Source organism: Rhinoderma darwinii (genome assembly GCF_050947455.1).
Source record: "Rhinoderma darwinii isolate aRhiDar2 chromosome 3 unlocalized genomic scaffold, aRhiDar2.hap1 SUPER_3_unloc_2, whole genome shotgun sequence".
Taxonomy (NCBI): domain Eukaryota; kingdom Metazoa; phylum Chordata; class Amphibia; order Anura; family Rhinodermatidae; genus Rhinoderma; species Rhinoderma darwinii.
In genome coordinates, this window is record NW_027461745.1 from 1,240,740 (window position 1) to 1,384,918 (window position 144,179).

Genomic DNA, 144,179 nt, shown 5'->3' on the forward strand with positions numbered 1-144,179 from the left:
ATGTGAGGAGTACATCAGGATATATGTAATATGTGAGGAGTACATCAGGATATATGTAATATGTGAGGAGTACATCAGGGTATATGTAATATGTGAGGAGTACATCAGGGTATATGTAATATGTGAGGAGTACATCAAGGTATATGTAATATGTGCGGAGTACATCAGGGTATATGTAATATGTGAGGAGTACATCAAGGTATATGTAATATGTGAGGAGTACATCAGGGTATATGTAATATGTGAGGAGTACATCAGGATATATGTAATATGTGAGGAGTACATCAGGATATATGTAATATGTGAGGAGTACATCAGGGTATATGTAATATGTGAGGAGTACATCAGGATATATGTAATATGTCAGGAGTACATCAGGATATATGTAATATGTGAGGAGTACATCAGGATATATGTAATATGTGAGGAGTACATCAGGATATATGTAATATGTGAGGAGTACATCAGGGTATATGTAATATGTGAGGAGTACATCAGGATATATGTAATATGTGAGGAGTACATCAGGATATATGTAATATGTGAGGAGTACATCAGGGTATATGTAATATGTGAGGAGTACATCAGGGTATATGTAATATGTGAGGAGTATATCAGGATATATGTAATATGTGAGGAGTACATCAGGATATATGTAAGCTGTGAGGAGTACATCAGGATACATGTAATATGTGAGGAGTACATCAGGGTATATGTAATCTGTGAGGAGTACATCAGGATAAATGTAATATGTGAGGAGTACATCAGGATATATGTAATATGTGAGGAGTACATCAGGGTATATGTAATATGTGCGGAGTACATCAGGGTATATGTAATATGTGAGGGGTACATCAGGATATATGTAATATGTGAGGGGTACATCAGGGTATATGTAATATGTGAGGAGTACATCAGGGTATATGTAATATGTGCGGAGTACATCAGGGTATATGTAATATGTGAGGAGTACATCAGGGTATATGTAATATGTGAGGAGTACATCAGGGTATATGTAATATGTGAGGAGTACATCAGGGTATATGTAATATGTTAGGAGTACATCAGGGTATATGTAATATGTGAGGAGTACATCAGGGTATATGTAATATGTGAGGAGTACATCAGGATATATGTAATATGTGAGGAGTACATCAGGATATATGTAATATGTGAGGAGTACATCAGGATATATGTAATATGTGAGGAGTACATCAGGGTATATGTAATATGTGAGGAGTACATCAGGGTATATGTAATATGTGAGGAGTACATCAATGTATATGTAATATGTGCGGAGTACATCAGGGTATATGTAATATGTGAGGAGTACATCAAGGTATATGTAATATGTGAGGAGTACATCAGGGTATATGTAATATGTGAGGAGTACATCAGGATATATGTAATATGTGAGGAGTACATCAGGATATATGTAATATGTGAGGAGTACATCAGGGTATATGTAATATGTGAGGAGTACATCAGGATATATGTAATATGTCAGGAGTACATCAGGATATATGTAATATGTGAGGAGTACATCAGGATATATGTAATATGTGAGGAGTACATCAGGATATATGTAATATGTGAGGAGTACATCAGGGTATATGTAATATGTGAGGAGTACATCAGGATATATGTAATATGTGAGGAGTACATCAGGATATATGTAATATGTGAGGAGTACATCAGGGTATATGTAATATGTGAGGAGTACATCAGGGTATATGTAATATGTGAGGAGTACATCAGGGTATATGTAATATGTGAGGAGTACATCAGGGTATATGTAATATGTGAGGAGTACATCAGGGTATATGTAATATGTGAGGAGTACATCAGGGTATATGTAATATGTGAGGAGTACATCAGGGTATATGTAATATGTGAGGAGTACATCAGGGTATATGTAATATGTGAGGAGTACATCAGGATATATGTAATATGTGAGGAGTACATCAGGATATATGTAATATGTGAGGAGTACATCAGGATATATGTAATATGTGAGGAGTACATCAGGGTATATGTAATATGTGAGGAGTACATCAGGGTATATGTAATATGTGAGGAGTACATCAGGGTATATGTAATATGTGAGGAGTACATCAGGGTATATGTAAGCTGTGAGGAGTACATCAGGGTATATGTAATATGTGAGGAGTACATCAGGGTATATGTAATCTGTGAGGAGTACATCAGGGTATATGTAATATGTGAGGAATACATCAGGGTATATGTAATATGTGAGGAGTACATCAGGGTATATGTAAGATGTGAGGAGTACATCAGGGTATGTGTAATCTGAGGAGTACATCAGGATATATGTAATATGTGAGCAGTACATCAGGGTATATGTAAGCTGTGAAGAGTACATCAGGGTATATGTAATACGTGAGGAGTACATCAGGGTATATGTAATATGTGAGGAGTACATCAGGATATATGTAATATGTGAGGAGTACATCAGGGTATATGTAATATGTGAGGAGTACATCAGGGTATATGTAATCTGTGAGGAGTACATCAGGATATATGTAATCTGTGAGGAGTACATCAGGGTATATGTAATATGTGAGGAGTACATCAGGGTATATGTAATATGTGCGGAGTACATCAGGGTATATGTAATATGTGAGGAGTACATCAGGGTATATGTAATATGTGAGGAGTACATCAGGGTATATGTAATCTGTGAGGAGTACATCAGGGTATATGTAATATGTGAGGAGTACATCAGGTTATATGTAATATGTGAGGAGTACATCAGGGTGTATGTAATATGTGAGGAGTACATCAGGGTATATGTAATATGTGAGGAGTACATCAGGATATATGTAATATGTGAGGAGTACATCAGGGTATATGTAATATGTGAGGAGTACATCAGGGTATATGTAATATGTGAGGAGTACATCAGGGTATATGTAATATGTGAGGAGTACATCAGGTTATATGTAATATGTGAGGAGTACATCAGGATATATGTAATATGTGAGGAGTACATCAGGGTATATGTAATATGTGAGGAGTACATCAGGATATATGTAATATGTCAGGAGTACATCAGGATATATGTAATATGTGAGGAGTACATCAGGATATATGTAATATGTGAGGAGTACATCAGGATATATGTAATATGTGAGGAGTACATCAGGGTATATGTAATATGTGAGGAGTACATCAGGATATATGTAATATGTGAGGAGTACATCAGGATATATGTAATATGTGAGGAGTACATCAGGGTATATGTAATATGTGAGGAGTACATCAGGGTATATGTAATATGTGAGGAGTACATCAGGGTATATGTAATATGTGAGGAGTACATCAGGGTATATGTAATATGTGAGGAGTACATCAGGATATATGTAATATGTGAGGAGTACATCAGGGTATATGTAATATGTGAGGAGTACATCAGGGTATATGTAATATGTGAGGAGTACATCAGGATATATGTAATATGTGAGGAGTACATCAGGGTATATGTAATATGTGAGGAGTACATTAGGGTATATGTAATATGTGAGGAGTACATCAGGGTATATGTAATATGTGAGGAGTACATCAGGGTATATGTAATATGTGAGGAGTACATCAGGGTATATGTAATATGTGAGGAGTACATCAAGGTATATGTAATATGTGCGGAGTACATCAGGGTATATGTAATATGTGAGGAGTACATCAAGGTATATATAATATGTGAGGAGTACATCAGGGTATATGTAATATGTGAGGAGTACATCAGGATATATGTAATATGTGAGGAGTACATCAGGATATATGTAATATGTGAGGAGTACATCAGGGTATATGTAATATGTGAGGAGTACATCAGGGTATATGTAATATGTGACGAGTACATCAGGATATATGTACTCTGTGCGGTGTACATCAGAGTATATGTAATATGTGAGGAGTACATCAGGGTATATGTAATATGTGAGGAGTACATCAGGATATATGTAATCTGTGAGGAGTACATCAGGGTATATGTAATGTGTGAGAAGTACATCAGGGTATATGTAATATGTGAGGAGTACATCAGGGTATATGTAATATGTGAGGAGTATATCAGGATATATGTAATATGTGAGGAGTACATCAGGATATATGTAAGCTGTGAGGAGTACATCAGGATACATGTAAAATGTGAGGAGTATATCAGGGTATATGTAATCTGTGAGGAGTACATCAGGATATATGTAATATGTGAGGAGTACATCAGGATATATGTAATATGTGAGGAGTACATCAGGGTATATGTAATATGTGCGGAGTACATCAGGGTATATGTAATATGTGAGGGGTACATCAGGATATATGTAATATGTGAGGGGTACATCAGGGTATATGTAATATGTGAGGAGTACATCAGGGTATATGTAATATGTGCGGAGTACATCAGGGTATATGTAATATGTGAGGAGTACATCAGGGTATATGTAATATGTGAGGAGTACATCAGGGTATATGTAATATGTGAGGGGTACATCAGGGTATATGTAATATGTGAGGGGTACATCAGGGTATATGTAATATGTGCGGAGTACATCAGGGTATATGTAATATGTGAGGAGTACATCAGGGTATATGTAATATGGGAGGAGTACATCAGGGTATATGTAATATGTGAGGAGTACATCAGGGTATATGTAATCTGTGAGGAGTACATCAGGGTATATGTAATATGTGAGGAGTACATCAGGATATATGTAATCTGTGCGGAGTACATCAGGGTATATGTAATCTGTGAGGAGTACATCAGGATATATGTAATCTGTGAGGAGTACATCAGGGTATATGTAATATGTGAGGAGTACATCAGGGTATATGTAATATGTGAGGAGTACATCAGGATATATGTAATATGTGCGGAGTACATCAGGGTATATGTAATATGTGAGGAGTACATCAGGATATATGTAATATGTGCGGAGTACATCAGGGTATATGTAATATGTGAGGAGTACATCAGGATATATGTAATATGTGCGGAGTATATCAGGGTATATGTAATATGTGAGGAGTACATCAGGGTATATGTAATATGTGAGGAGTACATCAGGGTATATGTAATATGTGAGGAGTACATCAGGATATATGTAATATGTGCGGAGTACATCAGGGTATATGTAATATGTGCGGAGTACATCAGGGTATATGTAATATGTGAGGAGTACATCAGGATATATGTAATATGTGAGGAGTACATCAGGGTATATGTAATATGTGAGGAGTACATCAGGATATATGTAATATGTGAGGAGTACATCAGGGTATATGTAATATGTGAGGAGTACATCAGGGTATATGTAATATGTGAGGAGTACATCAGGGTATATGTAATATGTGAGGAGTACATCAGGGTATATGTAATATGTGAGGAGTACATCAGGGTATATGTAATCTGTGAGGAGTACATCAGGATATATGTAATATGTGAGGAGTACATCAGGGTATATGTAATATGTGAGGAGTACATCAGGGTATATGTAATATGTGTGGAGTACATCAGGGTATATGTAATATGTGAGGAGTACATCAGGATATATGTAATATGTGAGGAGTACATCAGGGTATATGTAATATGTGAGGAGTACATCAGGGTATATGTAATATGTGAGGAGTACATCAGGGTATATGTAATATGTGAGGAGTACATCAGGATATATGTAATATGTGAGGAGTACATCAGGGTATATGTAATATGTGAGGAGTACATCAGGATACATGTAATATGTGAGGAGTACATCAGGATATATGTAATATGTGAGGAGTACATCAGGATATATGTAATATGTGTGGAGTACATCAGGATATATGTAATATGTGAGGAGTACATTAGGATATATGTAATATGTGAGGAGTACATCAGGGTATATGTAATATGTGAGGAGTACATCAGGGTATATGTAATATGTGAGGAGTACATCAGGGTATATGTAATATGTGAGGAGTACATCAGGATATATGTAATATGTGAGGAGTACATCAGGATATATGTAATATGTGAGGAGTACATCAGGGTATATGTAATATGTGAGGAGTACATCAGAATATATGTAATATGTGAGGAGTACATCAGGATATATGTAATATGTGAGGAGTACATCAGGGTATATGTAATATGTGAGGAGTACATCAGGGTATATGTAATATGTGAGGAGTACATCAGGATATATGTAATCTGTGAGGAGTACATCAGGGTATATGTAATATGTGAGGAGTACATCAGGATATATGTAATATGTGAGGAGTACATCAGGATATATGTAATATGTGAGGAGTACATCAGGGTATATGTAATATGTGTGGAGTACATCAGGTTATATGTAATATGTGAGGAGTACATCAGGGTATATGTAATATGTGAGGAGTACATCAGGGTATATGTAATATGTGAGGAGTACATCAGGATATATGTAATCTGTGCGGAGTACATCAGGGTATATGTAATATGTGTGGAGTACATCAGGGTATATGTAATATGTGAGGAGTACATCAGGATATATGTAATATGTGAGGAGTACATCAGGGTATATGTAATATGTGAGGAGTACATCAGGGTATATGTAATCTGTGAGGAGTACATCAGGGTATATGTAATATGTGAGGAGTACATCAGGATATATGTAATCTGTGCGGAGTACATCAGGGTATATGTAATCTGTGAGGAGTACATCAGGATATATGTAATCTGTGCGGAGTACATCAGGGTATATGTAATATGTGTGGAGTACATCAGGGTATATGTAATATGTGAGGAGTACATCAGGGTATATGTAATATGTGAGGAGTACATCAGGGTATATGTAATATGTGCGGAGTACATCAGGGTATATGTAATATGTGAGTAGTACATCAGGATATATGTAATATGTGAGGAGTGCATCAGGGTATATGTAATATGTGAGGAGTACATCAGGGTATATGTAATCTGTGAGGAGTACATCAGGATATATGTAATATGTGCGGAGTACATCAGGGTATATGTAATATGTGAGGAGTACATCAGGATATATGTAATATGTGAGGAGTACATCAGGGTATATGTAATATGTGAGGAGTACATCAGGGTATATGTAATATGTGAGGAGTGCATCAGGATATATGTAATATGTGCGGAGTACATCAGGGTATATGTAATATGTGAGGAGTACATCAGGATATATGTAATATGTGAGGAGTGCATCAGGGTATATGTAATATGTGAGGAGTACATCAGGATATATGTAATATGTGAGGAGTACATCAGGGTATATGTAATATGTGAGGAGTACATCAGGGTATATGTAATATGTGAGGAGTACATCAGGATATATGTAATATGTGCGGAGTACATCAGGGTATATGTAATATGTGCGGAGTACATCAGGGTATATGTAATATGTGAGGAGTACATCAGGATATATGTAATATGTGAGGAGTACATCAGGGTATATGTAATATGTGAGGAGTACATCAGGGTATATGTAATATGTGAGGAGTACATCAGGGTATATGTAATATGTGAGGAGTACATCAGGGTATATGTAATATGTGAGGAGTACATCAGGGTATATGTAATATGTGAGGAGTACATCAGGATATATGTAATATGTGAGGAGTACATCAGGATATATGTAATATGTGAGGAGTACATCAGGGTATATGTAATATGTGAGGAGTACATCAGGATATATGTAATATGTGCGGAGTACATCAGGGTATATGTAATATGTGAGGAGTACATCAGGATATATGTAATATGTGCGGAGTACATCAGGGTATATGTAATATGTGAGGAGTACATCAGGATATATGTAATATGTGCGGAGTATATCAGGGTATATGTAATATGTGAGGAGTACATCAGGATATATGTAATATGTGCGGAGTACATCAGGGTATATGTAATATGTGAGGAGTACATCAGGATATATGTAATATGTGAGGAGTGCATCAGGGTATATGTAATATGTGAGGAGTACATCAGGGTATATGTAATCTGTGAGGAGTACATCAGGATATATGTAATCTGTGAGGGGTACATCAGGATATATGTAATCTGTGAGGAGTACATCAGGGTATATGTAATATGTGAGGAGTACATCAGGGTATATGTAATATGTGAGGAGTACATCAGGATATATGTAATATGTGCGGAGTACATCAGGGTATATGTAATATGTGAGGAGTACATCAGGATATATGTCATATGTGAGGAGTACATCAGGATATATGTAATATGTGTGGAGTACATCAGGGTATATGTAATATGTGAGGAGTACATCAGGGTATATGTAATATGTGAGGAGTACATCAGGATATATGTAATATGTGTGGAGTACATCAGGGTATATGTAATATGTGAGGAGTACATCAGGATATATGTAATATGTGAGGAGTACATCAGGATATATGTAATATGTGTGGAGTACATCAGGATATATGTAATCTGTGAGGGGTACATCAGGATATATGTAATCTGTGAGGAGTACATCAGGGTATATGTAATATGTGAGGAGTACATCAGGGTATATGTAAGCTGTGAGGAGTACATCAGGGTATATGTAATACGTGAGGAGTACATCAGGGTATATGTGATACGTGAGGAGTACATCAGGGTATATGTAATATGTGAGGAGTACATCAGGGTATATGTAATACGTGAGGAGTACATCAGGATATATGTAATATGTGAGGAGTACATCAGGATATATGTAATATGTGAGGAGTACATCAGGATATATGTAATGTGTGAGGAGTACATCAGGGTATATGTAATATGTGAGGAGTACATCAGGGTATATGTAATATGTGAGGAGTACATCAGGGTATATGTAATATGTGAGGAGTACATCAGGGTATATGTAATATGTGAGGAGTACATCAGGTTATATGTAATATGTGAGGAGTACATCAGGGTATATGTGATACGTGAGGAGTACATCAGGGTATATGTAATATGTGAGGAGTACATCAGGATATATGTAATATGTGAGGAGTACATCAGGGTATATGTAATATGTGAGGAGTACATCAGGGTATATGTAATATGTGAGGAGTACATCAGGGTATATGTAATATGTGAGGAGTACATCAGGGTATATGTAATCTGTGAGGAGTACATCAGGATATATGTAATATGTGAGGAGTACATCAGGGTATATGTAATATGTGAGGAGTACATCAGGGTATATGTAATATGTGAGGAGTACATCAGGGTATATGTAATATGTGAGGAGTACATCAGGGTATATGTAATATGTGAGGAGTACATCAGGGTATATGTAATCTGTGAGGAGTACATCAGGGTATATGTAATATGTGAGGAGTACATCAGGATATATGTAATATGTGAGGAGTACATCAGGGTATATGTAATCTGTGAGGAGTACATCAGGGTATATGTAATATGTGAGGAGTACATCAGGGTATATGTAATATGTGAGGAGTACATCAGGGTATATGTAATATGTGAGGAGTACATCAGGATATATGTAATATGTGAGGAGTACATCAGGATATATGTAATATGTGAGGAGTACATCAGGGTATATGTAATATGTGAGGAGTATATCAGGATATATGTAATATGTGAGGAGTACATCAGGGTATATGTAATATGTGAGGAGTACATCAGGATATATGTAATATGTGAGGAGTACATCAGGATATATGTAATATGTGAGGAGTACATCAGGATATATGTAAGCTGTGCGGGTACATCAGGATTAGAGATGAGCGAACCGGGACAACCGAACCCGGTTTCGGTCCGAACATCGGGAAAAGTTCGGTTCGCAGCGAATCCGAACTTCACCGGGTTCGGCCGAACCCGTTTTGACCAAACCCGGCTGCATTTTGGCGCCTGCCACATGTTAGATGTAAAATGGAGGATTTCGCAAGATCACCTGACATCAGGCTATCCCATAATGCCTTGCAAACGGCTTTCCCAGCCAATCGGGAGGCAGCATAGGGGCGGGCTCAAGCCTGTAATAAAAGTCTATGCACGGAGCTCAGCGGCCATTTTACAGGCAGGAGCTGTAGGGATATCATCTCTGTGCAGTAAGGGAAAGCTTTAGGAATCTAAAAGGCAGGAATCCAGCAATCGAAGGGGCTCATCCACTACTCACTACTCAGCCAGTGTGTGAATACGCTTTTATAAGGGGCTCATTCCCGTTGCATCCAACTTGCAATACTGGCAGGCTTTGTAGTACTACAATGCCCAGCATTCCCTGAGTCAGTGCAGTGGCTGATAGAAATTCTCATTCATTGCCATTTGCCAAGCCAGTGTGTGAATACGCTTTTAGAAGGGGCTCATCCCCGTTATCGTTAACATAACAATCCATCTTGCAATACAGGCAGCCTTTGTAGTAGACGTAGTACTACAAGGCTCAGCATTCCCTGAGTGCACCGCGGCGTGGCTGATAGAAATTCTCATTCATTGCCATTTGCCAAGCAGTGTCAGTGTGAATACGCTTTTAGAAGGGGCTCATCCCCCAGGTTTTGATTCAACTTGCTGCACTCCAGCAGTGAAATGTCTGGTAAAAAAAAGGTTGTGAAAGGACGGGGTAGAGGAAAAAACACCCATGCCGTCTCCTCTTCCAGTCCAAATGTTGGATCTGTTGGTGCCAGACCCAGTACCAGCATTTGTGGCACAAGACGTGCCCAGTTCCACTAGTAGCAGCTGCCATGTGCCTGCTGATAGTAGTAGCAGTATCAGCAAGCCAGACTTGTCCATCTCCTCCGGTGGGCGGGTTACTTTAGACAATACGGCCATTGTGGACTGGTTGGCTGGCTCGCGGTCATCTCAGCAGGAAGACTCTGACGATCTGCCTTCAAGCCAGGTTTCGTTGGATTCCAGATCCTCTACAGTTCCTTGGCACAGTGACAGTAGTAATATGAGTATTTCTAGCGTTTCCATTCCATCATCTATGTCTTCGCTCCCCCTTCCTAGCGGGAAGCCATCTTTCCTGAGAGTCCTAAGAGACATCTCCTCGGGTGCGAAGGAAGATACTGAACAAAATAGTGATGATGATTTGTTTTCCGCGAGTCAGCCAACGGTGTGTGTTGCGGCGGTGGTGGAGGTGGAAGCGGTGTCCGAGACGCATAGCTGTGGTAGTGGGGGTGTTGGTGGTGGTAGCCGTGGTGGCAGACGCAGTAAGGAGGGGGGGCATGGAGCCCGCCATGATGTCACATCACATTCACAACTCAGTGACAGAAGTGGCGGGGATGATGAGGAAGGCTATGATGATGATGTTGTTTTAGACAGGACGTGGGAACCAGGTGACGAGGTGATGACGGCGTCAGAGGAGGAGGGTAGTAGTGGCGGCACTGGCCGTGATAAACAGCCAAGCCGAGGTAGGGGCAGAAGTCAATCTGCAAAACGTTGCAGCGGTAGGGTCAGCTCAGGAGCCGGTGACGGCGACACTGATGCTACTGGTGTAGGCTCCCGAAAAAAGCCTGGCAGACAAGGGGCAAGCTCGGGTGGTGGTGGTGGTGGTGGTGGTGGTGGACGTGGTACTACCTCTTTACGGTACTCTGCCGTGTGGCAATTTTTCTGTACCTTCCCGGAGGACGAATACATGGCACAGTGCCGTATCTGCAAGCAGAAAGTAAGGCGTTGGCAGGGCAGCAATGTAGGAACTACCACTCTACGTAAACACATGGAGCGGCATCACAAGGCCATGTGGGACAATCGACATGCCCCACCATCATCATGTACATCTGCCGCTGCTGCTGCTCCGAGTCCCTGTCATCTAAGTAGTAGCCAGGCCTTATCCACCATGTCGTTGTCATCATCATCATCACTGTCATCTAGTGCTCCTCCTACGTCCCGTCAGTTATCCATTACGGAATCGTTGTCCAATAAGCAACAATATATACCCAGTCATCCACTTGTCGTGCGGCTTAATTCACACCTGGCTAAGTTGTTGGTGGTGCAGTCGCTGCCGTACCACCTGGTCGACTCCGCCGGCTTCAAGCAATTGATGGCGTGCGCTCAGCCTAGGTGGCGAATACCTAGCCGACATTACTTCTCCAAAACAGCTGTCCCTGCCTTGCACAAGCACGTGGAGGAAAAGGTGTGCCAGTCCTTGCAATTATCCGTGTGCAGCAGGGTACATGCCACCGTCGACACGTGGAGCAGCAACTATGGGCAGGGACAGTACATGTCTTTCACGGCCCACTGGGTCAATATTTTGCAGTCCGATGCACCACCGCAGCAATGCCAGGCATTACCACCTCCACGCTTGTATCTTTCTGGTTCAACTCCGGACACCAGGCGCCTACCATCCTCCTCCTCCTACTCCTCCTCCTCCTTGCCTTCCTCCTTGGAGGTCTTCCCGTCCCCGACAGGACACAGCGTATCTTCCACTCCTCCTCCCTCCTCTTTTCATAGGTGCAAGGTGAAGCGCCACAACGCTGTCTTACACCTGCTGAGCCTGGGCGAGAAAAGCCACACAGGGCAGGAGCTGCTGCTGTGCATCAAGGAGGAAATCGCACGCTGGCTGTCTCCTCTGAAACTCACACTGGGCAATGTTGTCTCTGATAACGGGAAGAACGTTGTGGCTGCACTGCGTCTAGGTCACCTGACACACGCTCCTTGCATGGCACATGTGATCAATCTGGTCATAACACGCTTCTAGGGTTTGCGTTCGCTTTAGACGTTCGTATGCATTTAAGCACGCCCTCCTGGACTTGCAGCGTCAAAACAATCTCCCAGAACACAGCCTGATTTGCGACGTTCCAACACGCTGGAATTCCACCCTGCACATGTTGGACCGTCTGTACGAACAGCGGAAAGCCGTGAATGATTTCCTGATGCAGCAGACGGGCAGCGCTTGGAGCCAGTGTAATTTCGAGCTCAGGCACTGGCAGCTGGTTAGAGACACATGTCGCGTTTTGAGGCCCTTTGAAGAGGCCACACGATTTGTGAGCCGTGACGCTAGCGGAATGAACGATGTTATGCCGCTGATATTCATTATGGAGCAAACGCTCACAGCGATGATTCAGCAAAGGATGGAGGAAGGATCACATCTGGCTATGGATGTTGAGGAGGAGGAGGAGGATGAGGATGAGGAAACAGGACCTGAAGAGGAGCTGGATTTGGAGATGGAATCACAGGAAGGGATAGGGGACGAGGCAGCCGCACAACATGACAGTGATGGTGGTGATGACGAGTCTGACGACGACCTTGATGATGGACAACCATGGCAGTATGGGGCGGAGATGGAAACAACCGGGCCCTCTGAAACGCTGGCCAGGATGGCGAGCTGTATGCTTCGTTACTTGCGCGCTGACTGTCGTATTGTTAGCATGAAGCAAAGAGATGAGTACTGGATAGCCACACTTTTAGACCCTCGGTATAAAGCCAGAATGGGGGAGTTTTTTGCGCCTTCCGAGAGGGAGGCAAAATTGGCTTATTATCGAGAGAAGCTATGCAGCCAGCTTGTCACGGCTTTCAAACGGCAAACACCCGCTGCAAGCATGTCTGACCGGGGGGCCACTCTCCGCTCCCCACTGTCTCATCGTTCCACCGCCTCTGGCAGAGCTACCTCTGCAATAGGCGGCAGCAGAAGCAGCAGCGGCAGCAGCAGCAGCAGCCAATTCAGTTTGGAAAATATGATGACAACATTTTTACATCCAATACCCCGACCTGACACACATCGTAGTCACCAAAGGGATGTTCACCATCACCAGGTGCATCACCTAAACAGCCAGGTTCACTCGTACCTGGACTGTGCCCTTTCTCCGTCAGAAATGCTGATCCCAGACCCCATGGACTTCTGGGTCAGCAGATTGGATCATTGGCAAGAACTGGCCCAGTTTGCCATGGGTGTACTGTCTTGTCCACCCTCCAGTGTAGCGTCAGAGAGGGTATTCAGCGCGGCAGGGGGCTTCGTCACCCCTAAGCGAACAAGATTGTCCGCCAACAGCTTGGATAATCTCACGTTTCTGAAAATGAATCAAGCGTGGATCGGTGAGGATTTTAAAACCCCTGTGCCTGATGCCACTGATTAGATCTGACATTGCTGCTGCTGCTACTGCCGCCTGCTACTGCCGCCTGCTACTACGGGATTCTGTCCTGTCCACTCTTTTTTTAATGTGCCGCTGTTGGTGCTGCTACTACTTCTACCATCAATCCACCCCCAGTGCCGTCTGCTACAAGCAGGCCTGCCCCACCAGAGGGCTTTGTCCTGTGACTATCCAGTGTCTTTTAATGTGCTGCTACTACTACTACCACCACCACCACCCTTGCTGTCCGTTGGCTACCTCTACTACCACCAATACACCTCCACTGCCGTCTGCTACAAGCAGGCCTGGAGGGCTTGTGAAAAGCCATTGCTTGTTGCTTTTACATCCATGTATGGATGAACCCTGGCAGGCATCTGCCACCATAAAGGGTCAATTTTTTGAGGGCTTGTCAAAAGCCATTGCTTCTTCTTTTACCACCTTATATGTATGAACCCTGGCAGGCATCATTAATTTTTGTACCTTTTTCAACAATGCATTAAGCATACAACATGCACAAGTGCAGTGGTTTCTGTTAGTTATCTCCGTGTCCCATCCGTTTTCCTATAGCCATACATGTTGGCGTAACTTTGACACTAACTTTGCCTTAAAGACAGCTCAAAAGTACTTGGATATACTCATGGGTGACCTAAGAGTGTTATACACGATTTTTAGGGGCTTTCTTGAATTACAGGTTCGGTCAGAACTAGTTCGGTCCGAATCGAACTTTTCCGTGAAATTCGGCGAACCAGCCGAACCGAACTTTTCATAAGTTCGCTCATCTCTAATCCTCACCTTCAGCAACGCCTGTCTTCTCCCTCGCGCCGCAATGACAACTAGATGCCAATGAAAAATAACTCCCCTTCAGGTAACTCTGCTACCTGTCAACCGAAAAGTCATCCACCACAGGGTCTACCTCTTGACTTTTATCATTCTTAGCCTTTTGGCATGTACTGTAGCTGCCACCATGGTCAGCACGTCCTACCATTGTGCAATCACTCACAAAATGGCGCTATACAGTACTAGGCAATTTGAAGACAACCGCTCCTGGCTTGTAGCCAAAAATAGGGAGAGGTGTTGAGTGTGGTCACTAGTAGGGTGTGTCCTCCCACATTTACAGCAGCTGTAAGTCAGGTTGCTATGCCTGATTCATCTTGCTGTTTTTACGGAAAGTGCTCCCTCTGGTGGCCAACATAGGAAAACATGCCAATTTAATATTACATTTTTAATATTTCCCACCTTGTGGAAGAAAAAAAAAAAGACAAAAAAAACCAAAATATATAAAAATAATAAGTAACTTATTAAAAAACAATTGAATTTGCGACACATTCCCTTTATTTTTTCATGAGCCGGCATGAGGGGGAGGGGGAGCAGCAGGAGGAGACATCTGATTAGCTTGACCTGACGCAGGAAGGGGAGGGGGATTCTCTTTTTGGAACCATAAGTGCAATTTAAGACCAAAAGATTTGTTTTTCACTGTAAAGTCCAGTAAAATACTCACAATTTTATTGGTGTATAGAAAAATATATATATATATGAGTCAGTGCCCAAAAACATTGAGAATACAACATGATAACATCTGCCAGGGGAATCTCTACTACTATTTAATTATTACTAATAAAGTATGTGAGCTCTGGAAACAAAAGAAGATTGGTTGGCAACACTAGCACTCAGCGTCAGTCTGCTGCTACAAAAGCAAAAGTCTGTAACATTAAAATGTCACATTACCAACCTATAAATCCCAGATTCAAGAATACAATATAGCATTTATGCAGACAAACTCGTCACAGTGCACTATACTACATAGAACTAGAGGTGCTGAGGAATGTAATTTTACTTTGGACTGTATGTAGACTTCACTTGTAGAATAAAGCGGAGTAATAAAGCTGTAAAGAATAAAGATACAATCCTTAACACTTTACGATGTAGCAAAGGGAAATATTTCCAGGCTTCCAGTTGCTTAGTCGTAGAGCCCAAAAACACAGGTAGTCTGGTATATAGCAGATAGGAGCGTGGATGGAACTACGAGTGATGAAATTGTGGTCACCTAAATAAGGAGCAACCACAACTAACACAGTCTGCAAAATGCAAGGGAGCCCCAATAAATATGCCGATGAGTCCCACAGCCCTGCTACATCTGAGAAACACTCTAATACTTGGTGTAGGCAGTTAGAAGAGGAGTCACCAGACAATAAATACATTGATTATTAAATAAATTAGACAGTCGTGAGGTCCTCCTCCCCTAGTGTCTGGAGCAAACCTTCTTGAGATTTGACTTGTTGCGTTGTCGGCTTTCGATTGACCACCATTGAGTCACCTGAGGTTGGATGTTGTGCTATTACACTTGGCTTCTTGGACCTGATTCCATACATGGACCAGGACGTCGGGTCCTAAGCTGTGTACCACGAGAGCTCGCTGGTAGACGCATGGGTCAAATCTCAGCCCAAACACATGAAATTGACTGTCGTGTTGGAGAGTGAGATTGGCAGCCAAAGATAAGAACCCCAAATAGACATCATCCAGAGGAAAGACGGGCAGCTTTAGGGACACATCATAGAGGAGCTTGACTAAGGGTCCCGGGTAGAGGAAGCCTCCACCAGATAGGAAGTAGGGATATTTAGAATTTGGAAACAAGGTGTACGAGACTTTATACTTGGAATGGCGAAGGACGATGGAATGTCTCTGCAGTGCTCCGTGCAACGTGGATGGAGATGAAGAGTGCTCCTTAATGAACCGAACCAAAGATGTGGGATTGACAAACGTATCGTCGTCTCCTAGAAGACAAGACAAACACATAAGGACTACCTGCGACATAACATGAGGTCCATGACTACCCACGTGATACTATACCACTGACCTTTGAATATAAATGATGCCTGAGGTAGATTGTAGTGCAACCACTCCAGAAGACATCGTTCCTTCAGGGACAAGTTGTGATGTCCTTCAAGAAAATCCCACAGTAAGATGTCCCCGTATTCCTCTCTCTCCATCTTTACTAACTCCATGTGCTTATTGTCATGGCTTTGTCCCATCAAGAAGACATGCCTCACCCTGTAATCAAAAATGTCCACTTGTTTTGCCCATGTTCCTCTTAGCGCCCCCCGTCTGCTGAAAGATGCTGGGTGGGATTTGATGGCCAGTACCAATAGAGGTGAAGTGTCCCCAATCTCTAAAATGGGGTTGTGGAGGAGGGAGCAGCGGTAACTCTGAAGGTAAGGAAACTCTTCTTGGAACTGTGAGAGGTTTAGGTGGTACATGTAGACCCCATCATTGAGCGTCACTGACGTTCTTTTTGGCTCAGGCGGCTTTACATGGATCACATGGGTCTTGGCTATAAGATGTAGACTTATTATTGCAAGGAGCAATATAACGCCCATAAACAGAAGAATTTTGAACCAATCTACAATCCGGAGCCTCATGATATCTGCAAGAGAACACAAAGGAACGTGAGTGAGAATAAGATAGCAGTCCTACAACCTCCATAGTCCTACAACCACCATAGTCCTACAACTTCCATGGTCCTACAGCCACCATGTTCCAACAACCCCCGTAGTCCTACAACCACCATAGTCCTACAACCACCATAGTCCTACAACCTCCATGGTCCTACAACCAGCATGGTCCTACAATCTCCATAGTCCTACAACCACCATAGTCCTACAACCACCATGGTCCTACAACCTCCATGGTCCTACAACCTCCATGGTCCTACAACCACCATAGTCCTACAACCACCATAGTCCTACAACCACCATGATCCTACAACCACCATGATCCTACAACTACCATGATCCTACAACCTCCATGATCCTACAACCTCCATGGTCCTACAACCACCATGGTCTTACACCCACCATAGTCCTACAACCTCCATGGTCCTACAACCACCATAATCCTACAACCACCATGATCCTACAACCACCATGATCCTACAACCTCCATGATCCTACAACCTCCATGATCCTACAACCTCCATGGTCCTACAACCACCATGGTCCTACAACCACCATAGTCCTACAACCACCATAGTCCTACAACCACCATGATACTACAACCGGTTGTACTTATACCTGTGATTTGGTGTATCTACCTGTCCCTGCTTGTGTATTGACTTACTTTTCTTCTGCCACTTGGAGTAATTAATAGTCTAGTTCAAATGCACACTTGTTCATTGTGACATGCATTTATGTAATAACCCCACCCCTTTGCCCCCTTCCTTTTTGTCTTGTTATATGTAGTATACGTACTTACCTGGATTGTTGTTCTTTAAAAATTATTCTAGTACCTGAAGAAGGTGGTTAAGACTGAAACGTTGCACTCTGCCACTGGCATTTAAAATAAAATAAAAATGATCTTTATTTCAATTGGTGTGCCGGATACTCTTTTCTTACTCATTATCGGGTTGGGTCCCTATCCGTGCAAAACCCTTTCCCCTCCGTACCTGGTGCTATGTGAACCTTTACACAAATGATCCTACAAACAATATGATCCTACAACCACCACAGTCCTACAACCACCATGATCCTACAACCACCATAGTCCTACAACCACCATAGTCCTACAACCATCATGATCCTACAACCACTATAGTCCTACAACCACCATGATCCTACAACCACCCTAGTCCTACAACCACCATGATCCTACAACCACCATAGTCCTACAACCACCATAGTCCTACAACCACCATGATCCTACAACCACCATAGTCCTACAACCACAATAGTCCTACAACCACCATGATCCTAAAACCACCATAGTCCTGCAAACAGCATGATCCTACAACCACCCTAGTCCTACAACCACCATGACCCTACAACCACCATAGTCCTACAACCACCATGATCCTACAACCACCATAGTCCTACAACTACCATGATCCTACAACCTTCATAGTCCTACAACCACCATGATCCTACAACCACCATAGTCCTGCAATCACCATGATCCTACAACCACCATAGTCCTACAACCTCCATGGTCCTACAACCACCAGAGACTAACAACCATCATGATCCTACAACACCATACATACTACAAATCACACCTACCATACATACTACACATCATACCCAACATATACTACCATACATACTACACATCATACCCACTATACAATACCATACATACTATACATCATACCTACCATACAATACCATACACACTACACATCATACCCACCATACTATACCATACATACTATACATCATACCTACCATACTATACCATACATACTATACATCATACCCAGCATACATTACCATACATACTATACATCATACCTACCATACAATACCATACATACTATACATCATACCTACCATACAATACAATACATACTATACATCATACCCACCATACATACTATACATCATACCCACTATACCATACCATACATACTATACATCATACCTACCATACAATACCATACATACTATACATCATACCCACTATACCATACCATACATACTATACATCATACCCACCATACAATACCATACATACTATATATCATACCCACCATACAACACCATATATACTTCTACATCATACCCACTATACCATACCATACATACTATACATCTTACCCACCATACAATACCATACATACTATACATCATACCCACTATACCATACCATACATACTATACATCATACCTACCATACAATACCATACATACTATACATCATACCCACTATACCATACCATACATACTATACATCATACCTACCATACATACTATACATCATACCCACCATACAATACCAAACATACTATACATCACACCTACCATACAATACCATATATACTATACATCATACACACCATACAATACCATACATACTATACATCATACCAACATACAATACCATACATACTATACATCATACCAACCATACATTACCATACATACTATACATCATACCCACTATACCATACCATACATACTATACATCATACCTACCATACAATACCATACATACTATACATCATACCCACCATACAATACCATACATACTATACATCATACCCAACATATAATACCATACATACTATACATCATACCCACCATACAATACCATACATACTATACATCATACCTACCATACAATACCATACATACTATACATCATACCCACCATACAATACCATATATACTATACATCATACCCACCATACAATACCATATATACTATACATCATACCAACCATACAATACCATACATACTATACATCATACCCACCATACAATACCATATATACTATACATCATACCCACCATACAATACCATATATACTATACATCATACCAACCATACAATACCATACATACTATACATCATACCCACCATACAATACCATATATACTATACATCATACCCACCATACAATACCATATATACTATACATCATACCAACCATACAATACCATACATACTATACATCATACCCACTATACCATACATACTATACATCATACCTACCATACATACTATACATCATACCCACCATACAATACCAAACATACTATACATCACACCTACCATACAATACCATATATACTATACATCATACACACCATACAATACCATACATACTATACATCATACCAACATACAATACCATACATACTATATATCATACCAACCATATATTACCATACATACTATACATCATACCCACTATACCATACCATACATACTATACATCATACCTACCATACAATACCATACATACTATACATCATACCCACCATACAATACCAAACATACTATACATCACACCTACCATACAATACCATATATACTATACATCATACACACCATACAATACCATACATACTATACATCATACCAACATACCATACCATACATACTACACATCATACCCATCATACATACTATACATCATATCTACCATACAATACCATACATACTATACACCATACCTACCATACAATACCATACATACTATACATCATACCCACCATACATTACCATACATACTATACATCATACCCACCATACAATACCATACATACTATACATCATACCCACCATACATTACCATACATACTATACATCATACCCACCATACAATACCACACATACTATACATCATACCCACAATACAATACCACACATACTATACATCATACCCACCATACAATACCATACATACTATACATCATACCTACCATACAATACCATACATACTATACATCATACCTACCATACAATACCATACACACTATACATCATACCCACCATACAATACCATACATACTATACATCATACCCACCATACATTACCAAACATACTATACATCATACCTACCATACAATACCATACATACTATACATCATACCAACCATACATTACCAAACATACTCCACATCATACCTACCATACAATACCATACATACTATACATCATACCAACCATACATTACCAAACATACTATACATCATACCTACCATACAATACCATACATACTATACATCATACCCACCATACAATACCATATATACTATACATCATACCCACCATACAATACTATACATACTATACATCATACCTACCATACAATACCATACATACTATACATCATACCAACCATACAATACCATACATATTATACAGCATACCTATCATACAATAATATACATACTATACATCATACCCACCATGCAATACCACACATACTATACATCATACCCACCATACAATACCATACATACTATACATCATACCCACCATACAATACCATACATACTACACATCATACCCACCATACAATACCATACATACTATACATCATACCCACCATACAATACCATACATACTATACATCATACCCACCATACAATACCATACATACTATACATCATACCCACAATACAATACCACACATACTATACATCATACCCACCATACAATACCATACATACTATACATCATACCCACCATACAATACCATACATACTATACATCATACCTACCATACAATACCATATATACTATACATCATACCCACCATACAATACCATACATACTATACATCATACCTACCATATAATACCATACATACTATACATCATACCAACCATACAATACCATATATACTATACATCATACCTACCATACAATACCATATATACTATACATCATACCAACCATACAATACCATACATACTCCACATCATACCTACCATACAATACCATACATACTATACATCATACCAACCATACATTACCATATATACTATACATCATACCTACCATACAATACCATATATACTATACATCATACCTACCATACAATACCATATATACTATACATCATACCCACCATACAATACCATATATACTATACATCATACCAACCATACAATACCATATATACTATACATCATACCTACCATACAATACCATATATACTATACATCATACCCACCATACAATACCATATATACTATACATCATACCCACCATACAATACCATATATACTATACATCATACCCACCATACAATACCATACATACTATACATCATACCCACCATACAATACCATATATACTATACATCATACCCACCATACAATACCATACATACTATACATCATACCCACCATGCAATACCATATATACTATACATCATACCCACCATACAATACCATATATACTATACATCATACCCACCATACAATACCATACATACTACACATCATACCTACCATACAATACCATACATACTATACATCATACTCACCATACAATACCATACATACTATACATCATACCTACCATACAATACCATACATACTGTACATCATACCCACCATACAATACCATACATACTATACATCATACCCACCATACAATACCATATATACTATACATCATACCCACCATACATTACCATACATACTATACATCATACCCACCATACAATACCATACATACTATACATCATACCTACCATACAATACCATACATACTATACATCATACCCACCATACAATACCATACATACTATACATCATACCCACCATACAATACCATATATACTATACATCATACCCACCATACAATACCATGCATACTATACATCATACCCACCATACAATACCATACATACTATACATCATACCTACCATACAATACCATACATACTATACATCATACCCACCATACAATACCATACATACTATACATCATACCCACCATACAATACCATATATACTATACATCATACCCACCATACAATATCATACATACTATACATCATACCCACCATACAATACCATATATACTATACATCATACCCACCATACAATACCATATATACTATACATCATACCCACCATACATTACCATACATACTATACATCATACCTACCATACATTACCATACATACTATACATCATACCTACCATACAATACCATACATACTATACATCATACCCACCATACAATACCATACATACTATACAGCATACCTATCATACAATATTATACATACTATACGTCATGCCAACATTACAACAATAATTAACAGTCAGGCCCCAGGCATTGACCCACACTCACCCTCCCCATTTCGACTGTACAGCGTCAGTAAGTTGTATGTAAAGCAGCATACGTTTCGTTGTGTGTTGCGTAGCATACAAGTTCCTGATGCGTATCGGTGCACATCTTTGCTAGAGCCTGATGTGGAAACCTGAGAGGGCCTGGGAGCGCCCCCTTCGGTCCTACTTCACTTCTAATTCCGGTTGCGGTCTTAGCCCTGCGACCACAGTCTTTATTCCACTGTTTACACAGGGCAATTATCGGCAACGAGCGTTATATGAACCCTTGTCTGCCCGATAGTCTGCCATTGTAAAGCCCCTTTTACTTCTAGGGGCTGATGTAAAAGTATATTCCCAGCATCCAACTTGAGAAGTGAGTATTTCATTAAAAGTCGGAATTTAAAATGTTGAAACCACTCAAAAAGGATGTGATCATAGAAGAGGAAAATGAATAACTGGGATCTCTTACACCACAAAGGCGTCAGTGTTAAAACGAGGTCCCATCCAGAAACTAAACACCACCCTAAAAATAGTAGCATGGAAAAAAAGAAAAATATCAAATGGACTCCTCTGACTTTGATAAAAAATGAGAAGATTCGGTTTTGTTCAAAGAGGTGGACACCATAGACCAAAGCCCTTTGGGCTTAAGAGGGAATCTTCTTTTTCTACTGACGGGAATTCGACTATTGACTTAGCCAGTGATGACGAAAACAATTGTAGTCAAAATACCGAACCAGATAAGACACATGGAAAAAATGTATTTTTGTAGAAGAAAGGGAAAAAGGAAAATACGGAGAGGAGCAAAGGAGGTCCTAAAACAAGACGGAGAAGCGGCAGATACCCGATAGTAACAACATCATTATTCACACTGATCTTGAGCTCTCGACATGTTTCATTACTAAGTCGTGGTCTCGGGTTTTCATCAGTAACTTTGCCAAACATTTTTTATATACACACAAGGACTTTTAACTATTGTGCTGCCAAGTACCGTATTTTTTGGACTATAAGACGCACTTTTAGACAACAGAAAATAGGAAAAAATTTCATCTTTTACTTCTTTTACAAAGAAAAAACTATTGGTTACAAAAAATAATTTGTTCAGTTTCACCACATGTGAAGCACATCATTGGTCGGGAAGGGGTTAAGTAAGGAGCGGTCAGGGGGCCTGGCGCTCCTGGTTCCCTTGACTGCCGACTATAAGACGCAGGGACTTTTTAGTAGGATTTATTCTTGCTAAAAACTGTGTCTTATAGTCCGAAAAGTACAGTATATGGCATGGAGAAATGTCCAATACAGTGGAGGCAGCAGAGGAGAAACTTGGCGACATCGCTTTGGATAATATGGACCTATATGATTTGGATAAACTATGGAGAAAGGGGAAAACCAATACGGACAGTCCAACGGACCAAAATTCCCTTCCAAAACATCCCACCTGAATTCACGGATTTGCGTAAGAAATGTAATACAAAGTCCAGCATGTCCTCAACTCCATATGTACGGCATTTATGGAAGCAATTCAAAGGGAGCTCGATCTAGTTAAGTTCAGGGACAACTTCGCTAAGTGGATAAGAAAATCCCTCAATGAACTTTGGACAGATGATCGTTATCTTGACTCCCGTGAATTGTTGCTGCTTTATAACTCAACACCATTGAGAAAGTCAAGTGAAAGTTTATTGCCATTGTGTATCTAACTCTAAGAGACAGATTAAAAGATAGTGGGAAAAATCCAAGGAGGAAATGTTGTTCTTCTCATGGGGCAATGCTATGTCAACGAGTGCAAGAGACAACTAATTTACTCAATCGAAAACTCGCACTTGCTTTGGAGGAGTGCTTAGGGCCTGTTCACATCTGCGTTGGAGGCTCCGTCACAGATCCGTTCCAAAATGCCGAAAACAATAATGCAGTGCCATTACTTCCGGTAAAACAACGGACACCATGACGGAAACCTGACGTTACCCGTAAAAGTTAATGGATTCGGTCGGGTGCCGATGCTGTCCTTCATTCAACGGATCCGGTGCTTCTGGTAATTTTGTTGTTCTGCTCCTCTGATGGTGCAAAGTAACAGAAACACCAAACAGAGATGTGAACAGACCCTTAATTAGTTAACGTGAACTCAAATACTTGGGGATTAGGAAACTGCGTACCCCTACAATATACAGACCCACCAGGGTACATGAAAACAAGGAACAACCTCCAGGATGGTCAATTAGATCCGGCTGTAGAGGCCCTACCGATCACCACCGAAAGTACGTCAATGAGAAGATCAAGCCCTTTGTAAAACGACTTCCATCATTTGTCCTCGATACAGAAGACCTCCTGAGAAAAATGAATAATCTAAGGATAGATCCAGATTTTTTAGTAGTGGGATTGGATGTGGAATCTTTATACTGTACACGTCAATTCCCATTGGCAAAAAAATTAAGAGCGGCTGCATACTTCCTGGAAGAGGGGTGAATGGGTCCATCAGAATGAATTCATTATTGTAATGCTGGACTTTGACTTTTGAATTACAATTGCTTTACCTTTGATGATAGACACTACCGCCAGATACAGGGGACAGTGATGGGGTCATTTTGCACCCCTTTGTATGCCTGTCTACCCTTGCGGTGGTGGGAACAGTTTATGGTGTACTTGAATCCAATCTTTACGAAGAATGAGGCTGGCTGGAATAGGCACATGGATGATCTGCTTGTGTGCTGGACGGGATCGGTCCAGGACTGGGACTCCTTTTTTAAGGACCTGAATGAAAATACCTTGAATATTCCGTTGACATATACATATAGTCACTCAATAATTAGCTTTCTTTATTTAAATATTCAGAGAAAGGGGAATGAAATAACTAATTCTACATTTCGAAAACCCACTCCATTGCAAAGAAGGGGAAGTTTTGTTAGAAAGGTTTTGCGAATTTGCAGAAATTTTACCAAGTGTATCGGATTAAGAACAAAAGCAACTGATTTGTCTGAACGGTTTAGTCCTCGGGGCTAATCAAAAAGAGTTATAACACGTGGATACATAAGAGTCCTGAGATGTGACAGAAATGAGACACTAGTTGGGCAAAAAACAGGAATGTAGGACAATTTTTTTGCTTCATTTCTCGATATGGCTCCAATTGGGAACTCCTACATAATTTGATGGTTAAAAACTGGTCTCACTTGGTACTAAATGATCCAAACCAATGCTGTTTGGGTACAGTCCCTAGTATGGTCCCAAAATGGGCATCAACATTTGAAAGACTTTTTGGTCAAATTAGAATTATGGTTGAAAATTCGTCCAAATGTAATGTAGAAATGTGGATCCCGTACGTCCTGTAGATCGGTACTAAAATATGACAAATCTACAGAAACTAACAACCATTTACGATTTGCGAATGGAAGAGGATGAGGGAGAAACAAACCTTTCTTGAAAAAGAAAACTATGTGTTTCTACGCCCTGGATACACCATCCCCTAAGGGGTTAAAAAACGAGATTAGGTTTAACATGTTCCTCAAAAAATAACAGAATACTGAAGATTTGGTTTATCTGTATACCTTCCTTCATCCTGTGGTTGAGGGCGGTAAATGCCCTCATGACTGTCTCCGGACATGGCATCATACCCACCATGCAATACCATACATACTATACATCATACCCACCATACAATACCATACATACTATACATCATACCCACCATGCAATACCATACATACTACACATCATACCCACCATACAATACCATATATACTATACATCATACCCACCATACAATACCATACATACTACACATCATACCCACCATACATACTACACATCATACCCACCATACATACTATACATCATACCCACCATACAATACCATACATACTACACATCATACCCACCATGCAAAACCATACATGCTATACATCATACCCACCATGCAATACCATACATACTATACATCATACCCACCATACAATATCATACATACTATACATCATACCCACCATGCAATACCATACATACTATACATCATACCCACCATACATACTATACATCATACCCACCATACAATACCATACATAATACACATCATACCCACCATGCAATACCATACATGCTATACATCATACCCACCATGCAATACCATACATACTATACATCATACCTACCATACAATACCATACATACTATATATCATACCCACCATACAACACCATATATACTATACATCATACCCACCATGCAATACCATATATACTATACATCATACCCACCATACAATACCATACATACTATACATCATACCCACCATACAATACCATACATACTATACATCATACCAACCATACAATACCATACATACTATACATCATACCCACCATACATACTATACATCATACCTACCATACAATACCATACATACTATACATCATACCCACCATACATACTATACATACTATACATCATACCTACCATACAATACCATACATACTATATATCATACCCATCATACAATACCATACATACTATACATCATACCCACCATACAATACCATACATACTATACATCATACCCACCATACATACTATACATACTATACATCATACCTACCATACAATACCATACATACTATATATCATACCCATCATACAATACCATACATACTATACATCATACCCACCATACAATACCATACATACTATACATCATACCCACCATACAATACCATACATACTATACATCATACCAACCATACAATACCATACATACTATACATCATACCCACCATACATACTATACATCATACCTACCATACAATACCATACATACTATACATCATACCCACCATACATACTATACATACTATACATCATACCTACCATACAATACCATACATACTATATATCATACCCATCATACAATACCATACATACTATACATCATACCCACCATACAATACCATACATACTATACATCATACCCACCATACATACTATACATACTATACATCATACCTACCATACAATACCATACATACTATATATCATACCCATCATACAATACCATACATACTATACATCATACCCACCATACAATACCATACATACTATACATCATACCTATCATACAATACCATACATACTATACATCATACCCACCATACAATACCATATATACTATACATCATACCCACCATACAATACCATACAATACCATATATACTATACATCATACCAACCATACAATACCATACATACTATACATCATACCCACCATACAATACCATACATATTATACATCATACCCACCATACAATACCATACATACTATACATCATACCTACCATACAATATAATACCATACATACTATACATCATACCCACCATACAATACCATACATACTATACATCATACCCACCATACATTACCATACATACTATACATCATACCCACCATACAATACCATACATACTATACATCATACCAACATACAATACCATACATACTATACATCATACCTACCATACAATACCATACATACTATACATCATACCCACCATACAATACCATACATACTATACATCATACCAACATACAATACCATACATACTATACATCATACCTACCATACAATACCATACATATTATACATCATACCCACCATACAATACCATATATACTATACATCATACCCACCATACAATACCATATATACTATACATCATACCAACCATACATACTATACATACTATACATCATACCTACCATACATTACTATACATACTATACATCATACCCACCATACAATACCATATATACTATACATCATACCCACCATACAATACCATACATACTATACATCATACCCACCATACATACTATACATACTATACATCATACCAACCATACAATACCATACATACTATACATCATACCCACCATACATTACTATACATACTATACATCATACCCACCATACAAAACACCATACATACTATACATCATACCCACCATACAATACCATACATAATACACATCATACCCACCATGCAATACCATACATGCTATACATCATACCCACCATGCAATACCATACATACTATACATCATACCTACCATACAATACCATACATACTATATATCATACCCACCATACAATACCATACATACTATACATCATACCCACCATGCAATACCATATATACTATACATCATACCCACCATACAATACCATACATACTATACATCATACCCACCATACAATACCATACATACTATACATCATACCAACCATACAATACCATACATACTATACATCATACCCACCATACATACTATACATCATACCTACCATACAATACCATACATACTATACATCATACCCACCATACATACTATACATACTATACATCATACCTACCATACAATACCATACATACTATATATCATACCCATCATACAATACCATACATATTATACATCATACCCACCATACAATACCATACATACTATACATCATACCCACCATACAATACCATACATACTATACATCATACCTATCATACAATACCATACATACTATACATCATACCCACCATACAATACCATATATACTATACATCATACCCACCATACAATACCATACAATACCATATATACTATACATCATACCAACCATACAATACCATACATACTATACATCATACCCACCATACAATACCATACATATTATACATCATACCCACCATACAATACCATACATACTATACATCATACCTACCATACAATATAATACCATACATACTATACATCATACCCACCATACAATACCATACATACTATACATCATACCCACCATACATTACCATACATACTATACATCATACCCACCATACAATACCATACATACTATACATCATACCAACATACAATACCATACATACTATACATCATACCTACCATACAATACCATACATACTATACATCATACCCACCATACAATACCATACATACTATACATCATACCAACATACAATACCATACATACTATACATCATACCTACCATACATACTATACATACTATACATCATACCAACCATACAATACCATACATACTATACATCATACCCACCATACATTACTATACATACTATACATCATACCCACCATACAACACCATATATACTATACATCATACCCACCATACATTACCATACATACTATACATCATACCCACCATACAATACCATACATACTATACATCATACCCACCATACAATACCATACATACTATACATCATATCCACCATACAATACCATACATACTATACATCATACCTACCATACAATACCATACATACTATACATCATACCAACCATACAATACCATACATACTATACATCATACCCACCATACATTACTATACATACTATACATCATACCCACCATACAACACCATATATACTATACATCATACCCACCATACAATACCATATATACTATACATCATACCCACCATACATTACCATACATACTATACATCATACCCACCATACATTACCATACATACTATACATCATACCCACCATACAATACCATACATACTATACATCATACCCACCATACAATACCATACATACTATACATCATATCCACCATACAATACCATACATACTATACATCATACCTACCATACAATATCATACATACCATACATCATACCCACCATACAATACCATATATACTATACATCATACCCACCATACAATACCATATATACTATACATCATACCCACCATACAATGTCATACATACTATACATCATACCTACCATACAATACCATACATACTATACATCATATCTACCATACAATACCATACATACTATACACCATACCCACCATACAATATCATACATACCATACATCATACCCACCATACATTACTATACATACTATACATCAATACCTACCATACAATACCATACATACTATACATCATACCTACCATACATTACTATACATACTATACATCATACCCACCATACATTACTATACATACTATACATCATACCTACCATATAATACCATACATCATACCCACCATACAATACCATACATACTATACATCATACCCACCATGCAATACCATACATATTATACATCATACCCTCCATACAATACCATACATATTATACAGCATACCTATCATACAATACCATACATACTATACATCATACCTACCATACATTACTATACATACTATACATCATACCCACCATACATTACTATACATACTATACATCATACCTACCATACAATACCATACATACTATACATCATACCCACCATACAATACCATACATACTATACATCATACCAACATACAATACCATACATACTATACATCATACCAACATACAATACCATACATACTATACATCATACCCACCATACAATACCATACATACTATACATCATACCCACCATGCAATACCATACATATTATACATCATACCCTCCATACAATACCATACATATTATACAGCATACTTATCATACAATACCATACATACTATACATCATACCTACCATACATTACTATACATACTATACATCATACCCATCATACAATACCATACATACTATACATCATACCCACCATACAATACCATACATACTATACATCATACCTACCATACATTACTATACATACTATACATCATACCCACCATACATTACTATACATACTATACATCATACCTACCATACAATACCATACATACTATACATCATACCCACCATACAATACCATATATACTATACATCATACCCACCATACAATACCATACATACTATACATCATACCAACATACAATACCATACATACTATACATCATACCCACCATACAATACCATACATACTATACATCATACCTACCATACATTACCATACATACTATACATCATACCCACCATACAATACCATACATTACTATACATCATACCAACATACAATACCATACATACTATACATCATACCTACCATACAATACCATACATACTATACATCATACCTATCATACAATACCATACATACTATACATCATACCTACCATACATTACTATACATACTATACATCATACCCACCATACAATACCATACATACTATACATCATACCTACCATACAATACCATACATACTATACATCATATCCATCATACATTACTATACATACTACACATCACACCTTTCTTGAGTCGCTTGCCGCCTTAAAAACCCCATTGAAATCAATGGAAGAAGAAAAAAAAAACAACAAATGGCCGTTTTTTAAAGCGGTTTTTCAGAGGTTTTTTTCGCAAAAACGCTCACTGTTTTTTCCTCTTGCCTGTTAAAGAATGAGGTAAAAACCGCGTCAAAAACCGCGTGTGGTACAAAACCACTTAAAAAAAAACGGTGGTGATTTCTCCAGGCAGAATTTTCTGCCCGCAAAAAACTCTTCTGAAAATTGACGCAAAAAAAAAAAAAATAGCAATAGGTCGCAAATTATTGCGCAAATATGGCGCGAACGATAAATTATGACTTTTTGATGCCACAAAAGGTAAATCCGTTAATAAATCTCACGCCTGCGTGTTTTGGTAAGGGGGAGCGGTACAGAAAAATCAGAGTCACGTCAAAATGAGCGCTCCTACACACGGGCGTGGTATTTCCTAGAAAGCGAAGACAGCGGCCAAAGTTGAAAAAACTGAATTTTCCTCATCATTGGTTCCAGTAGAGACAAGTCTGGTGAAAAGGTCAATGTGTCTGTTTAGTGCGGAACAGTCGCCTCGCCTTTTTCGTAAATATTTGTAATTCGCATGGAATATTCAGTCATAAATTTCTCAGAGGATTAACAGAGGAACGGAACGACCTAAAGTTCTAAGAAAATATGTACGAAAAACAAACATGTCAGGAGAGGCGGCCGCTTCTCTATAATATATTGTCATTTATTTATTCTAATAATTGATGGAACAAGAGATTGTAGTCAATAGACATTCTGCTTACTCATTCCCTCGCCGTTTCTTTACAGCATGACGGTATACACTCACTATACAGCATGATATACATACACTCTCTATACAGCATGATATACATACACTCACTATACAGCATGATATACATACACTCACTATACAGCATCATACACATACACTCACTATACAGCATCATACACATACACTCACTATACAGCATGATATACATACACTCACTATACAGCATGATATACATACACTCACTATACAGCATGATACACATACACTCACTATACAGCATGATACACATACACTCACTATACAGCATGATATACATACACTCACTATACAGCATGATACACATACACTCACTATACAGCATGATACACATACACTCACTATACAGCATCATACACATACACTCACTATACAGCATCATACACATACACTCACTATACAGCATGATACACATACACTCACTATACAGCATGATATACATACACTCATTATACAGCATCATACACATACACTCACTATACAGCATGATATACATACACATACACTCACTATACAGCATGATACACATACACTCACTATACAGCATGATACACATACACTCACTATACAGCATGATATACATACACTCTCTATACAGCATGATATACATACACTCACTATACAGCATGATATACATACACTCACTATACAGCATCATACACATACACTCACTATACAGCATCATACACATACACTCACTATACAGCATGATATACATACACTCACTATACAGCATGATATACATACACTCACTATACAGCATGATACACATACACTCACTATACAGCATGATATACATACACTCACTATACAGCATGATATACATACACTCTCTATACAGCATGATATACATACACTCACTATACAGCATGATATACATACACTCACTATACAGCATCATACACATACACTCACTATACAGCATCATACACATACACTCACTATACAGCATGATACACATACACTCACTATACAGCATGATATACATACACTCACTATACAGCATCATACACATACACTCACTATACAGCATCATACACATACACTCACTATACAGCATGATACACATACACTCACTATACAGCATGATATACATACACTCACTATACAGCATGATACACATACACTCACTATACAGCATGATACACATACACTCACTATACAGCATCATACACATACACTCACTATACAGCATCATACACATACACTCACTATACAGCATCATACACATACACTCACTATACAGCATGATACACATACACTCACTATACAGCATGATATACATACACTCACTATACAGCATGATACACATACACTCACTATACAGCATGATATACATACACTCACTATACAGCATCATACACATACACTCACTATACAGCATGATACACATACACTCACTATACAGCATGATACACATACACTCACTATACAGCATCATACACATACACTCACTATACAGCATGATACACATACACTCACTATACAGCATGATACACATACACTCACTATACAGCATCATACACATACACTCACTATACAGCATTATACACATACACTCACTATACAGCATGATACACATACACTCACTATACAGCATGATATACATACACTCACTATACAGCATGATACACATACACTCACTATACAGCATGATATACATACACTCACTATACAGCATCATACACATACACTCACTATACAGCATGATACACATACACTCACTATACAGCATGATACACATACACTCACTATACAGCATCATACACATACACTCACTATACAGCATGATACACATACACTCACTATACAGCATGATACACATACACTCACTATACAGCATGATACACATACACTCACTATACAGCATCATACACATACACTCACTATACAGCATGATACACATACACTCACTATACAGCATCATACACATACACTCACTATACAGCATCATACACATACACTCACTATACAGCATCATACACATACACTCACTATACAGCATGATACACATACACTCACTATACAGCATCATACACATACACTCACTATACAGCATGATATACATACACTCACTATACAGCATGATACACATACACTCACTATACAGCATGATATACATACACTCACTATACAGCATGATATACATCACTCACTATACAGCATGATACACATACACTCACTATACAGCATGATATACATACACTCACTATACAGCATCATACACATACACTCACTATACAGCATGATATACATACACTCACTATACAGCATCATACACATACTCTCACTATACAACATGATATACATACACTCACTATACAGCATCATACACATACACTCATTATACAGCATGATACACATACACTCACTATACAGCATGATACACATACACTCACTATACAGCATGATACACATACACTCACTATACAGCATGATACACATACACTCACTATACAGCATGATACACATACACTCATTATACAGCATGATACACATACACTCACTATACAGCATGATACACATACACTCACTATACAGCATGATACACATACACTCACTATACAGCATGATACACATACACTCACTATACAGCATGATATACATACACTCACTATACAGCATGATACACATACACTCACTATACAGCATCATACACATACACTCACTATACAGCATGATACACATACACTCACTATACAGCATGATATACATACACTCACTATACAGCATGATATACATACACTCACTATACAGCATGATACACATACACTCACTATACAGCATGATACACATACACTCACTATACAGCATCATACACATACACTCACTATACAGCATCATACACATACACTCACTATACAGCATGATACACATACACTCACTATACAGCATGATATACATACACTCACTATACAGCATGATATACATACACTCACTATACAGCATGATATACATACACTCACTATACAGCATGATATACATACACTCACTATACAGCATCATACACATACTCTCACTATACAGCATGATACACATACACTCACTATACAGCATCATACACATACACTCACTATACAGCATGATACACATACACTCACTATACAGCATGATACACATACACTCACTATACAGCATGATATACATACACTCACTATACAGCATGATACACATACACTCACTATACAGCATCATACACATACACTCACTATACAGCATCATACACATACACTCACTATACAGCATGATACACATACACTCACTATACAGCATGATATACATACACTCATTATACAGCATGATACACATACACTCACTATACAGCATGATATACATACACATACACTCACTATACAGCATGATACACATACACTCACTATACAGCATGATACACATACACTCACTATACAGCATGATACACATACACTCACTATAGAGCATGATACACATACACTCACTATACAGCATGATATACATACACTCACTATGCAGCATGATATACATACACTCACTATACAGCATGATACACATACACTCACTATACAGCATGATATATATACACTCACTATACAGCATGATACACATACACTCACTATACAGCATGATACACATACACTCACTATAGAGCATGATACACATACACTCACTATACAGCATGATATACATACACTCACTATGCAGCATGATATACATACACTCACTATACAGCATGATACACATACACTCACTATACAGCATGATATACATACACTCACTATACAGCATGATATACATACACTCACTATACAGCATGATATACATACACTCACTATACAGCATGATATACATACACTCACTATACAGCATGATATACATACACTCACTATACAGCATGATACACAGACACTCACTATACAGCATGATATACAAACACTCACTATAGAGCATGATATACATACACTCACTATACAGCCTGATACACATACACTCACTATACAGCATGATACACAGACACTCACTATAGAGCATGATACACATACACTCACTATACAGCATGCTATACAAACACTCACTATACGCATACAGCCACCATACAATATGCATCAATACTAAGGAAATAATTACAGCCACGCCTGGTTAGGGGGATCTCGTTTGTACTAGTTTACCTTCAATTCTACATTATAGACAGACTTTACCAGATTTACATCCTTTCTTCTCTTTTTTGCTTATTATGCAAATGAATTTGTTTAGTAAACTCATCATTTCTAAGGACTGTACTATCATAACCGTATTCTCACAGCTTTGCATAGCTGCTTTTTTTGCTGCTTCATTATTCATCCCATTTCCTTCTGTTACATCTTTATGACTTTAGGTTGTGACACTATATAATGGCTGGAGAACATGATAACATCCCTGTACTTCCCTGAGTGTGATCTAGGACCAGCACACGATATGTTATGAAAAAATACAAAACTGTTTATTTAATTAAAAAATAAAACAATAAATTAAAACTCCTGGGGAGAGAACGCCTACACGTTTCAAACTTTTCAGTTACTATGATAAAGAACTGAAAAGTTTGAAACGCGTAGGCGTTCCCTTCCCGGGATTTTGAATTTATTGTTTTATTTTTGACTTAAATAAACTGTTTTGTATTTTTTCATATCATATCGTGTGCTGGACTTCTTTGTTCCCTGGATTCCTACCTACTCCCGATATAGCTCTCTTGCCCGTGCACCGATCAATCATGAAATGTGGCGTCCTTACTTCAAATGAGTGGTGTGCGGACCAACTTTTCTTGTATATTTTCTACTTGCTGTGATCTAGGACCCCCATACATTTCTGGCTCCATTGCCCCATAGCCCCTAAGGCCGGGTTCCCACGGGACGAATACGCTGCGTAAAAAGCACACAGCTGAACTGACCTGGAACCCGCAGTACATTGCTTCTGAAAAGCGCACCTCATTACGGTGCATTTTTTTTTTACAGAATTTACGCTGCGAGAAGCAGCGGTAAGAGGCGCTTATACTTACGAAGGCCGTTGTTGGCCCTCCATCGCAGTCCGGTCCAGCCTACCTGGATGACGCTGAAGCCCATGTGATCGGTACAATTACGCCGCAAAAGTCGCAACACTGGGCTTTCTGTTGCGGGTTTTGAATTCAATGGGGGAAAGCCGCAAAGGGAAATCAATAAAAATGCAGCAGAAATTGACGCAGAATTAAATTAAATTGAAAGAGTAGAGTGGAAATCAAGGAATCACTTGCCTTACGGTAATTCATATTTAACAGGCAGAACGTGGAACCTAGCTTAGGAAGCGGTGGAGAGGGGAGTTCAGGCGGGGGAAGGGTTCCGTGGTCCGCTGCCATATGAAACGGCTGAGAGACCGAAGAGAGCTCCCTATCTTACAAGGCCAGATCTACACGCAAACATTTTGTTGCACTACTTTTTGAGCGACATTAATTTTAACTATTGTGCTCCACCTGCAGTCCACATGAGTAGGGGCAAAAACATCTCCCTGCAGATTACGGCTGGGCTCACACGGTGCAGTAAAAATGCGTTTTCGCCCAAAAAATTATTTGACCATACCATGTGAACCCAGCCTTTAAGAGATTATTAACCCCTTCCCTACAACCACTGTGTATATATATGGCGGAGGCCAGGTGTAACGTCCGTGTTCGCTGACCACGAACTCCTTCCATCCAGTCGACGCCCTTCTCTCCAGAGATGTCTGCACATATGGCCATCCTGTTCCACAGTGACCACTCGCGGTGGGAGATTGAGCTGATTGCTCCCAGAGCACCCTGGGCTATAAGAAGGGCCCAGCCCCTTCCCCCCATGCCTGAGCGTCGTTGTCGTACCCAAATTTTGTCTATGCAAATGGTCTCTTAGTGTCTTCCAGTTCCCAGTGTTTCCCGTACCTGTATCCTGTATCCCGTGCTATCCTGGTCAAGTGCCGTGCTGAGCTGTAGTTGTGCTGTGCTGCATACAATGACTGTCCTGCTACACCACTCCTGATGTCTGCCTGCTGCCTAGTCCCAGATGAGCCTGTCATTGCTACTGTCCGAGCTGCCACAGGTACCCTTTACGAACTATAGACTGTTACCTGCTCTCTGTTGGCCAGCTGCCATACCGCCAAGGCGGTACTGCCCAGTGGGTCCACGTACCCATCGTGACACCAGAGAGGAAGTATGGAACAGGCTCTTGGTCGTTTAAAGTCTTTAGATGTTATTGTCAATAGCGACCGCGGCATCTAAACCGTCAGAAAGGGGAACGGTCTTCCCTGATGGCCCATTGGCCCCCCGCAACGTAAACCAGCCTCCACCAGGCTTGTATATGTTATTACACCTTATTCCTGAGGGATTCCGCAAAAATAACATACTGCGCGGTATATTTATTTTAACATTGGAGCTTAAATGTAATGGATCTGTCAGATGTATACGTTAAATGTGTACCTCAGGGAGCTTCCCCAGGGCCGAAGTCTCCGGGAAGAGCATCAGGTAGCGCTCGGCCCAGGGATTCTGGCCCTGGGGAAGCCCCTGACATCACTGTCCATATAAGGACAGTGATGTCTGGAACTCCCACCAGGAGCGGAATTGAAGCCCCCTGACATCACTGTTTATATATGGTCAGTGACGTCTAGGGCTTGCTCGGGTTTAGTGGTTCAGGTAGCTTACGAGGAGTAGCTGACGCGGCGGCTAATTACAGGCCGTTGAGTCATCAACAGTGACGGGGCCTTGTGTGCGTCCCGTTATCAGGGGAACACGTCTCCACACATCTCTTCCACATATGAGCACCGCTTTGTGTAGACTGGCTTTCTCTTGTTTCTCTACTTTTGAGATGAGGGACGTCTCAAATGAGGGTGGGTTTATGGTGGGTCGAAGAGACGGGACGCTAGATGGGTGGGCGCAGCGCTGACATACTAGGGCATGTGCCTTACCAGGAGGGAAGCGTAACAGATACATAATACTAATGTAATAGGAGCACAGAGCTGACAGACCTGGGGGTCTACATTAGTATCCCAGGCTTCCATGAAAACGATCGTTGTGTTGCGGGGGGGGGGGGGGGCATGGGCTGTTGAAAGAGGGGGATGGCCCTCTCCAACAGCTTAAATTTTGCGGTTGCTATTGACCACGGCATCTAAGGGATTAAATAGCTGGGATTAGAGTTATTTCCGAGTCTCTGACACCCACAGTGTATGGAGCGGGCTCAGTTCGTGAACCCATTCCATACAACCACCCTTCCCTATGACCAACAAACACTGTTTGTGGTCGTGAAAGGGGTTAAGAGAGTATTTTGAACTAAATAAAGAGGAAGATACGAATAGGGAAATGGTGTTGTTGGCAAATAAGGTCTATATCAAGGGAAGCTTTATAAAATTGCAGCTCATAAAAAAAAAAAAAGAGAAAGGTAAAAATAGTTGACTGGGAACAGAAGTAATATAAATTAGAGAATGCTAATTAAAAAAAAAGTCCCTCTTTTTATGTTATAAATCAAATTAGAGAAGTTAAAAGGCATTTAACTCTAATAACTATAAAAAAGACAAATATAAAATACGATTGAAAGAATAATAATAGTTTATAAAATAAGAACAGGCCCAGGGGTACAGACCCAGATCAGATTTATCAAAGTTTTAAAGATTTTTATTAAAAAATAAATTCAGTTTATGATAATGATAGAATATCCTAATTTTTTAGAGAGGCAAAACGACCAAAAGTTATTGAAGAGACAGTTAACATTTTCAATGGGGATATTAAAAATGTTAAAATACTACAAGTTATTAAAAATTTAGGCTACACAGAAGTTCTGTCTATCCTATGTGATGCAGTTTCAGCCTGTCTACTCTGCCTCCTGCTAGTAATGGATCAGTGATATAAAACTTCTGTCCTCACACTGCAGTGTCTGGGTGTATTTCTATGTGAAGCAGCTCAGTCTGTCTCTTCCGCCTCCTGCTAGTGATAGACCAGTGACATAGAACTTCATTGGGTATCCACTCAATCGCGTAGTCCTAAGGTCTGTGGGGAGGAAGAATCCCTGCTTGACATTTACATCCGAAAAACTGGTATAAGGTTTCGGTAAACCGTCCAAAACTTGTACCACTTGATGAGGCCGTGAAGGACGAATGGCAGACGGACACTGTTGGTGGCAAGTATCTCCTGGTGGGATTATCTAAGCAAAAGTTTCATCTATAACTGGAGAACACTTCTGTATCCAGGGAAGGCCGGGAGAAGAGGACTGAGGGGACTTCTCCAGACGTAGAAAGAGATTCGTTCACGATAGAGTGCTCGTACTTGCGTGGAGATAGGTTGCCTGAAAATTCAATGTGCGGCACATAATGGTGCTCAGCTGTCGAACAGGTTCCCACACAGACGATGTACACTATAGTGAATGGAAAGGCTCCCGTTCGCATTCTCTATGGGGATGTATGTGCTGTATTCCATCTCTGTATGTGTCGTTAATCGACACATACAGAGATTAAAAAAAAATGGCAGACCCCATTGAGAAGTAAAAGTAAGAAAAAAGTAAAAAGTAGAACATGAGAACACAAATAAATAAAATTAATTTTATTGTCATACTAAAAGCAATATGATAAAAAAAAAAATAATTCATGAAACCTTCCCTTTAAATCCTCAAAATTTCACTCATAACAGTAGCAAAGTCATCCAAATTATTTTTATTCGACATGAGGAGAGGTCCACGCTAGAGCTTCATCTGTCAGAAGGTTAACCCTTTAACGACCGCCAATATGCCTTTTCACGGTGGCTGTTAAGGGTACTTATGCCAGAGCGCCGCCTTTTCGCGGCGCTGAAATAAGCCCGGCACGGGTGTCCTGTGCCGGCTTAAGCGGGTGACGGGCAGTCTAAAGACAGCCGGACACCTGCACTAACAGGCGGGATCAATTTCAACATCGATCTCTCAGGTTCAACCCCTTAGATGCGGCGCTCAATTGCAAGCGCCGCATCCAAGTAGTTTTGGAGGGAGGGTACTCCCTCTCTCACCCCATCGGCACCCTGCAATTGCAATCGCAGTGTGCCAATGGCTTCTATTGCAGTCGGGGGCCTAACAAAGGCCCCCAGGTCTGCCTGTAGTGGATGCCGGAGGCCTGACCTAGCAGCTGCCTGTCAGTTTTACACTGACGGGCAATAATACGCTGCAATACAGAAGTATTGCAGTGTATTATAAGAGCGATCAGATGATTGCATAGTGAAGTCCCCCAGTGGAACTAAAAATAAAGTTATCAAAAAATTTCATAAAGTTAATAAATAAATATCCAAAATAAAAAAAAATGAAAAACCCAACTTTTTCCCTTATAAAACACTTTAATATGATTTTTTAAAATAATAAATAAAACATTACACATATTTGGTATTGCCGCGTCCGTAACGACCCCACCTATAAAGCGATTACATTATTTAACCCGTACGGTGAACGCCGTAAACAATAAAATAAAAAACAATGCCAGAATTGCTGTTTTCTTGTAATCCTGCCTTCAAAAAAATTTGAATGGTAACAACAAAAACTAGAAGTCGTCCCGCAAAAAACACATACAGCTGTATTGGCGTAAAAATAATACAATTGTGGCTCTTAAAAGATGGCGACACAAAAACAAATAATTTTGAAAAAAAGTGTTTTTACTGTGTAAAAGTAGTAAAACATAAAAAATCTATATCAATTTTGTATCGCCACAATCGGAATGACCAATTGAATAAAGTTATGTTATTTATACCACACGGTAAACGGCGTAAATCTAAGACGCAAGAAAGAGTGGCGAGATTTATGGGGTTTTTTCCATTACCCCCAAAAAAAGTTATTAGGGTCTAAAATAGGCCGGTCACTAAAGGGTTAAGGACCAAAATAGGCCTGGTCATTAAGGGGTTAATTAAAATCCATACCTTTTTTCTTTCACTGGTAACATCCTTAAAAAGTCTTTGCAATTAAAAAAAAACCCTCTTTGCTAATCTCTCACTGTAATCTGCAGCTGAGAAGATTTTTCTTGATAGGTGGCGCTAAATTCTAATAGTTCTGTAATTTGTTACCTCATAGTTGTCAAAGGTATTGTTCCAGTGGAGTTCATAGTAAGACTAGACTATTCTGTCAAAGTGTTGAAGTAAATTTCAAATCCAGTGACTGAAACTATTTTGAAGGTGGGTGATAATAGCAAGAGTAGTTAGGTACGGTACACAGATAAGAGACAAAAGTTTGAAGTGTAAGGCAGAGACGTGGTCAGGAAACAATCCAAGTGCGGTACACAAATAAGCATCAATGGTTTGTATCGTAAGGCAGAAACATGGTAAGGAAACAATCCAAGTTTGGCACAGAGATAAGCAACAATTGTTTGTATTGTAAGAAAGAGACGTGGTCACAACCTACTTCAAGTTGTGTAAACAGATAAGCGTAAGGCAAAGCTATGGTCAGGAAACAACCCAATGTTGATACACAAATCAGCGAAAACAGTTCGTAGAGTAAGACAGAGATGTGGTCAGGAAAAACAAAGTAACTTACAAAGATATGTGGCAACATATTGTAGAGTTAGGAAGGGACGTAGTCAGGAAATAATCCAAGTTCAGTACACAAATAAGAAGCAACAGCTTGTAGCGTAGGACAGCAATTAACTAGATTAGAGGCAGCAAGCTAAAAGGTCTGGCAAGGAGAAGTATGTATACTATATAACGTCCAGCACAACACTATGTATAATATATAATGTCCAGCACAGCACTATGTATACTATATAATGTCCAGCACAGCACTATGTATACTATATAATGTACAGCACAGCACTATGTATATTATATAGTGTACAGCACAGCGCTATGTATAATATATAATGTCCATCACAGCACTATGTATACTATATAATGTACAGCACATCACTATGTATACTATATAATGTCCGTCACAGCACTATGTATACTATATAATGTCCAGCACATCACTATGTATAATATATAATGTCCAGTACAGCACTATGTATACTATATAATGTAAAGCACAGCACTATGTATAATATATAATGTCCATCACAGCACTATGTATACTATATAATGTACAGCACAGCACTATGTATAATATATAATGTCCATCACAGCACTATGTATACTATATAATGTACAGCACATCACTATGTATACTATATAATGTCCATCACAGCACTATGTATACTATATAATGTCCAGCACATCACTATGTATAATATATAATGTCCAGTACAGCACTATGTATACTATATAATGTAAAGCACAGCACTATGTATAATATATAATGTCCATCACAGCACTATGTATACTATATAATGTACAGCACAGCACTATGTATAATATATAATGTCCATCACTGCACTATGTATACTATATAATGTCCAGTACAGCACTGTATATACTTTATAATGTTCAGCACATCACTATGTATACTATATAATGTCCAGTACAGCCCTATGTATACTATATAATGTCCAGCACAGCACTATGTTTACTATATAATGTCCAGTACAGCACTATGTATAATATATAATGTCCAGTACAGAACTATGTATACTATATAATGTTTAGCACAGCACTGTGCATACCATATAATGTCCAGCACAGCACAATGTATACTATATAATGTCCAGTACAGCACTATGTATACTATATAATGTCTAGCACACCACAATGTATATTATATAATGTCCATCATAGCACTATGTATACTATATAATGTCCAGTACAGCACTATGTATACTATATAATGTCCAGTACAGCACTATGTATAATATATAATGTCCAGTACAGCACTATGTATACTATATCATGTCCATCATAGCACTATGTATAATATATAATGACCAGTACAGCACTATGTATAATATATAATGTCCAGCACGGCACTATGTATACTATATAATGTCCAGCACATCACTATGTATAATATATAATGTCCAGTACAGCACTATGTATACTATATAATGTACAGCACAGCACTATGTATAATATATAATGTCCATCACAGCACTATGTATACTATATAATGTACAGCACAGCACTATGTATAATATATAATGTCCATCACAGCTCTATGTATACTATATAATGTCCAGTACAGCAATGTATATACTTTATAATGTTCAGCACATCACTATGTATACTATATAATGTCCAGCACAGCACAATGTATACTATATAATGTCCATCATAGCACTATGTATACTATATAATGTCCAGTACAGCACTATGTATAATATATAATGTCCAGCACAGAGCTATGTATAATATATAATGTCCAGTACAGCACTATGTATACTATATAATGTCCAGTACAGCACTATGTATAATATATAATGTCCAGTACAGCACTATGTATACTATATCATGTCCATCATAGCACTATGTATAATATATAATGTCCAGTACAGCACTATGTATACTATATAATGTCCAGCACAGAGCTATGTATAATATATAATGTCCAGCACAGCACTATGTATAATATATAATGTCCAGTACAGCACTATGTATAATATATAATGACCAGTACAGCACTATGTATAATATATAATGTCCAGTACAGCACTATGTATACTATATCATGTCCAGCATAGCACTATGTATAATATATAATGTCCAGTACAGCACTATGTATACTATATAATGTCCAGCACAGCACTATGTATACTATATAATGTCCAGTACAGCACTATGTATAATATATAATGTCCAGCACGGCACTATGTATACTATATAATGTCCAGTACAGAACTATGTATACTATATAATGTCCAGTACAGCACTATGTATACTATATAATGTCCAACACAGCACTATGTACACTATATAATGTCTAGTACAGCACTATGTATACTATATAATGTCCAGTACAGCACTATGTATAATATATAATGTCCAGTACAGCCCTATGTATACTATATAATGTCCAGTACAGCACTATGTATACTATATAATGTCCAGCACAGCACTATGTATAATATATAATGTCCAGCACAGCACTATGTATACTATATAATGTCCAGTACAGAGCTATGTATAGTCTATAATGTCCAGTACAGAGCTATGTATAATATATAATGTCCAGTACAGCCCTATGTATAATATATAATGTCCAGTACAGCACTATGTATAATATATAATGTCCAGCACAGCACTATGTATACTATATAATGTCCAGTACAGCACTATGTATAATATATAATGTCCAGCACGGCACTATGTATACTATATAATGTCCAGTACAGCACTATGTACACTATATAATGTCTAGTACAGCACTATGTATACTATATAATGTCCAGTACAGCACTATGTATAATATATCATGTCCAGCACTATGTATACTATATAATGTCCAGTACAGCACTATGTATAATATATGATGTCCAGTACAGAACTATGTATACTGTATAATGTCCAGTACAGCACTATGTATAATATATAATGTCCAGCACAGCACTATGTATACTATATAATGTCCAGTACAGCACTATGTACACTATATAATGTCCAACACAGCACTATGTACACTATATAATGTCTAGTACAGCACTATGTATACTATATAATGTCCAGTACATCACTATGTATAATATATAATGTCCAGCACTATGTATACTATATAATGTCCAGTACAGCACTATGTATAATATATGATGTCCAGTACAGAACTATGTATACTGTATAATGTCCAGTACAGCACTATGTATACTATATAATGTCTCGTACAGCACTATGTATAATATATAATGTCCAACACAGCACTATGTATAATATATAATGTCCAGCACAGAACTATGTATAATATATAATGTCCAGTACAGAGCTATGTATAATATATAATGTCCAGTACAGAGCTATGTATAATATATAATGTCCAGTACAGAGCTATGTATAATATATAATGTCCAGTACAGCACTATGTATAATATATGATGTCCAGTACAGAACTATGTATACTGTATAATGTCCAGTACAGCACTATGTATACTATATAATGTCCAACACAGCACTATGTATACTATATAATGTCCAGTACAGCACTATGTATAATATATAATGTCCAGCACAGCACTATGTATACTATATAATGTCCAGTACAGAACTATGTATACTATATAATGTCCAGCACAGCACTATGTATAATATATAATGTACAGCACAGCACTATGTATAATATATAATGTCCAGCACGGCACTATGTATACTATATAATGTCCAGTACAGAACTATGTATACTATATAATGTCCAGTACAGCACTATGTATACTATATAATGTCCAGCACAGCACTATGTATACCATATAATGTCCAGCACAGCACTATGTATACTATATAATGTCCAGTACAGAACTATGTATACTATATCATGTCCAGTACAGCACTATGTATACTATATAATGTCCAGCACAGCACTATGTATACCATATAATGTCCAGTACAGCACTATGTATAATATATAATGTCCAGTACAGAACTATGTATACTATATAATGTCCAGTACAGCACTATGTATAATGTATAATGTCCAGTACAGCACTATGTATAATGTATAATGTCCAGCACAGCACTATGTATAATATATAATGTCCAGTACAGAACTATGTATACTATATAATGTCCAGCACAGCACTATGTATAATATATAATGTACAGCACAGCACTATGTATAATATATAATGCCCAGCACAGCACTATGTATAATGTATAATGTCCAGTACAGCACTATGTATAATATATAATGTCCAGCACGGCACTATGTATAATGTATAATGTCCAGTACAGCACTATGTATAATATATAATGTCCAGCACGGCACTATGTATACTATATAATGTCCAGCACAGAACTATGTATACTATATAATGTCCAGTACAGCACTATGTATACTATATAATGTCCAGTACAGCACTATGTATAATATATAATGTCCAGTACAGCACTATGTATAATGTATAATGTCCAGTACAGCACTATGTATACTATATAATGTCCAGCACAGAACTATGTATAATGTATAATGTCCAGTACAGCCCTATGTATAATATATAATGTACAGCACAGCACTATGTATACTATATAATGTCCAGTACAGAACTATGTATAATATATAATGTCCAGTACAGCACTATGTATAATATATAATGTCCAGCACAGCACTATGTATACTATATAATGTCCAGTACAGCACTATGTATACTATATAATGTCCAGCACAGAACTATGTATAATGTATAATGTCCAGTACAGCCCTATGTATAATATATAATGTACAGCACAGCACTATGTATACTATATAATGTCCAGTACAGAACTATGTATACTATATAATGTCCAGTACAGCACTATGTCAAGATAAAGATGGCTACATCCGTACAATTGTCCAGAGTGTTTTGTGTGCTGAAGAATTAACCCTTCACTGGAACTAAGTGGCCGACCCCTGAAAATCACTCACTGTTGGCCGTGGAAAGACGTTTCGGTGGAGTTTCTTCTGCCCAGATCTTCAGGAGACACTCAGGCAGTGAATCCATCAAAGTGCCAGAGGCAAAACAAAGCATTGTGATAGTATTGACATTGATAACAGCACAACCGGTTGAGCCCTTATCAATGCCAACAATACTACAATGCTTTGTTTTGCCTCTGGCACTTTGATGGATTCACTGCCTGAGTCACTTCTGAAGATCTGGGCAGAAGAAATGACCTGGGTCAACATAGTAATCAGTAGAGAGGACACTATTCTGGAGTGACCAAACCACCACGGATTGTGCAGTCCCCAGGACCGGACGATTCCTCTCTATTATCCACTCTCCACTGACGCACCGAACTGACGCGCCGTCAGAATGAAACCAATGCCTCTTCTTTCTGAACGATCCACATTATTGTCGAAGGGAAAAATTTCTCGATATCTAAAACAGATCAATTAAAGTTTAAGATTTAATGTATTTTATTATTAAGAAAGTTCAGCAGATCATGAGTGATATAATATTACAGGCCGAGCAAAAATAACAATTTATATAATGTCCAGCACAGCACTATGTATACTATATAATGTCCAGCACAGTACTATGTATACTATATAATGTCCAGCACGGCACTATGTATACTATATAATGTCCAGCACAGCACTATGTATACTATATAATGTCCAGCACGGCACTATGTATACTATATAATGTCCAGCACGGCACTATGTATACTATATAATGTCCAGCACAGTACTATGTATACTATATAATGTCCAGCACAGTACTATGTATACTATATAATGTCCAGCACGGCACTATGTATACTATATAATGTCCAGTACAGCACTATGTATACTATATAATGTCCAGTACAGCACTATGTATAATATATAATGTCCAGTACAGCACTATGTATAATGTATAATGTCCAGTACAGCACTATGTATAATATATAATGTCCAGCACAGAACTATGTATAATATATAATTGTACAGCACAGCACTATGTATAATATATAATGTCCAGTACAGAACTATGTATACTATATAATGTCCAGTACAGAACTATGTATAATATATAATGTCCAGCACAGCACTATGTATACTATATAATGTCCAGCACGGCACTATGTATAATATATAATGTCCAGTACAGAACTATGTATAATATATAATGTCCAGCACAGCACTATGTATAATATATAATGTCCAGCACAGCACTATGTATACTATATAATGTCCAGTACAGCACTATGTATAATATATAATGTCCAGCACAGCACTATGTATAATATATAATGTCCAGTACAGAACTATGTATAATATATAATGTCCATCACTGAACTATGTATAATATATAATGTCCAGCACGGCACTATGTATACTATATAATGTCCAGTACAGAGCTATGTATAATATATAATGTTCAGCACAGTACTATGTATACTATATAATGTCCAGCACAGCACTATGTATAATATATAATGTCCAGTACAGCACTATGTATACTATATAATGTCCAGCACAGCACTATGTATACTATATAATGTCCAGCACGGCACTATGTATAATATATAATGTCCAGTACAGAACTATGTATAATATATAATGTCCAGTACAGAACTATGTATAATATATAATGTCCAGTACAGCACTATGTATAATATATAATGTCCAGCACAGCACTATGTATAATATATAATGTTCAGCACAGTACTATGTATACTATATAATGTCCAGCACAGCACTATGTATAATATATAATGTCCAGTACAGCACTATGTATACTATATAATGTCCAGCACGGCACTATGTATAATATATAATGTCCAGTACAGAACTATGTATAATATATAATGTCCAGTACAGCACTATGTATACTATATAATGTCCAGCACGGCACTATGTATAATATATAATGTCCAGCACAGCACTATGTATACTATATAATGTCCAGTACAGAACTATGTATACTATATAATGTCCAGTACAGCACTATGTATAATATATAATGTCCAGCACGGCACTATGTATAATATATAATGTCCAGCACAGCACTATGTATACTATATAATGTCCAGTACAGAACTATGTATACTATATAATGTACAGCACAGCACTATGTATAATATATAATGTTCAGCACAGCACTATGTATACTATATAATGTCCAGTACAGCACTATGTATACTATATAATGTCCAGTACAGCACTATGTATAATATATAATGTCCAGCACAGAGCTATGTATAATATATAATGTCCAGCACGGCACTATGTATAATATATAATGTCCAGCACGGCACTATGTATAATATATAATGTACAGCACAGCACTATGTATAATATATAATATCCAGCACGGCACTATGTATAATATATAATGTCCATCACTGCACTATGTATAATATATAATGTACAGCACAGCACTATGTATAATATATAATATCCAGCACGGCACTATGTATAATATATAATGTCCATCACTGCACTATGTATAATATATAATGTCCAGCACAGCACTATGTATACTATATAATGTCCAGTACAGCACTATGTATAATATATCATGTCCAGCACGGCACTATGTATACTATATAATGTACAGCACAGCACTATGTATACTATATAATGTACAACACAGCACTATGTATACTATATAATGTACAGCACAGCACTATGTATAATATATAATGTCCAGCACAGCACTATGTATAATATATAATGTTCAGCACGGCACTATGTATAATATATAATGTACAGCACGGCACTATGTATAATATATAATGTCCAGTACAGCACTATGTATAATATATAATGTCCAGCACAACACTATGTATACTATATAATGTCCAGCACGGCACTATGTATACTATATAATGTCCAGCACAGCACTATGTGTAATATATAATGTACAGCACAGCACTATGTATACTATATAATGTACAGCACAGCACTATGTATAATATATAATGTCCAGCACGGCACTATGTATAATATATAATGTCCAGTACAGCACTATGTATACTATATAATGTCCAGCACGGCACTATGTATAATATATAATGTCCAGCACGGCACTATGTATAATATATAATGTCCAGCACGGCACTATGTATACTATATAATGTACAGCACAGCACTATGTATAATATATAATATCCAGCACAGCACTATGTATACTATATAATGTCCAGCACAGCACTATGTATAATATATAATGTCCAGCACGGCACTATGTATACTATATAATGTACAGCACAGCACTATGTATACTATATAATGTCCAGCACAGCACTATGTATAATATATAATGTCTAGTACAGCACTATGTATACTATATAATGTCCAGCACAGCACTATGTATAATATATAATGTCTAGTACAGCACTATGTATAATATATAATGTCCAGCACTGCACTATGTATAATATATAATGTACAGCACAGCACTATGTATAATATATAATGTACAGCACAGCACTATGTATAATATATAATGTCTAGTACAGCACTATGTATAATATATAATGTCCAGCACAGCACTATGTATAATATATAATGTCCATCCCTGCACTATGTATAATATATATAATGTACAGCACAGCACTATGTATAATATATAATGTACAGCACAGCACTATGTATAATATATAATGTCCAGTACAGCACTATGTATAATATATAATGTCCAGCACGGCACTATGTATAATATATAATGTACAGCACGGCACTATGTATAATATATAATGTCCAGTACAGCACTATGTATAATATATAATGTCCAGCACAGCACTATGTATAATATATAATGTCCAGCACAGCACTACGTATAATATATAATATCCAGCACGGCACTATGTATAATATATAATGTCCATCACTGCACTATGTATAATATAAAATGTCCAGTACAGCACTATGTATAATATATAATGTCCAGCACAGCACTATGTATACTATATAATGTACAACACAGCACTATGTATAATATATAATGTCCAGCACAGCACTATGTATAATATATAATGTCCATCACTGCACTATGTATAATATAAAATGTCCAGTACAGCACTATGTATAATATATAATGTCCAGCACGGCACTATGTATAATACATAATGTCCAGCACAGCACTATGTATAATATATAATGTGCAACACAGTACTATGTATACTATATAATGTCCAGTACAGCACTATGTATAATATATAATGTCCAGCACAGCACTATGTATAATATATAATGTCCATCACTGCACTATGTATAATATAAAATGTCCAGTACAGCACTATGTATACTATATAATGTACAACACAGCACTATGTATAATATATAATGTCCAGCACGGCACTATGTATAATATATAATGTCCAGCACAGCACTATGTATACTATATAATGTCCAGCACAGCACTATGTATAATATATAATGTCCAGCACAGCACTATGTATAATATATAATGTCCATCACTGCACTATGTATAATATAAAATGTCCAGTACAGCACTATGTATACTATATAATGTACAACACAGCACTATGTATAATATATAATGTCCAGCACGGCACTATGTATAATATATAATGTCCAGCACAGCACTATGTATAATATATAATGTCCAGTACAGCACTATGTATACTATATAATGTCCAGCACAGCACTATGTATAATATATAATATCCAGCACGGCACTATGTATACTATATAATGTCCAGCACAGCACTATGTATAATATATAATATCCAGCACAGCACTATGTATACTATATAATGTCCAGCACAGCACTATGTATAATATATAATGTCCAGCACGGAACTATGTATAATATATAATGTCCAGCACGGCACTATGTATAATATATAATGTCCAGTACAGCACTATGTATACTATATAATGTCCAGCACAGCACTATGTATAATATATAATGTCCAGTACAGCACTATGTACACTATATAATGTCCAGTACAGCACTATGTATAATATATAATGTCCAGCACGGCACTATGTATAATATATAATGTTCAGCACAGCACTATGTATACTATATAATGTCCAGTATAGAGCTATGTATAATATATAATGTCCATCACGGCACTATGTATACTATATAATGTCCAGTACAGCACTATGTATACTATATAATGTACAGCACAGCACTATGTATACTATATAATGTACAGCACAGCACTATGTATAATATATAATGTCCAGCACAGCACTATGTATACTATATAATGTACAGCACGGCACTATGTATACTATATAATGTCTAGTACAGCACTATGTATAATATATAATGTCCAGCACGGCACTATGTATAATATATAATGTCCAGCACAGCACTATGTATACTATATAATGTCCAGCACAGCACTATGTATAATATATAATGTCCAGCACGGCACTATGTATACTATATAATGTCCAGTACGGCACTATGTATAATATATAATGTCCAGCACAGAGATATGTATACTATATAATGTCCAGTACGGCACTATGTATACTATATAATGTCCAGCACAGCACTATGTATACTATATAATGTCCAGCACGGCACTATGTATAATATATAATGTCCAGCACAGAGATATGTATACTATATAATGTCCAGTACGGCACTATGTATACTATATAATGTCCAGCACAGCACTATGTATACTATATAATGTCCAGCACGGCACTATGTATAATATATAATGTCCAGCACAGAGATATGTATACTATATGATGTACAGCACAGCACTATGTATAATATATAATGTCCAGTATAGAGCTATGTATAATATATAATGTCCAGCACGGCACTATGTATACTATATAATGTCCAGTACAGCACTATGTATACTATATAATGTACAGCACAGCACTATGTATACTATATAATGTACAGCACAGCACTATGTATAATATATAATGTCCAGCACAGCACTATGTATACTATATAATGTACAGCATGGCACTATGTATACTATATAATGTCCAGTACAGCACTATGTATAATATATAATGTCCAGCACTATGTATAATATATAATGTCCAGCACATCACTATGTATACTATATAATGTACAGCACAGCACTATGTATAATATATAATGTCCAGCACAGCACTATGTATACTATATAATGTCCAGCACAGCACTATGTATAATATATAATGTCCAGCACGGCACTATGTATAATATATCATGTCCAGCACGGCACTATGTATAATATATAATGTCCAGCACGGCACTATGTATACTATATAATGTCCAGTACGGCACTATGTATACTATATAATGTCCAGCACAGCACTATGTATACTATATAATGTACAGCACAGCACTATGTATAATATATAATGTCCAGCACAGCACTATGTATAATATATAATGTCCAGCACGGCACTATGTATACTATATAATGTCCAGTACAGAGCTATGTATAATATATAATGTCCAGTACAGAGCTATGTATAATATATAATGTCTATCACGGCACTATGTATACTATATAATGTCCAGCACAGCACTATGTATACTATATAATGTCCAGTACAGCACTATGTACACTATATAATGTCCAGTACAGCACTATGTATAATATATAATGTCCAGCACGGCACTATGTATAATATATAATGTCCAGTACAGCACTATGTATACTATATAATGTACAGCACAGCACTATGTATACTATATAATGTACAGCACAGCACTATGTATAATATATAATGTCCAGCACAGCACTATGTATACTATATAATGTACAGCACGGCACTATGTATAATATACAATGTCCAGCATGGCACTATGTATAATATATAATGTCCAGCACAGCACTATGTATAATATATAATGTCCAGCACTATGTATAATATATAATGTCCAGCACAGCACTATGTATACTATATAATGTACAGCACAGCACTATGTATAATATATAATGTCCAGCATGGCACTATGTATAATATATAATGTCCAGCACCGCACTATGTATAATATATAATGTCCAGCACAGCACTATGTATACTATATAATGTACAGCACAGCACTATGTATACTATATAATGTACAGCACAGCACTATTTATAATATATAATGTCCAGCATGGCACTATGTATAATATATAATGTCCAGCACAGCACTATGTATAATATATAATGTCCAGCACAGCACTATGTATACTATATAATGTCCAGCACAGCACTATGTATAATATATAATGTCCAGCACGGCACTATGTATAATATATTATGTCCAGTACAGCACTATGTATAATATATAATGTCCAGCACGGCACTATGTATAATATATAATGTCCAGCACGGCACTATGTATACTATATAATGTCCAGCACAGCACTATGTATACTATATAATGTACAGCACAGCACTATGTATAATATATAATGTCCAGTACAGCACTTTGTATACTATATAATGTGCAGCACAGCACTATGTATAATATATAATGTCCAGTACAGCACTATGTATACTATATAATGTCCAGCACGGCACTATGTATAATATATAATGTACAGCACAGCACTATGTATAATATATAATGTCCAGCACAGAGATATGTATACTATATAATGTCCAGCACAGCACTATGTATACTATATAATGTCCAGCACGGCACTATGTATAATATATAATGTCCAGCACGGCACTATGTATAATATATAATGTCCAGCACGGCACTATGTATAATATATAATGTCCAGCACGGCACTATGTATACTATATAATGTCCAGCACGGCACTATGTATAATATATAATGTCCAGCACAGCACTATGTATACTATATAATGTCCAGTACAGCACTATGTATACTATATAATGTCCAGTACAGCACTATGTATACTATATAATGTCCAGCACGGCACTATGTATAATATATAATGTCCAGCACAGAGATATGTATACTATATAATGTCCAGCACAGTACTATGTATAATATATAATGTCCAGCACGGCACTATGTATACTATATAATGTACAGCACAGCACTATGTATACTATATAATGTCCAGCACAGCACTATGTATAATATATAATGTCCAGCACAGCACTATGTATAATATATAATGTCCAGCACGGCACTATGTATAATATATAATGTCCAGCACGGCACTATGTATACTATATAATGTCCAGCACAGCACTAAATATACTATATAATGTCCAGTACAGCACTATGTATAATATATAATGTCCAGCACAGCACTATGTATAATATATAATGTCCAGCACAGAGCTATGTATAATATATAATGTCCAGCACGGCACTATGTATAATATATAATGTCCAGCACGGCACTATGTATAATATATAATGTCCAGCACGGCACTATATATAATATATAATGTCCAGCACGGCACTATGTATAATATATAATGTCCAGCACGGCACTATGTATACTATATAATGTACAGCACAGCACTATGTATAATATATAATGTCCATCACAGCACTATGTATACTATATAATGTACAGCACAGCACTATGTATACTATATAATGTACAGCACAGCACTATGTATAATATATAATGTCCAGCACAGCACTATGTATACTATATAATGTGCAGCACAGCACTATGTATACTATATAATGTCCAGTACAGCACTATGTATAATATATAATGTCCAGCACAGCACTATGTATACTATATAATGTGCAGCACAGCACTATGTATACTATATAATGTCTAGTACAGCACTATGTATACTATATAATGTCCAGCACAGCACTATGTATAATATATAATGTCCAGCACGGCACTATGTATAATATATAATGTCCAGCACGGCACTATGTATAATATATAATGTCCAGCACGGCACTATGTATAATATATAATGTCCAGCACGGCACTATGTATACTATATAATGTCCAGCACAGCACTATGTATAATATATAATGTCCAGCACAGCACTATGTATAATATATAATGTCCAGTACAGCACTATGTATACTATATAATGTACAGCACAGCACTATGTATACTATATAATGTACAGCACAGCACTATGTATAATATATAATGTCCAGTACAGAACTATGTATAATATATAATGACCAGCACTATGTATAATATGTAATGTCCAGCACGGCACTATGTATAATATATAATGTCCAGCACAGCACTATGTATAATATATAATGTCCAGCACGGCACTATGTATAATATATAATGTCCAGCACAGCACTATGTATAATATATAATGTGCAGCACAGCACTATGTATACTATATAATGTCCAGCACAGCACTATGTATACTATATAATGTCCAGCACAGAGATATGTATACTATATAATGTCCAGCACAGCACTATGTATAATATATAATGTCCAGTACAGCACTATGTATACTATATAATGTCCAGCACGGCACTATGTATAATATATAATGTCCAGTACAGCACTATGTATACTATATAATGTCCAGCACAGCACTATGTATAATATATAATGTCCAGTACAGCACTATGTATAATATATAATGTACAGCACAGCACTATGTATACTATATAATGTCCAGCACAGCACTATGTATACTATATAATGTCCAGCACAGCACTATGTATAATATATAATGTCCAGCACAGCACTATGTATAATATATAATGTACAGCACAGCACTATGTATAATATATAATGTCCAGCACGGCACTATTTATACTATATAATGTACAGTACAGCACTATGTATACTATATAATGTCCAGCACAGCACTATGTATACTATATAATGTCCAGCACAGCACTATGTATAATATATAATGTCCAGCACGGCACTATGTATAATATATAATGTCCAGTACAGCACTATGTATAATATATAATGTCCAGTACAGCACTATGTATAATATATAATGTCCAGCACAGTACTATGTATAATATATAATGTCCAGTACAGCACTATGTATAATATATAATGTTCAGCACGGCACTATGTATAATATATAATGTCCAGTACAGCACTATGTATAATATATAATGTCCAGCACAGCACTATGTATAATATATAATGTCCAGTACAGCACTATGTATACTATATAATGTCCAGCACGGCACTATGTATAATATATAATGTCCAGTACAGCACTATGTATAATATATAATGTCCAGTACAGCACTATGTATACTATATAATGTACAGCACGGCACTATGTATACTATATAATGTACAGTACAGCACTATGTATACTATATAATGTACAGCACAGCACTATGTATACTATATAATGTACAGCACGGCACTATGTATAATATATAATGTCCAGCACAGCACTATGTATACTATATAATGTACAGCACAGCACAATGTATAATATATAGATTCACCGCCTGAAAGAACGATTAAGATAATGTTTATTAATGATATTTGTTAAAAATATGGCTCAACCAGCCACTAACTCCAGAACCAGGCATAAGCATGTGATTGGCGAAAAGGAAAGTGTCCAGTGTGAATGGTGGGTCTATAGCACCCAGGAACCACCTCTCCCTGCTTAATTAAATTACAATATATCCAGATCCTACGCGTTTCAGTATCACAATCAAAGTGATACCTCATCAGGGATTCATAGACATTGATTCTTAAATTGTTAAAAGCAGAACACTGGATAGCACTGTTCATGTGCTGATTTTAGCCTCCAGACGCGTGTACGACTCTAATGTACTGGCCGCACACGCGCCGGAGAAGCTATGGGCTAATAAGGTTGAGAGCCTGCCCTAACTATGTATACTATATAATGTCCAGTGCTATGTATACTATATAATGACCAGCGCTATGTATACTATATAATGTCCAGCGCTATGTATACTATATAATGTCCAGTGCTATGTATACTATATAATGTCCAGCACTATGTATACTATATAATGTCCAGTGCTATGTATACTATATAATGTCCAGCGCTATGTATACTATATAATGTCCAGCACTATGTATACTATATAATGTCCAGCACCATATATACTTTATAATGTCCAGTGCTTTGTGTAATATATAATGTCCAGTGCTTTGTGTACTATATAATGTCTAGCACTATGTATACTATATAATGTCCAGCACTTTGTGTACTATATAATGTCCAGAGCTTTTTATAACATATAATGTCCAGCACTATGTATACTATATAATGTCCAGCGCTATGTATACTATATAATGCCCAGCTCTTTGTGTACTATATAATGTCCAGTGCTATATATACTATATAATGTCCAGTGCTTTGTGTACTATATATTGTCCAGTGCTATGTATACTATATAATGTCCAGCGCTATGTATACTATATAATGTCCAGTGCTATGTATACTATATAATGCCCAGCTCTTTGTGTACTATATAATGTCCAGTGCTATATATACTATATAATGTCCAGTGCTATGTATACTATATAATGTCCAGCACTATGTATACTATATAATGTCCAGCGCTATGTATACTATATAATGTCCAGCGCTCTGTGTACTATATAATGTCCAGTGCTATATATATATTATATAATGTCCAGCTCTATGTATACTATATAATGTCCAGCTCTATGTATACTATATAATGTCCAGCACTATGTATACTACATAATGTCCAGCGCTTTGTGTACTATATAATGTCCAGTGCTATGTATACTATATTATGCCCAGCTCTTTGTGTACTATATAATGTCCAGTGCTATATATACTATACAATGTCCAGTGCTTTGTGTACTATATATTGTCCAGTGCTATGTATACTATATAATGTCCAGCGCTATGTATACTATATAATGTCCAGCGCTATGTATACTATATAATGTCCAGCGCTCTGTGTACTATATAATGTCCAGTGCTATATATATTATATAATGTCCAGCTCTATGTATACTATATAATGTCCAGCTCTATGTATACTATATAATGTCCAGCACTATGTATACTACATAATGTCCGGCGCTTTGTGTACTATATAATGTCCAGCGCTATGTATACTATATAATGTCCAGCGATATGTATAACATATAATGTCCAGCACTATGTATACTATATAATGTCCAGTGCTTTGTATACTATACAATGTCCAGGGTTTTGTGTACTATATAATGTCCAGCTCTATGTATACTATATAATGTTCAGTGCTATATATACTATATAATGTCCAGCGCTATGTATACTATATAATTTCCAGTGCTATGTATACTATATAATGCCCAGTGCTTTGTGTACTATATAATGTCCAGCGCTATGTATAATATATAATGTCCAGCGCTATGTATACTATATAATGTTCAGAGCTATATATACTATATAATGTCCAGTGCTATGTATAATATATAATGTCCAGCGCTATGTATACTATATAATGTCCAGAGCTATATATACTATATAATGTCCAGTGCTATGTATACTATATAATGTCCAGTGCTTTGTGTACTATATAATGTCCAGCGCTATGTATAATATATAATGTCCAGCGCTATGTATACTATATAATGTCCAGAGCTATATATACTATATAATGTCCAGCGCTATGTATAATATATAATGTCCAGCGCTATGTATACTATATAATGTCCAGAGCTATATATACTATATAATGTCCAGTGCTATGTATACTATATAATGTCCAGCGCTATGTATACTATATAATGTCCATAGCTATATATACTATATAATGTCCAGCGCTATGTATACTATATTATGTCCAGCGCTATGTATACTATATAATGTCCAGCGCTATGTATAATATATAATGTCCAGCACTATGTATACTATATAATGTCCAGCGCTATGTATACTATATAATGTCCAGCGCTATGTATAATATATAATGTACAGCACTATGTATACTATATGATGCCCAGCGCTTTGTGTACTATATAATGTCCAGCTCTATGTATACTATATAATGTTCAGTGCTATGTATACTATATAATGTCCAGTGCTATGTATACTATATAATGTCCAGCGCTATGTATACTATATAATGTCCAGCGCTATGTATAATATATAATGTCCAGCACTATGTATACTATATAATGCCCAGCGCTTTGTGTACTATATAATGTCCAGCGCTATGTATACTATATAATGTCCAGAGCTATATATACTATATAATGTCCAGAGCTATATATACTATATAATGTCCAGTGCTATGTATACTATATAATGTCAAGCGCTATGTATACTATATAATGTCCAGCACTATGTATAATATATAATGTCCAGCACTATGTATAATATATAATGTCCAGCGCTATGTATAATATATAATGTCCAGCGCTATGTATACTATATAATGTCCAGCGCTTTGTGTACTATATAATGTCCAGCGCTTTGTGTACTATATAATGTCCAGCGCTATGTATACTATATAATGTCCAGAGCTATATATACTATATAATGTCCAGCGCTATGTATACTATATAATGTCCAGCGCTTTGTGTACTATATAATGTCCAGCGCTATGTATAATATATAATGTCCAGCGTTATGTATACTATATAATGTCCAGAGCTATATATACTATATAATGTCCAGCGCTATGTATACTATATAATGTCCAGCGCTATGTATACTATATAATGTCCAGCGCTTTGTGTACTATATAATGTCCAGCGCTATGTATACTATATAATGTCCAGAGCTATATATACTATATAATGTCCAGAGCTATATATACTATATAATGTCCAGTGCTATGTATACTATATAATGTCAAGCGCTATGTATACTATATAATGTCCAGCACTATGTATAATATATAATGTCCAGCACTATGTATAATATATAATGTCCAGCGCTATGTATAATATATAATGTCCAGCGCTATGTATACTATATAATGTCCAGAGCTATATATACTATATAATGTCCAGCGCTATGTATACTATATAATGTCCAGCGCTTTGTGTACTATATAATGTCCAGCGCTTTGTGTACTATATAATGTCCAGAGCTATATATACTATATAATGTCCAGAGCTATATATACTATATAATGTCCAGCGCTATGTATACTATATCATGTCCAGCGCTATGTATACTATATAATGTCCAGCGCTATGTATAATATATAATGTCCAGCACTATGTATACTATATAATGTCCAGCGCTATGTATACTATATAATGTCCAGCACTTTGTGTACTATATAATGTCCAGCGATTTGTGTACTATATAATGTCCAGCGCTATGTATACTATATAATGTCCAGCGCTATGTATACTATATAATGGCCAGAGCTATATATACTATATAATGTCCAGCGTTATGAGTACTATATAATGTCCAGCTCTATGTATACTATATAATGTTCAGAGCTATATATACTATATAATGTCCAGAGCTATATATACTATATAATGTCCAGCGCTATGTATACTATATAATGTCCAGCGCTATGTATACTATATAATGTCCAGCGCTATGTATACTATATAATGTCCAGTGCTATGTATAATATATAATGTCCAGCGCTATGTATACTATATAATGTCCAGCGCTATGTATGATATATAATGTCCAGTGCTATGTATACTATATAATGTCCAGCGCTATGTATACTATATAATGTCCAGCGCTATGTATGATATATAATGTCCAGCGCTATGTATACTATATAATGTCCAGTGCTATGTATACTATATAATGTCCAGCGCTATGTATACTATATAATGTCCTGCGCTATGTATGATATATAATGTCCAGCGCTATGTATACTATATAATGTCCAGCGCTATGAGTACTATATAATGTCTAGCGCTTTGTGTACTATATAATGTTCAGAGCTATATATACTATATAATGTCCAGAGCTATATATACTATATAATGTCCAGCGCTATGTATACTATATAATGTCCAGCGCTATGTATACTATATAATGTCCAGTGCTATGTATACTATATAATGCCCAGCGCTATGTATACTATATAATGTCCAGCGCTATGTATACTATATAATGTCCAGCGCTATGAGTACTATATAATGTCTAGCGCTTTGTGTACTATATAATGTCCAGCGCTTTGTGTACTATATAATGTTCAGAGCTATATATACTATATAATGTCCAGAGCTATATATACTATATAATGTCCAGCGCTATGTATACTATATAATGTCCAGCGCTATGTATACTATATAATGTCCAGCGCTATGTATACTATATAATGTCCAGCGCTATGTATGATATATAATGTCCAGCGCTATGTATGATATATAATGTCCAGCGCTATGTATGATATATAATGTCCAGCGCTATGTATACTATATAATGTCCAGCGCTATGTATACTATATAATGTCCAGCGCTATGTATACTATATAATGTCCAGCGCTATGTGTACTATATAATGTCCAGCACTATGTATACTATATAATGTCCAGCACTATGTATACTATATAATGTCCAGCACTATGTATACTATATAATGTCCAGCGCTATGTATACTATATAATGTCCAGCGCAATGTATACTATATAATGTCCAGCGCTATCTATACTATATAATGTCCAGCGCTTTGTGTACTATATAATGTCCAGAGCTTTTTATAACATATATTGTCCAGCACTATGTATACTATATAATGTCCAGCGCTATGTATACTATATAATGTCCAGCTCTATGTATACTATATAATGTCCAGCGCTATGTATACTATATAATGTCCAGCGCTATGTATACTATATAATGTCCAGCGCTATGTATACTATATAATGTCCAGCGCTTTGTGTACTATATAATGTCCAGCACTATGTATACTATATAATGTCCAGCACTATGTATACTATATAATGTCCAGCGCTATGTATACTATATAATGTCCAGCGCTTTGTGTACTATATAATGTCCAGCACTATATATACTATATAATGTCCAGCGCTATGTATACTATATAATGTCCAGCGCTTTGTGTACTATATAATGTCCATGAAGTCCTGCCTAAATAAACGTTTAAAATGTCTTTATTAAGTAGTATTTAAAATAGGGCATTCATGCCAGTTTTACTGTGAATAGGCGTTTGGCAAAACAGAGACACAGTTCCCTGATGAGGTGTAAACATGAGATAATGATTGGTACACCTATAGTGTTGATACAACACCCGACAGGAGTAGTGATACACACCACTCGTCCGTTTGCCGCAACGATACAAAGTAGCTCAGTCCAATATGAATGTTCCACAGGCACCGATGCCGGGTGCACCAATTACAACATAAACAGAGAACTTAGCAAATATAAATGTGGTCTGTTTGCCACAAGTGAGCAATTTTGAGCAATCTCCCAACGCGTTTCTGCAACCCTCTGAACCAGAGGGGAACGTCCTCAGGGGTATTTGTAAATTGCATATAATCATTTGAGCAGCTACCATACAGCACATATTAAGCTGCTTAATTAGTGTATTCTCAGGAGCGCAGTGAGACACTAATGCCTGGTCTGACTCGCGCCGGAGACTCTCACAAGCTTTATACAGCTAGCCCCACCTAGCAGATAGGCGGAATGGAACGGACATAGCCAATCGGTGTGTCACAGCGCATCAGTAACGCCAACCGATCGGGCCTGCCCATGGTAACATAGACGCCAATCAGGTAGATGCATAAAGCATCAGAAGTTACTAGGGGAATACAGGCGGTTTATACATACGTTTGATAAATAAACGGATAGGTGTGAATGTGTGCCAAGCATAGAACAGACTGACTATGTTAATATTGCGATAGTCACCTACAAATACTGCCGATGACAGTCTCTTATCTACACAGTAACTGAAGGGTGCGCGTACGATGGGTAGATGGAAAGAAATGAGCAGAATGCAAAACCAGCAAAGAGTCACAGACAACCTCATTGATGAGGAAGATCTTAAATTGAAAAACAGCGCAAAAGAATAAAAAAACAAAAAATAATAAAGAATCAATGGGCAAAGGAAACCAATAGGAGCTGTAAACGCTCGCTTAAGGACCGAGCTGTATTTAATACATTGTTGTAAATGAGCGAATAGAGATGTTATTATTGGCATAGACGAGCACAAGAGAACTAGAGGAAGGAAAGAAAGGACAGATATTCATTATGTCCAGACGGACTAACTGTTTTCATTCTGAATATCCATTGGGCTTCCTTCTGGAGCATTTTTTTATCCCAATCACCTCCTCTGCTTGGTGGCACAATGTGTTCCATCCCCTGGGATTTCAGGACAGTGGAATCACCAGAATGATGCTCCCATACATGTCTAGAGACAGAGGTATCTTCCTTCCTATTTATGTCACAGATGTGATCTCGGATCCTCTGTCTAAATTCGCGTCTAGTCTTTCCAACATCCTGGATACCACAGACACAGGTGATAAGATACACTACTCCCTTAGTCAGGCAGTTGATAAAGGATCTCGTGTAAAAATTCTCGCCTGTGGTTGTACTTGCAAATTTGCGGGTACTGAGAATAGAGCAGCAGGCTTTGCATCTGCCACATTTGTACGTCCCTTTCGTATTGGATGACAGCCAGGTAGTATTTTTACCTTCAGGATGGCTATGAACTAACATATCTTTAATATTTCGATCTCTTTTGAAGGTAATAATTGGTCTGTCACCTACCAGGTTGCCCACATCTGGGTCCGATTTGAGGATATCCCAGTAGAGGGTAAGTATTCTCCTAACCTCATGATGTGCAGCATCATAGGTACCTATCACTCTAATTGTCTCCTCCTGTATTGGACGTGTTTTGGGGTTTAGCAAGCTGTCTCTGTCCGGCGCCATTTTCCTGTGGACCAATATTACTACTTCCGGTCGCGGCTTCCGGATTTGTGCACTTGCACCAGCGGCAGCAAACGGAGCGGTCGGGCCGGAGGGAGCCGCGGCGGCAGGAGCAGGTAAGAGATTTCAATGTATGTTTGTGTTTCTGTGTGTTTACTACTGTATGTAAACCTACTACACTGTGGGTTAGCTCAAAAAATGGCGACACACAGTGTAGGAGGTTACACCGTTCAAACTCCTCGTTTATCCCGGCACTAGCCAGGATAAAGGAGGGGGGGATGCTGAGAGCTCACTAGAGCGAGGGCTTTTAACCCAATGTTGCAATGCTGCAATTTTGGGAACAGCTCCATCTAGTGACCAAAAATGGGTAGTATTATAAATTAGAAATAATTTATAATATTTCCTGACTCGTGCAAAAAAAATAAAATAAATTTGAACAATGTTTAATCACCCACACACTAAATGTTTAAATTTTAAAAAAAAAACATGTTTTTCTGGCAACACATTCCCTTTAAAGCCATCTACTGTCCCTGCTGTGACCAGCTCCTGCGGTGTCTACTGTCCCTGCTGTGACCAGCTCCTGCGGTGTCTACTGTCCCTGCTGTGACGGCTCCTGCGGTGTCTACTGTCCCTGCTGTGACGGCTCCTGCGGTGTCTACTGTCCCTGCTGTGACCAGCTCCTGCGGTAGGCTATTCCATAAATTCACCGTTCTTACTGTAAAGAAGCCTTGTCGCCTCTGCAGCTTGAACCTTTTTTTCTCCAGACGGAGGGAGCGCCCCCTTGTTTTTTGAGGGGGTTTTACAAGGAACAGGATATCACCATATTTTTTGTATGTGCCATTAATATATTTATATAAGTTAATCATGTCCCCCCTTAGTCGTCTTTTTTCAAGGCTAAATAGGTTTAATTCTTTCAATCTTTCCTCATAACTTAAATTCTCCATGCCCCTTATTAGCTTCGTTGCTCTTCTTTGTATTTTTTCCAACTCCAGGGCATCCTTTCTATGAACTGGAGCCCAGAACTGAACTGCATATTCTAGATGAGGCCTCACTAATGCTTTGTAAAGTGGCATTATTACATCCCTGTCCCGTGAGTCCATGCCTCTTTTAATACACGACAATATCCTGCTGGCCTTTGAAGCAGCTGATTGACACTGCATGCTGTTATTGAGTTTATGATTTACAAGTACACCCAGATCCTTCTCAACAAGTGAATCCGCCAGTGTAACGCCCCCTAGGACATATGATGCATGCAGGTTGTTGGTACCCAGATGCATAACTTTACATTTATCTACATTAAACTTCATTTGCCAAGTGGACGCCCAAACACTTAGTTTGTTTAAATCTGCCTGTAATTCATGAACATCTTCCATAGTCTGAACTATATTACATAGCTTGGTGTCATCTGCAAAAATAGAAATAGTGCTATTAATCCCTTCCTCTATATCATTAATAAATAAGTTGAATAATAGTGGTCCCAGCACTGAACCCTGGGGTACACCACTTATAACCGGGGACCATTCAGAGAAGGAATCATTGACCACAACTCTCTGGATACGGTCCTTGAGCCAATTCTCAATCCAATTACAAACTATATTTTCTAAACCTATAGTCCTTAATTTACCCATTAGGCGTCTATGGGGGACAGTGTCAAATGCCTTTGCAAAGTCCAAAAACACTAAATCCACAGCGGCCCCTCTGTCTAGACTTCTGCTCACCTCTTCATAAAAACAGATCAGGTTGGTTTGACAACTTCTGTCCTTAGTAAAACCGTGCTGGCTGTCACTTATAATGCTATTTATTGTCACATAATCCTGTATATAGTCCCTCAATAGCCCCTCAAACATTTTCCCCACGATGGATGTTAAGCTTACTGGTCTATAATTACCCGGGGAAGACCTAGAGCCCTTTTTGAAAATAGGCACCACATTTGCCCTGCGCCAGTCCCTTGGCACTATACCAGTCACTAGAGATTCTCTGAATATTATGAAAAGGGGGACAGAAATAACTGAACTAAGCTCTTTAAGAACTCTAGGGTGTAACCCATCTGGTCCCGGAGCCTTGTGCACATTTATTTTATTTAATTTAGCTTGGACCATCTCTACATTCATCCAATTCAGTATAGCAACTGATATATTAACAGCACTGGCACCGGCTACATCAGCTGCTCTTTCTTCTGTTGTATATACAGAGCTAAAGAACCCATTTAGTAACTCTGCTTTCTCTTGATCCCCTGTGATCAACTCCCCATTACCATTATCTAGGGGTCCTACATGTTCAGACCTTGGCTTTTTTGCATTTATATACTTGAAGAATTTTTAGGATTTGTTTTACTATCCTTGGCCACCTGCCTTTCATTTTGTATTTTTGCTAATTTTATTACATTTTTACAGATTTTATTAAGCTCTTTATATTTTACAAAGGCTGCAGATGTACCCTCAGATTTGTATTTTTTAAATGCCCTTTTTTTGTCATGTATTGCCCCTTTCACAGAAGGTGTAAGCCATGTGGGGTTTAATTTGAGTCGTTTATACTTGTTACCTGTAGGAATACATTTTGCACTATAATAACTCAAAGTAGATTTGAAAATCTCCCATTTATCATTTGTTCCATTATTTGACATTAGTTCTTCCCAGTCTATATCCTGAATTGCCGCCCTCATCCTGGGGAAATTGGCTTTCTTAAAATTAAATGTTTTTGCCCTCCCAGCCTGCGTTTGTTTTTTACAGTATAGGTAAAATGTAACTATATTGTGATCACTGTTACCGAGGTTTTCACGAACATTGACATTCCCAACAAGATCTGCATTATTAGAAATGACCAGATCCAACAGAGCTTCACCTCTAGTCGGGTCTTCCACAAACTGGCCCATAAAATGTTCCTGCAACAGGTTGAGGAAATGTCTCCCCTTTGCAGTTGAAGCCGAACCATGACACCAATTAATATCCCGGAAATTAAAATCTCCCATTATCACTACAGTACCCGCCTGTGCAGCCCGCTCCATCTGTTTATATAGCTGAACTTCCATCTCCTCAGTTATATTGGGGGGTCTATAGATTACACCAAAAGTAATTTTTTCAGTGTTTACCTCCCTTTCTAGTTCCACCCACAAGGTTTCAACCTCCTCACAGTCTTCACCCACTATTGTCTCTTTCACACTCGCCTTCATATCACTTCAGACATACAGACGTACACCACCGCCTTCATATCACTTCTCACATACAGACATACACCACCACCTTCATATCACTTCTCACATACAGACATACACCACCACCTTCATATCACTTCTCACATACAGACATACACCACAACCTTCATATCACTTCTCACATACAGACATACATCACCACCTTCATATCACTTCTCACATACAGACATACACCACCTTCATATCACTTCTCATATACAGACATACATCACCACCTTCATATCACTTCTCACATACAGACATACACCACCTTCATATCACTTCTCATATACAGACATACATCACCACCTTCATATCACTTCTCACATACAGACATACACCACCTTCATATCACTTCTCACATACAGACATACACCACCACCTTCATATCACTTCTCACATACAGACGTACACCACCACCTTCATATCACTTCTCACATACAGACATACACCACCACCTTTCCTATTTGTCCTGTCTTTACGAAAAAGTGTAAAACCCTGTAGATTTACAGCCCAGTCATGTGAAGAGTCCAGCCATGTTTCAGCAACACCAACTATATCTATATTTTCTTCCAGTATCAAGGCCTCCAGCTCCCCCATTTTGCTTGCTAGACTTCTGGCATTTGTGAACATACACTTTAACTTGCCTGTCAGTTTTTCACTTTTATTATCAGAAATGTGATTTGACATTAATCGGTCCTTTTTATTTACACTGCTGTTTTGTAACGAAAGGATCTCCTTATCTTGTTGCCTAGTCCTCTCCCCACATTCTGTTTCTCCCCCCACCAATATAGTCTGACCCCTCTCTAACCTGGCTACCCCTTTTTTTTCTACATTGACCTCCCTCCTCAGCCCTAGTTTAAATACTCCGCCACCCCAGCTAGAATTCTCTCCCCCAGCACAGCGGACCCCCTTCCATTTAGGTGCAAATCATCTGCAGAATACAGTTTGTACCCCAATGAAAAGTCAGCCCAGTGCTCTAGGAACCCAAATCTTAATTTATATTTTATTTTATCTTATTATATATTTTTTTTCATTAATTCATTTATTTATTATGATTTTTTATCTAATTATTACTTTATAATCACCATTTTTCTATTTTTATTATTCTGTATCTATTGATTTTTCACGTAACTGATTTATATTTTTAAACAAACCACTACATATATATATTTCTCGATATGTTTTCACTTTAATGTATTAATAACTACAATTTTTATTAAATTGTCATATTTATATCATTTGTTATATCTTGGCACTTACGTGGTTGCTTCACATTTTGCGATTCATTTCTTCTTATTATTTTCATTTCTGTTTTTTCTCTTTTCCTTTTTCTTTTCTTCTTTTTCTGTTTTTTAATCACTTCTTTGGGCATTCACTCCTCAGTAGACATTTCATACATCTCACTTGTTTATTATATCCACATTTCGCAACACCACACACATGTTCTCATACTTAATTCAATATCCTCCTATGTCCTGGGGTTGCGCTTGTTGCAGTTGAACCTGGGAGCCTCGCCCTGTTTCCCTGTCGTCTCTACGCTCGCACTGCGCTCTGCTTGGTTTCCATGGACACGCGTCCTTGGGGGCACGCAGGCGCGCTGAGAGCGTGACGACAGAGGACAGGGATCTCGCGGCTCAGGTAGGGTTCCCGCGCATGCGCCATAGACCAGAACGGCGAGGACGGACACCGGAATCCTATATTCTTCAATCAACTGAACTATATATATAAGCATGATACTGCAGTATCCCACACACTACCCCCTGAGGAAGCCACATTGGCGAAACGCGCGTCGGGGCGCTACGTTGTCAGGCTGCAGTGCGGGGCCTCTTATCACGTCCATCTCTATGGGTAAGCCCAGCTTCACACTCCTTATGCAAGATATTTGACTCTTTCCCTGGCGTACTCAGTCACAATACTATACTCTGATCCTGGTTTACTCTATTGCTGCATCCTACCCTTTGTAATGCTATAACTAAACTGTGGTTATAAGTTTCTAACACTCTGAATAACCTTTGGAGGAAATACATGTCTCTTTGAGCGAGTCTTTTTCGCTCCAAATTTGCGGATACTTAGCATTTATTATTTCCACTTTTATGCATGCATTAATTTATTTAGACTGGATCACCTACTATCCACTCTGGATTGTGACTTACTGCCAGGGATCTTGTGTTACGGTGAGCTGAATATCCCAAATCTATAAAACCCTTGAAGCCACCACACTGTGTTCCTATTTTTATTCGGATCTGTTTTTGAATTTTATGTAATACTTTTTATGTTGTATGTCCCAATAAAATGTGTTAATTTTTTACTACATCTATGGCGTAATGACTTCTCTTTCTCAAAGTTTTCTATGATATAATGAAGTTTGCTACATTATTTATATATAACGAGGCGTATTGGACACTTGTTAATTGACTCCTAACTCTCTACCTAACCCGGTAAGTCCTTATATTTCAATTGTACATTGTTGTAAATGAGCGAATAGAGATGTTATTATTGTCATAGACGAGCACAAAAGAACTAGAGGAAGGAAAGAAAGGACAGATATTCATTGAGTCCAGACGGACTAACTGTTTTCATTCTGAATATCCATTGGGCTTCCTTCTGGAGGATTTTTTTATCCCAATCACCTCCTCTGGTTGGAGGCACAATGTGTTCTATCCCCTGGGATTTCAGGACAGTGGAATCACCAGAATGATGCTCCCATACATGTCTAGAGACAGAGGTATCTTCCTTCCTATTTATGTCACAGATGTGATCTCTAATCCTCCGTCTAAATTCGCGTCTAGTCTTTCCAACATCCTGGATACCACAGACACAGGTGATAAGATACACTACTCCCTTAGTCAGGCAGTTGATCAAGGATCTCGTGTAAAAATTCTCGCCTGTGGTTGTACTTGCAAATTTGCGGGTACTGAGAATAGAGCAGCAGGCTTTGCATCTGCCACATTTGTACGTCCCTTTCGTATTCGATGACAGCCAGGTAGTATTTTTACCTTCAGGATGGCTATGAACTAACATATCTTTAATATTTCGACCTCTTTTGAAGGTAATAATTGGTCTGTCACCTACCAGGTTGCCCACATCTGGGTCCGATTTGAGGATATCCCAGTAGAGGGTAAGTGTTCTCCTGACCTCATGATGTGCAGCATCATAGGTACCGATCACTCTAATTGTCTCCTCCTGTATTGGACGTGTTTTGGGGTTTAACAAGCTGTCTCTGTTAGCGCCCATAGCGTGATGATATGCAGTTTTCAGCACATGATTCGGATACCCTCTCCTCACAAATTTGTCTCTCAGACCATTAGCTGAGGATTTAAAATCTGAAATTGTGGTACAGTTACGTCTTGCCCTAATGTATTGCCCCTTGGGTATGCCTTTCTTAAGTGGGGCAGGATGCCAGCTATCCCATCTAAGCAGATTATTAGTTGCGGTGTCTTTTCTGTACATATTCGTTCCCAGATAACCCATCTCTGTTTTTTCAATTTTAACATCCAGGAACGTAATGTGTTGCTCCTGTATTTCTGACGTGAAGAAGAGACCTATGTCATTGATGTTTAACACAGACACAAACTCCTTAAATTCAGCAGCAGTTCCTGACCAGAGAATCAACACATCATCAATGAATCGTAGCCATAATTCAATATGCGATGTGTATTTCTCCATCCCATCACTGAATACAAATTCCTTTTCCCACCAGCCCAGATATAGGTTAGCATAGGTAGGAGCACATGGGCTTCCCATTGCTACTCCTCTGAGCTGGTGGAAGATCTTATGCTCAAAAAGGAAAAAATTATGCTCCAGGACATACCACAGTAACTTTATCACAAATTGATTGTGGGCATGGAATTGGGTTCCTCTGTCCTGGAGGAAGTACTCCACTGCTCGACATCCCATATTATGAGGGATGGAGCTGTAAAGAGCCTCCACATCCAGACTTGCCAGGAGAACATTGGGTTCCACTTTAATGCCTTCAAGTTTTCTAAGCACCTCCATCGTATCACGTACATACGATGGAAGTGCCATAACAAAAGGTCTAAGTATTTTGTCAACGTAAACGCTGGCATTTTGTGAAATACTCCCGATGCCAGAAACGATAGGACGACCTTTAAGGGGAATGAAGTCCCTTATGTACCTTGGGAAGACTATAAAAAGTCGCCACTTGCGGGCAAGTCCCTAGTATAAAGGTAAATTCCGTATCATTAATGATCTTGGTCTGTTTAGCCTCAAGTAGAATACCTCTGAGCTCGACCAGAAATTGTTGTGTGGGGTTGTTAGTCAAAACCTGATAACAACATTTGTCTTTCAGAATGTTCATACACATGGTGACATAGTGGCTACGATCAAGAATCACCACATTGCCACCTTTGTCTGAAGACTTGATAATTATCTCAGAGTCATTAGAGTGATCGGTACCTATGATGCTGCACATCATGAGGTCAGGAGAACACTTACCCTCTACTGGGATATCCTCAAATCGGACCCAGATGTGGGCAACCTGGTAGGTGACAGACCAATTATTACCTTCAAAAGAGATCGAAATATTAAAGATATGTTAGTTCATAGCCATCTTGAAGGTAAAAATACTACCTGGCTGTCATCGAATACGAAAGGGACGTACAAATGTGGCAGATGCAAAGCCTGCTGCTCTATTCTCAGTACCCGCAAATTTGCAAGTACAACCACAGGCGAGAATTTTTACACGAGATCCTTTATCAACTGCCTGACTAAGGGAGTAGTGTATCTTATCACCTGTGTCTGTGGTATCCAGGATGTTGGAAAGTCTAGACGCGAATTTAGACGGAGGATCCGAGATCACATCTGTGACATAAATAGGAAGGAAGATACCTCTGTCTCTAGACATGTATGGGAGCATCATTCTGGTGATTCCACTGTCCTGAAATCCCAGCGGATGGAACACATTGTGCCTCCAACCAGAGGAGGGGATTGGGATAAAAAAATGCTCCAGAAGGAAGCCCAATGGATATTCAGAATGAAAACAGTTAGTCCGTCTGGACATAATGAATATCTGTCCTTTCTTTCCTTCCTCTAGTTCTCTTGTGCTCGTCTATGCCAATAATAACATCTCTATTCGCTCATTTACAACAATGTATTAAATACAATTGAAATATAAGGACTTACCGGGTTAGGTAGAGAGTTAGGCGTCAATTAACAAGTGTCCAATACGCCTCGTTATATATAAATAATGTAGCAAACTTCATTATATCATAGAAAACTTTGAGAAAGAGAAGTCATTACGCCATAGATGTAGTAAAAAATTAACACATTTTTAAACTTCATGCAAAAATTGAATATCAACACTTGGAACATCAAGTTGACATTTGTCCATGACAGACAAAGTGTGAACTTTTTGGATATATCTATTTCATCAGATCACGACGGGAGAGTACAGACCGACGTCTTTAGGAAAGAGACGTCGGTCAACTCCCTTCTACAAGCGACCTCGGCACACACCTATTCCACGGTCAAGGCTGTCCCGGTTGGTCAGTTCCTGAGGATGAGGCGGATCTGCTCTTCGGAAGCTAGCTTCGAGAATCAGGCTCAAGAATTAAGGAAACGTTTTAAAGAGAGGGGTTACAGCCATCGCTGTATTAAGCAGGGCTACAATCGGGCTAGGAGTGTGGCACGGAAACACCTACTTAATCCACCACCTCCAGAACAGAAGGAAAAGATGCCTGGCTTGATTAGATTTATTTCGACCCACAATAACCAGTGGCAAACAATGAGAGGAATCCTGGAAAAACATTGGTCCATCTTACAGTTGGAGGCAACACTTGCTCCAAGCCTATCTCCACACCCTCTAATGACCGCAAGAAGAAGCAGCAATTTGAAGGACATCCTTATACAGAGCCACTATGTTCCCAAACGAGAGAATCCTTTCTCGACTAGAGGTCCTGCTCAAGGCTGCTTCCCTTGCGGGGATTGTGTCGCTTGTGCTAACATTCTGCGGACCACAACTTTCGATTCCGTAAAGACGGATAGACGTTTTAAAATTTTGCAATACATTTCGTGTAGCACCACTCACGTGATTTACTACGCTACATGTGATTGCCCTATGGTTTACGTAGGCCTAACCTCCAGACAATTAAGATTACGGGTGAGGGAGCATGTACGGGATATATCCGCAGCAAAAGATGTAGTTGACTTGACGACCTTAAAAACCATCCCAAGACATTTTTAATTAAAACATGGATGTGACCCCAGAACTTTTCGCATATTGATCGAATCCATTGCGGCGTCAGAGGGGGGGATGCCAAAAAGTTACTTGCACAAAAAGAGTGCAGGTGGATTATCACATTGGGTACCATGACTCCACATGGGCTCAATGAAAACCTGAGTTTCTCGGCCTTTCTGTAATAGATCCGTTACCTCTTGGACTATAACATATTCTGCCCAGCAAATCTCCTTCTTATTAATTTTTTCCCTTTTAATAAATTTTTAAGTGTTTTTAACCATCAATAATGCCTGTTCTTTCTGCATTATCATGCCTAGATTGAGTGATTCCGAATTTGCCGTCCTTCCGATATACCACGCAACTACATCTCTGATGTATCAACCTACTACTATGGACAAGAAGAAGATGTTTATGTTTAATATTTTTATATTTTATAACCATAATTATATTTATGCTATTGATGTATGGTGTATTATATATCGTATTTATTATTCTTTATTTTGTTATTTTAGAATATTTTATATATTTTTGTCACTTGTTGTGATTTTTTGTCTCTGCATCGCTTGTTACCTAATTTATTTACACTTGTTCTATTTATATATTATTTTCAATTTCTTTATGTGCTTCTTTGTTTGGTTGTTTTTGCTGTTATTTTTGTGGTTCACTGATCGCAACATATGCGTTGTCTATTCATGGTTTTCATGATCTTCACACCATTTTCGATATTTATGTGTTTCATCGGTTTTTTATTTTATTTCTACTTATTATTACTTTTCATTTTTGATATATAATTTTTTTTTTTATTTTCTTTTATTATTTTCTATTTCTATTTTATTTTATTTTTATTATTTTTATTTTAGTTTAGTTTAGTTTAGTTTATTTTATTTTATTTTATTTTTATTTAATTTATCTTACATAGTTAGTACGGCTGAAAAAAGACACATGTCCATCAAGTTCAACCAAGGGAAGGGAAAAGGGAAGGAAAAATGTCTATACATAGGAGCTAATATTTTTTTGTTCTAGGAAATTATCTAACCCTTTTTTAAAGGAACAGTGTCACCACAAAAAAAAAATTCATGTCAGTTTAATGTTAGTGTTTTATTAAAAACGTTTTTATTTATTTGTGAGTTTGTGTGTTACTTTTTTCTATTTTTTCACTTTTTCTTCCCTATGGGGGCTGCCATTTTTTTTTCCATTTCTGTGTGTGTCGATTAACGACACATACAGACATGGAATACGGCAGCCACAGTCCCATAGGGACTGCGAACGGCTCCCGTCCCATTGACTGCAGTGTACGGCGTCTGTGTGGGAACTGCGCATGCGCCGTTCCCACACAGTCCTATTCGAAATTGGCGCCGTCCGGCGCCATTTTCCTGTGGACCGGAAGTCGCAGCCGGACAGTAATATTACTACTTCCGGTCGCGGCTTCCGGATTTGTGCACTTGCACCAGCGGCAGCAAACGGAGCGGTCGGGCCGGAGGGAGCCGCGGCGGCAGGAGCAGGTAAGAGATTTCAATGTATGTTTGTGTTTCTGTGTGTTTACTACTGTATGTAAACCTACTACACTGTGGGTTAGCTCAAAAAATGGCGACACACAGTGTAGGAGGTTACACCGTTCAAACTCCTCGTTTATCCCGGCACTAGCCAGGATAAAGGAGGGGGGGATGCTGAGAGCTCACTAGAGCGAGGGCTTTTAACCCAATGTTGCAATGCTGCAATTTTGGGAACAGCTCCATCTAGTGACCAAAAATGGGTAGTATTATAAATTAGAAATAATTTATAATATTTCCTGACTCGTGCAAAAAAAATAAAATAAATTTGAACAATGTTTAATCACCCACACACTAAATGTTTAAATTTTAAAAAAAAAACATGTTTTTCTGGCAACACATTCCCTTTAAAGCCATCTACTGTCCCTGCTGTGACCAGCTCCTGCGGTGTCTACTGTCCCTGCTGTGACCAGCTCCTGCGGTGTCTACTGTCCCTGCTGTGACGGCTCCTGCGGTGTCTACTGTCCCTGCTGTGACGGCTCCTGCGGTGTCTACTGTCCCTGCTGTGACCAGCTCCTGCGGTAGGCTATTCCATAAATTCACCGTTCTTACTGTAAAGAAGCCTTGTCGCCTCTGCAGCTTGAACCTTTTTTTCTCCAGACGGAGGGAGCGCCCCCTTGTTTTTTGAGGGGGTTTTACAAGGAACAGGATATCACCATATTTTTTGTATGTGCCATTAATATATTTATATAAGTTAATCATGTCCCCCCTTAGTCGTCTTTTTTCAAGGCTAAATAGGTTTAATTCTTTCAATCTTTCCTCATAACTTAAATTCTCCATGCCCCTTATTAGCTTCGTTGCTCTTCTTTGTATTTTTTCCAACTCCAGGGCATCCTTTCTATGAACTGGAGCCCAGAACTGAACTGCATATTCTAGATGAGGCCTCACTAATGCTTTGTAAAGTGGCATTATTACATCCCTGTCCCGTGAGTCCATGCCTCTTTTAATACACGACAATATCCTGCTGGCCTTTGAAGCAGCTGATTGACACTGCATGCTGTTATTGAGTTTATGATTTACAAGTACACCCAGATCCTTCTCAACAAGTGAATCCGCCAGTGTAGCGCCCCCTAGGACATATGATGCATGCAGGTTGTTGGTACCCAGATGCATAACTTTACATTTATTTACATTAAACTTCATTTGCCAAGTGGACGCCCAAACACTTAGTTTGTTTAAATCTGCCTGTAATTCACAAACATCTTCCATAGTCTGAACTATATTACATAGCTTGGTGTCATCTGCAAAAATAGAAATAGTGCTATTAATCCCTTCCTCTATATCATTAATAAATAAGTTGAATAATAGTGGTCCCAGCACTGAACCCTGGGGTACACCACTTATAACCGGGGACCATTCAGAGAAGGAATCATTGACCACAACTCTCTGGATACGGTCCTTGAGCCAATTCTCAATCCAATTACAAACTATATTTTCTAAACCTATAGTCCGTAATTTACCCATTAGGCGTCTATGGGGGACAGTGTCAAATGCCTTTGCAAAGTCCAAAAACACTAAATCCACAGCGGCCCCTCTGTCTAGGCTTCTGCTCACCTCTTCATAAAAACAGATCAGGTTGGTTTGACAACTTCTGTCCTTAGTAAAACCGTGCTGGCTGTCACTTATAATGCTATTTATTGTCACATAATCCTGTATATAGTCCCTCAATAGCCCCTCAAACATTTTCCCCACGATGGATGTTAAGCTTACTGGTCTATAATTACCCGGGGAAGACCTAGAGCCCTTTTTGAAAATAGGCACCACATTTGCCCTGCGCCAGTCCCTTGGCACTATACCAGTCACTAGAGATTCTCTGAATATTATGAAAAGGGGGACAGAAATAACTGAACTAAGCTCTTTAAGAATTCTAGGGTGTAACCCATCTGGTCCCGGAGCCTTGTGCACATTTATTTTATTTAATTTAGCTTGGACCATCTCTACATTCATCCAATTCAGTATAGCAACTGATATATTAACAGCACCGGCAGCGGCTACATCAGCTGCTCCTTCTTCAGTTGTATATACAGAGCTAAAGAACCCATTTAGTAACTCTGCCTTCTCTTGATCCCCTGTGATCAACTCCCCATTACCATTATCTAGGGGTCCTACATGTTCAGACCTTGGCTTTTTTGCATTTATATACTTGAAGAATTTTTAGGATTTGTTTTACTATCCTTGGCCACCTGCCTTTCATTTTGTATTTTTGCTAATTTTATTACATTTTTACAGATTTTATTAAGCTCTTTATATTTTACAAAGGCTGCAGATGTACCCTCAGATTTGTATTTTTTAAATGCCCTTTTTTTGTCATGTATTGCCCCTTTCACAGAAGGTGTAAGCCATGTGGGGTTTAATTTGAGTCGTTTATACTTGTTACCTGTAGGAATACATTTTGCACTATAATTACCCAAAGTAGATTTGAAAATCTCCCATTTATCATTTGTTCCATTATTTGACATTAGTTCTTCCCAGTCTATATCCTGAATTGCCGCCCTCATCCTGGGGAAATTGGCTTTCTTAAAATTAAATGTTTTTGCCCTCCCAGCCTGCGTTTGTTTTTTACAGTATAGGTAAAATGTAACTATATTGTGATCACTGTTACCGAGGTTTTCACGAACATTGACATTCCCAACAAGATCGGCATTATTAGAAATGACCAGATCCAACAGAGCTTCACCTCTAGTCGGGTCTTCCACAAACTGGCCCATAAAATGTGAAGCCGAACCATGACACCAATTAATATCCCGGAAATTAAAATCTCCCATTATCACTACAGTACCCGCCTGTGCAGCCCGCTCCATCTGTTTATATAGCTGAACTTCCATCTCCTCAGTTATATTGGGGGGTCTATAGATTACACCAAAAGTAATTTTTTCAGTGTTTACCTCCCTTTCTAGTTCCACCCACAAGGTTTCAACCTCCTCACAGTCTTCACCCACTATTGTCTCTTTCACACTCGCCTTCATATCATTTCTCACATACAGACATAAACCACCTTCATATCACTTCAGACATACAGACGTACACCACCACCTTCATATCACTTCTCACATACAGACATACACCACCACCTTTCCTATTTGTCCTGTCTTTACGAAAAAGTGTAAAACCCTGTAGATTTACAGCCCAGTCATGTGAAGAGTCCAGCCATGTTTCAGCAACACCAACTATATCTATATTTTCTTCCAGTATCAAGGCCTCCAGCTCCCCCATTTTGCTTGCTAGACTTCTGGCATTTGTGAACTTACACTTTAACTTGCCTGTCAGTTTTTCACTTTTATTATCAGAAATGTGATTTGACATTAATCGGTCCTTTTTATTTACACTGCTGTTTTGTAACGAAAGGATCTCCTTATCTTGTTGCCTAGTCCTCTCCCCACATTCTGTTTCTCCCCCCACCAATATAGTCTGACCCCTCTCTAACCTGGCTACCCCTTTTTTTTCTACATTGACCTCCCTCCTCAGCCCTAGTTTAAATACTCCGCCACCCCAGCTAGAATTCTCTCCCCCAGCACAGCGGACCCCCTTCCATTTAGGTGCAAATCATCTGCAGAATACAGTTTGTACCCCAATGAAAAGTCAGCCCAGTGCTCTAGGAACCCAAATCTTAATTTATATTATTTTATTTTATCTTATTATATATTTTTTTTCATTAATTCATTTATTTATTATGATTTTTTATCTAATTATTACTTTATAATCACCATTTTTCTATTTTTATTATTCTGTATCTATTGATTTTTCACGTAACTGATTTATATTTTTAAACAAACCACTACATATATATATATTTCTCGATATGTTTTCACTTTAATGTATTAATAACTACAATTTTTATTAAATTGTCATATTTATATCATTTGTTATATCTTGGCACTTACGTGGTTGCTTCACATTTTGCGATTCATTTCTTCTTATTATTTTCATTTCTGTTTTTTCTCTTTTCCTTTTTCTTTTCTTCTTTTTCTGTTTTTTAATCACTTCTTTGGGCATTCACTCCTCAGTAGACATTACATACATCTCACTTGTTTATTATATCCACATTTCGCAACACCACACACATGTTCTCATACTTAATTCAATATCCTCCTATGCCCTGGGGTTGCGCTTGTTGCAGTTGAACCTGGGAGCCTCGCCCTGTTTCCCTGTCGTCTCTATGCTCGCACTGCGCTCTGCTTGGTTTCCATGGACACGCGTCCTTGGGGGCACGCAGGCGCGCTGAGAGCGTGACGACAGAGGACAGGGATCTCGCGGCTCAGGTAGGGTTCCCGCGCATGCGCCATAGACCAGAACGGCGAGGACGGACACCGGAATCCTATATTCTTCAATCAACTGAACTATATATATAAGCATGATACTGCAGTATCCCACACACTACCCCCTGAGGAAGCCACATTGGCGAAACGCGCGTCGGGGCGCTACGTTGTCAGGCTGCAGTGCGGGGCCTCTTATCACGTCCATCTCTATGGGTAAGCCCAGCTTCACACTCCTTATGCAAGATATTTGACTCTTTCCCTGGCGTACTCAGTCACAATACTATACTCTGATCCTGGTTTACTCTATTGCTGCATCCTACCCTTTGTAATGCTATAACTAAACTGTGGTTATAAGTTTCTAACACTCTGAATAACCTTTGGAGGAAATACATGTCTCTTTGAGCGAGTCTTTTTCGCTCCAAATTTGCGGATACTTAGCATTTATTATTTCCACTAGCATCTATTATCTCCACTTTTATGCATGCATTAATTTATTTAGACTGGATCACCTACTATCCACTCTGGATTGTGACTTACTGCCAGGGATCTTGTGTTACGGTGAGCTGAATATCCCAAATCTATAAAACCCTTGAAGCCACCACACTGTGTTCCTATTTTTATTCGGATCTGTTTTTGAATTTTATGTAATACTTTTTATGTTGTATGTCCCAATAAAATGTGTTAATTTTTTACTACATCTATGGCGTAATGACTTCTCTTTCTCAAAGTTTTCTATGATATAATGAAGTTTGCTACATTATTTATATATAACGAGGCGTATTGGACACTTGTTAATTGACTCCTAACTCTCTACCTAACCCGGTAAGTCCTTATATTTCAATTGTACATTGTTGTAAATGAGCGAATAGAGATGTTATTATTGTCATAGACGAGCACAAAAGAACTAGAGGAAGGAAAGAAAGGACAGATATTCATTGAGTCCAGACGGACTAACTGTTTTCATTCTGAATATCCATTGGGCTTCCTTCTGGAGGATTTTTTTATCCCAATCACCTCCTCTGGTTGGAGGCACAATGTGTTCTATCCCCTGGGATTTCAGGACAGTGGAATCACCAGAATGATGCTCCCATACATGTCTAGAGACAGAGGTATCTTCCTTCCTATTTATGTCACAGATGTGATCTCTAATCCTCCGTCTAAATTCGCGTCTAGTCTTTCCAACATCCTGGATACCACAGACACAGGTGATAAGATACACTACTCCCTTAGTCAGGCAGTTGATCAAGGATCTCGTGTAAAAATTCTCGCCTGTGGTTGTACTTGCAAATTTGCGGGTACTGAGAATAGAGCAGCAGGCTTTGCATCTGCCACATTTGTACGTCCCTTTCGTATTCGATGACAGCCAGGTAGTATTTTTACCTTCAGGATGGCTATGAACTAACATATCTTTAATATTTCGACCTCTTTTGAAGGTAATAATTGGTCTGTCACCTACCAGGTTGCCCACATCTGGGTCCGATTTGAGGATATCCCAGTAGAGGGTAAGTGTTCTCCTGACCTCATGATGTGCAGCATCATAGGTACCGATCACTCTAATTGTCTCCTCCTGTATTGGACGTGTTTTGGGGTTTAACAAGCTGTCTCTGTTAGCGCCCATAGCGTGATGATATGCAGTTTTCAGCACATGATTCGGATACCCTCTCCTCACAAATTTGTCTCTCAGACCATTAGCTGAGGATTTAAAATCTGAAATTGTGGTACAGTTACGTCTTGCCCTAATGTATTGCCCCTTGGGTATGCCTTTCTTAAGTGGGGCAGGATGCCAGCTATCCCATCTAAGCAGATTATTAGTTGCGGTGTCTTTTCTGTACATATTCGTTCCCAGATAACCCATCTCTGTTTTTTCAATTTTAACATCCAGGAACGTAATGTGTTGCTCCTGTATTTCTGACGTGAAGAAGAGACCTATGTCATTGATGTTTAACACAGACACAAACTCCTTAAATTCAGCAGCAGTTCCTGACCAAAGAATCAACACATCATCAATGAATCGTAGCCATAATTCAATATGTGACGTGTATTTCTCCATCCCATCACTGAATACAAATTCCTTTTCCCACCAGCCCAGATATAGGTTAGCATAGGTAGGAGCACATGGGCTTCCCATTGCTACTCCTCTGAGCTGGTGGAAGATCTTATGCTCAAAAAGGAAAAAACTATGCTCCAGGACATACCACAGTAACTTTATCACAAATTGATTGTGGGCATGGAATTGGGTTCCTCTGTCCTGGAGGAAGTACTCCACTGCTCGACATCCCATATTATGAGGGATGGAGCTGTAAAGAGCCTCCACATCCAGACTTGCCAGGAGAACATTGGGTTCCACTTTAATGCCTTCAAGTTTTCTAAGCACCTCCATCGTATCACGTACATAAGATGGAAGTGCCATAACAAATGGTCTGAGTATTTTGTCAACGTAAACGCTGGCATTTTGTGAAATACTCCCGATGCCAGAAACGATAGGACGACCTTTAAGGGGAATGAAGTCCTTTATGTACCTTGGGAAGACTATAAAAAGTCGCCACTTGCGGGCAAGTCCCTAGTATAAAGGTAAATTCCGTATCATTAATGATCTTGGTCTGTTTAGCCTCAAGTAGAATACCTCTGAGCTCGACCAGAAATTGTTGTGTGGGGTTGTTAGTCAAAACCTGATAACAACATTTGTCTTTCAGAATGTTCATACACATGGTGACATAGTGGCTACGATCAAGAATCACCACATTGCCACCTTTGTCTGAAGACTTGATATCTCAGAGTCATTAGAGTGATAGGTACCTATGATGCTGCACATCATGAGGTCAGGAGAACACTTACCCTCTACTGGGATATCCTCAAATCGGACCCAGATGTGGGCAACCTGGTAGGTGACAGACCAATTATTACCTTCAAAAGAGATCGAAATATTAAAGATATGTTAGTTCATAGCCATCCTGAAGGTAAAAATACTACCTGGCTGTCATCGAATACGAAAGGGACGTACAAATGTGGCAGATGCAAAGCCTGCTGCTCTATTCTCAGTACCCGCAAATTTGCAAGTACAACCACAGGCGAGAATTTTTACACGAGATCCTTTATCAACTGCCTGACTAAGGGAGTAGTGTATCTTATCACCTGTGTCTGTGGTATCCAGGATGTTGGAAAGACTAGACGCGAATTTAGACGGAGGATCCGAGATCACATCTGTGACATAAATAGGAAGGAAGATACCTCTGTCTCTAGACATGTATGGGAGCATCATTCTGGTGATTCCACTGTCCTGAAATCCCAGGGGATGGAACACATTGTGCCACCAACCAGAGGAGGTGATTGGGATAAAAAAATCCTCCAGAAGGAAGCCCAATGGATATTCAGAATGAAAACAGTTAGTCCGTCTGGACATAATGAATACCTTTCCTTTCTTTCCTTCCTCTAGTTCTCTTGTGCTCGTCTATGCCAATAATAACATCTCTATTCGCTCATTTACAACAATGTATTAAATACAGCTCGGTCCTTAAGCGAGCGTTTACAGCTCCTATTGGTTTCCTTTGCCCATTGATTCTTTATTATTTTTTGTTTTTTTATTCTTTTGCGCTGTTTTTCAATTTAAGATCTTCCTCATCAATGAGGTTGTCTGTGACTCTTTGCTGGTTTTGCATTCTGCTCATTTCTTTCCATCTACTCATCGTACGCGCACCCTTCAGTTACTGTGTAGATAAGAGACTGTCATCGGCAGTATTTGTAGGTGACTATCGCAATATTAACATAGTCAGTCTGTTCTATGCTTGGCACACATTCACACCTATCCGTTTATTTATCAAACGTATGTATAAACCGCCTGTATTCCCCTAGTAACTTCTGATGCTTTATGCATCTACCTGATTGGCGTCTATGTTACCATGGGCAGGCCCGATCGGTGGGCGTTACTGATGCGCTGTGACACACCGATTGGCTATGTCCGTTCCATTCCGCCAATCTGCTAGGTGGGGCTAGCTGTATAAAGCTTGTGAGAGTCTCCGGCGCGAGTCAGACCAGGCATTAGTGTCTCACTGCGCTCCTGAGAATACACTAATTAAGCAGCTTAATATGTGCTGTATGGTAGCTGCTCAAATGATTATATGCAATTTACAAATACCCCTGAGGACGTTCCCCTCTGGTTCAGAGGGTTGCAGAAACGCGTTGGGAGATTGCTCAAAATTGCTAACTTGTGGCAAACAGACCACATTTATATTTGCTAAGTTCTCTGTTCATGTTGTAATTGGTGCACCCGGCATCAGTGCCTGTGGAACATTCATATTGGACTGAGCTACTTTGTATCGTTGCGGCAAACGGACGAGTGGTGTGTATCACTACTCCTGTCGGGTGTTGTATCAACACTATAGGTGTACCAATCATTATCTCATGTTTACACCTCATCAGGGAACTGTGTCTCTGTTTTGCCAAACGCCTATTCACAGTAAAACTGGCATGAATGCCCTATTTTAAATACTACTTAATAAAGACATTTTAAACGTTTATTTAGGCAGGACTTCATATATATCAATATTAAACGTATACTAATTATCTTGTTACCATTGGAATATATAATGTCCAGTGATATGTATACTATATAATGTCCAGCACTATGTGTACTGTATAATGTCCAGCGCTTTGTGTACTATATAATGTCCAGCACTATCTATACTATATAATGTCCAGTGCTATGTATAATATATCATGTCCAGCGCTTTGTGTACTATATAATGTCCAACACTTTGTGTACTATGTAATGTCCAGCACTATCTATACTATATAATGTCCAGCGCTTTGTGTACTATATAATGTCCAGCACTATCTATACTATATAATGTCCAGCGCTTTGTGTACTATATAATGTCCAGCACTATCTATACTATATAATGTCCAGCACTATGTATAATATATAATGTCCCGTGCTATGTATACTATATAATGTCCAGCACTATGTATAATATATAATGTCCAGTGCTATGTATACTATATAATGTCCAGCACTATGTATAATATATAATGTCCAGTGCTATGTATACTATATAATGTCCAGCACTATGTATAATATATAATGTCCAGTGCTATGTATACTATATAATGTCCAGCACTATCTATACTATATAATATCCAGTGCTATGTATACTATATAATGTCCAGCACTATCTATACTATATAATGTCCAGCGCTTTGTGTACTATATAATGTCCAGTGCTATGTATACTATATAATGTCCAGCACTATCTATACTATATAATGTCCAGCACTATCTATACTATATAATATCCAGTGCTATGTGTACTGTATAAAGTGCAGTGCTTTGTGTACTGTACTTTACCTGTTGTACAAGTTCTCCCCTTCTCCAGCAGCTTCTGCAGATATTCTGGATCTCTTGTATTTTTTATGTAGATTAACTCCTAATTTTATGGACTCCACACAAATTTCATCACCCGTTTCGATTTCTACAGTCCATAATGAGCTTTTATCTTAGTTCCTCTATAACTGGACACACCTTGTACAAATATTAATACTTCTACAACGCAGGATCATTATTAGATGAAGCAATAATTTATGGTGACCGACAATATTGTGTATATTCCACTTTCCAGTGTACATAGAGACCAGATGATATATTATTATACGAGAACGTACAGACGTAAACATAGCGTCAGGACAAAGGCATTTTATTTTCCCATTATCTAGATTCAGTTCTGGAAACTCCTGCAGGACTGTCTGTCTCAGCAGCTCTACCGGCTTCAAATTGGCACCCTCTACACCACCCAGCAATTGGGGCATGTGCCCAGCTCCCCCCCCCCCCCAGTTACAACTTTTCATCAGGTGACATGTCTAACAAAATGAACATCTTGCAGTTGCTCTTAAAATAACAAAGGTCAAGTCCCAAATATCCGAAATCTGGAAGTTAGGACCATATAGCATCACATCTAGTGACTGGTTACTCATCATCATCCCCTAGAAAGTGCTGAAACATCGTCAATGTACCAGCTCCCACAAAACGAGTCAGGCCCAAATTGAAAGTGTATGAGATTTTCTATACAGACTTAGGTTGTCCTTTATTTGTGTCCCTTGGTTGAAAAGAGATTATACCCCATCAATGTTTCCTACAAACGATCTCTACCTTGTATAATCCCTAATCACGGCGTGATCACCAGCGATCAGCTGTAATCAGTGGTGGAATCTTACAGCAAGTGATTATTTCCCTACATCGTCACCACAGGAGAAATTAAGCATTACACAAGTCTTATTGAAATCAGTAGGCTTTCTGTGTAATACAGGACGAGCCGGGTCCTCCAGAGAGAGAGAGAAAGAAAGAAAGAAAGAAAGAGAGGAGCGTAGCTCCTGCAGTAAATGAGGCTATAAGACTCACCTTAACTGCCTTTTACCCGTCTGGTTCACATATTTCCTTCTCGGCTGTCTTACTGGGTTGATAGTTGTGGATTAAATGGACCATAATCCCTCCAAGCAAGAGTTTAAACTACACCCATCATCTGTATCTTATAACTTTATAGGTAGCAGAGATTTTTCCAGATATTTACAAGACGTGGACTCCTCATGTCTGAATGAGGTTTGTTATATTGTGGTGTCACTGTGAAAGGAACCAAAAGAGGAAACACAACCATCCGGGGAGGAAAGGGAGGCACATGTAAATCCTATAGCTATAGTTAGCGAATACCCTCCCTCGTTACCAGGATACAGACCTAGAGACTAATATAAATATATATATATATATATATATATATATATATATATATATATATATATTAGTTATATTTTTGTATATATGGGGTAGTATTATAGTAGTTATATTCTTGTATATAGGAGCAGTATTATAGTAGTTAAATTCTTGTATATAGGGGCAGTATTATAGTAGTTATATTCTTGTATATAGGAGCAGTATTATAGTAGTTATATTCTTATATATAGAGGGCAGTATTCTAGTGGTTATATTCTTGTATATAGGGGGCAGCATTATAGTAGTTATATTCTTGTATATAAGAGCAGTATTATAGTAGTTATATTCTTGTATATAAGAGCAGTATTATAGTAGTTATATTCTTGTATATAGGGGCAGTATTATAGTAGTTATATTCTTGTATATAGGGGCAGTATTATAGTAGTTATATTCTTGTATATAGGGGCAGTATTATAGTAGTTATATTCTTGTATATAGGGGGCAGTATTATAGTAGTTATATTCTTGTATATAGGGGGCAGTATTATAGTAGTTATATTCTTGTATATAGGGGGCAGTATTATAGTAGTTATATTCTTGTATATAGGGGCAGTATTATAGTAGTTATATTCTTGTATATAGGGGGCAGTATTATAGTAGTTATATTCTTGTATATAGGGGGCAGTATTATAGTAGTTATATTCTTGTATATAGGGAGCAGTATTATAGTAGTTATATTCTTGTATATAGGGGGCAGTATTATAGTAGTTATATTCTTGTATATAGGGGCAGTATTATAGTAGTTATATTCTTGTATATAGGAGGCAGTATTATAGTAGTTATATTTTTGTATATATGGGGTAGTATTATAGTAGTTATATTCTTGTATATAGGAGCAGTATTATAGTAGTTATATTCTTGTATATAGGGGCAGTATTATAGTAGTTATAATCTTGTATATAAGAGCAGTATTATAGTAGTTATATACTTGTATATAAGAGCAGTATTATAGTAGTTATATTCTTGTATATAGGGGGCAGTATTATAGTAGTTATATTCTTGTATATAGGGAGCAATAATATAGTAGTTATATTCTTGTATATAGGGGGCAGTATTATAGTAGTTATATTCTTGTATATAGGGAGTAGTATTATAGTAGTTATATTCTTGTATATAGGAGCAGTATTATAGTAGTTATATTCTTGTATATAGGAGCAGTATTATAGTAGTTATATTCTTGTATATAGGGGGCAGTATTATAGTAGTTATATTCTTGTATATAGGAGCAGTATTATAGTAGTTGTATTCTTGTATATAGGAGCAGTATTATAGTAGTTATATTCTTTTATATAAGGAGCAGAATTATAGTAGTTCTATTCTTGTATATAAGAGCAGTGTTATAGTAGATATATTCTTGTATATAGGGGCAGTATTATAGTAGTTATATTCTTGTATATAGGGGCAGTATTAGAGTAGTTATATTCTTGTATATAGGGGCAGTATTATAGTAGTTATATTCTTGTATATAGGAGGCAGTATTATAGTAGTTATATTTTTGTATATATGGGGTAGTATTATAGTAGTTATATTCTTGTATATAGGAGCAGTATTATAGTAGTTATATTCTTGTATATAGGGGCAGTATTATAGTAGTTATAATCTTGTATATAAAAGCAGTATTATAGTAGTTATATTCTTGTATATAGGGGGCAGTATTATAGTAGTTATATTCTTGTATATAGGGGCTGTATTATAGTAGTTATATTCTTGTATATAGGGGCAGTATTATAGTAGTTATATTCCTGTATATAGGGGCAGTATTATAGTAGGTATTTTCTTGTATATAGGGGGCAGTAATATAGTAGTTATATTCTTGTATATAGGGAGCAGTATTATAGTAGTTATATTCTTGTATATAGGAGCAGTATTATAGTAGTTATATTCTTGTATATAGGGGCAGTATTATAGTAGATATATTCTTGTATATAGGGGCAGTATTATAGTAGTTATATTCTTGTATATAGGAGCAGTATTATAGTAGTTATATTCTTGTATATAGGAGCAGTATTATAGTAGTTATATTCTTGTATATAAGGAGCAGAATTATAGTAGTTATATTCCTGTATATAGGGGCAGTATTATAGTAGGTATTTTCTTGTATATAGGGGGCAGTAATATAGTAGTTATATTCTTGTATATAAGGGTAGTATTATAGTAGTTATATTCTTGTATATAGGGGCAGTATTATAGTAGTTATATTCTTGTATATAGGGGCAGTATTATAGTCGTTATATTCCTGTATATAGGGGCAGTATTATAGTACTTATATTCTTGTATATAGGGGCAGTATTATAGTAGTTATATTCTTGTATATAGGGGCAGTATTATAGTGTTATATTCTTGTATATAGGGGCAGTATTATAGTAGTTATATTCCTGTATATAGGGGCAGTATTATAGTAGGTATTTTCTTGTATATAGGGGGCAGTAATATAGTAGTTATATTCTTGTATATAAGGGTAGTATTATAGTAGTTATATTCTTGTATATAGGAGCAGTATTATAGTAGTTATATTCTTGTATATAGGGGCAGTATTATAGTAGTTATATTCTTGTATATAGGAGCAGTATTATAGTAGTTATATTCTTGTATATAGGGGCATTATTATAATAGTTATATACTTGTATATAGCGGCAGTATTATAGTAGTTATATTCTTGTATATAGGGGGTAGTATTATAGTAGTTATATTCTTGTATATAGGAGCAGTAATATAGTAGTTATATTCTTGTATATAGGGGCAGCATTATAGTAGTTATATTCTTGTATATAGGAGCAGTAATATAGTAGTTCTATTCTTGTATATAGGGGCAGTATTATAGTATAGTAGTTATATTGTTGTATATAGGGGCAGCATTATAGTAGTTATATTCTTCTATATAGGGGTGTTATTATATTAGTTATATTCTTGTATATAGGAGCAGTATTATAGTAGTTATTTTCTTGTATATAGGGGCAGTATTATAGTAGTTATAGTCTTGTATATAGGGGCATTATTATAGTAGATATATTCTTGTATATAGGGGCAGTATTATAGTAGTTATATTCTTGTAGATAGGAGCAGTATTATAGTACTTATATTCTTGTATATAGGAGCAGTATTATAGTAGTTATATTCTTGTATATAGGAGCAGTAGTATAGTAGTTATATTCCTGTATATAGGAGCAGTATTATAGTAGTTATATTCTTGTATATAGGGGGCAGTATTATAGTAGTTATATTCTTGTATATAGGAGCAGTGTTATAGTAGTTATATTCTTGTATATAGGGGGCAGTATTATAGTAGTTATATTCTTGTATATAGGATGCAGTATTAGGGCGGGTTCACACATGGCGGAATTGCACTTAAATTCCGCTGCGGACACTCCGCAGCGTTAATCCGCAGCGGAGCCGTTTCTACATTGACTTTCACTTTAATTTAGCAGTGTTCGTTTACACGATGCGTACAATTCCGCTGCGGAGCATAGGCTGCGGAGCGGAATTTGGTGTCCGCAGCATGCTCTGTCTGTTGCGGAGCAGTGGCGGACTCATGGCGGAATTTCTCCATTGACTTCAATGGAGATTCAAAGTTCCGCAATGAAGTCCGCAGCTGTCATGCACATGTCATGTGTGCTGCGGATGCGTCTTGCTTTTTTTACTTGACATTTCTTCATTCTGGCTGGACCTATGTATTTCTAGGTCTACAGCCAGACTGAGGAAGTCAATGGGGCTCCCGTAATGACGGGAGCGTTGCTAGGAGACGTCTGTAAATAGTCACTGTCCAGGGTGCTGAAAGAGTTAAGCGATCGGCAGTAACTGTTTCTGCACCCGGGACAGTGACTACCGATCCCAATATACATGTATCTGTAAAAAAAAATGAAGTTCGTACTTACCGAGAACTCCCTGTTTCTGTCTCCAGTCCGGCCTCCCAGGATGACGTTTCAGTGTAAGTGACGGCTGCAGCCAATCACAGGCCAAGCACAGGCTGCAGCGGTCACATGGACTGCCGCGTCATCCAGGGAGGTCGGGCTGGATGCCGAAGGAGGGACGCGTCATAAAGACAACGGGCGGTAAGTATGAATTTCTTTTACTTTCACTAGGGAAAGTGCTGTCCCTTCTCTCTATCCTGCACTGATAGGGAGAAGGGAAGCACTTTTCCCGCAGTCCGCAGCAGCTAGTCCGCATCAATTTTCTGCACATTTTGTGCAGATCCGCAGCCGTAATCCGCAACCCGGATTAGGTGCGGCATTGATGCGGACAGTTGCGGAGGAATTCCGCCATGTGTGGTCATGCCCTTATAGTAGTTATATTCTTGTATATAGGGGCAGTATTGTAGTAGTTATATTCTTGTACATAGGAGGCAGTATTATAGTAGTTATATTCTTGTATATAGGAGGCAGTATTATAGTAGTTATATTCTTGTATATAGGGAGCAGTATTATAGTAGTTATATTCTTGTATATAGGGGCAGTATTATAGTAGTTATATTCTTGTATATAGGGGGCAGTATTATAATAGTTATATTCTTGTATATAGGAGCAGTAATATAATAGTTCTATTCTTGTATATAGGGGGCAGTATTATAGTATTATAGTAGTTCTATTTTTGTATATAGGGGCAGTTTATATTCTTGTATATAGGGGGCAGTATTATAGTAGTTATATTCTTGTATATAGGGAGCAGTATTATAGTAGTTATATTCTTGTATATAGGAGCAGTAATATAGTAGTTCTATTCTTGTATATAGGGGGCAGTATTATAGTACTATAGTAGTTATATTGTTGTATATAGGGGCAGCATTATAGTAGTTATATTCTTGTATATAAGGGGCAGTATTATAGTAGTTATATTCTTGTATATAGGAGCAGTATTATAGTAGTTATTTTCTTGTATATAGGGGCAGTATTATAGTATTTATATTCTTGTATATAGGGGCAGTATTATAGTAGTTATATTCTTGTATATAGGGGTAGTATTATAGTAGTTATATTCTTGTATATAGGAGCAGTATTATAGTAGTTATTTTCTTGTATATAGGGGCAGTATTATAGTAGTTATATTCTTGTATATAGGAGCAGTATTATAGTAGTTATATTCTTGTATATAGGGGCAGTATTATAGTAGTTATATTCTTGTATATAGGGGGCAGTATTATAGTAGTTATATTCTTGAATATAGGAGCAGTATTATAGTAGTTATATTCTTGTATATAGGAGCAGTATTATAGTCGTTATATTCTTGTACATAGGGGGCAGTATTATAGAAGTTATATTCTTGTATATAGGAGCAGTATTATAGTAGTTATATTCTTGTATAAAGGGGCAGTATTAGGCTATGTTCACACGGAGTATTTTGCAGAAAGAATATCTGCCTCAAAATCCGTTTGGAAGTTTGAGGCAGATTTTCCTTTCCCTGCACGCCGATTTTCGCGGCAATTTTCGCGCCGTTTTCGCCCGCGGCCATTGAGCGCCGCGGGCATAAAACACCGCAAAATACGCTTTCTCTGCCTCCCATTAAAGTCAATGGGAGGTCAGAGGCGTAAACGCCCGAAGATAGGGCATGTCGCTTCTTTTTCCCGCGAGGCAGTTTTACTGCCCGCGGGAAAAAGACGCCGACGCCTCCCATTGAAATCAATGGGAGGTGTTTTCGGGCTGGTTTTGCAGAGCTTTGCGACGCGGTTTCCGCGTCAAAAAACTTGGCAAAATACTCAGTGTGAACATAGCCTTATAGTAGTTATATTCTTGTATATAGGAGCAGTATTATGGTAGTTATATTCTTGTATATAGGAGCAGTATTATAGTAGTTATATTCTTGTATATAGGAGCAGTATTATAGTAGTTATATTCTTGTATATAGGGGGCAGTATTATAGTAGTTATATTCTTGTATATAGGGGGCAGTATTATAGTAGTTATATTCTTGTATATAGGGGCAGTATTATAGTAGTTATATTCTTGTATATAGGAGCAGTATTATAATAGTTATATTCTTGTATATAGGAGCAGTATTATGGTAGTTATATTCTTGTATATAGGAGCAGTATTATAGTAGGTATATTCTTGTATATAGGAGCAGTATTATAGTAGTTATATTCTTATATATAGGAGCAGTATTATAGTAGTTATATTCTTGTATATAAGAGCAGTATTATAGTAGTTATATTCTTGTATATAGGGGGCAGTATTATAGTAGTTATATTCTTGTATATAGGGGGCAGTATTATAGTAGTTATATTCTTGTATATAGGGGGCAGTATTATGGTAGTTATATTCTTGTATATAGGAGCAGTATTATAGTAGTTATATTCTTGTATATAGGAGCAGTATTATAGTACTTATATTCTTGTATATAAGAGTGGTATTATAGTAGTTATATTCTTGTATATAGGAGCAGTATTATAGTAGTTATATTCTTGTATATAGGGGGCAGTATTATAGTAGTTATATTCTTGTATATAGGGGCAGTATTATAGTACTTATATTCTTGTATATAAGAGCAGTATTATAGTAGTTATATTCTTGTATATAGGAGCAGTATTATAGTAGTTATATTCTTGTATATAGGGGGCAGTATTATAGTACTTATATTCTTGTATATAAGAGCAGTATTATAGTAGTTATATTCTTGTATATAGGAGCAGTATTATAGTAGTTATAGTCTTGTATATAGGGGGCAGTATTATAGTACTTATATTCTTGTATATAAGAGCAGTATTATAGTAGTTATATTCCTGTATATAGGGAGCAGTATTATAGTACTTATATTCTTGTATATAAGAGCAGTATTATAGTAGTTATATTCTTGTATATAGGAGCAGTATTATAGTAGTTATATTCTTGTATATAGGAGCATTATTATAGTAGTTATATTCTTGTATATAGGGAGAAGTATTATTCTAGTTATATTCTTGTATATAGGAGCAGTATTATAGTAGTTATATTCTTGTATATAGGAGCAGTATTATAGTAGTTATATTCTTGTATATAGGAGCAGTATTATAGTACTTATATTCTTGTATATAAGAGCAGTATTATAGTAGTTATAGTCTTGTATATAGGAGCAGTATTATAGTAGTTATATTTTTGTATATAGGGGGCAGTATTATAGTACTTATATTCTTGTATATAGGGGCCAGTATATAAGTACTTATATTCTTGTATATAGGGGCAGTATTATAGTAGTTATATTCTTGTATATAGGAGCAGTATTATAGTGTTATATTCTTGTATATAGGGGCAGTATTATAGTAGTTATATTCTTGTATATAGAGGCAGTATTATAGTAGTTATATTCTTGTATATAGGGGCAGTATTATAGTAGTTATATTCTTGTATATAGGGGGTAGTATTATAGTAGTTATATTCTTGTATATAGGAGCAGTATTATAGTAGTTATATTCTTGTATATAGGAGCAGTATTATAGTAGTTATATTCTTGTATATAGGAGCAGTATTATAGTAGTTATATTCTTGTATATAGGGGCAGTATTATAGTACTTATATTCTTGTATATAAGAGCATTATTATAGTAGTTATATTCTTGTATATAGGGGGCAGTATTATAGTAGTTATATTCTTGTATATAGGATCAGTATTATAGTAGTTATATTATTGTATATAGGGGCAGTATTATAGTACTTATATTCTTGTATATAAGAGCAGTATTATAGTAGTTATATTCTTGTATATAGGAGCAGTATTATAGTAATTATATTCTTGTATATAGAGGCAGTATTATAGTACTTATATTCTTGTATATAAGAGCAGTATTATAGTAGTTATATTCTTGTATATAGGAGCAGTATTATAGTAGTTATAGTCTTGTATATAGGGGGCAGTATTATAGTACTTATATTCTTGTATATAAGAGCAGTATTATAGTTACATAGTTACATAGTTACATAGTTTGTACGGTTGAAAAAAGACACATGTCCATCAAGTTCAACCAAGGGATGGGAAAGGGGAAGTGGGATGGGAAAGGGGAAGTAAAAAATTTCTACACATAGCCGTTAATATTTTTTTGTTCTAGGAAATTATCTAAGCCTTTTTTAAAGCCATCTCCTGTCCCTGCTGTGACGGCTCCTGCGGTGTCTCCTGTCCCTGCTGTGACGGCTCCTGCGGTGTCTCCTGTCCCTGCTGTGACCAGCTCCTGCGGTAGGCTATTCTATAGATTCACAGTTCTCACAGTAAAGAAGGCTTGTCGCCTCTGCAGGTTGAACCTTTTTTTCTCCAGACGGAGGGAGTGCCCCCTTGTTTTTTGAGGGGGTTTTACATGGAACAGGATTTCACCATATTTTTTGTATGCGCCATTCATATATTTATATAAGTTAATCATGTCCCCCCTTAGTCGTCTTTTCTCAAGGCTAAATAGGTTTAGTTCTTTTAATCTTTCCTCATAACTTAGATTCTCCATGCCCCTTATTAGCTTCGTTGCTCTTCTTTGTATTTTTTCCAACTCCAGGGCATCCTTTCTATGAACTGGAGCCCAGAACTGAACTGCATATTCTAGATGAGGCCTCACTAATGCTTTGTAAAGTGGTAATATTACCTCCCTGTCCCGCGAGTCCATGCCTCTTTTGATACACGACAATATTTTGCTGGCCTTTGAAGCAGCTGATTGACACTGCATGCTGTTATTGAGTTTATGATTTACAAGTACACCCAGATCCTTCTCAACAATTGACTCCCCCAGTGTAGCTCCCCCTAGGACATATGATGCTTCCAGGTTTTTCGTACCCAGATGCATAACTTTACATTTATCTACATTAAACTTCATTTGCCAAGTGGACGCCCAAACACTTAGTTTGTTTAAATCTGCCTGCAATTCACACACATCTTCCATAGTCTGAACTATATTGCATAGCTTGGTGTCATCTGCAAAAATAGAAATAGTGCTATTAATCCCTTCCTCTATATCATTAATAAATAAGTTGAATAATAGTGGTCCCAGCACTGAACCCTGGGGTACACCACTTATAACCGGTGACCATTCAGAGAAGGAATCATTGACCACAACCCTCTGGATACGGTCCTTGAGCCAATTCTCTATCCAATTACAAACTATACTTTCTAAACCTATAGTCCTTAATTTACCCATTAGGCGTCTATGGGGGACAGTGTCAAATGCCTTTGCAAAGTCCAAAAACACTAAATCCACAGCGGCCCCTCTGTCTAGGCTTCTGCTTACCTCTTCATAAAAACAAAATCAGGTTGGTTTGACAGCTTCTGTCCTTTGTAAAACCGTGCTGGCTGTCACTTATAATACTATTTATTGTCACATAATCCTGTATATAGTCCCTCAATAGCCCCTCAAACATTTTCCCCACAATTGATGTTAAGCTTACTGGTCTATAATTACCCGGCGAAGACCTAGAGCCCTTTTTGAAAATAGGCACCACATTTGCCCTGCGCCAGTCACTTGGCACTATACCACTCATGAGAGACTCTCTAAATATTATGAAGAGGGGGACATAAATAACTGAACTAAGCTCTTTAAGAATTCTAGGGTGTAACCCATCTGGTCCCGGGGCCTTGTGCACATTTATTTTATTTCATTTAGCTTGGACCATCTCTACATTCATCCAATTCAGTATATCAACTGATATATTAACAGCACTGGCAACGGCTACATCAGCTGCTCCTTCTTCAGTTGTATATACAGAGCTAAAGAACCCATTTAGTAACTCTGCCTTCTCTTGATCCCCTTTTTTTTCCTAGTACTAATTTTCGGGCCATTGCTCATACCCCACCTGGGTGGCTTGGATCCCGTTTTATGAGGTACTCCGTGCACTCTTGCCCCGTATGAATTCAAGGATAACCGTGCTGGAGACCCTCTGACACTGGCAGCCTCTATTCTACATTCAACTACTACTCCGGTTTTGCCTTCAACCACTACTCCGATTAACAACGAATACCTTTTTTCTGTGATGGATTTCATCAGAGAAAGAGCTACCACTCGTGATTGTCTTTTCACACAATTGACATCCATGGACTCCCATGGGGATGGGACTGTGCCTGTAAATAACCCCACCAATATTGAGGAAATGAAGAAAATGACTAACTTGTTTCTACAATTGGAGGATCTATTGAAAGAGGAATCCTTCCTAAGCATTGACTGTCGTTTTTTGGACATGTATCTGTCAGAAAAAATAGCCCCTAGGGGTCTCAGGGTCTATTTCAATACCCCGTATCTAAATGATGAAGATTTCTTTATTGAATGGGTTAAAGCTCTGGAACTGAGCAATGCAGGGCTTATCAAATGTCTGCACAAAAAAAGATCTGACATTTGTGCTGGTCTGTCTAGAACTATAGAGGACCTGAGTGAGCAGTTATATTGTTTTTCTGATTTTCCAGATTACAAAAAACTGGAATTATCTACTATTGAACGTCTGCATATATTTGAAAAAGAAACCATTAGCAGAAAAATGAAAAAGCTCAAACGTGATAGAGATGATTATGTTGACAACAAGTTGGGGGACTGGACATCTAAACCCCCTCCCACCATACGTCCGCTCATGGACCGTTATAATAATAATTTTAGAAATAAACCTGATACTCCTCGTATTAATTTATCATATTCCCGCAAACGTTTTAAATCAAAACATGGCCTAATTAGAGATGAGACATCTACAACTAACCTTAGCATTAATTTGAATACACCCACCCCTGTAGTCAATCTGAATAAAAACAATGGCATATGTAATCACACCATTCCCATGGCCCTCATTCATAAGTCTGTACCAGCCCAGATTCCTACCGGCCATGCATTGTCCCAATATCCCAATCCCACTAATTGCATAGCTGCTATGAATCCTACTACCACAAATACCAAAAATATGTCCAAAAATAATAACCTATTGGGACAAATACCTCAACATGCATTCAAGTCCGCCAATTTGGATGCTCATCTTAAATTATTTAACCTCATCCCTGACACTCCGCCTAGTCTTACCTCTGATTTATTTTTTGAATCCCCTGTATTTAATGATTCTATTGATGTTGATGTAGCATCACCCCTCCCATCATGCTTGTTGAACATTTCTGTACACGACAATCCGGTCCCTTTGGACAATCGACATACGAGGACACACCCACTGAACATGACCACGGATGGTTTAGAACCTATTTTTGATAATACCCTGGGAACTGTGTCTTTTTTAGGACTCCCATCGCAGTTCACCCGACCCCCGATCACTCCGATATCCCGATCACAAGATATTCTTCTGCCTTTTTTAAAAAGTCCAAAATCCCAAACCATCACTGCCTTTTTTCCAAGGATACAAAAGATTACAATAAAAAGAAAACTGGAGGAAGAACCAGAGGATGTAGAGGGGGCAGACACAAGCCCCTCCCTGCTTCCAAAAAAGCACAGACAGAAACAATAAAATTGTTCAATCTATCCAAATATAATCTTAATACTGATGAAACAAGTTTACTGTCCAAGGGCCTTTCTTTTTGCCCTACTACCTCTGCCGATGGCTTCGAAATTTTTATGGACCTTAATAGGTTTATGCGTAAACTAACACTCCTACGACATTTTGCACTAATACCCAAAAATTCTCTACCTGAGCTCCCACACCAAATGGTCCTATCCCCCCATTGTCCTAAGCCCATCAGTGTAGACGTTCGGCCTAGATCTACGTTTTATCCCCTCCACCACCGTGGACCAGCTCTTGAAACTTTTTATAACCTGGTCAGTAATGATCTTAAAACAATAGAACAACCCATACATTCTCTGGATAACCTTACGCGATCTGAGCGTATTTCATTAAAGAATCTCCAAAAGAACCACCAAATTGTTATACGGTCCGCAGATAAAGGTGGTGGGATTATCATCCAGGATCGTTTGGATTATACCAATGAGGCCTATAGATTGCTGTCCGATACTAATTACTATGAGAAACTGCAATGTAATCCAATACCCTTGTTTCAAACTAAATATAAAAATCTTATTGAAACCGCTTTCAGGGATCAGATTTTAAATAAAAAAGAAAAATTATTTTTAACTGTTCCATTTCCTACCACACCGTTCCTCTACCACTTACCTAAGGTTCACAAATCCCTATCTAATCCCCCTGGTAGACCCATCATATCTGGAATAGGGTCCCTTACAAGTAATCTATCCCACTTTATAGATATTCATCTCCAGACACATGTGTCTAAATTACCATCTCATCTTATAGACTCAACTGATCTAATTAGAGAGCTGTACCACTTACAAACCATTCATGATTTTACGGATCTTTGGTTTTTAACAGCAGATGTTTCATCATTATACACGAACATCCCCCATGACCTTGGTATGCGGGCATCACAAACCTACCTAATGTCTGATCCACGATTACCAAACAACCAGATCAATTTTTTAATGGAGTGCATTGATTTTATACTTCAACACAATGTGTTCACATTTGAAGGGAGTTTTTATAGGCAGTTAAAGGGCTGTGCGATGGGGTCGAGATTTGCCCCATCGTACGCCAATCTGTACATGGGGGCCTTTGAAGATTTTTATATTTATGGTAATGATAAATTTAGGGACAATATTATATTTTATAAACGGTATATCGATGACCTCTTTTTTATTATCAAAGGTGAGGCGACAGTTATTTCAGATTTTATCGAGCATCTTAATGATAACAGTTATGGTATCTCCTTTACACACACATCTTCCCGTGAATACATTGATTTTTTAGATCTTACAATTATGAAAAATGCTCACCTCATTAGTACTAAAACACATTTTAAAGGAGTTGATGTGAATAGCTACTTGGATTTTAAAAGTGCACATTACCAACCTTGGCTAAAAAACGTACCCTTTGGCCAATTCAGGCGGATAAGAAAAAACTGCACTAATGACAAAGATTTCTCGACTGAATGTAATTTATTAAAAAGAAGGTTTAAACAAAAAAACTTCCCAGCAAGCCTGATTATGGGAGCAGAATCGAGAGCAAAGGCATTAACACAATTAGATTGCATTAATCCGAGTGCTTGTATAGAGAAATCCACAGATTTTAATTGCAATTTTATTACTACTTTTAACAAAGGAAGCAAATTAATTAGTTCAACAATTAATAAACATTGGCATATCCTTAAGAACGACCAATATATGAAAAGTATTATTCCCACTAGACCCAAGATCACTTATAGAAGGGCTAAAACATTGAGGAATTTAATTGCACCCAGTAGATTACGGAAAATTAATTGTGACCCTCATAAAACAATTCTAACATCTAATGGCTCATATCGTTGCGGCAAACCAAGATGCCTCTGTTGTTCCAATATTGCGAACAAAATAACTAATTTTATATCGGTAAATACCAAGGAAAGTTTCCCGATTAAAAACTTCCTCAACTGCGGGAGCGACTATGTTATATACCTATTACAATGCACATGTGACCGTCAATACGTGGGTCGTACCACCCAAACCCTTAGAAATAGGATCAATAAGCATAGATTTAATGTCAGGACTGGTTTCGTTAAACATAGTGTATCTCGCCATTGTGCCACTGTACATAACTGTAACTTTGGCGCTATTACTGTAACTCCTATAGAGAGAATACCTATCGATATACCCGATAGATTTACCAGATTAAAACAAAGGGAAAATTTCTGGATATATAAATTGGGAACGTTATACCCCAATGGTCTTAACGATATTACAGAGTCCACATTGGATTAATGATCTTATGTTTATATAACTGTTGACCTTGCTTTTTAACCATATTTCCGTATTGGATTAATGATATAGAAGTCTTGACGATTAATTTAACCTTGCTTTTAGATTTTGTTTTTCATAAGCGTTATGTTACTCTTTTACAATAACCCTTCTATCTTCATTTATGCAGTTTTGTTGTAAGTATTATTATCATTGTGCTATGTAATTTTACCCTAACATTTTATGTGAATTTTATTAGCTGAGGCTTGTTCATACTATATATTTTTTTATATATATATATATTTCTTTACGCTCTATAATAATATTATTAATTATTATTTATAGTTCGTGCATGTCTAAATCAATATTGAATTCCTTCGGCTATTGTATCTAGTATTGCCGTCCTAATTGTCTATATGTCCCCGGGTTAGGTCCTTTATTATGTCCTTCTAAATCTTCTATTGTAATTCATTACTGTATTAATCAGGTAAATCCTGTTTTTATAATCCCAGCATATCGCCCGTATCTGCGGTCCATTATGCGTATCACTGTGCTTCACTTCCGGGATTTTTGTTGTCAGTGGTTTCCCTGACAACGTTCCACCATGCGTTCCATTGAGACCGCTTTACCTCTTCCGGATTGTATTGTGTATGTGGTTCCTGGCAACATACAACGGCCGTTGCCCTTTTCTTAAACTACCATCACGTATGTACTTCAGCAATGTTTGTTATTATAATTATATATATTTTTTATTTCTATTATCGTAAACTAGCTGGTAGTTCACTCTGATTTGTGATCCATGTCTTTTATCTAATCATCCTAGTCATATATTGTTATTTCCTTGTTATATGTTTGCATATTGCATTTCCTTTTTTTTTTTTTTCCCTCTCTTTATTTGTATCAACTTCTGAACTTTGACCTGCTGTTTTTGGCGGTTTTTGGCCAGGAGGCTGGTCTGAACTGGTCCAATCATTTTGTAATTTACCCTATGGTATTTGGTATATATACATGTGGTTTTTAACCCTGCGACATGCCTGATGAAGACGCCGGTCCGGCGCCGAAACGCGTAGCATCCTTCTAATAAACCGTACCTTTATAAGCAGCGCCGTTTATCCCGTTTTTTCTCTTACTTCAATATTACTTTGGCATCTCCACGGGGATTGCGTCCGGGATTGGCAGCAGCTATTGATACAAATTACATGCCGGTAATTTGCCACTGAACAGGTGAGCATTTATGCACCGTTTTTTTGCTCCTTATACTATTGATCACGCTACTTGGCGCCGTGTCTCCCTTTTTGCTTTTTTTCCTAGTACTTGATCCCCTGTGACCAACTCCCCATTACCATTATCTAGGGGTCCTACATGTTCAGACCTTGGCTTTTTAGCATTTATATACTTGAAGAATTTTTGGGATTTGTTTTACTATCCTTGGCCACCTGCCTTTCATTTTGTATTTTTGCTAATTTTATTACATTTTTACAGATTTTATTAAGCTCTTTATATTTTACAAAGGCTACAGCTGTACCCTCAGATTTGTATTTTTTAAATGCCCTTTTTTTGTCATGTATTGCCCCTTTCACAGAAGGTGTAAGCCATGTGGGGTTTAATTTGAGTCGTTTATACTTGTTACCTGTAGGAATACATTTTGCACTATAATTACCCAAAGTAGATTTGAAAATCTCCCATTTATCATTTGTTCCATTATTTGACATTAGTTCTTCCCAGTCTATATCCTGAATTGCCGCCCTCATCCTGGGGAATTTGGCTTTCTTAAAATTAAATGTTTTTGCCCTCCCAGCCTGCGTTTGTTTTTTACAGTATAGGTAAAATGTAACTATATTGTGATCTCTGTTGCCGAGGTTTTCACGAACATTGACATTCCCAACAAGATCTGCATTATTAGAAATGACCAGATCCAACAGAGCTTCACCTCTAGTCGGGTCTTCCACAAACTGGCACATAAAATTTTCCTGCAACAGGTTGAGGAAATGTCTCCCCTTTGCAGTTGAAGCCGAACCATGACACCAATTAATATCCCGATAATTAAAATCTCCCATTATCACTACAGTACCCGCCTGTGCAGCCCGCTCCATTTGTTTATATATTTGACCTTCCATCTCCTCAGTTATATTGGTGGGTTCTATAGATTACACCAAAAGTAATTTTTTCAGTGTTTACTTCCCTTTGTAATTCCACCCACAAGGTTTCAACCTCCTCACAGTCTTCACCCTCTAATGTCTCATTTACACTCACCTTGATATCGCTTCTCACATACAGACATACACCACCACCTTCATATCACTTCTCACATACAGACATACACCACCACCTTCATATCACTTCTCACATACAGACATACACCACCACCTTCATATCACTTCTCACATACAGACATACACCACCACCTTTCCTATTTGCCCTGTCTTTCCGAAACAGTGTAAAACCCTGTAGATTTACAGCCCAGTCATGTGAAGAGTCCAGCCATGTTTCAGCAACACCAACTATATCTATATCTTCTTCCAGTATTAAGGCCTCCAGCTCCCCCATTTTGCTTGCTAGACTTCTGGCATTTGTGAACATACACTTTAACTTGCCTTTAAATGTTTCACTTTCACTATCAGAAATGTGATTATTTGACATTTGGGCCTTTTTATTTTCACTGCTGTTTTGTAACGAAAGGATCTCCTTATCTTGTTGCCTAGTCCTCTCCCCACCGTCTGTTTCTCCCCCCACCAATATAGTCTGACCCCTCTCTAACCTAACTACCCCTTTATTTCCTACATTGGCCTCCCTCCTCAGCCCTAGTTTAAATACTCCGCCACCCCAGCTAGAATTCTCTCCCCCAGCACAGCGGACCCCCTTCCATTTAGGTGCAAATCATCTGCAGAATACAGTTTGTACCCCAATGAAAAGTCAGCCCAGTGCTCTAGGAACCCAAATCCTTCTCCTCTACACCAAGACTTAAGCCATGCATTTAACTCCTTGAGCTCCCGCTGTCTTTCCTGTGATGCGCATGGCATAGGCAGTATTCCTGAGAATACTACTTTAGTAGTTATATTCTTGTATATAGGAGCAGTATTATAGTAGTTGTATTCTTGTATATAGGAGCATTATTATAGTAGTTATATTCTTGTATATAGGGAGAAGTATTATTGTAGTTATATTCTTGTATATAGGAGCAGTATTATAGTAGTTATATTCTTGTATATAGGAGCAGTATTATAGTAGTTATATTCTTGTATATAGGAGCAGTATTATAGTACTTATATTCTTGTATATAAGAGCAGTATTATTGTAGTTATATTCTTGTATATAAGAGCAGTATTATAGTAGTTATAGTCTTGTATATAGGAGCAGTATTATAGTAGTTATATTCTTGTATATAGGGGGCAGTATTATAGTACTTATATTCTTGTATATAAGAGCAGTATTATAGTAGTTATATTCTTGTATATAGGAGCAGTATTATAGTAGTTATAGTCTTGTATATAGGGGGCAGTATTATAGTACTTATATTCTTGTATATAGGGGCCAGTATAAAAGTACTTTTATTCTTGTATATAGGGGCAGTATTATAGTAGTTATATTCTTGTATATATGAGCAGTATTATAGTGTTATATTCTTGTATATAGGGGCAGTATTATAGTAGTTATATTCTTGTATATAGAGGCAGTATTATAGTAGTTATATTCTTGTATATAGGGGCAGTATTATAGTAGTTATATTCTTGTATATAGGGTGCAGTATTATAGTAGTTATATTCTTGTATATAGGGGGTAGTATTATATTAGTTATATTCTTGTATATAGGAGCAGTATTATAGTAGTTATATTCTTGTATATAGGAGCAGTATTATAGTAGTTATATTCTTGTATATAGGAGCAGTATTATAGTAGTTATATTCTTGTATATAGGGGCAGTATTATAGTAGTTATAGTCTTGTATGTAGGAGGCAGTATTAAAGTAGATATATTCTTGTATATAGGGCAGTATTATAGCAGTTATACTCTTGTATATAGGGGCAGTATTATAGTAGTTATATTCTTGTATATAGGGCAGTATTATAGCAGTTATACTCTTGTATATAGGGGCAGTATTATAGTAGTTATATTCTTGTATATAGGAGCCGTATTATAGTAGTTATATTCTTGTATATAGGGGCAGTATTATAGTAGTTATATTCTTGTATATAGGAGCATTATTATAGTAGTTATATTCTTGTATATAGAAGCAGTATTATAGTAGTTATATTCTTGTATATATATTCATGTCATTTCCTCTCACCTGTACCTTCCTACATGTCATTTCCACTTCCTTCTTGTCCCTCTTGCCTTTTTCTCACTAGTACCTTTCTTCCTGTCTTCTCCTCTTCCTCCTTGTGTCTCTTTCCTTCTTCTAAACCGTATATTTGTTCTCCTCTTCCTCCTTGACTCATTCCTTCCTCTCACCCGTACTTTTCTTCTGTCCTCTCCTCTTCCTCCTTGTCTCTCTTCCCTTCCTCTCACTAGTTCCTTACTTCTGTCCTCTCCTTTTGCTCCTCGTCTCTCTTTCCTTCCGCTCACCCATACCTTTCTTTTGATCTCTCCTCTTCCTCCTGGTCTCCCTTCCCTTCCTCTTAACGCTACATTTCTTCCTGTCTTCTCCTCTTCCTCCTCATCTCTCTTCCCTTCTTCTCACTCATACCTTTCTTCCTGTCCTCTTCCTCCTCATTTCTCTTTCCTTCCTCTCACCCATACCTTTCTCCCTGTCCTCTCCTATTCCACCTCATCTTGTCCTTCTTCTCACCCATGCCTTCTTCTATCCTCTTTTCTTCATCCTTGTTTCTCTTTCCTTCTTCTCACCCGTACCTTTCTTCTATCCTCTACTCTACCTCCTCATCTCTCTTTCCTTCCTCTCACACGTACCTTTCTACTCTCTTCTCCTCCTCATCTCTCTTTCCTTCTTGTCCCCCGTACCTTTCTTCCTATCCTCTCCTCATTCTCCACTAGATTGCATTTCTCGATACACACTTTATGATTTATTAGATCACCTCCTTTATAGGAGATTTTTACACATTTGTAATCAAAATGATTTTATTTTGCTATAATCAATGTTTATGATTGTTAATGACGGTTAATGACACTTTGCACTGCTGTTATCCTTGAGAAAGTCTCACTTCTGCTGAAAAATTGCTGAAAAAGTGCTATCCAGTACTGCCCCTATCGAGTGAAACTACACAGAAGGGCCCTTCTACCTCTGAAACTACAAAGGAGGGACCATGTCTTCCTACCAGTCCGCTCCTTCTCCTCCTTATCTCTATTTCCTTCATCTCACCGATACTTTCCTATTTGTCCTCTCCTCTTTCTCCTGGTCTCTTTTGACCCTTTCCCTCACTCGTAGCTTCCTATCTGTCCTCTCCTCTTCGTCTCTTCATTTCTTCTCACCTGTGCCTTACTACATGTAATTTCCTCTTCCTCCTTGTCCCTCTTGCCTTGTTCTCACTCGTACCTTTCTTCTATCCTCTCCTCTTCATCCTCGTCTCTATTTCCTTCCTCTCACCCGCACCTTTCTTCTATCCTCCCCTCTTCATCATCTCTCTTTCCTTCCTCACACCCGTACCTTTCTTCTATCCTCTCCTCTTCCTCCTTGTTTCTCTTTCCTTCTTCTAAACCATACCTTTCTTCTATCCTCTCCTCTTCCACCTTGACTCTCTTTCCTTCCTCACACCCATACCTTTCTTCTATCCGCTCCTCTTCCTCCTTGACTCTCTTTCCTTCCTCACACCCGTACCTTTCTTCTATCCTCTCCTCTTCCTCCTTGTGTCTCTTTCCTTCTTCTTCTAAACCGTACCTTTCTTCTATCCTCTACTCTTCCTCCTTGACTCTCTTTCCTTCCTCACACCCGTACCTTTCTTCTATCCTCTCCTCTTCCTCCTTGACTCTCTTTTCCTTCCTCTCACCCGTACCTTTCTTCTATCCTCTCCTTTTCCACCTTGACTTTCTTCCCTTCCTCTCATCCATACCTTTCTTCCTGTCCTCTTCCTCCTTATCGCTCTTCCCTTCTTTGTACCTTTCTTCTATCCCCTCCTCTTCCTCCTCATTTCTCTTTCCTACCTCTCACTCATACTTTTCTTCTGATCTCTCCTCTTCCTCCTTGTCGCTCTTCCCTTTCTCTTAACAATACCTTTCTCCTGTCTTCTCCTCTTCCTCCTCATCTCTCTTCCCTTCTCACCCATACCTTTCCTCTATCCTCTTACTCTTTTTCTCCTTGTCTCTTTCCTTCCTCTCATCTGTACCTTTCTTCCTTTCCTCTCCTCTTCTCTCTTCCCTTCCTCTCACCCATACTTTTCTCCGATCCATTCCTCTTCCTCCTTCTCGCTCTTCCCTTCCTCTTAACAATACCTTTCTTCCTGTCTTCTCCTCTTCCTCCTCATCTCTCTTCCCTTCCTCTCACCCATACTTTTCTTCGATACTCTCCTCTTCCTTCTTGTCTCTCTTCCCTTCCTCTCACCCGTACATTTCTTCTGTCCTCTTCTTCCTTATCTTTCTTCCCTTCTTCTCACCTGTACTTTTCTTCTATCCTCTCCTCCTACTCATCTCTCTTTCTTTCCTTCTTTTCACCCGTACCTTTCTACTATCCTCTCCTCTTCCTCCTCATCTCTCTTCCCCTCCTCTCACCCTTACCTTTCTTCCATCCTCTCCTCCTACTCATCTCTCTCTCTTTCCTTCTTCTCCCCCATACCTTTCTACTATCCTCTCCTCTTCCACCTTATCTCTCTTCCCTTCCTCTCACCTGTACCTTTCTTCTATCCTCTACTCTTCCTCCTCATCTCTCTTCCCTTCCTCTCGCCCGTACCTTTCTTCCTGCCCTCTCCTCCTCCTCCACTAGATTGCATTTCTCGATACACGCTTTATGATGTACTAGATCAGCTCTTTTATATGAGAGCTATAAAATTTGACTTTTATATGAGTCACATTTATTACTAAAACATTTTTATTTTGCTATAATCACAGTTTATGACAGTTAATGACACTTTGCACTGCTGTTATCCTTAAGAAAGGATCATTTGAGATGATAGATTGCACGGGTAAATAAAGGCCATATTCTTTGGAAGTGCCATCTTGGGAAACTACACAGGAGGGCCCTTTTCTGAGAGAAACTACAAAGGAGGGCCCCTCCCCAAAAGAGCTATCCAGTATGGCCCCTCCAGTGAAACTACCCATTAGGGCCCTTCCACCTGAGAAACTACACAAAAGCCCCCCCCCCTCGAGAAACTACACAGGAGGGTTCCTTCCCCTGAAAAACTACAAAGTTATTCCTACCTGTCTGCTCGTTCTCTTCCTTGTCTCTCTTCCCTTCCTCTCGCCCGTACCTTTCTTCTATCCTCTACACCTCCTCATCTCTTTCTTTCCTCTCACCCGTACCTTTGTTCTGTCCTCTCCTCTTCCTCCTTGTCTTTCTTCCCATCCTCTCACCCGTACCTTTCTTCCTGTCCTCTCCTCTTCCTCCTTGTCTCTTTCCTTCCTTTCATCTGTACCTTTCTTCTGTCCTCTCCTCTTGCTCCTCATCTCTCTTTCCTTCCTCTCACCTGTACCTTTCTCCTGTCCTCTCCTCTTGCTCCTCGTCTCCCTTCCCTTCCTCTCACCCGTACCTTTCTTCTGTTCTCTCCTCATCCTCCTTGTCTCTTCCCTTCCTCTCACTTGTACCTTCTTCTGTCCTCTCCTCTTCCTCCTTGTCTCTCTTCCCTTCCTCTCACCCATACCTTTCTTCTGTCCTCTCCTCTTCCTCCTCATCTCTCTTCCCTTCCTCTCACCCGTACCTTTCTACTATCGTCTCCTCTTGCTCCTCATCTCTCTTTCCTTCCTCTCACCCGTACCTTTCTTCTATCCTCTCCTCCTCATCTCTTTCCTTCCTCTCACCCGTACCTTTCTTCTATCCTCTCCTCTTCCTCCTTGTCTCTCTTCCCTTCCTCTCACCCATACCTTTCTTCTGTCCTCTCCTCTTCCTCCTTGTCTTTCTTTCCTTCCTCTCACCCGTACCTTTCTTCTGTCCTCTCCTCTTCCTCCTCATCTCTCTTTCCTTCCTCTCACTCGTACCTTTCTTCTGTCCTCTCCTCTTCCTCGTTGTCTCTCTTCCCTTCCTCTCACACATACCTTTCATATATCCTCTCCTCTTCCTCCTTGTCTCTCTTTCCTTCCTCACACCCATACCTTTCTTCTGTCCTCTCCTCTTGCTCCTTGTCTCTCTTCCCTTCCTCTCATGCCGCTATACCATGTCCATGTCCATCCATGCGATAAAACGGATTGCGTGACTAGACCTAACCTTAACTAGGCCTAACATCGTGAACAAACCACTTTCCCCGCCAACCTCGAAAGTGGAGAAACAGACGGATCTTCTCTACTCACAACTACTAAAGCTCAAAAGTAAATTTCCTGCTAGAGATGAGTGAATTGATTCTAAACAAATCAAATTTTTTGGGAATTTCCCAAAAGTCTCTGTTTCGGAGGTGCATGATTCGGCAAAATGGCAGCCGCCATTCTACAGATTAGAAAAAGGAAGAGGGGAGAAGAGGAGATAAGAAAAAAATACCATACTCACCTGGTCTCCAATAGTGACCCTTCCTTGCCGACCTCCTTAAATGATGTTGTTTTGTCACATGTGACCGCTGCAGCCAATCACAGGCTTCAGTGGTCACGTGGGACAAAACAATGTCATCTCAGGAGGGCGGCAGGGACACGTCGCTACGGAAGATCAGGGGAGAGGAGTATGGTATTGTCCCGATTGCCCTATTCAGACCAAATCTAATTTGACAGCCAATTCAACAGAATCAGCACCGGAAAAAAAAACGGGAAATTCGCTCATCTTTATTTCTTACCAAACCTAATAATTGTGAGCCTTCCAAGACACTACTTACACACTAGGACCCTAAACTACCCGTGACACCGATGCCAGAATATTCCACTTCCCGATCTCTTAATCCTAATGCTTGAAGGCATCGTGTCTGCTGAAGAACTTTACCTAGGACTTATAGTTTTATTCTGCTCCGCACATCTTATAAAACCTTACTGTGGCTACTGCTAAAGTTTGTCACTCCTGACTACAACCAGATGGAGACCACAATCTCCTTAAGATGTCAAAGAGATGATTCAGATCTTTTTAGAGAACCCTCCAGTGAGATGTACCTCAGACATGACCCTAGGACCACAACGTATTACCTAACAATGTGGCTTCTGTTTCTTGTTCTTCAGTATCCTACCAGAGTTAGACCACCACAACCACCACCACCAAACAGTTTTCATACATTTTGTTCTTGAAACAAGTTTCAGTGCATTTCAAAAAGTTGAGGATGACATTACCTATGAGATGACACTGCATGTGTCCTGTGATCCCATCCTAGTCTAAGTTTCCAGTCTGAAATCATCCCATCTGATAATCCTCAGTCACGTGTCCACCTTGTCCTATCAATAATCCCACCCACCACATAAAGATCTGATTCCAGCCCTCCAACCTTTCTACCCTAGTTGTGAGTAATTCAATTATTAAAGCTTTAGTATTAGGGCTTTATGGTCCACTAACCCCCAACCTGTGTCCTCTCCCACTAATCACAAGAGGAATTAACCCTTTTGCCAAAAAAACCTAACACCACAGACAAGTTTATCGATGAGCAGTTCAGCCCTCCACCATTATCACCATTTCTATGCATAGGGACTTAAAGAACTTCAGGAGAACATCATGAGAACTTTATCTTTATCTGCCGTGATGGAGTCTCTCACCTTAATTTTACTCTCCTCCGTTCCTTCCTGGAAAACAGTAACAGAAGGGATGAGATTTCAGGTTCCAGCTCCTCAGTTGTTCCCCCATCCACTTCTTCTGGAGTTTCTGATCATCTCCGGGAGGGGCTGAACAGGTAAAGATGTAAATATACAGGTTTACAATGGTGTTATGTGCGCTCCTTGGGGCTCGGCCAGTGATATGTGACTGTACTCTGTGAGTCTATTTTGAAGTCTCAGGGATTTCTACTGTTGACTAGACGTGCAAGTTTTTATTGTCAAGTTGAGTCATATTTAGGGTTCGGCCAAGTAAAAGTCATTGCGAGCGTGACGAGGGACTATCTTGCAGAAACCTGGTTTGTAGTCATCACCGCTTTGACCCATGAAATCTCAGCCCTATTCCTTCTTATCGCAGCTCATACCCGTCATGGCTCAGTGGTGGCAGAATAAGGCGTCTTGGGCTCATCAGGAGAAATGTTTATCTCTAGGCTCCTCTCTTCTTCTCGTCCTACTACCTGCTCTAGTGACCCTGTCCCCTCAGACCTTCTCCAGTCCCTCTCCCCGTCTGTCACTAGTCACCTGACTACAATACTTAACCTCTCTCTGTCTTCTGGGATCTTTCTCTCCTCTTTTAAACATGCCATTATAAACCCATTACTGAAAAAACCAACTCTTGACCCATCCAGTGATGCTAACTACCGACCAGTCTCCCATATCCCGTTCATCTCTAAACTCTTTAACTCTACCTCGTGCCAGTCACTACACTGGACTGCTATACCAATGCCTCTACCCTATGCCAGTCACTACACTGGACCGCTATACCAATGCCCCTACCCTGTGCCAGTCAGTACAGTGGACCACTATACCAATGCCTCTACCCTGTGCCAGTCACTACACTGGACTGCTATATCAATGCCTCTACCCTGTGCCAGTTAGTACAGTGGATCACTATACCAATGCCTCTACCCTGTGCCAGTCACTACACTGGACTGCTATACCAATGCCTCTACTCTGTGCCAGTCACTATACTGGACCGCTATGCCAATGCCTCTACCCCGTGCCTGTCACTTCACTGGACCACTATGCCAATGCCTCTAACCTATGCCAGTCACTACACTGGTCCTCTATACCAATGCCTCTACCCTGTGCCAGTCACTACACTGAACCGCTATACCAATGCCTCTACCCTGTGCCAGTCACTATACTGGACCACTATACCAATGCCTCTACCCCGTGCCAGTCACTACACTGGACTACTACACCAATGCCTCTACACTGTTCCAGTCACTGCACTGGACCACTACACCAATGCCTCTACACTGTGTAATTCACAACACTGGACCGCTATACCAAAGCCACTACCCTGTGCCTGTCACTACACTGGTCTTCTATACCAATGCCTCTACCCTGTGCCAGTTACTACACTGGACAGCTATACCAATGCCTCTACCCTGTGCCAGTCACTACACTGGACCACTACACCAATGCCTCTACACTGTGCCAGTCAGTGCACTGGACTGCTATACCAATGCCTCTACGCCATGCCAGTCACTACACTGGACCACTACACCAATGCCTCTACACTGTGCCAGTCACTGCACTGGACCGCTATACCAATGCCTCTACCCTGTGCCAGTCACTACACTAGACCACTACACCAATGCCTCTACACTGTGCCAGTCAGTGCACTGGACTGCTATACCAATGCCTCTACGCCATGCCAGTCACTACACTGGACCACTACACCAATGCCTCTACACTGTGCCAGTCACTGCACTGGACCGCTATACCAATGCCTCTACCCTGTGCCAGTCACTACACTAGACCACTACACCAATGCCTCTACACTGTGCCAGTTACTACACTGGACCGTTATACCAATGCCTCTAACCTGTGCCAATTACTACACTGGACCGCTATACCAATGCCTCTACCCTGTGCCAGTTACTACACTGGACCGCTATACCAATGCCTCTACCATGTGCCAGTCACTACACTGGACCACTATACCAATGCCTCTACCCTGTGCCAGTCACTACACTGAACCGCTATACCAATGCCTCTACCCTGTGCCAGTCACTGCACTGGACTGCTGTACCAATGCCTCTACCCTGTGCCAGTCACTGCACTGGACCGCTATACCAATGCCTCTACCCCATGCCAGTCACTACTCTGGACCACTACACCAATGCCTCTACACTGTTCCAGTCACTGCACTGGACCGCTATACCAATGCCTCTATGCTGTGCCAGTCACTACACTAGACCACTACACCAATGCCTCTACACTGTGTAAGTCACTACACTGGACTGCTATACCAATGCCTCTACCCTGTGCCTGTCACTACACTAGTCTTCTATACCAATGCCTCAACCCTTTGCCAGTTACTACACTGGACCTCTATACCAATGCCTCTACCCCGTGCCAGTCACTACACTGGACCACTACACCAACGCCTCTACACTGTGCCAGTCACTGCACTGGACTGCTATACCAATACCTCTACCCCGTGCCAGTCACTACACTGGACCACTATGCCAATGCCTCTACCCTGTGCCAGTCACTACACTGGTCTTCTATACCAATGCCTCTACCCTCTGCCAGTCACTGCACTGAACTGCTATACCAATGCCTCTACCCCATGCCAGTCACTACACTGGACCACTACACTAATGCCTCTACACTGTGCCAGTCACTGCACTGCACCGCTATATCAATGCCTCTACCCTGTGCCAGTCACTACACTAGACCACTACACCAATGCCTCTACACTGTGTAAGTCACTACACTGGACCGCTATACCAATGCCTCTACCCTGTGCCAGTTACTACACTGGACCATTATACCAATGCCTCTAACCTGTGACAATTACTACACTGGACCGCTATACGAATGCCTCTACCCTGTGCCAGTTACTACACTGGACCACTATACCAATGCCTCTACCCTGTGCCAGTTACTACACTGGACCGCTATACCAATGCCTATACCCTGTGCCAGTCACTACACTGGACCACCATACCAATGCCTCTACCCCGTGCCAGTCACTGCACAGGACCACTACACCAATGCCTCTAGACTGTGCCAGTCACTACACTGGGCCGCTATACCAATGCCTCTCTGCTGTCCCAGTCACTGCACTGCCATACCAATGCCTCTACCTTGTGCCAGTCACTACACCAATGCCAATACAGTGTGCCTGTCACTGCTCTACTACACCAACGCCTCTACCCAGTTCTAATCACTACTCGGCACAGATACAAAAATGCCTCTACCCTATGCCAGTCTCTGCAGTGGATGCTATTCACTTAAAAATACAATTTACACTTAGTACTCTCACCCACAAAGCTCTCCCCTGTGCTGCACCTCCTTACATCTCCTCCCTCATCTCTACCTACCACCTGTGCCCTACATTCTGCCAGTGATCTAAGACTAACATCCACCATAATCCGAACCTCACACTTCCGTCTCCAGGACTTCTCCCATGCTGCACCAGTCCTCTGGACTGCACTGCCCCAGACAAACATATTGATTCCCAACACACACAGTTTTAAGTGTGCCCTAACAGCACATCTTATTACACAGGTCTATAACATTCCCACAGCGGACTCCTTTCTCTGCCCCCCTTTTACATTAGTCATGAGAACCCGACCCCCTTATTCAGCAGTTCCTCCACAATCCCCGCACCCTAATACACTTCATGTCCATCATACACAGATACCGGCTGGTGACCGGCTCCTGCAGCTGTATGTTACTACCCCATATGTATAAAAGATGGAGGAGCGATGTACTGAACAAGACCTTATTACTTTTATGTCTCTCTTATTTCCTAATAAATTGTAAGCTCTTGTGATCAGGATCCTCACTTCTCATGTTTGTTTATTAATTTTGTCACTATGTAATGTCTGATATTGTGTGTACATGTTCCCTCTGAATTGTAAAGTGCTGCGTAATATGTTGGTGCTATATAAAGATTATTATTATTATTATAAATATAAAGTTATTATTATTATTATTAGTATTATTATCTAAAGTAACTTTATCAGATCTCAGACCCAGATCGGCCCACACAAGTAACCATTGTCAGAAGATCAAACAAATACATGGAGACGTCTATACATAAAAAATACAAACGTAATCAAATTATTAGATAGAACCAGTCAGCGATATGGAATAAAGAACCGGATCAAAAATAAACAATGCAGTAAAGGAAAATCAGTGTCTGAATGTAGACACCATGTAGGTCACCACCAATAACCAACATCTGCTCCATCTGCTTGTATATAGGGGGCAGTATTATAGCAGTTATATTCTTGTATATAGGAGGCAGTATTATAGTAGTTATATTCTTGTATATAGGAGGCAGTATTATAGTAGTTATATTCTTGTATATAGGAGGCAGTATTATAGTAGATATATTCTTGTATATAGGGGCAGTATTATAGTAGTTATATTATTGTATATAGGAGCAGTATTATAGTAGTTATATTCTTGTATATAGGAGGCAGTATTATAGTAGTTATATTCTTGTATATAGGAGTAGTATTATAGTAGTTATATTCTTGTATATAGGGGCAATATTATAGTAGTTATATTCTTGTATATAGGAGCAGTATTATAGTAGTTATATTCTTGTATATAGGAGGCAGTATTATAGTAGTTATATTCTTGTATATAGGAGTAGTATTATAGTAGTTATATTCTTGTATATAGGGGCAGTATTATAGTAGTTATATTCTTGTATATAGGAGCAGTATTATAGTAGTTATATTCTTGTATATAGGGGCAGTATTATAATAGTTATATTCTTGTATATAGGGGCAGTATTATAATAGTTATATTCTTGTATATAGGAGGCAGTATTATAGTAGTTATATTCTTGTATATAGGAGGCAGTATTATAGTAGTTATATTCTTGTATATAGAGTAGTATTATAGTAGTTATATTCTTGTATATAGGGGCAGTATTATAGTAGTTATATTCTTGTATATAGGAGCAGTATTATAGTAGTTATATTCTTGTATATAGGGGCAGTATTATAATAGTTATATTCTTGTATATAGGGGCAGTATTATAATAGTTATATTCTTGTATATAGGGGCAGTATTATAGTAGTTATATTCTTGTATATAGGGAGCAGTATTATAGTAGTTATATTCTTATATATAGGGGGCAGTATTATAGTAGTTATATTCTTGTATATAGGAGCAGTATTATAGTAGTTATATTCTTGTATATAGGAGCAGTATTATAGTAGTTATATTCTTGTATATAGGAGCAGTATTATAGTAGTTATATTCTTGTATATAGGAGCAATATTATAGTAGTTATATTCTTGTATATAGGAGCAGTATTATAGTAGTTATATTCTTGTATATAGGAGGCAGTATTATAGTAGTTATATTCTTGTATATAGGAGCAGTATTATAGTAGTTATATTCTTGTATATAGGAGCAGTATTATAGTAGTTATATTCTTGTATATCAGGGCAGTATTATAGTAGTTATATTCTTGCATATAGGAGCAGTATTATAGTAGACATATTCTTGTATATAGGGGCAGTATTATAGTAGTATATTATTGTATATAGGAGCAGTATTATAGTAGTTATATTCTTGTATATAGGGCAGTATTATAGTAGTTATATTCTTGTATATAGGGGCAGTACTATAGTAGTTATATTCTTGTATATAGGGGTAGTATTATAGTAGTTATATTCTTGTACAAAGGAGCAGTATTATAGTAGTTATATTCTTGTATATAGGAGCAGTATTATAGTAGTTATATTCTTGTATATAGGGGGCAGTATTATAGTAGTTATATTCTTGTATATAGGAGCAGTATTATAGTAGGTATATTCTTGTATATAGGAGGCAGTATTATAGTAGGTATATTCTTGTATATAGGAGGCAGTATTATAGTAGTTATATTCTTGTATATAGGAGCAGTATTAGGGCAAAGCCACACGTGGCGGAATTGCTCTTGAATTCCGCTGCGGACACGCCACAGCGTTAATCCGCAGCGGAGCCGTTTCTCCATTGCCTTCCACTTCTTTTTATAGGCTTCGTTTAGACGAGGCTGAAAATTCCGCTGCGGAGCATAGGCTGCGGTGCAGAATTTGGTGTCCGCAGCATACAATGGATGTTGCGGACCAGTGGCGGACTGGTTGCGGACTCATGGCGGAATTTCTCCATTGACTTCAATGGAGATTCTAATTTCCGCAATGAAGTCCGCAGCTGTCATGCACATGTTATGTGTGCTGCGGATGCGTCTTGCTTTTTGGACATGACATTTCTTCATTCTGGCTGGACCTATGTATTTCTAGGTCTACAGCCAGACTGAGGAAGTCAATGGGGCTCCCGTAATTACGGGAGCGTTGCTAGGAGACGTCAGTAAATAGTCACTGTCGAGGGTGCTGAAAGAGTTAAGCGATCGGCAGTAACTGTTTCTGCACCTGGACAGTGACTACCGATCCCAATATACAGCAACCTGTCAAAAAAATAGAAGTTCATACTTACCGAGAACTCCCTGCTTCTGTCTCCAGTCCGGCTTCCCAGGATGACGTTTCAGTCTAAGTGACGGCTGCAGCCAATCACAGGCTGCAGCGGTCACATGGACTGCCGCGTCATCCAGGGAGGTCGGGCTGGATGCCGAAAGAGGGACGCGTCACCAAGACAACGGCCGGTAAGTATGAAATTCGTTTACTTTCACTAGGGGAAAGTGCTGTCCTTCTCTCTATCCTGCACTGATAGAGAGAAGGGAAGCACTTTTACCGCAGTCCGCAGCAGCTAGTCCGCATCAATTTACTGCACATTTTGGGCAGATCCGGCGCAGAATCTGCAACGCAGATTCTGTGCGGCATTGATGCGGACAGTTGCGGAGGAAAACCGCCACGTGTGGGCATGCCCTTATAGTAGTTATATTCTTGTATATAGGGGCAGTATTATAGTAGTTATATTCTTGTATATAGGGGGCAGTATTATAGTAGTTATATTCTTGTATATAGAGGCAGTATTATAGTAGTTATATTCTTGTATATAGAGGCAGTATTATAGTAGTTATATTCTTGTATATAGGAGGCAGTATTATAGTAGTTATATTCTTGTATATAGGAGCAGTGTTATAGTAGTTATATTCTTGTATATAGGGGGCAGTATTATAGTAGTTATATTCTTGTATATAGGGGCAGTATTATAGTAGTTATATTCTTGTATATAGGGGCAGTATTATAGTAGTTATAATCTTATATAAAGGGGCAGTATTATAGTAGTTATATTCTTGTATATAGGGGCAGTATTATAGTAGTTATATTCTTGTATATAGGGGGTAGTATTATAGTAGTTATATTCTTGTCCATAGGAGAGGATAGACGTGTGCTTGTGAGCTCCCTGTTAGGACTATGCATGGCTTCTGTCCCAGGTGGAGGGGAGGGGTCCTGGGCTGATGATCCTGGGAAAGCTCAGAGTCTGGAGTTTGGCCTGCAGCATGGAGATGGTGGAGGTGATGATCTGGAAATGGTGGCTGGTGAGTCAACTGAATCTCATGATGTTGGTGAATTGTGCACAAAAATGACAAAGAAAAATATCTTTAAAATGGAAATGCAAGTTCGCAAATTGAGAACTGAAATTAACCAAGAGACTGATCCAAATGCAAAGCTGATGAAATGTGAGTGTCTGGATGTTTGCACACGTGAGCTGGTTATATTGAAGGAGAGATTGCAGAAAGAATCATGCACAGTACCCAAAATAAAGAACTGGGCAATTGAGAACAAAAGGGAGACCAGAGCCCAAACTGTGAAGAGAAAAAATATAATTGCAAAAAAAGACACTGACTATAAGGGCAGATTCACACGAGCGTTGCGTTTTTGCGCGCGCAAACAACGCGGCGTTTTGCAAGCGCAAAAAACATTTGACAGCTGCGTGTGTCATGCGTGTCTGATGCGCGGCTGCGTGATTTTCGCGCAGCCGGCATCATAGAGATGAGGCTTGTCGACGCCCGTCACTGTCCAAGGTGCTGAAAGAGCTAAATCTTTCAGCACCCTCGACAGTGAATGCCGAACACAACAGCGAAAAACCTGTAAAAAAAAAAGATAAAGTTCCTACTTACCGAGAACTTCCCGGCCGTTGCCTTGGTGACGCGTCCTTGGTGACGCGTCCTTGGTGACGCGCCTCTCTTGACATCGGGCCCCACCTCCCTGGATGACGCGTCAGTCCAAGTGACCGCTGCAGCCTGTGATTGGCTGCAGCCTGTGCTTGGCCTGTGATTGGCTGGAGCTGTCACTTGAACTGAAGTGTCATCCCGGGAGGTCGGACTGCAGGAAGGAGACAGGAGTAATCGGTAAGTTAGAACTTCGGTTTTTTTTTACAGGTTCATGTATTTTGGGATCGCAAGTCACTGTCCATGGTTCTGAAACAGTTTAACTCTTTCAGCACCATGCACAGTGAATGTCTTCCGACGTTGCGGACCGGAAATTTTTTTGCCGGGTTCGGCCAAAAAGAGTTTGGCCGAACCCGGTGAAGTTAGCTTCGGTTGTCGGGGTTCGCTCCTCGCAAAGACACTCCGTTTGGATGCTTGGAAACAGAAAAGGACGTGGTGCTTTTCTGTTTCCATTCATCCTTTTGACAGCTGTTGCGCAAACACGCAGTTCGCACGGAAGAGCTTCCGTGCGACCTGCCTGGTTTTCACGCACCCATTGACTTCAATGGGTGCGTGATGCGTGAAATACGCAAAGTTATTGAACCTGTCGCGTATTTTGCGCAGCGAACAAACGCTGCGCAAAATACACGGACTGTGTGTACTGCCCCATAGACTTCTATAGACTGCCCTATAGAAGTCTATGGGGCAGTACACACAGTCCGTGTATTTTGCGCAGCGTTTGTTCGCTGCGCAAAATACGCGACAGGTTCAATAACTTTGCGTATTTCACGCATCACGCACCCATTGAAGTCAATGGGTGCGTGAAAACCACGCATGTCGCACGGAAGCACTTCCGTGCGAACAGCGTGTTTGCGCAACAGCTGTCAAAAGGATGAATGGAAACAGAAAAGCACCACGTGCTTTTCTGTTTCCAAGCATCCAAACGGAGTGTCTTTGCGAGGAGCGAACCCCGACAACCGAGGCAAACTTCACCGGGTTCGGCCAAACTCGTTTTGGCCGAACCCGGCAAAAAAATTTCCGGTCCGCGACGTCGGGAGAGATTCACTGTGCACGGTGCTGAAAGAGTTAAACTGTTTCAGCACCATGGACAGTGACTTGCGATCCCAAAATACATGAACCTGTAAAAAAAAACGAAGTTCTAACTTACCGATTACTCCTGTCTCCTTCCTGCAGTCCGACCTCCCGGGATGACACTTCAGTTCAAGTGACAGCTCCAGCCAATCACAGGCCAAGCACAGGCTGCAGCCAATCACAGGCTGCAGCGGCCACTTGGACTGCCGCGTCATCCAGGGAGGTGGGGCCCGATGTCAAGAGAGGCGCGTCACCAAGGACGCGTCACCAAGGACGCGTCACCAAGGCAACGGCCGGGAAGTTCTCGGTAAGTAGGAACTTTATCTTTTTTTTTTACAGGTTTTTCGCTGTTGTGTTCGGCATTCACTGTCGAGGGTGCTGAAAGAGTTAGCTCTTTCAGCACCTTGGACAGTGACGGGCGTCGACAAGCCTCATCTCTATGATGCCGGCTGCGCGAAAATCACGCAGCCGCGCATCAGACACGCATGACACACGCAGCTGTCAAATGGTTTTTGCGCTCGCAAAACGCCGCGTTGTTTGCGCGCGCAAAAACGCAACGCTCGTGTGAATCTGCCCTAAGACTGTGTATATTATTGTGGAGCAGGGAAATCCTGGAAGATATGAGTGTGCAGTGGCTGGAGGATCACATCTCTCATCATGTGTGGGGTCTGTGCAATCAGCCAACACAAATGCTGCTAAAGCTACAGAGAAATGTGTGCCAGCTGACGAGGGGTTAACTGCAGTAGACTCTATATGCAGTACTGATGAAGTGAATGCGAGTGGCACTCCTGGGAGTGAGCAAGAAAGTGCCGCATATACTGACATTGTAAGTGAGACCTCGCTCAGCGCGGTGATTGACAGTCTGATATCTGATGAACCAGCGGCACAGGTTGAGGCGGACATTGCAGACCCTGTTCTGGAGGTTCAGCCGCCCGCAGTGTCAGTGAATGGAGTGCAGGTTACACAGCGATCAGGAGCAGACACAGGAGGATCTGCAGTACAATCAGCTGAGAAGAGGTCCAGTCCTGACCCACCTGCTGACAGACCTCAGTACAGGAGACTGTTCTCCAGCGTCACAAGACTGACTAACCCCACACCTCAGAGGAGGAACGCGGTCAGAATGAGGTACTCAGGACCAGAGGAAAACCTCCCCTCCAGACTCCACATTGGGAAAGTTTTGTTGAAGGAGTTTATGAAGTTTAAAGCTTCTGAGGTGTTCGCTCTGATCCATGTTCCCTCCAGCAGGAATTATGACATCAGTTTCATGCTGCAATATAGTCTAGACTTGTTCTGGAGTATTTATAATGATACAAAGGAGCATGCGATGTGGGAGCATCTACATGTCATCCAGCTGACTAAACCCCAGGTAGTCACTGCCACCGTCCTGTTCCAGTCTGAGGTGGTGGCTCTGGCAGATTTGCAGCACTGGTTGAGCAGATATTGTGATGTGAAGAGACTGCCAACAAAGATCTATGATGAGGAGGAGATCTGGAATGGAGGATATTCTGTCAAGATCCAGCTGGTTCAGGAGAATGGAGTGACCAGACATCTGCCGCACTCCTTCTACCTGGGCTTGGAGAGAGGCGTATGTTACTGCCCTGGTCAACCGCGACTGTGCCATAGATGTGGGGGCAGACACCTGGCATTCAACTGTTCCCGTATTAAGTGCTCACTATGTGGTCAGTTTGGGCATGTGAAGGACGATTCTACAGGACCTGTCATCTGTAACCTGTGCTTAGGACCAGGACACACATTCCGGGAGTGTCCGCATGCAGAACATAATAAAGAGGAGACCTTTAAAGAAGCCATGGAGGAAGAGCAGGAGGATGTCTCCATATGTGTAGATACAACCCCAGAACCTGGAAACCCCAACGATGATGAGAGCCAAAGTACCAGAGATCGTGCTCCAGAGACTAATGTCCCATCTGTGGATGCTGCACAAGTGTCACCAGCCACTGAAAATAGAGGTCATGCTAAAAGTAAAATATCCAGTCACTCTGTCACCAAAACATCTAAACATCTGCGCAACACCAGTAAGGAACCAGCTGATCCAGCCGCAACGACCAGTAAAAAACCAGCTGGGCCAGCCGCAGGGAACAGTAAGGAACCAGCTGATCCAGCCGCAGCGACCAGTAAAAAACCAGCTGGGCCAGCCGCAGCGACCAGTAAAAAACCAGCTGATCCAGCCGCAGCGACCAGTATCGATGAGGAGGGATTTCAGACGGTTAAAAGGAGAAGTAAAACAGATGATTCTTCTAGGAAAAAAATCACTGCTGCAAAGAAATCACCGGAGTCTCCAGTGCTGGCGATAACTGGGGGACGTTACTGTGCGCTGGGGGAAGATGACCAGGAAGAAGAAGCAGAGATGGAGCAAGTCTCCTCACACAACCCAGATGACGAACCTCAGGATGAAGACGCTGACCCCCCAATGTCCACCAAAAGATGGGGTGTAACGGGACATAGCAGTGAAAGAAGGAAAAAAAGTAGGAAAGACATGTAACCAGGATGAGGCTGAAAATCACCTCCATCAATGTGAACAGTGTGAAGAATAGGAGCAGGCGGCAGGCGATATTCCAGCGTCTGTCTGACAACAAAACCAATGTCCTCTTTATACAAGAGACTTATCTACAGAGTAATGTCCCTGCTGTGTCCCTGCAGTCACCACATCTAGTGGGACAGTGAAACTCTTTGCTCCTGTATGGAGACTTCTACCCCGAACTCCGTTTATATCATAGAGGTTCACTATATGTCATAAATGTGGTGACCGTGTACCCTCTGTGGTGTGCGCGATGCTGCCCGGTCACCAATAAAGAAGAACTCTCCTGTAATACTGTCTAGAATAATATCATGGAAAATAGTTGAAACAATCTATACTGGAGCAATATTCATATATTATGGTTTGTTTAATGATTGTGATGTTATTAAGAGACATACGTTTATTTTCTTTATCTGTTATGAGTGTATTGCAAAGGTATTGTAATATTTTGTTGCAAGTTTTCAAATAAAAAAAGATAATTATAGTAGTTATATTCTTGTATATAGGAGCAGTATTATAGTAGTTATATTCTTGTATATAGGAGCAGTATTATAGTAGTTATATTCTTGTATATAGGAGCAGTATTATAGTAGTTATATTCTTGTATATAGGAGCAGTATTATAGTAGTTATATTCTTGTATATAGGGGTAGTATTATAGTAGTTATATTCTTGTATATAGGGGCTGTATTATAGTAGTTATATTCTTGTATATAGGAGCAGTATTATAGTAGTTATATTCTTGTATATAGGAGCAGTATTATAGTGGTTATATTCTTGTATATAGGGGGCAGTATTATAGTAGTTATATTCTTGTATATAGAGGCAGTATTATAGTAGTTATATTCTTGTATATAGGAGGCAGTATTATAGTAGTTATATTCTTGTATATAGGAGCAGTATTATAGTAGTTATATTCTTCTATATAGGGGCAGTATTATAGTAGTTATATTCTTGTATATAGGAGCAGTATTATAGTAGGTATATTCTTGTATATAGGAGCAGTATTATAGTAGTTATATGCTTGTATATAGGGGGCAGTATTATAGTAGTTATATTCTTGTATATAGGGGCATTATTATAGTAGTTATATTCTTGTATATAGGGGGCAGTATTATAGTAGTTATATTCTTGTATATAGAGCCAGTATTATAGTAGTTATATTCTTGTATATAGAGGCAGTATTATAGTAGTTATATTCTTGTATATAGGAGGCAGTATTATAGTAGTTATATTCTTGTATATAGGAGCAGTGTTATAGTAGTTATATTCTTGTATATAGGGGGCAGTATTATAGTAGTTATATTCTTGTATATAGGGGGTAGTATTATAGTAGTTATATTCTTGTCCATAGGAGAGGATAGACGTGTGCTTGTGAGCTCCCTGTTAGGACTATGCATGGCTTCTGACCCAGGTGGAGGGGAGGGGTCCTGGGCTGATGATCCTGGGAAAGCCCAGAGTCTGGAGTTTGGCCTGCAGCATGGAGATGGTGGAGGTGATGATCTGGAAATGGTGGCTGGTGAGTCAACTGAATCTCATGATGTTCGTGAATTGTGCACAAAAATGACAAAGAAAAATATCTTTAAAATGGAAATGCAAGTTCGCAAATTGAGAACTGAAATTAACCAAGAGACTGATCCAAATGCAAAGCTGATGAAATGTGAGTGTCTGGATGTTTGCACACGTGAGCTGGTTATATTGAAGGAGAGATTGCAGAAAGAATCATGCACAGTACCCAAAATAAAGAACTGGGCAATTGAGAACAAAAGGGAGACCAGAGCCCAAACTGTGAAGAGAAAAAATATAATTGCAAAAAAAGACACTGACTATAAGACTGTGTATAATATTGTGGAGCAGGGAAATCCTGGAAGATATGAGTGTGCAGTGGCTGGAGGATCACATCTCTCATCATGTGTGGGGTCTGTGCAATCAGCCAACACAAATGCTGCTAAAGCTACAGAGAAATGTGTGCCAGCTGACGAGGGGTTAACTGCAGTAGACTCTATATGCAGTACTGATGAAGTGAATGCGAGTGGCACTCCTGGGAGTGAGCAAGAAAGTGCCGCATATACTGACATTGTAAGTGAGACCTCGCTCAGCGCGGTGATTGACAGTCTGATATCTGATGAACCAGCGGCACAGGTTGAGGCGGACATTGCAGACCCTGTTCTGGAGGTTCAGCCGCCCGCAGTGTCAGTGAATGGAGTGCAGGTTACACAGCGATCAGGAGCAGACACAGGAGGATCTGCAGTACAATCAGCTGAGAAGAGGTCCAGTCCTGACCCACCTGCTGACAGACCTCAGTACAGGAGACTGTTCTCCAGCGTCACAAGACTGACTAACCCCACACCTCAGAGGAGGAACGCGGTCAGAATGAGGTACTCAGGACCAGAGGAAAACCTCCCCTCCAGACTCCACATTGGGAAAGTTTTGTTGAAGGAGTTTATGAAGTTTAAAGCTTCTGAGGTGTTCGCTCTGATCCATGTTCCCTCCAGCAGGAATTATAACATCAGTTTCAAGCTGCAATATAGTCTAGACTTGTTCTGGAGTATTTATAATGATACAAAGGAGCATGCGATGTGGGAGCATCTACATGTCATCCAGCTGACTAAACCCCAGGTAGTCACCGCCACCGTCCTGTTCCAGTCTGAGGTGGTGGCTCTGGCAGATTTGCAGCACTGGTTGAGCAGATATTGTGATGTGAAGAGACTGCCAACAAAGATCTATGATGAGGAGGAGATCTGGAATGGAGGATATTCTGTCAAGATCCAGCTGGTTCAGGAGAATGGAGTGACCAGACATCTGCCGCACTCCTTCTACCTGGGCTTGGAGAGAGGCGTATGTTACTGCCCTGGTCAACCGCGACTGTGCCATAGATGTGGGGGCAGACACCTGGCATTCAACTGTTCCCGTATTAAGTGCTCACTATGTGGTCAGTTTGGGCATGTGAAGGACGATTCTACAGGACCTGTCATCTGTAACCTGTGCTTAGGACCTGGACATACATTCCGGGAGTGTCCGCATGCAGAACATAATAAAGAGGAGACCTTTAAAGAAGCCATGGAGGAAGAGCAGGAGGATGTCTCCATATGTGTAGATACAACCCCAGAACCTGGAAACCCCAACGATGATGAGAGCCAAAGTACCAGAGATCGTGCTCCAGAGACTAATGTCCCATCTGTGGATGCTGCACAAGTGTCACCAGCCACTGAAAATAGAGGTCATGCTAAAAGTAAAATATCCAGTCACTCTGTCACCAAAACATCTAAACATCTGCCCAACACCAGTAAGGAACCAGCTGATCCAGCCGCAACGACCAGTAAAAAACCAGCTGGGCCAGCCGCAGCGAACAGTAAGGAACCAGCTGATCCAGCCGCAGCGACCAGTAAAAAACCAGCTGGGCCAGCCGCAGCGACCAGTAAAAAACCAGCTGATCCAGCCGCAGCGACCAGTATCGATGAGGAGGGATTTCAGACGGTTAAAAGGAGAAGTAAAACAGATGATTCTTCTAGGAAAAAAATCACTGCTGCAAAGAAATCACCGGAGTCTCCAGTGCTGGCGATAACTGGGGGACGTTACTGTGCGCTGGGGGAAGATGACCAGGAAGAAGAAGCAGAGATGGAGCAAGTCTCCTCACACAACCCAGATGACGAACCTCAGGATGAAGACGCTGACCCCCCAATGTCCACCAAAAGATGGGGTGTAACGGGACATAGCAGTGAAAGAAGGAAAAAAAGTAGGAGAGACATGTAACCAGGATGAGGCTGAAAATCACCTCCATCAATGTGAACAGTGTGAAGAATAGGAGCAGGTGGCAGGCGATATTCCAGCGTCTGTCTGACAACAAAACCAATGTCCTCTTTATACAAGAGACTTATCTACAGAGTAATGTCCCTGCTGTGTCCCTGCAGTCACCACATCTAGTGGGACAGTGAAACTCTTTGCTCCTGTATGGAGACTTCTACCCCGAACTCCGTTTATATCATAGAGGTTCACTATATGTCATAAATGTGGTGACCGTGTACCCTCTGTGGTGTGCGCGATGCTGCCCGGTCACCAATAAAGAAGAACTCTCCTGTAATACTGTCTAGAATAATATCATGGAAAATAGTTGAAACAATCTATACTGGAGCAATATTCATATATTATGGTTTGTTTAATGATTGTGATGTTATTAAGAGACATACGTTTATTTTCTTTATCTGTTATGAGTGTATTGCAAAGGTATTGTAATATTTTATTGCAAGTTTTCAAATAAAAACAGATAATTATAGTAGTTATATTCTTGTATATAGGAGCAGTATTATAGTAGTTATATTCTTGTATATAGGAGCAGTATTATAGTAGTTATATTCTTGTATATAGGGGGCAGTATTATAGTAGTTATATTCTTGTATATAGGGGGCAGTATTATAGTAGTTATATTCTTGTATATAGGGGGCAGTATTATAGTAGTTATATTCTTGTATATAGGGGGCGGTATTATAGTAGTTATATTCTTGTATATAGGTGCAGTATTATAGTAGTTATATTCTTGTATATAGGAGCAATATTATAGTAGGTATATTCTTGTATATAGGAGCAGTATTATAGTAGTTATATTCTTGTATATAGGAGCAGTATTATAGTACTTATATTCTTGTATATAGGGAGCAGTGTTATAGTAGTTATATTCTTGTATATAGGAGCAGTGTTATAGTAGTTATATTCTTGTATATAGGGGCAGTATTATAGTAGTTATATTCTTGTATATAGGGGCAGTATTATAGTAGTTATATTCTTGTATATAGGGGCAGTATTATAGTAGTTATATTCTTGTATATAGCGGCAGTATTATAGTAGTTATATTCTTGTATATAGGGGGCAGTATTATAGTAGTTATATTCTTGTATATAGGAGGCAGTATTATAGTAGTTATATTCTTGTATATAGGAGCAGTATTATAGTAGTTATATTCTTCTATATAGGGGCAGTATTATAGTAGTTATATTCTTGTATATAGGAGCAGTATTATAGTAGGTATATTCTTGTATATAGGAGCAGTATTATAGTAGTTATATTCTTGTATATAGGGGGCAGTATTATAGTAGTTATATTCTTGTATATAGGGGCATTATTATATTAGTTATATTCTTGTATATAGGGGGCAGTATTATAGTAGTTATATTCTTGTATATAGAGCCAGTATTATAGTAGTTATATTCTTGTATATAGAGGCAGTATTATAGTAGTTATATTCTTGTATATAGGGGGCAGTATTATAGTAGTTATATTCTTGTATATAGGGGGCAGTATTATAGTAGTTATATTCTTGTATATAGGGGGCAGTATTATAGTAGTTATATTCTTGTATATAGAGCCAGTATTATAGTAGTTATATTCTTGTATATAGGAGCAGTATTATAGTAGTTATATTCTTGTATATAGAGCCAGTATTATAGTAGTTATATTCTTGTATATAGGAGCAGTATTATAGTAGTTATATTCTTGTATATAGGGGCAGTATTATAGTAGTTATATTCTTGTATATAGGAGGCAGTATTATAGTAGTTATATTCTTGTATATAGGAGCAGTGTTATAGTAGTTATATTCTTGTATATAGGGGGCAGTATTATAGTAGTTATATTCTTGTATATAGGGGGTAGTATTATAGTAGTTATATTCTTGTCCATAGGAGAGGATAGACGTGTGCTTGTGAGCTCCCTGTTAGGACTATGCATGGCTTCTGACCCAGGTGGAGGGGAGGGGTCCTGGGCTGATGATCCTGGGAAAGCCCAGAGTCTGGAGTTTGGCCTGCAGCATGGAGATGGTGGAGGTGATGATCTGGAAATGGTGGCTGGTGAGTCAACTGAATCTCATGATGTTGGTGAATTGTGCACAAAAATGACAAAGAAAAATATCTTTAAAATGGAAATGCAAGTTCGCAAATTGAGAACTGAAATTAACCAAGAGACTGATCCAAATGCAAAGCTGATGAAATGTGAGTGTCTGGATGTTTGCACACGTGAGCTGGTTATATTGAAGGATAGATTGCAGAAAGAATCATGCACAGTACCCAAAACAAAGAACTGGGCAATTGAGAACAAAAGGGAGACCAGAGCCCAAACTGTGAAGAGAAAAAATATAATTGCAAAAAAAGACACTGACTATAAGACTGTGTATAATATTGTGGAGCAGGGAAATCCTGGAAGATATGAGTGTGCAGTGGCTGGAGGATCACATCTCTCATCATGTGTGGGGTCTGTGCAATCAGCCAACACAAATGCTGCTAAAGCTACAGAGAAATGTGTGCCAGCTGACGAGGGGTTAACTGCAGTAGACTCTATATGCAGTACTGATGAAGTGAATGCGAGTGGCACTCCTGGGAGTGAGCAAGAAAGTGCCGCATATACTGACATTGTAAGTGAGACCTCGCTCAGCGCGGTGATTGACAGTCTGATATCTGATGAACCAGCGGCACAGGTTGAGGCGGACATTGCAGACCCTGTTCTGGAGGTTCAGCCGCCCGCAGTGTCAGTGAATGGAGTGCAGGTTACACAGCGATCAGGAGCAGACACAGGAGGATCTGCAGTACAATCAGCTGAGAAGAGGTCCAGTCCTGACCCACCTGCTGACAGACCTCAGTACAGGAGACTGTTCTCCAGCGTCACAAGACTGACTAACCCCACACCTCAGAGGAGGAACGCGGTCAGAATGAGGTACTCAGGACCAGAGGAAAACCTCCCCTCCAGACTCCACATTGGGAAAGTTTTGTTGAAGGAGTTTATGAAGTTTAAAGCTTCTGAGGTGTTCGCTCTGATCCATGTTCCCTCCAGCAGGAATTATAACATCAGTTTCAAGCTGCAATATAGTCTAGACTTGTTCTGGAGTATTTATAATGATACAAAGGAGCATGCGATGTGGGAGCATCTACATGTCATCCAGCTGACTAAACCCCAGGTAGTCACCGCCACCGTCCTGTTCCAGTCTGAGGTGGTGGCTCTGGCAGATTTGCAGCACTGGTTGAGCAGATATTGTGATGTGAAGAGACTGCCAACAAAGATCTATGATGAGGAGGAGATCTGGAATGGAGGATATTCTGTCAAGATCCAGCTGGTTCAGGAGAATGGAGTGACCAGACATCTGCCGCACTCCTTCTACCTGGGCTTGGAGAGAGGCGTATGTTACTGCCCTGGTCAACCGCGACTGTGCCATAGATGTGGGGGCAGACACCTGGCATTCAACTGTTCCCGTATTAAGTGCTCACTATGTGGTCAGTTTGGGCATGTGAAGGACGATTCTACAGGACCTGTCATCTGTAACCTGTGCTTAGGACCTGGACATACATTCCGGGAGTGTCCGCATGCAGAACATAATAAAGAGGAGACCTTTAAAGAAGCCATGGAGGAAGAGCAGGAGGATGTCTCCATATGTGTAGATACAACCCCAGAACCTGGAAACCCCAACGATGATGAGAGCCAAAGTACCAGAGATCGTGCTCCAGAGACTAATGTCCCATCTGTGGATGCTGCACAAGTGTCACCAGCCACTGAAAATAGAGGTCATGCTAAAAGTAAAATATCCAGTCACTCTGTCACCAAAACATCTAAACATCTGCCCAACACCAGTAAGGAACCAGCTGATCCAGCCGCAACGACCAGTAAAAAACCAGCTGGGCCAGCCGCAGCGAACAGTAAGGAACCAGCTGATCCAGCCGCAGCGACCAGTAAAAAACCAGCTGGGCCAGCCGCAGCGACCAGTAAAAAAACAGCTGATCCAGCCGCAGCGACCAGTATCGATGAGGAGGGATTTCAGACGGTTAAAAGGAGAAGTAAAACAGATGATTCTTCTAGGAAAAAAATCACTGCTGCAAAGAAATCACCGGAGTCTCCAGTGCTGGCGATAACTGGGGGACGTTACTGTGCGCTGGGGGAAGATGACCAGGAAGAAGAAGCAGAGATGGAGCAAGTCTCCTCACACAACCCAGATGACGAACCTCAGGATGAAGACGCTGACCCCCCAATGTCCACCAAAAGATGGGGTGTAACGGGACATAGCAGTGAAAGAAGGAAAAAAAGTAGGAGAGACATGTAACCAGGATGAGGCTGAAAATCACCTCCATCAATGTGAACAGTGTGAAGAATAGGAGCAGGTGGCAGGCGATATTCCAGCGTCTGTCTGACAACAAAACCAATGTCCTCTTTATACAAGAGACTTATCTACAGAGTAATGTCCCTGCTGTGTCCCTGCAGTCACCACATCTAGTGGGACAGTGAAACTCTTTGCTCCTGTATGGAGACTTCTACCCCGAACTCCGTTTATATCATAGAGGTTCACTATATGTCATAAATGTGGTGACCGTGTACCCTCTGTGGTGTGCGCGATGCTGCCCGGTCACCAATAAAGAAGAACTCTCCTGTAATACTGTCTAGAATAATATCATGGAAAATAGTTGAAACAATCTATACTGGAGCAATATTCATATATTATGGTTTGTTTAATGATTGTGATGTTATTAAGAGACATACGTTTATTTTCTTTATCTGTTATGAGTGTATTGCAAAGGTATTGTAATATTTTATTGCAAGTTTTCAAATAAAAACAGATAATTATAGTAGTTATATTCTTGTATATAGGAGCAGTATTATAGTAGTTATATTCTTGTATATAGGAGCAGTATTATAGTAGTTATATTCTTGTATATAGGGGGCAGTATTATAGTAGTTATATTCTTGTATATAGGGGGCAGTATTATAGTAGTTATATTCTTGTATATAGGGGGCAGTATTATAGTAGTTATATTCTTGTATATAGGGGGCGGTATTATAGTAGTTATATTCTTGTATATAGGTGCAGTATTATAGTAGTTATATTCTTGTATATAGGAGCAATATTATAGTAGGTATATTCTTGTATATAGGAGCAGTATTATAGTAGTTATATTCTTGTATATAGGAGCAGTATTATAGTACTTATATTCTTGTATATAGGGAGCAGTGTTATAGTAGTTATATTCTTGTATATAGGAGCAGTATTATAGTAGTTATATTCTTGTATATAGGAGCAGTGTTATAGTAGTTATATTCTTGTATATAGGGGCAGTATTATAGTAGTTATATTCTTGTATATAGGGGCAGTATTATAGTAGTTATATTCTTGTATATAGGGGCAGTATTATAGTAGTTATATTCTTGTATATAGCGGCAGTATTATAGTAGTTATATTCTTGTATATAGGGGGCAGTATTATAGTAGTTATATTCTTGTATATAGGAGGCAGTATTATAGTAGTTATATTCTTGTATATAGGAGCAGTATTATAGTAGTTATATTCTTCTATATAGGGGCAGTATTATAGTAGTTATATTCTTGTATATAGGAGCAGTATTATAGTAGGTATATTCTTGTATATAGGAGCAGTATTATAGTAGTTATATTCTTGTATATAGGGGGCAGTATTATAGTAGTTATATTCTTGTATATAGGGGCATTATTATATTAGTTATATTCTTGTATATAGGGGGCAGTATTATAGTAGTTATATTCTTGTATATAGAGCCAGTATTATAGTAGTTATATTCTTGTATATAGAGGCAGTATTATAGTAGTTATATTCTTGTATATAGGGGGCAGTATTATAGTAGTTATATTCTTGTATATAGGGGGCAGTATTATAGTAGTTATATTCTTGTATATAGGGGGCAGTATTATAGTAGTTATATTCTTGTATATAGAGCCAGTATTATAGTAGTTATATTCTTGTATATAGGAGCAGTATTATAGTAGTTATATTCTTGTATATAGAGCCAGTATTATAGTAGTTATATTCTTGTATATAGGAGCAGTATTATAGTAGTTATATTCTTGTATATAGGGGCAGTATTATAGTAGTTATATTCTTGTATATAGGAGGCAGTATTATAGTAGTTATATTCTTGTATATAGGAGCAGTGTTATAGTAGTTATATTCTTGTATATAGGGGGCAGTATTATAGTAGTTATATTCTTGTATATAGGGGGTAGTATTATAGTAGTTATATTCTTGTCCATAGGAGAGGATAGACGTGTGCTTGTGAGCTCCCTGTTAGGACTATGCATGGCTTCTGACCCAGGTGGAGGGGAGGGGTCCTGGGCTGATGATCCTGGGAAAGCCCAGAGTCTGGAGTTTGGCCTGCAGCATGGAGATGGTGGAGGTGATGATCTGGAAATGGTGGCTGGTGAGTCAACTGAATCTCATGATGTTGGTGAATTGTGCACAAAAATGACAAAGAAAAATATCTTTAAAATGGAAATGCAAGTTCGCAAATTGAGAACTGAAATTAACCAAGAGACTGATCCAAATGCAAAGCTGATGAAATGTGAGTGTCTGGATGTTTGCACACGTGAGCTGGTTATATTGAAGGATAGATTGCAGAAAGAATCATGCACAGTACCCAAAACAAAGAACTGGGCAATTGAGAACAAAAGGGAGACCAGAGCCCAAACTGTGAAGAGAAAAAATATAATTGCAAAAAAAGACACTGACTATAAGGCCTCATTTACACGAGCGTGTGCGTTTTGCGCACGCAAAAAACGCTGCGTTTTGCGTGCGCAAAAGGCAATTGACAGCTCCGTGTGTCATCCGTGTATGATGCGTGGCTGCGTGATTTTCGCGCAGCCGCCATCATAGAGATGAGGTAGTCGACGGCCGTCACTGTCCAAGGTGCTGAAAGAGCTAACTGATCGGCAGTAACTCTTTCAGCACCCTCGACAGTGAATGCCGATCACAATCTACACCAACCTGTGAATAAAAAAAGACGTTCACACTTACCATGAACTGCCTGCTTCCTCCAGTCCGGTCTCCCGGCCGTTGCCTTGGTGACGCGTCCCTCTCTTGTCATCCGGCCCCACCTCCCAGGATGACGCGGCAGGCCATGAGACCGCTGCAGCCTGTGATTGGCTGCAGCCTGTGCTTGGCCTGTGATTGGCTGCAGCTGTCACTTGGCCTGAATTGTCATCCCGGGAGGTCGGACTGGAGGAAGAAGCCGGGAGTTATCGGTAAGTCAGAACTTCTTTTTTTTTTTACACGTATATGTATATTGTGATCGAAAGTCACTGTCCATGGTGCTGAAACAGTTTAAGTCTTTCAGCACCGTGGGCAGTGACTGTCTCCTGACGTCGCGTACCCGAACATTTTTTGCCGGGTTCGGTTAAAACGAGTTCGGCCGAACCCGGTGAAGTTCGGTGCGCTCATCTCTAATTTGACACTCCGTTTGGATGTTTGTAACCAGAAAAGCACGTGGTGCTTTTCTGTTTACATTCATCCTTTTGACAGCTCTTGCGTGATTTTCGCGCATGCAACGCAGGACCGTCAGTGTGGCATGCGTTGTTTTCACGCACCCATTGAAGTCAATGGGTGCGTGTTGCGTGAAAAACGCAAGAATATAGAACATGTCGTGAGTTTTACGCAACGCACTCACGCTGCGCAAAATTCACGCATCGTCTAAACAGCCCCATAGACTATTATAGGTGCGTACGACACGCGTGAAAAGCACGCGCGTCGCACGCGCGTATAATACGCTCGTGTAAATGAGGCCTAAGACTGTGTATAATATTGTGGAGCAGGGAAATCCTGGAAGATATGAGTGTGCAGTGGCTGGAGGATCACATCTCTCATCATGTGTGGGGTCTGTGCAATCAGCCAACACAAATGCTGCTAAAGCTACAGAGAAATGTGTGCCAGCTGACGAGGGGTTAACTGCAGTAGACTCTATATGCAGTACTGATGAAGTGAATGCGAATGGCACTCCTGGGAGTGAGCAAGAAAGTGCCGCATATACTGACATTGTAAGTGAGACCTCGCTCAGCGCGGTGATTGACAGTCTGATATCTGATGAACCAGCGGCACAGGTTGAGGCGGACATTGCAGACCCTGTTCTGGAGGTTCAGCCGCCCGCAGTGTCAGTGAATGGAGTGCAGGTTACACAGCGATCAGGAGCAGACACAGGAGGATCTGCAGTACAATCAGCTGAGAAGAGGTCCAGTCCTGACCCACCTGCTGACAGACCTCAGTACAGGAGACTGTTCTCCAGCGTCACAAGACTGACTAACCCCACACCTCAGAGGAGGAACGCGGTCAGAATGAGGTACTCAGGACCAGAGGAAAACCTCCCCTCCAGACTCCACATTGGGAAAGTTTTGTTGAAGGAGTTTATGAAGTTTAAAGCTTCTGAGGTGTTCGCTCTGATCCATGTTCCCTCCAGCAGGAATTATGACATCAGTTTCAAGCTGCAATATAGTCTAGACTTGTTCTGGAGTATTTATAATGATACAAAGGAGCATGCGATGTGGGAGCATCTACATGTCATCCAGCTGACTAAACCCCAGGTAGTCACTGCCACCGTCCTGTTCCAGTCTGAGGTGGTGGCTCTGGCAGATTTGCAGCACTGGTTGAGCAGATATTGTGATGTGAAGAGACTGCCAACAAAGATCTATAATGAGGAGGAGATCTGGAATGGAGGATATTCTGTCAAGATCCAGCTGGTTCAGGAGAATGGAGTGACCAGACATCTGCCGCACTCCTTCTACCTGGGCTTGGAGAGAGGCGTATGTTACTGCCCTGGTCAACCGCGACTGTGCCATAGATGTGGGGGCAGACACCTGGCATTCAACTGTTCCCGTATTAAGTGCTCACTATGTGGTCAGTTTGGGCATGTGAAGGACGATTCTACAGGACCTGTCATCTGTAACCTGTGCTTAGGACCTGGACATACATTCCGGGAGTGTCCGCATGCAGAACATAATAAAGAGGAGACCTTTAAAGAAGCCATGGAGGAAGAGCAGGAGGATGTCTCCATATGTGTAGATACAACCCCAGAACCTGGAAACCCCAACGATGATGAGAGCCAAAGTACCAGAGATCGTGCTCCAGGGACTAATGTCCCATCTGTGGATGCTGCACAAGTGTCACCAGCCACTGAAAATAGAGGTCATGCTAAAAGTAAAATATCCAGTCACTCTGTCACCAAAACATCTAAACATCTGCCCAACACCAGTAAGGAACCAGCTGATCCAGCCGCAACGACCAGTAAAAAACCAGCTGGGCCAGCCGCAGCGAACAGTAAGGAACCAGCTGATCCAGCCGCAGCGACCAGTAAAAAACCAGCTGGGCCAGCCGCAGCGACCAGTAAAAAACCAGCTGATCCAGCCGCAGCGACCAGTATCGATGAGGAGGGATTTCAGACGGTTAAAAGGAGAAGTAAAACAGATGATTCTTCTAGGAAAAAAATCACTGCTGCAAAGAAATCACCGGAGTCTCCAGTGCTGGCGATAACGGGGGGACGTTACTGTGCGCTGGGGGAAGATGACCAGGAAGAAGAAGCAGAGATGGAGCAAGTCTCCTCACACAACCCAGATGACGAACCTCAGGATGAAGACGCTGACCCCCCAATGTCCACCAAAAGATGGGGTGTAACGGGACATAGCAGTGAAAGAAGGAAAAAAAGTAGGAAAGACATGTAACCAGGATGAGGCTGAAAATCACCTCCATCAATGTGAACAGTGTGAAGAATAGGAGCAGGCGGCAGGCGATATTCCAGCGTCTGTCTGACAACAAAACCAATGTCCTCTTTATACAAGAGACTTATCTACAGAGTAATGTCCCTGCTGTGTCCCTGCAGTCACCACATCTAGTGGGACAGTGAAACTCTTTGCTCCTGTATGGAGACTTCTACCCCGAACTCCGTTTATATCATAGAGGTTCACTATATGTCATAAATGTGGTGACCGTGTACCCTCTGTGGTGTGCGCGATGCTGCCCGGTCACCAATAAAGAAGAACTCTCCTGTAATACTGTCTAGAATAATATCATGAAAAATAGTTCAAACAATCTATACTCGCGCAATATTCATATATTATGGTTTGTTTAATGATTGTGATGTTATTAAGAGACATATGTTTATTTTCTTTATCTGTTATGAGTGTATTGCAAAGGTATTGTAATATTTTGTTGCAAGTTTTCAAATAAAAAAAGATAATTATAGTAGTTATATTCTTGTATATAGGAGCAGTATTATAGTAGTTATATTCTTGTATATAGGAGCAGTATTATAGTAGTTATATTCTTGTATATAGGAGCAGTATTATAGTAGTTATATTCTTGTATATAGGAGCAGTATTATAGTAGTTATATTCTTGTATATAGGGGTAGTATTATAGTAGTTATATTCTTGTATATAGGGGCTGTATTATAGTAGTTATATTCTTGTATATAGGAGGCAGTATTATAGTAGTTATAGTCTTGTATATAGGGGGCTGTATTATAGTAGTTATATTCTTGTATATAGGAGCAGTATTATAGTAGTTATATTCTTGTATATAGGAGCAGTATTATAGTAGTTATATTCTTGCATATAGGGGGCAGTATTATAGTAGTTATATTCTTGTATATAGGGGGCAGTATTATAGTAGTTATATTCTTGTATATAGGGGGCGGTATTATAGTAGTTATATTCTTGTATATAGGGGCTGTATTATAGTAGTTATATTCTTGTATATAGGAGCAGTATTATAATAGTTATATTCTTGTATATAGGGGAAGTATTATAGTACTTATATTCCTGTATATAGGAGCAGTATTATAGTAGTTATATTCTTGTATATAGGGTGCAGTGTTATAGTAGTTATATTCTTGTATATAGGGAGCAGTATTATAGTAGTTATATTCTTGTATATAAGGAGCAGTATTATAGTAGTTATATTCTGTATATAGGAGGCAGTATTATAGTAGTTATATTCTTGTATATAGGGGGCAGTATTATGGTAGTTATATTCTTGTATATAGGGAGCAGTGTTATAGTAGTTATATTCTTGTATATAGGGAGCAGTATTATAGTAGTTATATTCTTGTATATAAGGAGCAGTATTATAGTAGTTATATTCTGTATATAGGAGGCAGTATTATAGTAGTTATATTCTTGTATATAGGAGCAGTATTATAGTAGATACATTCCTCTTATTAGGCGGTAATATAGATGAATATTTATGATCAATACTTACTGTAGGTGAAGATTTACATTCTATACATGAATTCCTGTTTATAGACAGTGCAATGAGTGTTTATTAGACACATGTAGTGTGGGGAGTAACACAATCTTACACAGAACTTCTTTGTATACAGGGTGCGGTTACATGACTGGACAGACAATACTTTTTCTTATCTCCTGGTGTTAGTTCACGAGATTGTTTCAATGTTTATTCTCCACGAAATCTTCAGTCATTTGTGTTTTCTTATTCGGGTGAATATATTTATCTTGGCTTTTAATGGTGTCTGTCAGCTTTAGCACAAGGATCATGGATTTATATTGGCAGCTTTCGGTGTTACGGGAGGATAATACAATATAGTATATGTAAACTCTTCTAATTATTTATGTGCCAGGGGTATGAGCCAGGGAAATCCTCACTTATTACACCCATCTCTCCATACTTACAACCTGTGTTGGGTCAGATCCTGTGACATGTCCTCCGGCCACTGGACCCTTCCTGTCCTAAACCTTGTTCTGCACGATCATAAATGATGAATACATTACTGAACATCATGGGTGGAGGCGCATTATATATACACTGCTGGTATTCACGTGTTACATGGGAGATGTTTCTCGCCCATCTCCTTCCATGTAATGTCTTTAAACTTTCTTCATGGACATGTATAGTACGCAGGACATTCTGGACCCAGAAGCAGCTGTGTAGAGCTGGAGAAGTTAGATAATGACTATTTGGGTAGAACCCTTGGTTCTTGTGTTCAGGTGTTGGGTCCATTGTCATCTGATCATCTTTTCACTTCACTTTATTCAAGTTCTTCAATTTCGATAGGATCTGCCGACAATCTAATGTCTATGTGGACCGGGTGTCTGGAAGCAACACTTCTCCCTCCATCTATTATATGCAGACTGGCCATGGGTGTCTAGCAGTAGCCCTTCTCCCTCCATCTATTCTATGTAGACTGGCCATGGGTGTGTTGAAGACACTCTTCTCTCTCCATCTATTCTATGTAGACTGTCCTTGGGTGTCTAGCAGTCGCTTTTCTCCCTCCATCTATTCTATGTAGACTGGACATGGGTTTCTTGCAGCCTCCCTTCTCCCTCAATCTATTCTATGCAGACTTGCCATGGGTGTCTAGCAGTCACCCTTCTACCTTCATCTATTCTATGTAGACTGGCCAAGGGTGTCTAGCAGCCACACTTCTCTCTCCATCTATTATATGTAGACTTGCCCTGGGTGACTAGCAGTCGCCCTTCTCCTACCATCTATTCCATATGGACTGGCAATGGGTACCTGGAAGCTACCATTCTCCCTCCATCTATTCTATGTAGACTGGCCACGGGTATCTATCAGTCGCCCTTCTCCCTCCATCTATTCTATGTAGACTGGCCTTGGGTATCTAGCAGTCACCATTCTCTCTCCATCTAGTCTATGTAGACTGGCTTTGGGTGTCTAGCAGTTGCCCATCTCCCTCCATCTATTCTATGTAGACTGGCCATGGGTGTCTAGCAGTGACCATTCTCTCTCCATCTAGTCTATGTAGACTGGCTTTGGGTGTCTAGCAGTTGCCCATCTCCCTCCATCTATTCTATGTAGACTGGCCTTGGGTGTCTAGCAGTCACCCTTCTCCCTCCATCTATTCTATGTAGACTGGCCATGGGTATCTAGCAGAGGCCCTTCTCCCTCCATCTATTCTATGTAGACTGGCCGTGGGTGTCTAGCAGCCACACTTCTCCCAGCTGTCCTTCTCCCTTGATCTATTTTATGTGGATTGACCATTGGTGTCTAGCTGCATTAATCTATTCAATATGGACTGTCCATTGGTGCCTGGAAAACCAACCTTCCCCCTCCATCTACTTAATGTGGACTGGCCATGGTTGTCTGGTGGCCGCCCTTCGCCCTCCAGCTGTTTAAAAAACATGTATACTTGGGGAAGCTGATCGTCGAATTCTGGACTTCCCCCACCATTTTTTGCATCAATCACTAACTGCAAAGTCAAAGATTTACAAGATGTCTTCACATAACACATACGGAGTTACCACCACCAAGGATTACATCACATGTGTCAGGTCTAAGCGCATCGTACAGTTAAACATAACACCCCGGAATCTAGGACACCGGCTCATTGGACCATGTCAATAGGAAGAGTCCTCTTTCTTCAGAAGGCCGGTTTAAATCATCTGACACTTTGAAGTCTGCACTTTGCTCCATCTTTCTACTAATTGCTCCTCACTCACACCATGGACAACCAGAGCTCTGTAATAAAGACAAGGCTCAAACTCTAATCCGAAAACGCGAAATCGGTCATCGTGTCTAAATGATAAATTGGCTGCCAAGGCTAAGAATCCAAAATAGACATCATCCAATGGGAAAACAGGTATCTTCTGGGACACAGCATACAGCAACTTGGCTGAGGGTCCACTGAACAAAAACCCTCCACCTGATAGGAACTTGGGGTAGATGTTTCCTGGGAAAATAAATTTTGACACTCGATATTTGTCAGAGCGCATGACGAATGAGTGAGTCTGTAAACATCCATGTAGAACTTGAGGGTTGGAGGCGAATGTCTTTATGTAGTGAACCAAGGCGTTCGGACTGACAAACTCATCATCATCACCTGTAATTATACCAGAAATATATATAAAAACACAGCAGATTTTCTGCCACTCAAGGCCATATTCACACGTGCAAGATTTGCTATAGGAATATTTTTTAAAGACTGCGCACCAGTGAGGCTCACCCGTGGCTTTTCCCCGCCGGTGAGGCTCACCCGTGGCTTTTCCCCGCCGGTGAGGCTCACCCGTGGCTTTTCCCCGCCGGTGAGGCTCACCCGTGGCTTTTCCACCAGTGATGCTCATCCGTGGCTTTTCCGTGCACAATTCCACATTGTTGTTTTTTTGCTGCATGTGAATGGTGTATTCTGTACCCCATTCACATGCAAATCCTGAACATGTCCACAAAGCCTAACAGTCAGTCATAGAGGTCTGAATTGCGTCCCTGCCATAGTGAACTGATAACAGGGCTTAAAGGAACAGTGTCACGAAAAAAAAAATTTTTCGATCAATTTGATTTTAGTGTTTTATTAAAACATTTTTGATTTATTTGTGTGTTTGTGTTTTACTTTTTTTTATTTTTTTTAACTTTTTCTTCCCTATGGGGGCTGCCATTTTTTTTCCATCTCTGTATGTGTCGATTAACGACACATAAAGACATGGAATACGGCACATACAACCCCATAGTGAATGCGAATGGGGCCTGTTCCATCCACTATGCTGTACGCCGTCTGTGTGGGAACGGCGCATGCGCCGCTCCCACACAGTCCAAGTTGAACTGTGCGACGTCCGGCGCCATTTTCTTGTGGACCGGAAGTTGCGGCCGGGCAGTAAGATTACTACTTCCGGTCGCGGCTTCCGGACTTGTGCACTTGGAGCGGCGGTAGCAGACGGAGCGGACGGACCGGAGGGAGCGGCGGCGGCAGGAGCAGGTAAGTGATTTCTATGTATGTTCGTGTTTCAGTGTGTTTACTACTGTATGTAAACCTACTACACTGTGTGTTAGCTCAAAAAATGGCGACACACAGTGTAGGAGGTTAGACCGTTCAAACCCCTCCTTTCTCCTGGCACTAGCCAGGATAAAGGAGGGGGGGATTCTGAGAGCTCACTAGAGCGAGTGAGTTTTCTCAAATTTTGCAGCATAAAGCAATGTGGTTGCTTTACCACATGCAATGCTGCCATTTTGGGAATTGCTCCATCTAGTGACCAGCGCTGGGAAATATTATAAATTAGAATCTAATTTATAATATTTCCTGACTCGTGAAAAAAAAATAAAAAAATGTGAACAATGTTTAATCATTTATACACTAACTGTTTAACTAAAGAAAAAAAAAATATTTTCTAGCGACACATTCCCTTTAATACAATAATACCTGACACACTTATCCGATCCAAACTTCCATGATGCTTTGCTTCACTACGTCTTCCTGTGCTAGACATTGACTATGAGATCGCTCACAGACTATCCATGAGGAAGGGGATAGTCCACCTTGAGCTGGCGCTTCAGCTCTACTTGCCTCTACGGAACATATTTTCTCAAACCACAGGGGAAAGGTCATAAGATAACGGGGTGTCTGCTTTACAAAACCTATTATCACATTCCCTGTTAGAAAAGTCTGTGTAAAGAGAAAGGACAACGCTCATGTATTAGCCAGGGAGGAAAATAGCTACAAAGAGCACCTCTCCCTCTGGAGGACACAGTAATACTTCATTTCCCCTGTGGAGGCACTGCAGGAAAACTAAACACTTATTGCCAGGTTCCCCCACAGATTATGGCTGATCACTGGTGGTCCGAACATCTGGAAGACCTGTGATAACCCTACAGTGCTCCAATCACGGTTTGGTCTGAATGTTGATGGTTTCCATCACCTCTAATTTAATAAACCCTTTGATGGTGTAGAGAAGCAAGTCGTACAGATAAGGCCGGCTTCACAGTTGTCATACAGACGCATTTTAGCTTCCATACTGTAGCCCTAACACCCAGACCCCCCTATGGTCCTATAGAACTGATATTAGAACAATATAGAACCCTATGTAGAGATACATTTTCTTCAGTAGATGGTGAGTGTCTGGAATTTAGACCATAAATGAACACTAAAATGTTACAAACTTGTGAACACGACCTTAAACTTGGTTTGATAACCCCCAGACGTGCCACCAACCTTTGAATATGAAAGCAACTTGGGGTAATTGGTGGAATATCCATTCTAAAAAGCATCTTTCTTTGAGAGATAAGTTGTAATGTTCCTCAGTAAAGTCCCACTGTAGAACATCTCCAAATTCCTGGCTCTCTGTCTTCGCAATCTCCATTTGTCCAGATACGTCTGTTTGACCCAACAGAAATATTGGCCTCAACGTGTAACCATCAAGCTGCTGTTCTTGTGCCCAAGTTCTTCTGAGAGCCTCCCTCCTGGATCCTGATCCGGGGTGAGATTTAATGGCCAAAACGATCAGGGAATTTGAGGTCTCCTCATGTCTCTTAGGGTGGAGAATCAGCGAGCATTGATAATTCTGTAGATGAGGGAGCTCTTCTTGGAATGTGGAGAGGTTCAGGTGGTAGACATGGACGCCGTCATTCAGGGTCACCGATGCCCTTGATAGAGGTAAGACGTAGGAAGTAGGACCAGGGTGGACCCTTTGCTCCTTAGGTGATAAGTAACTGAATAGTTGTCTTCTATTGGTCTCACCATTCAATAGATATATTCCAGCAAGGATCATCAAGGGGAGAATCAGGAGGCCAAAAGAAAAAAAAAGAAGCTTCCACCTCATGGTCACCTGTGAAG

The 144,179-nt window shown here is 39.1% G+C and overlaps 2 protein-coding genes across 2 annotated transcripts; both read right to left on the reverse strand.

The window, feature by feature from the left end:
• Positions 1-15,555: 15,555 nt before the first annotated feature.
• Positions 15,556-88,456, reverse strand: LOC142683475 (beta-1,3-galactosyltransferase 5-like). The gene is made up of 3 exons (XM_075847330.1): positions 88,338-88,456; positions 16,874-17,440; positions 15,556-16,790 (listed from the first exon to the last, which is right to left on the reverse strand). Exons 2-3 carry the CDS (start codon positions 17,433-17,435, stop codon positions 16,330-16,332), a joined length of 1,023 nt encoding a protein of 340 aa, XP_075703445.1. The 5' UTR covers positions 17,436-17,440; positions 88,338-88,456; the 3' UTR covers positions 15,556-16,329.
• A 52,419-nt stretch (positions 88,457-140,875) lies between these two features.
• LOC142683480 (beta-1,3-galactosyltransferase 5-like) lies at positions 140,876-144,165 on the reverse strand. Its single transcript, XM_075847338.1, has 2 exons — positions 143,559-144,165; positions 140,876-141,461 (listed from the first exon to the last, which is right to left on the reverse strand). The coding sequence occupies exons 1-2, from the start codon at positions 144,163-144,165 to the stop codon at positions 141,016-141,018; spliced, it is 1,053 nt and encodes a 350-aa protein (XP_075703453.1). The 3' UTR covers positions 140,876-141,015.
• Between the last annotated feature and the right edge of the window lie 14 nt (positions 144,166-144,179).

Excerpts from the sequence above, each read along its gene's own strand:
- LOC142683480 (XM_075847338.1), bottom strand. The coding sequence starts at position 144,165 with ATGAGGTGGAAGCTTCTTTTTTTTTCTTTTGGCCTCCTGATTCTCCCC. Across the intron at positions 141,462-143,558 it reads AGTTGCTTTCATATTCAAAG|GTGATGATGATGAGTTTGTC; the intron begins GTTGGTGGCACG and ends GTATAATTACAG.
- LOC142683475 (XM_075847330.1), bottom strand. The coding sequence starts at position 17,435 with ATGAGGCTCCGGATTGTAGATTGGTTCAAAATTCTTCTGTTTATGGGC. Across the intron at positions 16,791-16,873 it reads GGCATCATTTATATTCAAAG|GAGACGACGATACGTTTGTC; the intron begins GTCAGTGGTATA and ends CTTGTCTTCTAG.